This window comes from Lutjanus erythropterus, chromosome 18 (genome assembly GCF_056507025.1).
Source record: "Lutjanus erythropterus isolate fLutEry1 chromosome 18, fLutEry1.hap2, whole genome shotgun sequence".
NCBI classification, from domain to species: Eukaryota; Metazoa; Chordata; class Actinopteri; order Lutjaniformes; family Lutjanidae; genus Lutjanus; species Lutjanus erythropterus.
The window spans coordinates 28,023,132-28,167,310 of record NC_139334.1 but is presented as its reverse complement, the minus strand read 5'-3'; the positions used below and the strand labels follow the sequence as shown (position 1 = coordinate 28,167,310).

The window sequence follows — 144,179 nt, the reverse complement described above, 5'->3', positions numbered from 1 at the left end:
ACTTAGGTGATTCTCTGACTTTTCCTCTACCAGCCAGTCAACATATTCCACTGACTTTGGCTTTAAAATTCCCCTCACTTTTCTTGTAGCAGCATCATCAGATCAAACATTTTAATTTGTCCAATTCCTTGGTTTGACTTGTGGTTTAAATTGTATGTTACTGTCATTTCTCAGTTGTGAGCATATAATTCAGTGTGAGGCAAAATTAATTGCAAAAACAGTTTCTCTTTGCAACTCAGTTTATTTGTTTTGAAAAACAGCGGCATAACCAGTACTTGCAGTGTGAAACACCAGTCTTCTTATTTGTTTATGGTGTGCGTAGGTAATAATTAAGAATTATGCTGATTATGGTCTTGCTACATTCTGAGGTTTCTTGTTTTGTTTTGTGCGAGTTCACCAAATAAAAATGCCCGTCAATTGTGTTGAAATGGCAGAAGTAGTCAGTTGTGTAAGAGGGATATAAGATACAGTGAACATCTCAGCTGTTGATTTTGATCAACATCATTCTTTCCACTCTGCAGTGTTGGAAATGAATTTTGTCGTCATGCATGCAGCATGATTTCATTCTCCACGGGCATAAAAACTTACCAAAGGTGGACAGAAGAGGCATGTTCAAAATGCTGCAGTGACACGCTTTGACTTGACATCATTTGAAATGCATTTATTTATGGATGCATGGACTATCACGTGGCTTTGTCATATTGTTGCACCACAAAGTATTTGATATGTCCAGAATGTGAGCAATTTGAAATCAGTCATGATAGAATTATGTTGAATGGAATGAATCTCTTCTCTCTTGTTTACTTCCATATTTGTTGTTATTGAATCATGGTTCATTTGATATTGTGCATATACTGACTGTTTTTTCTCACATTTTTTCAGAGTCATTCATCATGTTAAAGAGGTCAACATGCGGCTGATTCAAATCCCTGGACGGACAGGTAAGTAAAAACTTATTGAATCAGTTTGTCTGCATGTTCAGCAGCCGTTGTTTAAGTTGTTGGGCAAAGCAGCATGGACGGGTGTGACTGAGAAACAGAGTGTTTCCTGGGGAAAAAACCTCAAAGTCTTTTCACCCTCAATGAATAAAATACCTAGAAATGTTTTCATAGTTGAGGTTCATTATTCAGTCATTATGTAGATTACGACAGTCTGTTTGGCACTTACAGGATAAGAGATGTTTGTGTTGCATCAGATGTTTTAAAACCTGATAATGAGTGATGGGTGGAATATTTAACTAAACCTAAACACGTTATGTTCCAGACAGATTAATTCCTTGAACTTGCACTGACCACGAGTTACCATTTTTATCTCCTCATAATACAAGAGCTGTCAAGAGCTGTCTGTTAAAACAGAGCTCTTCTGTTTTCTAAGGGAGGATGACAGCGCATGTCATCTCCTCGGTTGGAAAAACTCATCTAAAACAAACTTCAGCTACTCTGACAGCCACTGAGACCTTTTCTACTTCCTAATTATCTGTACAACTGATTTAATTAGACTTTTCAATAATCTGTTGCAACAATTTGGTTTATTCAGCTGTGACTGAAATATGAATAAATTTTTCTCCCTCTAAGAAAATCTGGAGAAAAAGCTCAAAACTTCAGACGGATCAGATTTTTCCTCGTCTTTTTTGCACTCTCCATTGATTAGCTGACATCCTGATGGGTACAAGGACTGGATGTGCAAATTAATGTATTTTAATGTTCACTGATGTCTGAAATGCGAATGTACTTTAATTGTCTTAAACAACTGGAGTAATTTGGAATTCCAAGTCTGTGGTCTTCAAGGAGTGTGGCTCTAAGGATGATAAGGTCAACGAGACGGTGGATTGTTCAGTCATTCCACTTCTTTCTTCCAAAAGGAAAATACCTGGGTAGCTATTGGATGGGATGTTCAGGCATTCACTCCTCAGACTTCTGATCTCTGCCATCATCAGGAAAAAAAAAAGATCAGTTCAGTGCTTTGATTTAAGAACAAACGCTTTCAACATAAATGAGACTCCCTTCAGCATCTGCTCCCCTCTATGTTTAGTGCTAATTAGTTAGTAGTTATTAAAGCTTATTTGTGCTAATTAAAATGTGAGCATGCTAACATATTAAACTAAGATGGTGAACATCTAACAGCCATTAGCATGACTGTAGACAAGGGAAGGAATTTCACAGCAGCCATGTACGTCATGGCCACCATGCCCCCTCAGTTTCCTCAAAAAAATTAGCTGCCCTGTGGCCACAGTGGCCTCGATGCCCTGCCCACACTGCTGCAGCTGATTTTGCCTCTGCCTCTTTCCGATCAGCACGGTTTTTAGACACCAGTGTCTTTTGTTATCTGGTTGGACAACATCAAGTGAAACGTTGCACACACAACCAAAGGTGGGTTAGATTTCAAACCTGGTTTTTATCTGGAAACGCCTCACAGCAGAGACGGAGCACTCAGGACCAGTGTGAGAAAGGGAGTGTGTGATTATGGACGTGGACATAAAATCATGATTTCATTTCATGGCCTTGCTGCCCTGGCATTTCAGCATTGTCCGTAAAATGGGGAAATTCCAGGCCTGCTGTAGACTCTTGTCTAGGCTTGTACATGTCAGTCTGCAGCTACTGCATGTAAGACAATGTGCTGTACTAGTAACCCCTGTATGGTCAGTACTGATTTGGCAATTAATTAATAAGCACAATAAAATAACTTGCTTTGTGAGATCATGAAATGTTTGAAGATATGACTACTTTTCATAAAGTTCAAAAAGTTAGATTAGATGAAAATTGCTCCTCACATTGCCTTTTCTTATCAAACACACATACATTTTCAACAACTGCACAGTTGTCTGTCTCTATTATCATGATAATTATCATCTTTAATTTTATGACACAAATCAAAATGGTCAAAGACGAGTAAAACAGTAACAAACAGTGAAGATTGTAGGGTTAAACAAATCATAAGAAACAGATGAGTCATCAAAGATAACGTGAATTTAATCTGAAGATCACATAAACGATCTGTAAAGTGGTTAGTAAAACATTATGCTTAACTGAAAGGTTGAACTAATATCTGTAACTGATGTGATTACAGCATACAGCTAAAAAATCTGCCCCTCCGTCATGTGATGGACCTCCATGCATGTTGGTGAGAGCACATCTTCCACATACATGTATCATTTACATGCGACCAGTGGCAGCCGTGACTAACAGCATCTATTCTGCCTTTAATTACACACATTTATTATTAATCTGGAGAAAATTAGACTGAACCATGCAAACATATGGTACAGTGTCACTCTTGTTCTTTAGTTGGTTTCCAGCCAAGATTTACATCATCGTCATCAATATCATCATCATCATCATCATAATCATCATCATCATCATTATCGTTATCATTATTATCAGTAAGTTCATCATGTGACAACCATATCACTCAATTTTTGCTGATTTTCATGCCATAAGTTAGAGACGTCCAACAATCTTCAGGCCAATTAACTTTTCAAAATGCTGTTGAGTGAACTGAAAAATCCATCTCAAGCTGAAACAATTAATCATCAATTAAGAAATGATTAATTTATCGACAAAAAAATCAATAGAAAATTAGTTGACAACACTGAATGCTGATCTTTCTCTGGTTTGAGTGTTTGCTGCTCTTTTTCTAGTTTATGTCATAACTGAATATCATCAGGTTTTGGTAAAACAAAATAAGCATTCATTAAATGAGTAGTCGAAAAAATATTTGATAGACTGATCAGTAATGAAAACATCAATATTAATCTGTAGTTTATAATTTATATGTTAATACTCATGTATACTTCATTTTTAGTATGCACTGATCAGTCATCAAAAAAGTTTTCAATTTCAGTTTCTATTTAAGGAAAATAACAGTAACTTATGGTAAAATTACTCCATTGAAAATAAAAGCGTCAGATTCATAAATTTAATCAAGTAAAAGTATTAGCAGCAAAAATGTTCTTATAATATACTGAATATGTCCTTATACAGAATGACCCCCGTGAGTGTGATATGTTATTGTAGGTCAACATGCAGCATTTAATGTTGCATAATTTTTAGCAACTTCATGCAGTTTTGGTTGCTTGATCCACATAATTCATCTTATTTTACAAGCTCATCATGCAGTATGCATGAAAAATCCTAATCTGCAAAGTAATCAGTAACTATAGGTGTCAAATAAATCAAGTGGAGTTAAAAGTGCAATATTTCCAGTGGTGGAAGAAGAACTCAAATCCTTTAGTCAAGTAAAAGTACTGATATCACCCTATGAATATAATTCATCACAAGTAAAAGTCCTGCAAAGTAAAAGTGTGTAAGTACTGTATTATCAATAAAATGTACTTAAAATATGAAAAGTAAAGGTGCTCACTGTGCAGTAAAATGGTGATACATAGTGATTATTACTGCTGCAAGGTTGCATTTTATTGCTGTAAATATTTAGAGTTGAGGGTTTTAAAATAGTTTATTTAGCTTAAGAAGGGGGATTTTTATGGTTTTCACTGGACAGGAAGGGTGTAAAAAACTAAAATCTGAAAGGTAACTAGTAACTAAAGCTGTCAGACAAACAGTGGAGAAAAATGTACAATATTTGCCTCTGAAATGTTGTAAAGTAACATATACATAATAGAAACAGTCAAATTAAGTACAAGTACCTGAAACTTACTTGGTACATGTACTTTCCACCAAAATAGATCAAGCAATGAAAAATTTTGGGGAATTTTCAGGGTAATGTTGAAAATATAATTACCATCTTAATGCCTGTGATCTCAAAAAATGCCAATAATGCTGAAATAGTTATTTTTAAATCTTGTTCACTCAAATGTGATTACTTGCACAATTTTCCATGATTTTCCTTTGAACTTTACGGTTTTAAAAATGTACCAGGTCAGATCCAGTGACAGATAAAGTTTTGGCAGTGGCTGTTTGGAAATGACCTGGTCACAAAATTCCCCTTACTTCCCCGTTCAATTAGTGAGTCCACATGGTCTGGGGTCAAAACCCTTCCAAGAACGCCTCACTGACATATCACTGCCACACTACAGCTCTGTCTCTGTCTAACTTACAGTTAGTCAGTGGGTCCGGCCAAGAAAAACAACATACCAGCAGCTAATTTGTTTTCCCGTGAAAAATGACTGGGAGCCTATTAGTCGGAAGATGCCGGTTCAAATCCATTTCTCCACGAACGCGGGTGTTCAGGTCACATCTTGGACCTGCACTTGAGTCTCCACGGTGTCTGGAGGAGCTTGTAAATCACTTACAGCTAATCAGACAAAAAGGAATTTGTTCCTCAGGGTCATGTAGCCTGTCAGACACATTCCCACATATTCGCCAGGAAAAAAGTCAAAGTTGAGACATTACTCAGAGAGTCACAAGATTTTAGTCCGTTCTTTATTCCTGTGTCACACACAGGTACATGTTTCATTCTCCAACTGGTCCCCTGTTTAGTTTTTATATTTTCCCTGCTTTCTGATATTTTTGACAGTTACAAGGGTCATTTTATTAATCTTTTACCTTTAAAATCATTTTTGTGTTTTTATGTATTAGGGTTTAGCCACATGCGAAACCAGAATTTTAGGTAATAGTCAGACATGGAGAAATAAAACAATATAAACTACAGCTGAATAATTAGTCTATTTAATGACAATCGATTGAACAGGGTTTCCCAGATGTGTCAGGGACAAAAGTGGCATACACAGTGTACACAGTGTGCTAAAGTGACAAAATCACCAAAATTGTCCATAGGGCTTTAAATTTTATACGAGATGGAACAAAAAGAAAAAAAAACCCGAAGATTTTGATAAATGTCACTGTTTATTTAGGCACAGGGATCAATATGAAAACACTCACTCGCAGATTTTGAGATCTTTCTGTGCACATTTCATTTTCCTGGCTCTTTTTGTTTAATAAAAGATAGGAATGTTTAAGGAAAAGAACTGCAAAAAATATTAATAAATGAATATAAATAGTAAAAAAAAAATGTAATAAATAATGTCTGGTATTGATTTGGAAATATGAGGTAACAAGCTATTGAAAAAAACTGAAATTATTTTCTGTTCAGATATTTATTTTAAAAACATAATTACACATTAGCAGTCAAAATAGGTGTGTTAAATTAAACAAATTTCATATTTTTTTTTAAATAATTTTCCCTATTATGGGGAAGTCAGTACAAAAGTACTGTTGTTAAAAATAAAAAGCCTTTGCATTTTTTGGGGGGGACTTTTCAACAGAATTGGCAGCCAATAATACAAAGGTGGCCCACCTTTGACTTAGATTGGCAGGAAAAAACCCTGCAGGAAAAAAGGGAACTAGTTTAATAATTGTTTCAGCCATTTTCAAGCTATCTCTTTTTCCAGCTTCTTAATTTTGAGGATTTGCTGTTTGCTTTTGACATAATACATCAAGAACTCGGGGCACTTGGGACTGTTATTAGGGAAAAAAACAAAAGCTATTTGGAGATATCACCTTGGGGTTTAGAAATTCTATGCTGTATTCCCTATTTTCTAACATTTTATAGACCAAACAAGTCATTGATTTATCAAGAAAAAAGAAAAGTTATAGCCAGAACATTAAACCCTGAGACTAATACATTTTTAAAATATCAGCCTGTGCTGCTGGGTTTTATATGCAGCCTATAAAAGATGATCTCAAATCAGATAGATATATTTTTTGCTGATACTTTGTGCTGTTCTACAGTATTTTAAGGTTATTTTAAGAGCATTTTGATATTTACAAATTACAAGCCTAGACTGATTTCTTTGCCAGAGGAGAAAAGCCTGAAGCAGCACTTGTAGACCAGCGTGGGGCGCCAGACCAATGAAATTCTTTTTTATAGCATCTTTGAAAGGGACCTCACCTTGTCGTCTAAATGAGAAACAGCAATAAATTTAAAGACAAAAACACTTCATTCTTGGTAATACAATAAATGTGCAAACACTGTTCATCATATTAGGAAATTAAAAAAAAAAAAAAAAGCTACAAGTCAAGGAGGACAAAATGCTCACATTTCATTTGTTTATGTGTCTCACATCACCAAATAAATTAATGAAATGTGAGTAGTTTGTCCTGCCTGACATGAAGACTTGACATGTGCTACATTTCATTCATTTTTTTTGGAATATTCTCACTGGTTCTGATTTTGGGTTTAGCAATCCACTGAGAATCACACTTCTGAAGCACAACCTCAGACTGCATAGCACGTCGGCAGCCCCAGATGGAAGTGTTAGGTACTGTAAATGTAAAATTAAACATGTTTCGTCACTGTGCTCAACTTTCACTGGACAGAGTGTTTGTAGATTTCACTCTTAAAGGACTGGTTCACAGTTTGCTTTTTGTTCGTACTGATTGACAGATCTCTTCCTGATGCACTTCCAGTGTAAATGATGGGGGACAAAATCCAGTCTTCATTATTTGCAAACATATTCAGAGGTTTATCTGAAGTCTGAATTATACTAATCAAGTTTATATCTTCCAAATTTACTGTCTTATTAGTACAAATATTGTCTAAAAATTGACTATTCCTCCACTGCAGCTCAACACAGAAACACAATGAGGGAATTTTATACCAAAAAGTTGAGATGTGTGGATACCAGTTTTTTTTTTTCCCAATACTGATTCCAATACCAAATGTATGTATATTATTATTATTATTACCAGTTGTATACTACTAACTCTGTATACCCTTGGTAAAACGTGAATTAATGACATAGTACATGACTTCTCCATCCTAGGGGGAAAAATCGTGGACAGGGCACTGCTGGTAACAGGGTCCTGTTTTGTGGTTAATAAATTATATGGTGTCAGATCAGTGCATAGACACATGTATTTGCTGATACTGATACCAACATTTTAGTCTGTAAAGGAGATCGATAACGATACTCCTACTAAAAAGATTGTGAATTTGGAGGATATACACTTAAACTGACCAACTCAGACTGCTGAACTCTTATATACACTTCAGATAAAATTTCAAATACAAACAAGGACTGTGGACTTTGTCCTCCATCACTTATATTGAAAGCTTGTTTATGGCCTGTATGAATCAGAATCAGGTTTATTGCCAAGTAAGTTTTCACAGGCAGGGAATTTGTCTTGGTAAACTGGTGCATATGAGAAAATATAAAGAAAGATGAAAGCAAGTACTACAGGTCAAGAAACATACATAAAAAATTGACAATAAAATATAAAAAACAAATATATGGCATAAAAATGATAACATGTACAGTTCAATGCAGGTTATATACATGTATTTTGATAACTGAATGAATCATTTGGCATGTGGTTGTTCAAAAGATAAAACTGTGTGTAGAAGTTGTGAAGAGTTTGACAGTTTCACTGAGAATCAACTCATTAGTTTTAATCAGCAAGCCATGTGAAAGTGATTATTGTGCAGATTGTAGACAGTTGTATTTACTCTTTTGGACATGTGCAAAACATGTGCAATTTGCTTGAATGAATGAGAACTTTCAATCTGTTGGGAACAATAAAGTTATGATAAAAGTTATGAGAATTGAGAATTTGAAAAAAGGTCATTCTCATTTGAGAGTTGAGCCAAAGTGATTGAGGAAAAACTGCAAAACTGCAGTCTCAGTTGCAGCCTCAGCTTACACTGATAAAACATGTTTTTCTTTACTTTAAAAACATGTTTGTTTTACATGAACAACTCACAAGAAGAGCTGCTGGATCTGTGTATCCATCGGTCCACTGGGTCCATCCCATTGTTTTGCAGCAGCAGAGGTTGTTTGTTCTGTGAGTGTGTGCTGAGTCAGCCTGGTAGACGGAGCCAAAGCCTGGCTTTACTCCACCGCAGTAGACTGATGTCTGCCTGCAGAGAAACATTAAACCCAGACTGATACACCGCAGCACTCTGCTGGGCCGCAGGCTGGCATTTAGACTTTTATATCATTCATACCGCACCTTCTCTTTCACTACTTACATAGATGGATGGATGGATGGATGGACGGATAGATAGATAGATAGATAGATAGATAGATAGATAGATAGATAGATAGATAGATAGATAGATAGATAGATAGATACTCTTCACATGTTTAACTGTAACATTGGCAGAGGTTGTGTGCAGCAGCACACGTGTTGCTCCTCCTCATGTGTGACCACTCCCTGAATTCCAGCAGCAGAGCCTCACCAACAACAGCTACTGTAACTCTGCTTCTGTCTGTCTGGAGTGAAATCAGACTCAGTGATGTAGTGGAAGAAATATTAAGCTCAGTCAAAATATAACACTGCAGCAAGAAGAAAAATGTATGCTGCAAAACAGTGAAAAGTTGTGTTTTATGTGTTTGTTTGTATCTTTAGTTGTTTCTAGCATAATAAAAGTCCAACCAGGGACCGCTGGTTAGCTTCACTGCACAGTACATCTGTTTTATTTCTTTTCTTAGTAGTGTTTATCTGTAGAACTTTTTAAAGGGACAGTTCACTCCAAAATCAAAAATATGTGTGTGTCCTCTTAACTGTAGTGTTGTTTATCCATCTGGATCGTTGTGGTGTGAGTTGCAGGGTTTTGGAGATAACAGCCATAGATGTCTACCTTCTCTCCAATACAGTGGAACTAGATGGCGCTCAGCATGTGGTACTTAAAACAAGAACAACAGAAATGTCTCTCTCCAGAAATCATCATCTGGTTACTCAGAATAATACAAGACCTTGTTTTGAGCATCTTCTTTTACTGTTTTCTCAGTTCTACGGGCTGAGTGTTCCATGATATCTGAGAGAAGGCAGACACGTCTACAACTGACATACCAAAACTATCTAGATGGATAAATAACACTACAAGTTAAGAGGAAAAATATGTATTCTTGATTTGGGTGTCAACCGACCCTTTAAAAGAGACCTAACAAATAAACAGAAATATAACCAATAAGAAAACAAACCAGAATAGACAAAATTTAGACACCATGGAGCCACGTTTCATCCCCTTGCAGCCATATGGGAAGCGTTTTGTTCTTTAGAATTGACAGAGGTACAGTAGGAGGCAACTAATGACACTTAATCAAGTCATGAACTCAAGTCTAAGTTTGAGGAAATAGAATTTTATTAGATTATTCCCATTTTGTAAGACTTTCTCTATGTACTCCACAGAATTTATCTGACAGCACAAGGCACTGCTTTTTCTCAAGATTAAAGGGATAGTTCAAATTATTAGTAGATAGCGGTTAGCACGTCCCCAGTTTGGAGAAGCAGCAGGAGTACTGGCGTAAGAAGCTAAACAATGTACTGCTGTGGACAGTGTCAGCAGCAAAACATATTTTAGCTACTAAGAAAATCAGTTATAGTTTAAGTGTATGTATAGTATGTATGTTTAAGTGTGTATGTGATCTAATAATGACAGTTTTTAATACTCAAGTAAATTTGATTGATAATATAATCTGTTCTGTACTCCAGTATTATTGTGGTGTTGCTACTTCTCCTGTTAGTAAAGGATTTGTTTATTGACCTGTAGTACTGCAGATGTGTCTGAAGCAGAGGTGAGGGTGAAACATGAGATCAGGCTTCTTACTAAATTCTTTCCATAACTGGAAAGTGACTTTCCTCTGAGCCTCATTACCCTGCAGTAAAAACTCCTCATTTTACTGAGTAGCACCGAGGCTGTTGTTTTTTTCTTCCAGGATCAGATTTATGATGAAGCTGCAAAAGCACTGACTACAGCATCAACTAACACCTCTGAATATATTCTTTGAATTTGCACTGTCATGCTTTCACCATCAGCACACATCTGCTGTTCACTCAAATGTCCACCAGAGGGCAGTCTTTACTTCCATTTGACTTTCAGCCATGTGTGGAAAAATGAAGCCGAGCAGATTTTGCCCTGAGCTCGGCTTCTCAGGCTGTGTACTGCACGTATCAAGCTTGACTATTTCACAGTTACAAAGGCAGGGTTGTTGTCTAGAGGTATTGCGTTTTTATTTTTCTTTAGTTTTTTAATTTTGCTTTTAGTTTTTAGCTTGTTGTTTAGTTTTAGTTTGTTGCTAAAGCCAGTCTGCCCGTTTCAATTTAGTTTTTTGATCCAAAATATGTTTTAGTTTTGTTTTTACTAGTTTCAGAATTAGTTTTAGATTTTGTTGTCACAATACAAGGTGTATTTGTCAGGACCAAGATGTAAGAAGTTCAGAAATAGGTATTACAATACCAACACAACACTTAATGAAGTCAACTGACAGCCATGTAGACATCCTAGTCTCAATAGATACATCCATGAATCTCTCCTCATGTTCGTTGTGTTGACAAAGACTAAAACTAAAGACATTTCCTCTTTAATTTTATTTTAATTACTTTTGTAAGTGCATAATATAATTTTTATTGGTTTTGTTTGCTTTTAAATTCCATTAATGATTTATCATTAGGTGATTAAATGCCATGAAGAATTTAACCTATTAAATAGTTATCGGTAATTAATAAATAGTATAAAAATGAAAGTATTTGACATTGTTTTGTCTGAAAGAGCCCTTCATTTAATAAGGAAACTTAAAATTATACTTAGAATAAGAAAAATAAGAAAAATAAGGAAAAAACAAGAAAAACATAGGAAAAGTGAGAAAAAATGTGCATTTGGTATTTTGTTAATAAGTAATGATTAAATGAGAGATCAGTTGTTAGTAGTTTCTACTATCAGGTAAGTTAAATGCATAAAATTTGCAAATTCAGTTAACTTAAATGTTAACTTCACATCTTGTTTTACTTTTTAGTTTAGTTTTAACTAGGTATAATAGCCTAGTTGTGGTCTAAGTGAAGTTTCCCTGGGAAGACAAACTCAGGGCAGAAAAAGGCCCTCATCTGCAGAAAGACAGAGCCTGTCCATAAACCACATGCAGTCAGTCATGTATTGACTAATACTTCATTGTGTATGCATGTTGGTGTGGAGTAAGGCACCTTTTTTCAGAGGCTGGGCTGCAATATTTTGTTTCATGATCAGTTTTTTTGTAATCTGGATGAAATGTTTGTGCTTTGACCTGAAAAACAAAAACAGGTCTGTGAGATGTTGCAAACAAGGCCAGACTCAGTTTGTCAAAAGAATAAAGACTCACACAAGGCAGGTAGGGTATTTTTAACTGTATTATTGAATAAAATCTATAAAATATTCCACAAAAAATACAATACATTACTAATTATCATCTTATTACCTTTGCAAACTCATCCTTCAGTTTCATTTATATCATAATCAGCATGAACAACATACAGCTTGTGCTTTACAGACCCTACTGACACTCTGTACTTTCATACAATTATAAATAACACTGCAGCTTTCTGCTTTCTGTCCTCAGTCCTGTCAGATAGATTATGTAAATGGAAAAAAAAAAAAAGAAAAGTGGATTCATTTCACAGGCTGAAATCCAACAGATTCACACTGTGTTTCTGTGCCATCAGGAGCAAAAACAAGTTGTTGTTGGAGCAGCAGTGTGCTCCTCATACATCAATCTTGCTCTCCGCACACCTCATGTGATTGGTCGGTGGTCTGAGTCTGGGCAAAACAAGCTCTAAACCCCTCCTACTGAACGAGTGACGCAAGCTGCTTCCTCCCACCCCTCCTCCTCCTCCTCCTCCTCCTCCATGTCCTCCTCCTCTTATTTTTTTCCCTCCTGGCCCTCGCTGCCACCTCCTCCCTCAGCTAGTTCACTGTCAGCCTGTCAGGATACATTAAGCTCATATGCCACTAGTGTTCACTGAGCACAGAAAAAGGCCAAGAAGAAGGAAGAAGCGATGGCGGATCTGGCTCTCAGTGCTTTATGTAACACCTCGCCACAGTTCTTAGATTTTTATCAATGAAGCTCAAGCTCAGACAGCCAGAAAAACCTCAACATGGATAAAAATTAGGTTCAGTAGTAAGGCACGTTGTCGACATGAGCTGGAGATGAGGACGGATTACTTTGGTCTGACCAGAGAAACGCTGGATTGGATTTTCAGCTGAGTTAACATGGTGAAATAAAAGTAAATGACTTCTATCATGGCTCACGTAAAACAGGAGTGTCCAGGTAAACAGACAACAAACAGACATCAGGAGGTAGAACAGGAGTAAACCACAGATAAGCGAAGGTCGAACATCTGCTTCATGGCAGCCCTTCACTTGCTGCATCTCTTCTACAGGACAGGTGATTGGAGTTTTCAGGTAGAAACACATTAAAAAACTGCTTTAAAAAACTCCCAACATTGCAATAAAAACTCATACCATCATGGCCATAAAAATACATAGGCGTCTGTTGTCAGTTACAATTCTGAGACATGGCAAAAGTGGTCCTGATTGTTGACTCAGTCAGAACCAGACTGGGATTACATTACTATTTAAAATACATGTTTTATGCTGCTTTCATGACACGTTGCATTTACCGTACATATAAATACAAGCTGCCGAGAAGGATAAACTGTTCACATCAACCTCATGGTGGAAGGAAGAGTAGAATTCTTATACAGGCTCTGATAGTTTGTCCCATTTGATGTTGCAAATGGTGCAAAAGCAGTAGAAATGGCAGAAAATTCACAGACAGTCCAAGGTCATAAAGGATCTAAAATTATAAATTACACTCACACCCAAACAATAGACTCTACATACAAAGAACAAATAATATCTGCTGCAGTTTGTGGTTGATTTTTCATTCATAAATAAGAATAATATAAGATAAAGGCGTTCCAACAAGTTAAATTTTTTACCCTCTCTTTATCGGAGCAACAAGATGTCATCCATTTTTCATCTCCTGGGATTGGAAGCTTAAGTCTTTGGCTGGTAAATCCCCAAATTCAGCAGCCACGTTCTCTTTTCTCAGTTCTCCAAATAAATATATTGACCGTGCACCCTCAGACTGCTGCATGACCACAGCCTCAAAGACTTTTGGCTGATGTCAGTTTCTAATTTAAAGATCCCACATGGAGCGATAAAAAAGCCATTCAGTCCCGATACTGAAAGGAATCCCAGGCCTTTGCCCTCCTGGCTGGCTGAACTGAAGCACGCCCTCTTAAGTAATTGAAGGGATTTCAATTAATAATCAACCTGGGTCTGATCTAACAGCCTGAGTGACGCACAGACTGTGGCAGCTCAGGTTCTGTCTTCCTGAGCAGTGGATTCTCTCAGAGAGCTGCTGCTGCTTTGACTAAAACTTAATGAAACAGGAAAGGGAAAGTGGCACAAACACTGTGAGAATGGAAATGTAAGGTTCCATCTGCATTTAGAGTTTTACAGAATTAAAATTCTTGATTAACCAAGTACAGTGAATGTTCAGGAGTTTGTCTTGGTGATCAGGACTTTACCAGAATCTCCATGATGTGGTCCAACTCGTTCAGGTCCATCAGACATGACTGGAGGCTCCCAGCTGAGGTGTGGCTGGACGAGCGCATTTTAACGTCCTCATCCGTCCAAAGTGACACACTCACAGGCCATAAGGAGCCTGCCGCCCACGCAGAAGGCAGATCTGAAGTCTCGTACATAGATGTGTCAATGTCCTCAAAGATGTCGTCCAGGGCGAGGTCACTGAGGTAGCCCATGGCATTTACTGCATCACTAAAAGCATTGATCGTCGCTGCAGGAAGTGATTTCTGCTGGTCGGGCGAGCTGTTCGCCTCCTGAGAGGGGAATTCTGGGGACAGTGGCGGAGACAGAGATTCTCCTTCACCCTCTGCACACCCAGGGCACGTAACCGCCACGTCCTCCCTGACGTCGTCCCTGAGGAGCACCTCCGATGTGCAGGTTCCCACGCCGTCGCTCTGCATGTCCTCCTGGATCTGCCTGAGCGTGTTAATGAGCAACACAGAGCGGCGCAGGCTGAGCTCCACCCCGGCCTGGTAGTGCTGGAGCTTCTCCAAGCAGAGGCCGAGCACCAGCTGACGCTGCTGCAGGTGGCTCATGTCTGGGTTGGACGGACCCACGAGGAACCTGTCCTCATCCTCCGGTTCTTCCTCCCCATTCTTCTGCTTTTCTGCTGCTGCAGCAGGGAGGGTCCCGGCCTCCAGCTCCTCCAAGCAGCTCCACTTCCGTTTCACACCTCGACCCAACATTGACCTGTAATAATAGATATCTAGATTACACTTGATGTACAGTACATGTGACAAATATGTATTTTATAGATGGTATATTAATGTTTCTGTGGTAGTGCACCTAATATTAATGTCTTAACATTTTTTAACATTTTTATGGTAAAAAAAAAAAAAAAACATCTCAGGTATTCAGAGTTTTTCTCCAAAACTGCAACTTTTTCAGATTGTAAAATTATCCAAAGTAAATCAGTTCTTTCTGACAGACTGAACTACTGGAAACTGAGATATTTTACTGCCTTAAGTCAAAAATTCAACTAAATCAAATTAAACAACTTGACAGACAAAGCCGATATTATATTCCCAGTATTGGGCTCAGTCTGTATTAGTATTGCCATATACGTTGTCTGATATGCGTCTATTTGAAAACAGTTTTTTAACAGAACATAATGTAGATTGTTTTTATTTGTTAGCTTTTCAGGCAGCATTTTACACAGAACATTGTCAGATAAACTGATATCTGAATTATTTTATTCTCTAATATCTGTCATATCATTTTCATTATGGATTAATCTATATAGAATTTTCTCACAAAATCTTTATTATTTATTTATTTTGTTCATATATATATACGTGTGTGTATGAAGTGTGTATGTCCATTAGTGTTGCAACTAATGATTATTTTCATTATTATTAATGTGTCCATCATTTTCTCAATTAATTGGGTAATTTTTGGTCCATAAAATGTCAGAAATTGTAAAAGATCAGGTTTCCCAAAACCCATGATGACATCCTCAAATGTCTTGTTTTGTCCACAATCCGAAGATATTCATTCTTCAGAAACCAGAGAATAGTCACATTTAAAATATGAAAGAATGTGGACATTTTTTCATAAAAAATGACTCACAATATCACAATAGTTGGTGATAAATTTAACTGTTGACAATTGCAAGATGGCTTATTGCAATTTTTAAATTTTCATAAGTGCAATATTTCTTTAAAGGCAAAATGTGAGTCAAAATGCCATTTTAAATGAAATATTGTGCTGCAAAGATGTCCTGGCTGAAACACCTTATTCTACAGGCTTCAGTTTGATGCAGATTCACACCATAATGAATTTTATATGTTTTGCAATGCAAAAGTGATCATTCCCTCTAATATTGCAAATCATACTGCAATTGCAATGTCAGTCAAAATAATTGCAATTAGACTTTTTTACAAAATTGTTCAGCTCTAGCCTACAATTAAACAATTCATAAAGTAACCGTTGTAGCTCTGTGTGCATACGCTTTATGTAACTACATAACAACATGTTATAAGTGACTATGTGCACAGGTGTTTATATGATGTGTTAGTGCATATGTAGTATTTCTGAAAATGTTTTTCTTGTCAGTTTAACATGAACTCTTGTTAGATTAACCTTCAGCTAAGAGAGATAACCAATAAAAAACTGAAGAGACAATCATTTGTACTAATTATGATTTTTTTTTTTTAAATAATTGATAATCAAAATTGTTGGCAGTTACTTTTCTGTAGCACCTTTCATTTGTAAAGTCACTGATTGAGACTTTCTGTCTGCTCCATTGACAGTAAAACCAACTTTGACAACAGTTAGTTGAGATTATTTTTTGGGAACGCATTCCAGCTCACATCGGGCTGCACTGCCATGTAATAAACCTTGCATCCAGTTTATGTAACAGCAGCAGCCTAGCACACATGGCTAGTTTCCCCTTCACTTTCAATTGATCAGCTCCAAAATAGATTCCCCCACATCAGAAGCAGACTTGCAGAGAAATATGCTGGTCAAACAATTCAGGCTTTACAGGCTGGATGTTGGAGTCTTTTTTTCATTTAAGACATTTGAAGTGAACATTATGACTGTAATGAGTCACTGTGAGACACCCCTGCAGGCTGAAAGCCTTTACTCATCCATATAGACATGGGTTAGTTAGCCATAGATCAGTGTTTCTCATATGTTTTCCCTAACAACAAATGGGTTCACATGAAGAAACCCCGTTTGAGGAGAGTTTGACCCCCAAACGAAGAGGTTAAAAACTGCTTCTTCTAATTTACGAGGGGAATGAACACCCGAACAAATTAAAATATTTAATTAAAGCACTCATTCCTAAAGTTTTATCCCTTTATGGTAGTAAAATAAGAGAATAATGTCGCTCCATCCTACTTATTTCGCCCAGGACCCTGAAGAACACCCCTAACCCCTGAACGGTCCCCGGACTTCAGAGGGGGAAGCACCAGCTGCGTTTAAACCAAGTTAAAAGGGAAAACTTGAGAACATTTCAATCAAATAATGAAAATAAATTAAAAAAACAACCTTACGTGTCCTTCGAAAGTGTCATGAGGTGTGCGAAACCGTCGTGTCTTCGGCTCGTTTCGTATCGTCGTCGTGTTCCGCTGCTGTCGAGCCCCAGGAATATGAGGAATGTTCGGTCCATCCACGGCCGTGGGGGGAGGGGGCGGAGCCGCGGAGGACACGGGGCGATCTGATTGGCCAGTTCAGCCGCTGATCATACCTCCGCCTCCGCCACTCACGGGGCAGCGAATGTGCGGACGCTTGTTCCTGCTGCGAGCTGCTGCTGCGTTCAGGTGCGTCGCGTAAAAATCAGAAACAGCACCAGAGCACACGTGAGCGGCCTGAAAGTGGTCAGTATCAACAGGAAAATTTTGATTTTTTCCTGGAACAGAGCTATTTTCGCCATCAGGAGATAAGTATTAATAAATATAACATGTTAAATACAACATGCGCTAAAACTGGAAGAAATGATGACGGACATATTTAGATGCTTCACTGTAGCAATACTACAGTGTAAAAATACTCTGGTACAAGTAAAAGTAATGGATTCAGAATCTTTTAAAGGTCCAGAATGCAGGATTTATTGGCAGAATATGTTTGAAATTAAATTATACATTTGGAAGTATAGTTTCATCAGTGTATATTCACCTGAAAATAAGAATCTTTGTGGGGGGTTTTTTCATTATCTTAGAATGAGCTGTTTATATCTACAGAAATTGTGGGTCCTCTTCATGGATATACTGTAATGAACTAAATAGTGAATGCAAAGATGGTGCCCATTCAGTCCAGTGAGAGCTGCTCACCTGGTGCATAAACCAAGAAACTTCTATGGGTTTATATGGCCCATTGGATAAGCACACTGTGATGATGTTACAGGTTTTTAAATGTTTTTTTATTTTATTTTTTCAGCTCAAGGAAAGTTTCACAAATATAAAAACTCATGGGTCAAAGGATCAAAAACTCATAATAGAAAGAGCCATAATTGTGTGCAGTTCGAGGTGTTCTGTTGCCAGTTTTATAGGCGTTGCTTTTATAATAGTGGCCTATGGAGGAAAATGCTTTTTGCACCAGAATACCATGAGTGGCTACTGGAAAAAAAATCCTGCGAGGCTGAGCGGCAATGCCATGTGTAGATTTATCATAAGTCTATGGTCCTCTTCCATGTTTCAACAGTAGTGAATAGACAAATCAAAGAATGGCTTTAGATATGGCCTTCCTGTGTTCTGTGTGAGTTTCACAGCCACTGGAGGTTCTCCTACACTTATGGAAGGGTGAGACAAGGTGTTTGCGATCACTGTTAGATGCCACTAAATCCTACACACTGGTCCTTTAAGTAAGAGTATCAGCATCAAAATATACTTCCAAATGAAAAAAAAAATGAAAGTGTATGTAGAATAGCCCATATCAGAGTGTTATATTACTGCATTATTAGTGTTGCCTTTAATGTTGCAGTTAGTAAAGATGAGGCTCAATTTACTTACATCATATACTACTGGGTAGTTTATTTGTTGTTTTATATTTTGTATTAATAATTTAGATCTGCAAAATAACTCATTCATAGGTGTAGTCTGCATCGCTATAAGAGCTACCATGGTTGGCTAAAGTAATTATATAACAATGTAAAAATACTGTTACTTGCACTGAATGTACTAAAGTGTTAAAATCATCACTCTTCATGCAGTAAAATGACCCTTGTCATTGTTGTTACTAATGTGATAACATGTAAGAAGGATTTATGAAGCAGTGTTGAGGTGGAGTTAATTTTGTCTACCTTACTGGGTACTTTAATCTATATCAATAAATCCTATTTCACAAATTAAGTATGTTTTACATGTAATATTTCAGAGTGGAAACAAACAACTGTTCAGCTGTCTCCATAGTGTTTCCAGGTGGTGTTATTGTTTGTGCCACTCCTTAGAGCAGGAGTTCTCAAAATTTTCATGACTGAGTGCCAATTAAGGGAGCCAGCATATGATTGAGGATGTGCATGTTCACTGAAGAGGTAAATTGAAACTACTGTAATGATGTGCGCTGCATAGTAATAACATAGTTTGAATAACGTTAACCTATTGCTTCGCACAAACAAGGAACTACAGCAGAGGTTGGCATCAGGATGGTGGGGGGAATAACGCTAGAAAAAAGCATTTGGATGAAAAGCGTGAATTTGTTTTGAGGGGAAAAAAGAGAGTAGGGGAACATTTTGCATTTCAAGAATAAAGTTTATCTCAGGGTTACTTGTCGTATCTTTATTTGAGTCAAGGTAGAACTTTGCTGTCCATCAGGGGAAATATTTTCTGTTTGCAGAATAGAAAGGTATTTCAAGATTACAGACATTACCAATCTTCAAAAACACCGTGGTTACTCAAACCAACCTTCTCAAAGTTTATGCACCTTTTTCAAACAGGAAAAGTTTCTCATTATTACTAATGCTACCACTGTCCCAGAAAAGATGACAGTACTTAAACCTTAAAACCTGTTTTACAGCAGTTAATAGCACTTTGAGGGCAGTTGATGTGACCTATGAACATAACATTTTGTTATAACATATTGTTAATTAATTAACTAATTATTCACATTTCAACTTTTGTCACATGTTTATTTATAATAATACAGTAACAGTGGGTTTCTACATTTACATTCACACCTGTTTTAGATGGAAAAAATCTCATGACAGTGATTAAAAAGTTGTCGTGAATTTCAATAGAACCATGAGCAAATTAAAATATATAGAAATAACAATGTATTTCAAAAGTATCTATGTGTTACAATAAAATCAAACAAATATGAATATATAGGATTTAGAAATATCTAGAAGGCCTGGATAGTTGCTGTGAGCACCTGAACGCAGCATTTTAAAGGGACAGATGACTCACAGGGGAAGAGGGGGAGAACATGACCGGAAAGACGAGGAAGGCAAACACCAAATAAGGAAACTTCTCATTCAAGTTTTTCAGTCTCTTCCTCTTGAAGCTGTCACAGCTGCACTTCTACTTCTTCTTTCCTCGTCGTCTTCTTTTGAACAGAAAGTAAATATACAACATTACAGAATTATTGCATTAATTGTTTGCTGAAATACATTTTGTGGTGTTTTAGTTGCATGTCCATGAAAATCCACCTTAAAATCCAAACCGCAGATGTGCCTGTGAACTTTTTAAATGTCACATCAGTACCAAAAGATCATAAATACAGAGTAAATACATGATCTAGCAAGTAAATTATAAACTTTATGTATGCAGGGGGTTAGTTGGTTAAGGGTTTGTCATTTATGGTAGTTGGTAGTTATAGTAGTTTATTTAAAGGAGTTAATCTTTGTTAGACAAACAGAATATAACTAGCTTTGAGGTCCAAAGAAAATATTTTACTTATGAGAAATGATTGTCTTCAGTGGTGGAAAGTAACTAAGCACATTTACTCGAGTACTGTACAATATTGTTGTATTTATACTTTATTAGAGTTTCCATTTTCTGCTATTTTACACTTAAACTCCACTACATTTCACAACATCAGTGTGATAGATACAGTGATAGATGAAGAGAAAAATATAAATGTAAGCTTATGAAAAACAACATATTGCTAAGGATTGAAACCACTGGTGTGGACGGTGACTCCTTATATAAAAGCAGTGTGAAGTCAAAGAACCATTTCCCCTTTAAACTTATCCAGTGATTTCATTTAAATAATTGTTGGAGGTCCAAAGAGGGGAAATTATATAGTATTTCATAAAAAAGAGCCACATTTACAGATAAGTAACATAAATTTGTGTATCATATAAAAACTAGGTCCACCTTAAGCAGCTACAACAATAAAATGCTGCTTACACATTAATGCATCAGCTTTAACAAACTAATCATGTCAGAGATACCGGTCACAGGAGACATTTGACTGCAGAACCAGTACTTTAAAGTATATTTCTTGATAATACTTGATTACTTTTGCTCGTTAAGTAGGATTTTAAATTTAAATTTAAATTTTGCTGTAGACCTATTGGTACTTTTACTCAGAGCTACTATGAGGAACTTTCATACTGTGTTCATTTTGAAGGCCCCTGTGGGGAAAAGCAGAAGTACTTCCTCCACCATAACCACAAAACATGTCAAAAGTGAAATGATCTGAAGCAAAATCTCCTTGTGCTTTCCTCAACTGACTAACGCACTACTCCCTGTGACTTTGCTTGAGAAAATGTAAACACTGGCTCGTTTCATCTGATTTCTAGGGGAATCCGACACGGTAGTAGGCATTAAGAATTCATATGTAGAAATAGCCAGTCTTCTAACTGTTAGTCTTGTTTTGTTATGTAGGTCATATAGAGGCATCAATATTACATTGAGACAGCTATAAACTCTTTGTAGTGCATTTAAGTAGGGCTTTAGAGTGTTTTCACATTATTTTCTACATTACTTTATTGTTACATTTACATAAAGGAAAAAAAAATGTATTGTAATGTAATAAATCATAAAATGACCATGATATGTTATTGTCATTATGTTATTCTTTCACATTTAGTTCAGATTAAGCTGAATGTTTGCCGTATAAATTGAGAGTTTATGAGTTAAAAATCATCAAAATCATTAATAATCTTTTCAAAGGAGTAGATCTTAACAGTTAAATTAAGCAATATGTTAATTGAGTCTGGCAGGAAGTAAGACAGGCAGGCACTAAACTCAAACTCCAAAGTGTGTATTTTTAGAGCAGTGGGCTTTTGTTTTCAGGATAATATATTTAGCTTTACATTGACGAACAACTAACAGTTATAAACAGTTGGTCAACTTACGGTGTAGGACTCCTCATTGTCAATTTATAATACTGCAATTATCTTGCACTCCTTCAGTGTTCCTGCAGCCTGCCTGAGCTTCCTTGAATCTGGAGAGGAGGGGATGGGAGGAAACAACTCACTTTAACCACAGACCATACATTAAATAGGATTTCAACCTATTTAATATCCAGTCTACGTGAAGGATTCTAGTACTTCTTCCACCACTGGTTGTCTCACCTACAGATCTCAAGTTTAAGAGAAGTACCTGAAAGCAGCATGAGACCTGTGGCTTTTTTGCACCTGTGAATCCACACACATTTGTAAAGGTGGTTCAGTTCTTTGACAGCAGACAGCACATGTAATATAAGTTCAGTATGTTATAATCCTGAAGGTCAGATTAAATTCTTCTAGACATGTCTGAAGTTAAGAGACATGGCCTCTTCACATCACATGGTGTAAACTTTGGATATTCAGTGCATCTCCTTTACTGTTTTTAGCATTCCTCTGTTGCTGCTTTTTAAGACACAATAGTCTCTTTCTCTGATGACTTGGTTTTTCCTCAGGCTGCCTTTTTGCTGAGTCACCGAGAGGCCATTAATCTTTAACTATAGGCAAACCAAGACTAGGCAGGCCCACATGCAGAGTAAGCCAGGATTTTACAAACAAATAACATTTTGACAGTTTCAGACAAGTCTTTCAGGTTTTTACTTGCTGCGTGTTTAAGAATGTTAAAAGTCTCTGTTCTGTGGCAAAAGTAGCATTCAGTATTAACAGGAAATCCCTAATAGTATGCCACGTCCTGAGCTGCACATAGAGAATAGTCCTGCTATGTTACTCGTGTAACTACTCTCTCTTGGCATATCTCATGCAGAATCTCACGGTCCAACATTATCATGTGAGAGCACGTGAGGACAAAGGTCCTACTGCAGCCAAACTGCAGCTGAGTCACATCTATTTCACTTTCAGTATTTTTACATGATTACAAATGAAAATGTCCTCACAAGAAATACAGTCTCAGCAGTTAGCGTGACAGTTCCCTTGAGACATTTAACTTATCTTGGCTTCCCCAAATGGAAATGCATTTTGTAATGTTTTAGATCATCATTTTGAGGTACTAGTAAGTCGTTATTTTGAGAGAAGTAAGTCATTTTAAGAAAGTTTCTCATTATTTTGAGATACCAAGTCATTATTTTGAGCTCTATTCTGGTTGGTCAATTACAGCATTCTGAAGTCTGTTATTTCTGTATAACAGACTGTTACAATGAACATAGTTCTCATCATAGACTCTGGAGGGACAATAATATCATTGTTAATACACTAAAAACATTTTAAAATAAATATTTTATATCAAATAATTGAATTTTTTGGACATAACCACATAATAAGCAGGATAATGTACAGTGAGCAGGTCGGTTTTGTGAAATAAAGCCCTTCAGGATGACTCAAGACCTGCATCATCCTGTCAGGATTTATCTCACAATAATGACCTACCCACTGAACATTATCTCTTACTTATTACAAGGTTTTGTTAAATGCTCGATTCTGATTGGTCAGTTACAGCACTCTAAGGTCTGTTATTTCTGTATTGCAGACTATTGCTTTGAATAACAGACCACTGCTATGGATGCAGTTGTGATTATAGACTCTGGGGGAGCAATCATTTTTAAATTAAATTAATGTTATTCAATCAGGTATTTCCTGATTGAAATAATGGTTTTGTTTTCAACTACATTGAAACAATTCTAAATATTGGAGTAGTTTACTATGGAAGCCCATTTCTACAAGTTGTTACAATGTGAAACTTTCCCAAAATAACTTGTACTTGATCAGGTCATTACTGCTAAATAAACCCTGACAGGGTGTTACAGGTCTAAAATCACCTGAAGGGGTTTATGTTGTCATAATGTTCCACTTACTGTACATTATCCTGCTTGTTACACTTAAAAAAAACTATAATTTGAGACAAAATCTGAATTTAAAAATGTCCTCCTAAAGTGTAATTTATGGTTACTGTAGTGATGTTTGCGGTGCGGAGGGTCTGTGTGGCAAGTGCGGAGCTCCGCAGAGGGTCTGTGGAGGGTCTGCACAGAGTTCTGCGCTCCAGTCAAAATATAAAACTCAGCGGAGGCCTCCAAAAACAACACTGTCAGTTCCGCGTCTATGATTTGCTAGTTGTTGCTATGTTAGTTGCTTACTAGGGAAGTATTCTGTTTGCACAAACTGACAGCTGATGACCGGCACACATGGATTGACTGTGCTGCTGGTGTATTTACCATATAATGTTACATCTCTGTGGAGTTGGAGCTGTGAAATCCACGGACACCACAGTAACCATAAATTAACCTTAAGGTTAAATTATGGTTACTGCATTGTGTACAACCACTAGTCAATCACTGACACTTGCGGAGGCCTCTGCACAGTTCCATATTTTGGCTGGAGCCCCACAGATGCTCCACTCCACAAAACACCAGACACACCACAGTAACAATAAATTACACTGAAATGAATGCTGTTCCAGAGTCCAACAGTCTTATATTCAGAAATAACAAGCCCTAGAATGCTGTAATTGACCAATCACAATCAAATATTGAAAGTCATCTAATAACTCACAATAATGACTTATTGACTTAGATACTTAGTCGTTATTTAGAGAAAGTTTCATGTTATAATCTCCACCATGCTTAAGCCTGGAGGGAGTCATACAATCACTTGCATGTGTGTGTGCGAGTGTGTGTGTGACCAGTGGACCTGCATCTTGTCTTTTTTGTGCACAATCATGACTGTGTGCTGAAGGACCTCTGTGTTTCACAATTTTTGAAAAAACTTGGAAAACACGCCGGTGATAGACAGTTCCTATTCTTGTGATTGCAATATCTCAAGAACGCCGTGAGGGAATTTCTTCAAACTTGGCACAAACGTTCACTGAGACTCAAGACTGAACTGGTTAAATATTGATGGTCAAAGTTTGCTGTAACTTCACAAAAGACGTTCTTGGTCATAACTCAATTCATGTACTAATTAAGTCAAAAATGCACTATAATGTTTAATAGGATACTAGCAGTGCTGCAGAGTAACTACTTACATGAAACTAGTTACATGTAATTGAAATACAAATTAAATGTGGGGCATCCTGGTAGCTCAGTTGGCAAAGCATGTGCCCCAGGCACTGGGGCTGAGTCCTCCTCAGCGGCTGTGGGTGTGATTGTCATACAAATTTTCATATAATTCTGCATACATTGTTTTTTTCAGGCTGCCTGGCACAGATCTGTACTTTACTTAGTGACTTCTTCTAGTTTTGAGATATTCTAAAAAATATATTCTAAGAAATAAAGAAATACTAAGACTTTATTTCACAAATCTCATTATAATGACTTACTGCATCTTTCTATTTTTTTATTTTTTTTTTTAAGTTATGTTTTGGGGCTTTTCTTGTCTTTATTTGATAGGATTGCTGAAGAGTAGATAGGAAAGGGGGGTGAAGAGAGAGGGGATGACACACAGCAAAGGACCACGGGCAGGAGTTGAACCAGCAGCTGCTGCAGAGGACTGACAGCCGCCATACATAGGGCGGACGCTCTACCAACTGAGTTAAATGGCCACCCATGCATCTTTCTTTTAATCACATTGGCAGAAATGAGCTCCCACAGTTGTTTGGCCAGCTCTGTGTTGTGGTGTTGTAAAGACATTTAGGTGTTTTATTGGCAAAAGTACTGAAAAGTTGCCCATTTACTCTCATTCAGTTCCAAGTAGTTGTCTTGATCTGTTTTGTATTGCTCTGAATGTGAAGCAACAATCCAGCTTGCATCTGAACAGTCTCTACTAGTAACTAGATTAAAGGTTAAGGTTGGTTTACGTAACATAGTAATCAATGGGAGGAGCATCTGGAGGAGGAGAATCCAGAGGAGGTGTGGGATATCACTCTGTGTCGGGTTCACTCCTCATCTGTTTGTTTTAGACATCGTCTCACCCTTCACCGTACACACTTCACTAAAGTCAGGCTATCCGGGATTTATAATGACGTTAGCCTGCTACCTACACCTAAGCTTTGTCATGTCCTTCCTTACACACCTGTTGGTTAGAAATATTTAACTCTATTTCATTTCTATAGTATTAGGAGTCAATTTGAATCAACAACAATCACAAAATTGTTTGGGGTTCTGGCTCCCACTCCCCTGCTTCCATAATATAAGCATTTGTTACCTTATTAAATTAGGTGTACTGTGAATGGTTCAGTCAGATAATTTAACAAAACACAAAAGATTGGTGTTTACTTCTGTTCTAATATCTTTAATGAATAGTTATTATAATGTGAAACCTCAAAATAACGGGTTTTTATCTCAAAATAATGACTTAATATCTCAAAATAATCAGTTAATACAGTCATTCCCAAAGACTGGGTTTGGACCCACAGGAAATTCTGCAAATTCAAGAGTATTTATATCTGCAGTACGTCTTTAATACAGCATTTAAAATGTGTATGTTGTTTTACTGATGACAGGAAAAAAACATAAGCCTGTTAATTACATCTAAAGATATTTTGTCTCTTTAGTGTATAATCATCTGAAAACAACAACTATTGTGTTTTTGTTACCTTAGATTAGTTTGTCTGGACAGGCAGCAGATCCTCTTCAGACGTCACCAATGTGTACCTCCAAGTTTCTACAGTAGCCCAGAATGAACAAACCCACCACTGGCTTTAGTTACAGCCTTCTGCCTGTTTTTGCAAGTTTTGTTGCTACAGCAGGTTCTCCTACACAGTGGGGACGGTGAAGTGAGGGGAATTCATTTGTAGCCTCAACACTAGATGCCACTATATCCTACACACTGGTCCTTTAAATCAGCTGTTCCAGTGGTGGAAGGAAAATAAGTACATTTACTCAAGTCTACACAGGTCTATGACAAAAAGGCAGTAAAAAGAAAATAAATAAAACTTCTGTAGAAAAGGTTCATGCCTAATACTAAAATAAGTAATCCAACCAACACAACATAATCAATAGTTGCACCTTTTATTATAAAAAATATTTACAAAGATGCTACAATGTTTTTTCCTTAATATAAAAAAATGCATACATTTTACAACGGTAATTAGTCTTTGAAGTTCTAGCTCCCATTCAGACCAGAGTGACATCCTTCAGGAGTGTTGTGGTAAGGTATTAAGCGTGTCGTAATACTGTATTTTTGTCAATACATTTTGTTTGCCTGAGTTAATCTCTTCATCACGATAAGGAACAATTTTGAAAAATGCATTTGATTTTTCCACATCTTTAGGAGAAAGGCAACTGTTTGCATAAAGGAATTAAAGGACATTTGAGTCGTATACAATCATTTTGAAACGCGTATGACAGAGCTGCATAGTGATTTGAATAGTAACCCGGTTATTATTACTAATAAAAAAAATGTGTGGAATAAATAGGTACTGCATTCAAAACAGAGGGCGAAATTTAGATAAATATAATTTCATAGGGCCTCGTGGTCGATTTGAAGTCAATGTGGCATGTCTGTACCTAGATATAATAAATACAATAAATAAAACAACAATAAATTAGATTGGGTTAACACACAGAATTCTTCATTTGTTGTACTAACAAATGAGAGAAAGAAATATGGCTTCTTGATGCAGTTATCACCCCGTGGTTTCTCCAAATGCTTCAGGAAAAAGCTGTTATTATTGTTATTAGATCTGTATGTAAAGCAGGGCAGGAAACTTACTGACGTTTGTCCACCAAATACTGTAAACTTACCAGAAACAGTCAAATCTTAACCAGCATTTGGTTGGTGGCTTGCAGTAATTTCCCTGTCCTGCATAAAGCTTTGAGAAAATGAAAGAACAGCGCCTATAAAGTGTGACAATGCCAGCCCTGACACCTGTTACAGTCGACTTGTTATACCAAACCATGGGAAGACACTGTCTCGAGTCTGGCTACATTAAAATCTTAAAAACCGCTTGGGAGGGAAAAAATAATAATAATAATAATATCAAATGATACTTGCAAAATCCCCCAGCTGTATAATGCAAAAAATATATTTCTATATACACATACGTACATATACATATATTCCATTCATAATTGCTCAAATCTTTAGGAAAATATGCATTGATTCATAGATTTGGATTTACAATTTGTTCTGGTTTCTGATGCATGTTGTAGTGTGATGAATTGTTCCTCAGTCCATGTAACAATAAATAGAAATGGACAAAATGGCAGAGAATACGACCAGAAGGAGCTAGTATGACAGAATGTATGACAGACGTAAACATGGAAAGTACGTAAATAAGAATGCATCATGGTATAGGTAATTATCTTTGCCCTCGCACGGATATTGTCGTGTTTTTAGTTTCATTGACAAAGTAGGAAACTAACTACTTCGCCCACAGGCCGGGATGGCTTGTGAATCCCAAAATTCATTAATTTCACCCTCACTACTTGTTGCCAATTTCATGTTTTTAAACAAAAAGGTCCCAACAGCAGCTGCCGACTTGCCTAAGTGGTCGTTAGAGCAGACTAATCTACACCTCTAACAGCCGATCCCAAAATCTACTTGGCTTTGCTGTTAATTTCCCACCTCGTCCCAAAAACTCCAACAATCTCCGTGTGTAACAATACCACATACAGAACATGCACATGTGTACTGTGCATAGTCTGGAAAGAGTCTGAGGGATCAGTACAGGCCAAAGGAATGTTCAGGTTTCAGGAGTTTCAGGATCCCACTATGATCTCCATGATGTGGTCCAGTTCGTTCAGATCTGACCTGCAGCTCGAGCTGGAGCTGAGGGTCGTTGGCCCATGAGAGGAAAGGCTCTCGAGCAGGTCATAAGGCCCCATCTTTGGGGCGCTCTGCATGCCTGTCAGCACCGTGTCGAGGTCATAGTAGGATGGGTCCACGTCTGAAAACAGTTCCTCGAGCGCAGGGTCAGGGGGCGGCGCCGGGTGCTTGATCTCAAAGGTCCCAAAAACCTGCTCCCCTGTCCTGGAGTCTGCGCTCAGGTGGTCCCGCTCTGCCTCCTCGCCCTCCGACACACACTCTTCGCTGTCCTCCTCTTCGTCCTCCTCGCACTCACCGTCTTCCTCTTCCTCCTCCCAGCAGGGTCCCATGCCAAAGGGACCTGCCAGGTAAGAAGCAGAGGACAGCTGGGGGGAGACGGGTGACAAAGTAGACATGGTGACCTCTGTCTCCACGTCTCCCTCCATCACCACCTCCTCATTGTGGTAGCCTTCCTCCAGGCCAACCACTGAGAAGGGCTTCGGGCTCTGCCCAGCCTGAGCTGCTGCATCTGTCTGCCGGCACAGCACCTCGGTGGCCACCAGGCGGTCGGCGGGACACTGTGCGGCGGCCAGGGCCTGGGTCATTATCTGCCAGGTGCCGTCCTGGGTCATCTCCTCCTGGATCTGCCGCACCGTGTTGGCGATGAGCACCGAGCGGCACAGGTTCGGCTCCACCAGCATGTGGCAGAGTTGCAGCTTGATCAGCGACATGTCAAGCAGCGACTGCCGCTGCAGGCTGTAAGAGGACGACAGCGTCCGAGCCACCGCAGATGAAGCTGCCGGCGGCCCCTGGTCACCACTGGAGACCGGCTCCTCTCCGGAGTCTGAAAACTTGCGCTTGGTGCCCTTCGGGAACATGTTGTCTCTCTGTGGTGATGGCGAGGAGACAGAAACACAGTCAGACATCTGCAGGAAACACTTATTTGAAGATCAATGAATTAATCACTCAGACAAACACACAAAAATGCCTAATTAATTTCACTAGCTAAGATCATATTGAAAAGAATAAGTGTCACGTAATTAATAATGCAAATGTGTGATGTGATGAGGCTATGTGGTGTAGTATTTTTGTGTGGAAATGAGGGAGCTAGGGCTACAATCTGCTCAACAGCAGCTGTGACTTTATCAATAAACTCTACAGGTTTAAACTCTTTATGAACTACAGTAAACAGTGAATTGTTTGTTGTAGTTTTTTTCTTAAAGTTTGCTATACCTTTCCTGTTGAGAGGCACAGGCAATAGCAATGCAGCTTGGTCCCGGCTGCAACGCTTCAAGTACTTTTGTACGAGCGACAAGCAGCTTTTGTTCAGCACCATTTCTGCCCATTTTAGGCCAGTCTGAGGCAAGACTCCTGCTGGGCGGAACAACCACACTTTTAACAGACCACTGAGCCACCGAAAATAGCATGGTTACCAACTAAATGCCGACGCTGCATCAAAGTAAGCACAGACTAGAGAGACCTTTGTCAGAAAACAAAAACAGCACTCAAGTTACATGATCAGTGCACTTATATTCTTTCCCACTGCCACCTGTGATCAAGAAAATAATATCCTAATCAATAAGGTGCTTTTAAGGGATAAAAGTGACAAGAATGTGGAAAATTACAGCATTTACAATATTCACAATACAATTTACCACCATGACCCACTAATATTTACAAGGGATATCAGGTTTCCAGGTCTACACACGACACGCTTCAAAAACTAGTAGAACAAGATTTTCACTTTCTCTTCACTGAGGGAGGGGAAGAAAAGTAGAGTCAACTTCCTTATTACACACCGTTTGGAGCACACAGTTCATGTCTTACAGGAACAAAACAACACTCTTGCCAACATTAAAGGCCCTCTGACTCCCCAAAATAAACGGGATGCAAGTAAATAGGAGACTGAGCTCTGAACAGCAGCCTGTGGCATTTAATTTTCCATCAGACAGAAAAAAAAACTGTGCAGTGTCCGGCTGTGTCTCCTCTGTGTAAAAACCTGTGGGCAGGGCATTTGGGTCAATGATTCCACTCATTCCAAATTTCCATTTGTGATACATTTTTTACAAAATAATCACAAAAAGTAAACCAGGGGTACAATAAAAATAGTATTGACACATGTTTGATTGTAAAAGCATAACATTAGGATTTACAGAATAGAAATCAAACAACAAAGTGTTGTTAATTTTACAAAAAACTGCCCACTTTCCTACTGTTTTGTTACCAACAAAGAAGATGAAGAATGTTTTTCTTTCAATTTTAATCTTAGGATGCCACACAAAAACTAAGGCGCTAAAATCTGTAGAAAATACATACCATCTTAACACATTCAAGCACTCAGGGGCAAGATTTTACAGCAAAAAATGGGGATGACAAAAAACACCATAATTTCACATTTAATCAACATATAATCAAACATGTCATCAAAAAAGTAGTGCTTCCTAATTAGGAAATCAATGGTGAAGTCAATTTACTTCATCCTTCAACGGGGGGAGGTACTGTGGTTCTTTACAAACACATGAAAACCTGACATAAAATGAGAAAGAAAGATTAAATTACAACTACTGTCTTTACCTGACTGATCAGATGAATTATTTGAAATCAGCACCATGTTTTAAAAAGTTATGATCCATATCAAAACAAAAAGAGAAGTGGCTCTAATATACACTGAAGGAGGTCTCTGAGTCCTCGCTTGCACACAGAATAAACATTTCCTGACAGTGGACAGAATAGGAAAAAAGTCATTTATGAAGGGAACCTGGAGATCTAAAATACAAAGGGTGAGAAAACAATTATGGACAATAATATGTTGTCTTCTTGTGTGGTGCATTTGTGCTGGCCCCTGTTAAACAAGACACACTAGAGAGCACTATCTCCCTGAAGGAAAAACAACAACAACGTGTAAAGAAAAATTCAAATAGGAAATGAAAATACAACCAGGAAGACCTACAACCTGAGAGAAAGCACACTGCACAGAGAATTAAAAAACAGTTTTGGACATGACAGAATTTGTTTTTACAGGTATATTGATAAAAATGTTTTTTAACACCCCTATGGGTTAGCATTTTCAGGTTAAATCTCAAGGATTCTACTTGGAAATTAATTCAAATGAAAATACCATAAATCTTATAGTTAATAACAGTAATTGTTATGTTTACTTTATTGTGAAAAAAGACCCAGATCAGACTGGAAATGGTTTGGACCTTGATCACGCTGATCTTGCACCTGTAGCAGACAAACTTGCATCATACTACTGACACAAAAAGCACATTCTGTAGGGCTCTTAATAAGGATATATTACTAAAATCACACACTAATAAAGCTACTGTTAATTTTTAAATCAATTGGGCTATTATATTTTTCAATATATTCTAAGAATTTCCCAGCAAATTACAAAATCAAAAGGTGATAAAAATTGTATGAACTCCATATTTGACAAAATAATAAAACACCTCATAATGACACCAAACACAATCCGTTTACACAAAAATAAAGCCTACCATGATCTGAATTTTTTACATGATAAACTTGTGTGGTTATTGTGCTGCTGTGTATAATCTTTAATACTAGGGAGGCATAATATTGATTTTTTTCAGTCAATATGATAACTGATAATTACTTGCTTCTCATGCCAATACTGATCATTGATATCTTCACATTTATGTATTTTAAAAAGAAGTTCATAATGTGCAGTTCACACACACCTGAGACTAAGATGTAGTGAGCAAAGACGGCTGATGTAATATTCCATAGCTCTAACCAACAGCTCTCACTCTTTAAATGTTCATGCATTTTTTCAATTAAAGCACAGCTCAAAACTTAAAACATACTTGATCTTTTATATAACATTTTGCAAAAGCATTCAAATTAAATACTCTGGCATAGTCTGCCACATTAGATATTATAGTCTATAATAATATTGTATTATTTTATTAACAGTTTTATCTTTTTTTTGCACAAGTTCAGGTCTTGGCTTGCTACTTGGCTTGCTATTTTATTCCATTTAGGGAAAGCATATGCACTGTAAATTCAAAGTAAAAACTTGTTTTATACAAAGCTGTCATTTCTCCTTGTTTTTTTTTTTTTATATATTTCTTACAGAACTGTACTGTGGACTTTTTGTGGTATTATCATACCTTGAGTTTTTGATTCTGTAACACTGTTTTCCTGTGAAACTAAAAGAAAATAAACCCAACCTTCAGTCAACAAGCAGGTGAATACAAAATGACTACACTTTCATTTTTTTTGGTGAACTATCCCTTTAAAGTGGTCAAAATCCTCTGACATGGTCTCAAGTTTTGTTTCACTGTGCATGATTTATTGCTCTACTGAACTTTAAATATTAACATATTTATTTAAAAACATTTTGTCTGCTATAGATGCTTATTTAGTGATTAACAGTTACAGATTATTTCCAGTACAATAAAATCACATTATTTTAAACCTTAATTTTTTTTCCGTTATAACGTCACAATGACAGTAACTTTAGTCACGTTGTTTTGACAAGATTTAACAAGCAAATGCTGACACATATGATGTTCAAAAACTTGTCTAGCAGATATCAGGAAATGAGTAATCAAGCGCAAAAGAACACCTCATTGAAATTGTGCAAATAATGTAGTAGTTCCGGTCAGGTACAAGTATTATTAGACAATTATAAATACTAGATACAGTTTTATATGTAAAACATCACTAGTAAACAGAGTTGTTTGTGTATTATGCTAGGAGCCAGAAGCCAAACAAAATGCAGCCTCGCTTTACGTCAATGGCTCCTAGCATGACCCATCCCCCACTGCACACCGAAAACCAGCACTTTCATAGCACGCCGTACTAAATGAATAAATACTCATACAACACGGCGGCTTCAAGTTTCACATTTCTCCATTAAAAATGTAATTTAACCACTAACACCCGACACATAAACGCCGATACAGCCGCTGTAAAGAGCTGCTCGGAGCTGCTGGCCGTGTCTGCCGCATGCTTTGTCTTTTCAGCATCGCTGCCGAGGAGCGACAATGAGGCCATTTTGCGCTAGTAGCTAACAGCTAGCCGGCTAGCTATGCTACGGCTCTGACTTTACGTTTATGAGCTGCCGCTAGCTAACTGTGCTAATCGATGTTCAGTGAAACGGAAAAACGATGAGGTACAAAACGCTTGGCATTCGTCTCAGTTTAACCTTCTTTGGCCATTTCCTCTTACTTCACAAAAAAAATGAATGCTAGCTGGCGTAAAGCTAATTAGCCCAAAGCGCCCACCCACACATCCTCCCTCCGCGGTCCTTCCTCCTCTCTGGCCAAAAACAAGAGTTTTCGCCGCGGCTGGGCTGCTAAGTTCCCCCCCAAAAAAACAACAAACGCTCAGCCGGGTATCTGGTTATAAACGACTACCGACGGGTGGTTCTGATGGCCGTACTCACCGCGTGTTTGTGTTATTTTATTCCCGTCTCGGTCATAGGATCGACGGCAGGGAAAGCGGAGATCAGGTTCAGATGAGATCATTCATGCCACGGCTTCAAAAACTGAACTACCTCCGTCCTGCTGCTGCTGCTGCTGCTGCGGAGCGGACGGCAGGAGGGAAGGAAGGGAGGGAGGGGGAGGGGAGCCGACAAAAGCCAGCCATATGCCTGCCTGGGATTCCTCTTTAATGATTTCTCCCTGCTTTTCTCCCCTCTCAACATAATGCTTTAATTTGTAAAAACAAGTGAAAGTCTGTGGTTGGCATCGAGAACAAGAAATAGAAGGTACTAAGTTTGTTTTTTGTTTTTTTTTGGCTAGTTGAAATACTTGTTCTGTATTAACCTGCCTTTTTTAATCAAAGAAAGACAAGCAAGCAATTAATGGTATAGGAATTATTTAGATTATTCACCTGAATAAAGTAAATAGATAGCAGTAAGTGGTGGAAACATTTACTCAAGCTTTTACTTTCATTTTGTGCTACTTTATACTTGTACTTTGCTGACATTTTGTACTTTTTACTCCACTACAGTTATCTGACAGAGATAGTTCACACATTTCTTTACTGTATGGAAGAACATTTACATCAATGTGATGAAAGAAAAGATCCTGTTGGTCGTTATGAGATTCTAAGTCATTATTTTGAGGTACTACATCATTATTATGAGGTACTAAGTCATTATGAGGCACTAAGTCATTATTTGTAGGTACTAAGATCATTATTTTAAGATGCTAAATCATTATTATGAGGTACTAAGTCATTATTTTAAGATGGTATGTCATTGTTATGAAGTACTAAATCATTATTTTAAGATGGTATGTCATTGTTATGAAGTACTAAGTCATTATTATGAGGTACTAAGTCATTATTTTAAGATGGTATGTCATTGTTATGAAGTACTAAGTCATTATTATGAGGTACTAAGTCATTATTCTGAGGTACAAAGTTATTATTTTTAAGATGCTAAGTCATTATTATAAAGTACTATGTCATTATTTTGAGTACAAAGTCATTATTATAGGGTCCTAAGTCAGTTATGTGTTACTAAGTCATTATTTTTGAGGTACTCAGTCATTATTTCAAGTTTGTTAGTTTGAATTTGTATGAAACCACTAGAATAACTACTTAAATAAATTAATTCATATTACATTTTTGACATGGAGGGAGGGAGACACGGGGACAGAAATGGACCCTAGGCCGCCAGTTTGAGTCCCCTGTTTACTCTAATGCAGCTTTTAAAACCAGGAAGAGTCAACACTTAATACCACATCATGACATGATGATATCCAAAATCTAAGACATATCTAGTCTCATATGCCGATATTAATATTGATCAATATATTGCCCAGCCCTTCACCTGCAGAACACCTATGGGCAATTTAGATAAATAAACATAACCTGCATATTTTGTTTTTGGTCTGTGAGAGAAAACCAGACAAACACCAAAGTAAAACCCACACAGACATGAGGACAACATGAACGTTCTCCTGAGTGGTTTGAAGCTCTGGCAAGTTTGAACTCAGAACCTTCCTGCTGTGAGGTGACAGTGTTAACCACAGCACCACTGTACCTCCGTAAAACAACTAGTTCACATATTTTTTTTAATTTGTTTTTTATAACAGATTATAAAGTCCTCCCTTTTAGTCATCCTCATTTTCCATATTGAAATTTTGCTATATGGTCTATTCTGTACCAAGGTTATTATGTAAAACTAAACTAAAAACTAAAACTGGGTGTTAAAAAACATTTTAAGAACTAAAAATAAAAAGTAGACTTTAGAAAAAAACAACAAAAAGTAACTAAAATGATACTATGTACTTAGAAATGTGACTGAAATGAGATCAAATGTGGAGGAAATGTCTTTAAATTTAGTGTTTGTCAGTCTGGTTTGTGTTTGTATTTTAATACTTATTCTGAACTTCTTAAATCTGGCCCCTGACAAATAAAATTATTATTAAAAAAAACACCTAAAACTAATCCAGAAACTGATAACTACTAAGCTAAAACTGAACATTTTTAAACAATAAAAACTAAACTGAGACTAGCAAGCCCACTCTGGAACCTAACTGAAACAAAACTGAATTGAAAACAAAAATTAAAACAAAATAAAAATAAAAACTAATTTAAAAAATACAAAATTATAATAACTGCTCTGTAGAGACACCATTTATTGCCTTTCCAGGAGTAGACCAAGGGTCTAAGGATAGAAGCTGCTGTATGCTGTACCGAGCTGTGTTTTCTTAATCAAATTGACTTTTGACTTTTGAATTTATACATTTTGTGTATTTTTTTTCCACATTTCCGCCTTGACCTATCCTGTTTATACTGACAGACATTTACAGAAAAGTTTTTCGTTTAGTTATTTGTATTGATTGCAGGGTGAATAATCTCACCACACTGGCAAATTTTAATAGTATTTGAAGGAGTCAATTGCAGATAAATGCACAGATGGAGATTTACTGGTTACAAATTGCAGAAAACAAGAAAACGTAATCAACTGGATGTAATTTTGCATATTGATACACATTTTAATTTGGTGCCAGATGTTAACAGGCTCTTAAAATCACGTGTATTTACCTTTATAGTTGGGTTTCAAAGCTGATAAATTGCAAGTTGAATCTAGTATATTTATCTCTTTCTGAATTTTCTCTTTTACACATCACTGACACATTTAGCAGCCAACTTCACTCTTTTCAGTAGTGTGTTTTTTTCTCTCTAATGACAAGACTACCACACATAACACCCTTTGAGTCAGATTGGTATAATTATCAGTAATTATTGGAGCTGGTGATGCTTATTATCTCTGTCATGGAGGTTTTTTGTTTTCACTCTTGGTAATTAGTTAAATCTGTCGTCCTATTAACGGTGTATTTCAGAAACCTGAAAAAAGATTTAAAATGTTTTGGAAAGTTTGGCTTGAGCCAAGAAACAGCTGATTAGATTTCTTCACTGATCTGGGATCTCACAGGTACAGAAATTATAATTCACACCAAACCTGGAAAGGATTTTATTTAAAGTTAGGCAATTTATTTAATTTAAAGATAGAGGAAGTAGGAGAAGGATTTGTTACGTGCTGTTTGTAAACGCATCAGAAAGATAGTTGATTGTTGATTCTCATCCCCAGGACATCAAATATGGCTGATTTTGTAGCTAAACCATCTTGAGCAAAGCAAAATAATGAGAAAATAAGAAGATGCAGGCAGAGGGTATGATAGGAATGATGCAAAATAAGTATTTTCTCAGTCATGAGTTGATTTTTTTCAACTCACAGCACAAAGCTTCAGCATAAGGAACACACAAACTGAGGTTCATGCTTTCCCTCTAGATCCTGACACCATAGCAGGAAAAGCAAGAGGTGAAAGATACGATGCCAAGAAAAGTAACCAAGTGCTGCAGGAATGACGACTAAAACCTGGAAATGAGTTATGATGTCTTCACATTTCTCTGTCCCTCATCTCATTTGAATGGGGTTTTGTCTGTGGTTAACACAAGCTTTAAAAACTTTCATTTTTGGTCTAAAATACATCAGTAAATATCCTACTTAAATTTTGAAGCTTTTAAGCATCTTTAAAGATGCAGTTTCTAACAAAAAATATGTGTAATTGTGTACATTTGAAACACTTTTGCTCCATGTGATTGGAGTGGCTCCAGGATCCTGGCGTTGTGCACACTGGCTCACTGTCATGACAGAACCAGCAATTCAGGGCTCAACAGTAAGGACTGCAAGTAAAATGCCACATGAGGCCAATACATCTTTGCCAGAATGGGCAGGTGGTAAAATAGAACTCAACTATTAAACTACGGTATAATCGAATAATCATTAAATTGATTTTTAATGCAAAATGGCAGAAAATTCTTATGACTTAAGACTTATGGTTTATTTTGTTGTTTTTAAATCATATTAAACTTTGGGTTTTGCACTGACAAAACAAAACAGTTAAAGATATTTTGGATGGACATTATTCACTATTTTCTGATCATAGAGACTGCAGCCTGAGATTAAACATGACATTAACTTTAGTCTTTGATATTATTATAATTGCTAATAAATAATCAAATTTATACAGAGGTAAATAAAAATTGACTTCTGACACTCTTGCCAGTTCTTTCACCTGTTTTTCCTGCCATGATGAGTCAGAATGTCTGCCGTGAAAAGGGTCTACAGGGGGAGGTGATCCCTCGTGATCCCTCACTGACTGTCACTGTCCAGAAAATACAAATAGTAAGATGTTTCCTTCCCATGTCAGCAGTGGAATATCCAGTGATAAAGACCACAGTACATGTAAAATAGGCTGAAACTGGAGAAAATGAAACAGTACAGTCCCTTCATTTTCCTGCTTACTGTGTCATATGTAAATTCTGCTTGTTGGAGGATTGTGTTTGCTGTGAGCCATGTAAATGCTATGGTCTTTAGCGGTCGACCATTGTGGGGTTTTCAAAGGTCAGTGCTGCTATCAAAAAGAAAAGTCGTGTATTCTATACACATTACACTCTAATATAAACAGGCATCCTAGCCAGTAATGTTGTTAAAGATGGACTTTTTTAAATGAACGAAAACTGAAAAATATATTGGGTTATGCTGTAGATTTCAGAATGTGACTGGTATTTAAGTGACAGCAGGACACAGTCTGTCAGGAGCAACACCGTTCAACCAGTCCATTGTTACTGGGTGTGTCATTAGGGTTGATTTTCATTATCAGTTCCTCGTAGTTTCCTAAAGCCTAACTAACAGTCCAGAACAGTCATTCCCAAAGACTGGGTCGGGGCCCACAAGTGGGTCACAGGAGATTTTATTTGGGTCCCCAGATCAATAAAAGACTGTGGAAGAAATTCTACAGATTTAAGATTTTTGTCTGCAGTCCACCTTTTTATGGAGCATTTAAAATGCTCCAATTGTTTTACTAAAGAGAGGAAAAAACTGGAGCCTGTTACTTTGTCTCATTCAGGCTAAAGTATCTTATGTTGTTTCCCTGATAAGCGGAAATAAAAATAATAGTATGACCTGTTAACTCAGATGGAATTAATTAATTTAGCATTTCTAAAGTTTTAACGTGTTTTCAATAAAGCATCATAATAGTATAAGGCGATGTGGAAATGGCAGTAAATATGGTTGGGAACGTTTATTTATACACAAATTGTCTTCCCAGGATTTATTGATAAGGTGTGTTGAGAACTGGGTCACAGTAGTTTGTCGTTTTTAAAGAAAAAGTTTGGGAATCAGTGGTCCGAGAATCAATGATATTCAGCATGTATTTATTCTTGCAAATCCTCACAGTCCTGAAGCTGGAACTAGAAATCTTTGGTTGATTCTTGTTTTTTTATTGATTATCAAAATAGTTGCTAGTTCTTTTTCAGTAGATTGATTCATTAATTGGTTGATTAGCTTTACATGTCATTTTGACAAAAACAGCCCCCTGGATCACCCACTAAATTTCATAGAATAAAGTTGTTAAGGGGAAAATTCTGCACTTTTCATAAGGATGTCAATATTCATGTTAAATGTAGTTAAGTGAAGAAATAAATTCCTGTGTGTACTGTATTGACACAGAGACTTAAGTTCTCCTGTTGAAAAATTTAGAGTCCCCTCGCTTCAAAGTCAATGGAGTTTGGTTTGATGCCTTTCACATTATTTTTTAACTTTATTTAGATTTCAATGTCAATATGAATGACATAAGACATAGAACCCTTTGAACAGTCCTTGACAGAGGGCTTAGACATTCAAGCGCAGCATTATTAGAGTCCATCTCTGCAGAAAAATCATCATCATCTGAAGCTTTGCTGCCATTTGTTCCATTATATACACTTGTTTCAGTCTCTGAATTCGTGTTGACGAAAGAGCTTTCCTCTAGTTTATGGTTATCATTTTGCAGGCAATAAGTAGAAGTTTACATAGCATACATCTTTGGTCTTCATCTGTTATAGATTGGGGTTCCTCACCAGGTCAAAACAAGACTGGATCCAGTGGGAGGGCAGATTTAATAATTTTTCTGTCTCTTCTTTAATCTTGCCAGAACACCTGCAGTACTGGACAGTCCCAAAAAATGTGAGAAAAATCCCCAGTCATCCCACAGGTCTCCCAGTATAGAGCTGATACTTGAACCGTTAAAAAAATTTGAATTTTTAGCTTCTGATGCCTTTCACATTTTGTTCTATGACATAAAATACATCAGTAAAGTGTAGGAGAAACCACGGTGGCTGTGAAACTCGATACATGTGAGTGCAACATGGCTGACTCTGTTGAAGACGACCCGCGCCCTCTGTAGATATAAACGGCTCATTCTAGGGTGATGAAACCACAACAGTCATTTAATGATTAATAATTTTATTTGTTTTGGGTTTTTTTTTTGTTTTTTATTTGCTTGTTTGTTTGTTTTTTTATTTTAAATTTTAATTCAGAACAAATTTGGAGCATGACTTAGAGCACATTATAGTTACAAAACTGTATTATTTTTTTCTTCCATCCAAATTAATAGAGCATTCAGATAAAAATAAATGTTTACATGCAGAGGTATTCATAGTTTAAATAAATAGAAATGAACTTGTAAAGGTTGTTTGATCCGTAGACAAAACTGTTATTGGTAAAAGTATTAGACATGGATAAATAAACAATTAATTAATTAATTGAGTAAATCGGAAAATAGTAATAATAATTAAAAATAATTTCTAAGATACAAAAAAAAAAGATTTTTCTCATTTTCTTTTTTCTGATCTCTTTTCTTTTCTTTTCTTTCTTTTTTTTTTGCCATTTAAAGTTTCCTCATTCAACAAATGGCTCCACCAGACGTTACAGCCATGTCTAGGCTATTGCATAAATATTGATTAATACATTTTTAATCAATTAAATTCTTATAGGCAATTAATGATTAATCATTAACCATTGCCATCCTTATTTCAAACCTTTGTTGCTGCGTTGTTTTCTTTTTCATATGCCATTGTTACTGGGATTGAACAGTTTTCCAAAATATCTACTTGCAATTACTTTGACTGATATTGTGATATGAGTTGTGATACTAGAGGTAATGAAATTTTTTACATCATTATTCTTATTTTGAAAAACACAACATTCATTAATTAAAAGTTTTTTGACACACATTGTGCCTTTAACCAATATTGCACCTCCTCTGCGATTTTGATAAAATTTAAATTAATTATGCAGCCTTACTTCACACTTAAGTACAAGTACCCCCCCCCCCCCCCCAAAAAAAAAAATAAATAAATAAATAAAAATAAAAAATAAAATAAATAAATAAATAAAATAATTGCAGTAATTTGGGTATTTGTAATTAGTTACTTCCACCCCTGCTAATAAGATGTCATTAAAAAAAGACCTATAGAAGTGTTGTTGAAATTTAAAAAAAATGCATGATGTTCTTCGACTCATCTTTGTGAGAACAAAATATTTAACTGATAAAAGACACAAAACACTGTTAAACGAATGTCTTCCTTTGCCAGCAGAAGTTATTTACAACGCGGAACGTTTCTTCAGAAGATAAGTTCCGGCAGGGGGACATTTCTTCCTCGTCCCACAAAGTTCCGTTTCCAGCATTTTCTGTGCATAGCGGATCAGCAGCAGCAGCAGCAGCTAGAGGCTTCTAGAAACAACGTGCACCGGGACAGTCACCGGCAAACAGCTCTGCTCTCTGCTCACAACGTTACACTGAAAAACTTCTAACATCATTCAGCTGTAAGGATGGCGAAGTGGGGAGAAGGAGACCCTCGCTGGATCGTGGAGGAGAGAGCCGACGCGACTAATGTCAACAACTGGCACTGGTGAGAAATAATGAAAAGGACACTGACTGCTAGCTAGCCCGCTAATGCTAACATCACACATTCAGCTCTCATTGATGTCAAGGTACAGGTGTTCTTTATTATTTTGGTCTTCTAAACAGACCAGTTGTTATAAGAGTTGGCTTCATATGCAGCCCCGATTGTGAAACATAGAGAATTACTTAAATAATCTATGACATTTGAGCGAATATTAAAATCGTTTTCAAGTTAGCTTCGCCTGTAGCTAGCTACTGTAGCTTCAGATGCATGTACTGAGGATGTTAGCCGCTGCTGCTGATTAACAACACTGCTACAACACACGTGTTTGGGTGTAATAACGTACTGTAAAATGTAATAAAATGGTTAGAAAGTGTTAAACTTTTGTTATTACACCTGTACATAACACGTCTAGAAGTTCCATTTTCACTGTGACTGTATATTTGAAATATAGTTTGTAGCCACTCGCTAAAAATGCTTTTAAAAGATCTATTTTTACAGTTGTTTATATCTTTGTTTGTGAGGTAGTGGTATAAAAGTGGCCATAAGTGTTAGGATTGCGAATCATTTTCCCAATACATTTATTGAACTGTATGCTGTTTTTAGAGTTTCCCCCACTGTAACTTTATTCAACTCTGTGCTAACATAATTCAAGTCAGAAATGTGGTTCTCCACCTGACAAATCTAAGGATTTCCCACGATGCCAAGAGACTTTAGATGGCGTGGTGTCATTATTAAATTCCTATGAAGTAAATATACTTGGTGGTCCCTCCTTCGTCAAGGCGGGGCTTCTTTTTAAAGTTCCCCAAAAACTCCCAGTTTAACTAAAATACAGCTATGATTAGGGATGCACAATAAATAGTGGGGCAAAAAATTATTAGTTGAAAAATTTATTATTATTTATTATTATAGCTGATAAATGTTGACTATAATACAATCTGATTGGACAGACTATGTCAAAGCATGTAATTTAAAAATTATTAGGCAAAAATCTCTGTGAAAGCCAAAGTATGTTTGAAGTTTTTTGATGTTCATTACTCGTAAAAGTAAATGAACATTTGAAGAGTCAGCTATTCTTTGTGTTGTAATAGTGATGTCAATTAGATTTGGTTTGGACAGAGCTTTTCTTACCTTCAGATGTGCACAAACTACAGGTTATATGGACATCTTTTCTCTATTGGCCAAGAGAGGCAGGCAATTATTATCATCATTAGTATTTGCTAAAAAAAAAAAAATCTATTTTGTGCATCCCTGACTTTGATGACTGTGAATGTAAAGGATGAATGTTAGGATCACCACAGACCACCTGATATTCATGAATTATATTAACCTGTTAGTTACTGATGGCTCTAAAATGGCACTTATGAAATAAGGCCATTTATATTATCTGTGAGGTTTGGCTGTACCACAGGTTAAAATAACTTACTGTGTGCATATTACTGCAGTTTTCTGTAGCATATCATACAATGTTTGTTGAGTGTGTTGTTCCTGGTTTCCAGGCAGCTGTTAATTTCAGTTTGACAGTGTAGTAATTAACTTTAAGCTCGCTTTTGACCGGTAAATTATCACGTTACAAGAAGTGTTATGTTGTCCTTGTGTAGTAATTCAGTAAGACCTTCCTGTAACAAACTAGCCTACATGTTCTCTGACATAAAAGTAGACTTAATGTTCAGTGCAATAAGTTAACCTTCCCAGAAAAGTTCAAAGTTTCACCCTAATAAATATTATTAGAAAGCAGCAGCTCGAATGTCAGTATTAAATGATGCAGAATACATTAGAAATTTGTCAGCAGTTTAGTATAAAATACTAAACTTGGGACTGAATGGAGCCAACATTGGCATCCAACATTCAGCTATCGGACTGACATCACCAATCCAGATTTCATGGTCTGGTGTTTTTATGAATTAAAAATATGTAATAATGCAATTTTAAACCCATAGTCGAAATGTTGTAGCATAAATGATATAAAACAGTTCTACAAAGATATTCAGCAGTCATCTTTGTCTCCCAGAATTCTTTGAGTTCAGGCAGAGCTTGTCCTGGACCATGAATCCACAGTAACGTAATATGAGACAGTCTGGAACTGAGTCAGCTTGTAACAGTTGGTTAACTCAACATGTCCTCAGTTCAGAGACATTTTAGCATGACAGAAACCTACTAGGGTATCGGTATTGGAAGAGATCCAAATTCAGACATCGGATCAGAACTGGAAAAAAATTTCTCATCAAGTCTTTGTCAAAGGCTCTCTGTCAAGAGAAAAACTTGCCCTGTACCAACAAGTTTCAAGACTGATTCCACTCTGAGTGATTTGTAAAGTGGCCTTATGCGTTGTCAGACTTGACACTGCCATTTTAATCCATCTCAAAGATAATTTGGTCATTAGTACACTGATGTCTGTCTGTGTTTATATTATAGTATACAAACAGAATAACAAAAACATCATGACACCTGCTCAACATAACACTGTAAATATTCAAGAAAAAAAAGATGCAGATGTGTGTTGTTGTCTGTTGTCCTGTCTGGATGTGCTCTCTCATCTGTGCTGGACTTTTGCAGGACTGAAAGAGATGCAACAAACTGGTCGTCGGACAAATTAAAATCCCTGATCCTCGGGGTGAGCGTGGAGAACGAAGACGGGAGCTGCGAGGTAACAGAAGTCAGCAAGTTGGAAGGAGAGGCCTCGATTAACAACCGCAAAGGGAAACTTATTTTCTTTTATGAATGGAACTTGAAAGCCACTTGGACCGGTGAGTACAAGACTGAGGCTGTTTGTTGATTTTTTTGTTTTGGGTGGAATTTGGCTGAACATGCGTGTATAAAATACATCATACATCTGCTAACAGTGGACTGACTTTGCTGCTGTCACTGCTGCATGAATACAGATGAAACAAACAGGAAACAAACTTTATCACCTGCCTACTGCAGTACTTTCTTTCCTGAAAAGTCCTGAATACTTTCTCATTTTGACAGTCAAATGCTTCTTAAAATAGAAACTAGGCAATTAGTAGAGGACAGTAACTCATCAGATGATCAAAAGGAGGTTTACTTATCAGCGTTATTGGAAAGAAAGAGGAATGAAGAGGCTTTGAATCGCTGCTGACATCTGTTCTCTCTGTATTTTACCAGGAAAGTCAAAGACAGGAGTCAAATATAAAGGAACAATTGAAGTTCCAAACCTGTCTGATGAAAACGACATGGAAGATCTTGATGTAAGTTTGACTAAACAACTTGTATGTAATGAACAGAGCGGTGTAACAACAGTGTGATGACAACCGTACTATTTTCTTTGTCCAGATTTCTGTATCGTTGAATAAAGATGAGCCTGAAACGCCGCTGATGAACTTGATGAAGACAAAAGGAGCTGAGAAAATGCGCGAAGCCCTGGGCAGCTATGTTGTGTTCTTAAAAACAGGTGAGTAAAGAAAGTCTCATTATTAAATGAACAGATCAGTGATCCAAACTGACACAAAAGGGGTCCATTCACCCCCAAAGCTCAAAACACAGGATCAGTTGTCAAAATATATAAATATATGGCAAAATATAAAACAGCAGATAAAAACCAATACAAAATGAGAGGCATTACTGTTAAACTTGTATAACTGTAGAAATTTGCTAACTATTTAAGGGTGTTCCAATAAGGATTTTTGGGGCTGATCACAGGTTTTATAAGCCTTCTATTTATCACAAAATATGCCTGTGTAGAAATTAATGGGATATTATTATGATTTTAGCATCTAATTATTAGAAATGATGAAGTGAAGGAACAAGAAAGTGAGGACAGATTTAGGCCTATTTATTATAACAAAGGAAATTAGAAAAAGAAACTTTCGTGGCCATTTGAGTTGACGAGATTCACTTGAATGCACCGTGACGTCTGTCCAACACAGACAGCAGTGGGCAAAAGCAGAAAAAGCACCAAACCACAGAAAAGATGCAACAGTTTTTTATTTCATGACTGTTTTGGTGCAAACATTTATCCACCAGTGTGGTGGATAGCCTTCCAAAATTTTCTCGCCAAATGGAAAATCTAACCCAGTCACTTCATCTGATTGGCTCTTCTGATCAGCCAGAGATCACCAATCAAACTATTTAGAACTAACCTTAGAAACGGTGTTATCTATTTTTTATTGTATTATTCTGTTGTAGAGTTACTTTTTACAATATTGACAAACTTCCTCAGTTACTCAGTGTGGAGTTTTGAAATTAAACCTGCTGTATTTGTTTATTCAACACTCTTAGTTCTGTGATGTAGAAAAAGTTGGTTTTAAGCTAAAACAGTTTAATTGTTATTGCAGAGTTCACACAGGGAATGATCCTGCCCACAGCCAACGGTATGGCCAAGCCTCAGACCACATCACAGTCCAAAGCCAAGCTGGATAAAACTCAGGTTGGTACTGATGACAGTCACGTACAAAAGATCTCCAGCCATCAGCGACATTTTACACTTTAAAACTGAGGCAAAACTGTTGTCCCTAAATTATTTACTGTAACAGAAGCATCAGTTCTGAACCACCAGTGTTTTCCCTGCAGCAGCTCCTCTCACCAGACTTTTTTTTTTTTCCCTTGTGTTTTTGGAACAGATTTCCTCCTCAAGCAGCACAGCTGCTCCAGTCAACACCGGCGTCAAGATCCCCACCTGTAAATTCAGCCTGAAAGAAAAGTTCCTCACCTCACCAGCTGATCTGTACAGGGTCTTCCTCAACCAGGAGGTCAGCATCACCTGTTAACCTGCTGTGTCTGACCCTGATGTGATTCAGGGTTCAACACATTTATTTAATTCTCAGAGACGATACAGCTGAAAGAATAAATCATTTAACACAGATCAGTATCGGTGTTTGATTTCTCCTTTCTGAGTAAAGTGTTTTTGTCTTTTGTCTGTCTGCAGATGGTCCAGGCGTTCACACATGCTCCGGCCACAGTGGACGGAGAGAAGGGCGGGAAGTTTCGTCTGCTAGAGGGAAATGTTTTTGGTGAATTCACAGAGCTGGTAAGACCAATGTTCAGCCTTTTACCAAATTTAAAATAATATGGAATATATTGACGTCTATAGCAGTGATGTTGAGGTTAAATTGGGTTTTTTGTAGGTTTTTGTACATTTTGTTGTGCTCTGTTGTACCACATTACCATAATATGAAGTGAATAAATTCTCTTAACAATGAATCCTCTCTCCAACAGATACCTGACGAGAAAATAGTTATGAAGTGGAGGTATAACAACTGGCCCTCTGGTATGTTGATTTATTTCTGTTATTTATATATACACACACACACACACACACACACACACACACACACACACACACACACACACACACATAATAGGGGTGTCATGATTCTTTAAATTCACAATTCTATTTTCTTTTTCTTTTTTTTTCTAAACCTTGTTTAAACAAACAGCACTGATGACTGTACCATTGTTAGAATCCAAAGTTTTTATTTGTAAAGATCAACAGATCCCTTGTCAGAAAATTGTCGTTTATATTTTCAAATTCTTTTTTAAAAAGTCTGCATGGTATAAATTGTGATATGACGACCGGTAAAAATATACTGGGAGAATTGCTGATTCTACCTTTTCAATTTGATTGAATCAAATATTAATATCAATCAAATATTTGTGTCTGGGTGCCATAAAACATAAATTAAGTTTATCTATTCAAACACACTTTACTTTACCATCACTGCTTTAATATAAACTACATTTGAAACTATTAATTAATAAAAAATAACTGGTTTGCTTTGTGTCATTATGTTCTCATAATTTCATGGTAATTTTGACATCATATATACACAAGGATATCTTGATTCTTTATCCATAAAACTCGTGTTATTGAATGAGGCAAGTGACTAAATGTTCTCTTAAAATTGCTTCATGTGTCCAACCAACTGTCCAAAACCCCCAAATTCTTCTTTCACTGTCATAAATAACAAAGAAAAACAGAAAATCTTCACATTTAAGAAGCTGAAATGATTAAATGTTTGAAATTTTTGCTGATTAATTATCAAAATAACTGATGGTATCGTTTATTGTTCAAGTTACGCTGACACTAACATGCGGTCGCCTCTCTGCTGCACAGAGCATTACGCGACAGTCACAATGACGTTCTTGGACCGGAGCAGCGAGACGGAGCTGAAGGTGGAGTGTCGAGGCGTCCCGGACAGCGAGGAGGAGCGGACGAAAGAGGGCTGGAAGAGATACTACTTCGAGGCTATTAAACAGACTTTTGGCTACGGAGCTCGACTCTTCTGAAGACGGCGTACTGTAGTACTGTTTTCCTTTCTGTTCTGAATTTTTAAAACTCGTCCTTCGATCTGTCCGGCACAAAGATGTCCCATTGTAAACTCATAGCAGGAGTTAACGAACGAGACGAACTAGGTGAAGGCCGATCTGTCACCTGTCTGTGTGTATGTGTAAATGTTTTAATTTTTGAACATATTTAAATCTAGATTTCTCCCCGTCAGTATTGTTCAAAGGAGCGTAGATGGACTGTGCCTTTGGGACTCTGGATGGAAAATGAATTAAATAAAGCTAAGAATCGACTGAACCACTAATGAAAATTGGCCTCCACCTTCTATAAATATGTAATTACTGCAAGAGTTAGAATAAATGTTGGTTTTGTTTTATTTGAAAGAAAATATGTTGCTTTGAAATTGAATATTTTTTACTTATTTTACTCTTTTCAACTGTAACTGTAGTGAAGATGCTTTCAGCCAAGATGCATGTTTCATTTCAAACTGCCAGGAGGAGGAATGACTACTGGATTCTGTCACTTATAGCTAAGCAGTACTGTACTTTCAGTTGTTTCGTTGACACCTGATTTCACGCACATTAATGTGTCCAGCGTCTGTCTGTGTGATCAGATGAGCTCGGACCTTCTGCAGGAACGCAAATGTCTGTCACTGCTGGAACGTGAAAACGGTTTCAGTTCCTTATGCAGGTAGCTAGCGTAGCAACTAAAGAGAGACGTTTTGCTATATTTGGCTTCAAAATGTAAATTTCCAGTAAAAAAAAAAAGTTTTCAGAATAAATTGCATATATTTATTCATCATTTCATCCCTTCACAATGTAAAAAAGATGAGTTGGTTGGAATAAACCAATCCTTGTATGCTCTTGATTTGTTTTTATTTATGTGAACATCGTTTGACTTCTTCACATTGAATTTGAACAGAAGCTGAAATTAATGATTTATTTAGTTTGATTTACATTTCATATGCAAAGGTTTGCTGTCTTTAAAAGTTAATTTACAAGTGCTTTAAAAAGTAGAGGCTCAAAAGCAACTGCAAAGGCTGCTAATCGGCATAATAAGCGCTTAAGTTTCGTTTTAAAGGGACAGTTCACCATAAAATCAACAATACATATTTTTACCTGTAGTGAGTTTTGGAGATGTCTGCCTTCTCTTCAATATAATAAAACTAGATGGCACTTGACTTGTGTTCTCAAAGCACCAAAAAGTACATTTGAAAAACTGTCTTTCCAGAAATCAGGACCCGGTTACTCAAGATAATCCACAGACTTTGTTGTGAGCAGTTAACTTCTGAACTACATCTGCCAACTGTATGTGTAGTTTGGTAGAAAGAAAGTTCCTACATTAAACCAGACCTGTATACGTAGAAGCCACATTGACTGTTCTGACTCTTTGCTGCAATACGTCAATGTCGCCGCCATGTTGGGTCATGATTTGTGGAAACTTGCCGCTGAGTTTTTCAAATGTATTTTTGGCACTTCGAGCTTCGTCACCTGGTTCCATTGTATTGGAGAGCAGGCAGACATCTCTACAGCCGGTATCTCCAAAACTCACACCAAACTTATCTGGATGGATAAAAATATGTATTTTGGGGTGAACTGTTCCTTTAGAGGTTGGTGATCACTGTCTAAAGTGGTATGAAAAGCAGATTTTTTGGGAATTCTTACCATCTACATTTTAAGATTATTTAATCAGAGCATAACATTTATTTTCAATTCAACTACAAAACAAAAGGTTAATGCAAATAGTACAAAGAACAAAAAAGTTTTAGAATTTAAAATTCTAATGCAACCTATTGTACTGCATAATTTTAAGTTCATTAGAAGTATTTTCTATTTAGTGTAGACTTGCACAGAGAATTCAAATTCTATTTTTCATCCTAACATATAACAAACAAAAAGGGAAAGGGCTACAAAATGCCATATCTTTTTTTTTTCAAACAACCAAATAAAACAAAAAAACAAAACTGCATATAAGCAGGGAAAGATCTAACATATAACTTAAATGTTTGCTTTTTTCCTAAAACAACTTTTTTCCATAGTAAATACCCCCACCAGAACCAGCAGAGTTTAAATAAAGACAAACTAAACAAAAGTGACATGATGAGATGTCCTCTGGTTTTCCTCTGGTTGAACGTTCACAGTCAGAGGCAGATGAAGAGCTCCGACTCCTGAAAGAGAAACAGCAAGACAGTCGCTTTAAACTCCTCTTAAGTTCAAGCTACAAGCAACTTTCATATTGTGCTGATTTTGGAGGCCAGAAACACAAAATATGACATCAAAAATACAATTTTCTACATAGAAATCTCCTCTTTCTTCCTTTTAACTGGTTAAAGCACTTCTCACTGTAACTTTGCCTTGAAAAAATCTAAACACGGACTCCCTTCATCTGTTTTCAAGGAGAATCTGACCCAGTGGCATCACAAATAACTCTACAGAAATACTCAATCTTCTCACGGACGGTCTTGTTTGCTTATAGGGGTCATATAGAGGTATAAGTAACACTGTTAAAACAGTCCTTATAATAGTTTTAATAAACTTGTAATAACTGAGGATATCAACAATTTAGATGAATGATGAATGTTCCACTTTCGTAACAGCTGCTTGTTGTCTACTTTTTCCTCAACTTGGACAAATTACAAATCCTTTTAATTGACATAACAACACAGCCTTTCCTCTGGTGCCACAGGACAAACATTTTTTTAGCCCAGAGGTCAGAATCTAAGAATAGTAACTTATCTCTACTTTTTGTTTTCTGGAGCGTAATGCGCATTACAGCCTCATGGGGGCGCTATTGTAGCTTGCAGCCTTTTAGTTTTCTTCGTTGAGAGTTCAGTCACCAACACAGACAGCACCTTCTACAGCTGAAGTGCAACAGCATCTAACCCTTTTTTTATATAATCTAAAATAAAACACTAAGAGAAGAGAAAGGAGAGCTTAAATCTGTGTTTTAGTGTCTGTGTAAAAGGATGTGTTACTATGATGAGCGTCAGTTTAAGTGTTTTCAGTTGTAGGATATCTAAAAAAAAATACATACGCTTGAGTCGGAGTTGTTGTCCAGAGAGTCGAGACATGATCGTGGAGCCATCTCCACCACTTCAGTCGGTTTTTTAACAGAAATTTCATTCCGTCTGGTCCTGGAAAGAACATCATGTAAAATACAGGTCAGAGCTGAAATGAGAAGTCGCTTAATTGTTGGTCAGTCAACAGAGAAATAATCAACTGTGTCAATATCTGATTTATGGAAGACCAATTCCACCAATATGATGAAAAAAATAACAGTCCTAAGTATGCAAAAATATATACATTCTAATACAATATGTATCATTAATATAACAATAACAGTAATAACAAATATATGTAAGTGTGCCTTATCTACAATATGTAAGAGTAATATTTAATCTCAAACTGCAACATATGGAAAATAAACAATGAATAGAGATACAAGAATGGATGTAAAATTAATCATGTTACAACAATGTTGTATGTGTTGCACGGTGTGTTATTGCACAAGTTATTGTAGATTCAAGTCAGTATTGCATGTGATTTATTGCACACAGGTACTGTGTGATATTCAGTGGTGCACAGTTTAAGTATAAACAGAGAGAGTAGTGAGGTTATAGTTGCTGCTGGGTGAAATAAGACCAGGATGAGTCTATTGACTCTGAGTCTCATTGACACTCAGAGGGCGGAGTTTAACAGTTTGATGGCTGCAGGCAGGAATGATTTCCCGCGGTGCTCTGTAGTGCATTTCAGTGGAACGATTCTTTCACTTAAAATGACTTATAGGGTTTTTTTTCATCAAAATGGCAAAAAAAAAAATGGGCGTCCACACTGAATGAATAAACTGTTTCATTCATTTTTTCAAGCAGCAAATGCCAAACGTATTCTGATTCTAGATTCTCACGTGAATATTTGCTGCTTTTCTGTGTCACACTGTTGTATGATAGCAGTAAATTGAATCTTTTAGAGTCTTGGACTGTAAGTGAACTTGATATAGAAAGTTGCAAATAGTTTAAATATAAAGCATTTAAAACCAAAATAATGTAATCTAATGCTCAGCTGAGGACATCCACCACACTTTTCACTACCTAAATAGTGTGTCATGTTTGAAGAGAAACCTGTACGTCTTCACCTGTATAACGGCCACACACTGATGCCTCTGTTGTCCTTCTGGCCTACCGTAGTCGTGGCTCGCTCCACCAGGTCTTTAAGAAAGTCAAAGAGCTTCTCTGACTCTATGCACTGCTTCCTACACAGCAACACAACATAATACAGTAAATTAACTGTGCACGTACAGTCAACGCTTTTAAAAAATATAAATATGATTAAAGTTATATATTCTCAAAAATCTAAGTTGTGTCCTAATACTAAAATAATTACAGACAGATTTGCTTTGTTTTTGTGAGTTGAATTTGCAGCAGCCTGCCAAATTCATCAGCATAACTTCTTGTTTACGAAAAAAGCACTAATGCAAAATAATTTCTTGAATATCAACAAGATAAGTTTATAGCACGTGCTCTATACTATTAGTTTGGCATAGAGACAGTGAATGCATCACAGCTGATCTAGTCAGCTCAAGTATGAAAGAAGAATAATGACTGATTCTAAGTGGTAACACATTGTGAGAGTTAGATAGCTTATGTATAAACAGAGAAGCAGAAAAAGGTTAATTGTGCTGAATAAAACAAGGTTTCAGTCCAGATTAAAGGGTAACTTCTGCATTTTTGAACCTGGACCTATTTCCCCATGTTTTTCTCTCGGAGTGACTAACGGAGACAACAATGTTTGAAACTGGTCCAATATTGAGCAAGAACGCTGCAGCAGTCAGCTGTGAAACAGGCTGCAATGTGATGTTGTGTGCAACTTCAAAATGCATCCACTGATATGGCTTGTTTTTTTTTGTCCCTGACAGGCTCAGATTGTTATTCTCAGTGTCTGCCGACATTATGGAAAGGATCCCTTTTTTTTTAAAGAGTAATGACCAGAAACAATTTATAGCTCTCGTCAAAGCCACCGGACTCCATTTATAGAAACATCATTTTAAATCCAAACTTGACAGAAACAAAATAAGCAAAACAACACTGTTTTGGTTCACCTTTCGGCTGTTCTAACAATCACTGGTTTAGTTTAGTTTAATAGGATCCCCATTAGCTGCAGCAAATGCTGCCACTATTCTTACTGTCCGGTTTGGCAGAAATAATTCATCAAGTTAGACATTAAATATTTTGGGTGTACACGCCGGTCCTCCCTCTGACGTCTGACCTCTCGCTCCTCTCACCAGCTCTGGTTTGGTCAAAATAAACCCATTATTCACCGAGTTGGCTCTACACACCGTTTCTCCCTGCTGCTTCTCTGATGTCCAACTTTCCTCCCTCTCTCTCCTGATATTTTAGCAACTGACTCAGTGAATTAAGGGTTTATTTTAACCAAACCAGAGCTGGTGATTGTTGGAACAGTGGAAAGACGAACCAAGATGTTTTTGGTAGCCAGTTTTGTTGAGTTTGAATGAAGTTGAGTTTTACTGTGATTAAAGCAAGAAATCGTCTGTTTCAGGTTAAACAAAAAGGTCTTTTTCTGTAGGGATCTTTTCCATAATGTTGTAAGACACCTGGAATAACAGTCTGAGTCTGTTAGTGACAAAAACAAACACTTTTAGCGGACAGACTCTGACAGGCACAGTTTCCCTTAAGGATTATATTGCAGGCCATGCAGCTGCAGCTGCAGTGCTCTCTTAAACAACTAACTTAAACAAGGTGGAACAACAGTCTTACTTACATGTGAGCGACAGACACGACGGTGCTGAGCTTTGACTGAGTTATCAGACAGGTCTTGGTCAACAGACACTTCAGGAACATTTCTAGAGCCCGAGCTGATCGCTGCAGTTCAGGACTCTTACATCTTTACCACAACATGCCAGACCGTTTTCAACTTCAAACTCTTCACGTCTGCTTTGAGACGACACAAACACTGGCCTTTAATGAAATATAGTGACTGTAATCTATATTTGACAGTTTCCTCCAGGATTACAGCTGAAAACAGATTGCATCACCTACAGGTATAGTTTTTGGTACATTTTCCTGAATTAATTATTGTTGCAGCACTTTTTTGTTAATTAATGCCTCATTTAAAAGTAGCAGTGTGTGAGTCGAGGTAGGCGGTGGCTTTAGGTGCCTCAGAGAGCTGCAAAACCTGGAAGAAATCCATCTGTTGGGGTTTCAGTGGAGTGTTTTGTGTCCCATGATGGTCTCTGTGCAGCTTCAAAGGCTTTTCCAGCCTGACAATAACATACAGGGACTGTGAGGGAAACAATGCGTACCTTGAGTTTTTGAAAGGAATAAAACTGGTTAAATGTAAGACCTGAGTTTCAGTACAGAAATCCCCCAAAACAGCAAAACTTTCAATACAATTAAATAAACAAAAAATCTATCAGAACCAGCATTAGAAACTCACAGCCACTCAGTGCTAACTTTCAGAAATCTGTTTGCTTTAATCTGTCTTAATAAGTAAAGTGCCAAAGTTAGAAATTGATCAAGGCCATAGTGAAGGGACTACCACTCCCAGCATGCCTAGGAGCTCTTAAGAAGGAGGTGGAGGAAAACAGACTGATGAAAGTTGAATTAAATGCAAAAACATCTCCAGAGTGCTGAACAGGTAACCTTTATACACAGGTGCTCCCTGCATGGATCAGACCTGCACTACAATAAACACACAACTACAATATACACACACTGACACACACGCGCGCGCGCACACACACACACACACACACACACACACACACACACACACACACACACACACAGATAATCCTGCATTTGTGCAGGTTTGAAGGATACAGATGATCACAGGAACCGCCATCGCAATCCTCCCAACCTCTGTGTCTTTCTGCATGATCTTTTTGATGCGACTCTGGCAGCAACAAACAAAAATTTCACCACTTTCAGAGGAATTACAATCATGTTTTGCTGATGCATTCATGAGCTCCTTGTAAACTACAGCTTTCTAGATATAATGTCACGAAAGAAACATGCAAAGCAGCATGGAGCAGCAAGCAAAGAGCTATAAATATCATAAATTAGCTGAAACTTTATTGGCTGCAGTTTTACTAAACATAGTAGTGGATTAAGTATTCCAGATCATTTTTGGCGTGAGTATAAATGTACTTCATTACACTCCACCACTGCCTAGAGTCAGATTTATCTGATCTGTCAAGTAATTCTATCGATCTCCTTCTTATAGTACTTCTGTCATCTTAATGTTGGTATGTACACCTTCAGATTCACCATAAATCGATAACTCAGTTTCCGTGTTGTCCGCACTGTTCAACAGTTTATCACAGTTATCACGAATAATCACAGTCGCAGTGTTTATCACTCTGACAGGACGGTGATATCTCAGATTTCCGACAGTCCCTGAAAGCAGCAGGTGCTCCATGCTACATGGGCGCAGCTAACCGTTAGCTTGTTTTATCGGCGCTTTTAACAGCTTTAATGTATCAGAATAAAGTTAATACTCACCGGAGGGAAGCGTACATTATATCTTCTCTTCTGCCCGGGCATTTTACTCGCTCTAATCCGCGCGGCTCGATCACATTTTTCATGTTTTTAGCGCAAACCGCCGCTGAGTCCATTTGTTTACCTTCAGCAGGAACAAACCTGTGAAAAAAAAAAAACACACCTGAGGTCGACCCCGTGACCCCCAATAATGACGTCACGGCACGGTCAATTCTTGAAAAAAAAAATTCTTTTTCCTTTTCCTATGTATTATTTTACACAATCCCTTTACTGACTGTCTTTTTATTTATTTATTTATTTATTTATTTAGTTAGTTAGTTAGTTAGTTAGTTAGTTAGTTATTTTTCCAATGATAACTGAATTCCATGGCACTTTGTCCTCTCTTTTTGCCACTTAAAATTACTTATATATTACTGCTGATATCAATAAAGTCAGGGGGTGAAAACGTGTAAAAGAAGTAAATTAAAAGTGATAAATATAGGCCCATATTTTTTTAGTTAAATTAAAAAAACACTCAGCAAATCAAAGGAATTTAAAGTTTTGAGAAGTGGCATTTTTTCTGCTATTTTACATTTAATATTAGCCCTTTTTTAATTAAACAGTTTGGCTGATAATTAAGATACGATAAAATAAAATATTCCTTTATTAGTCTTACAATGAGGAAGTTTTCAGTGTTACAGCAGCATTATGGATAGCATAAAGAAGCATCAATAGAAATATAAAATAAAATATATGAACAAGAGGAAATATAAAAATAGCACCAATAAAAAACTGGGAGATATAAAAATTGGAACAGTATACAGTATAAACAGACTGACTTGCACAGAGGGAATATTGATATTGCACCTAGAATAATACACCTGACTGAAGTATTAATATTACACATTGAAATTAAAATTTACCCGTGTGAAACCGCACAGTATGAAGTGATATTACACCTGAATAAGTATTAATATTGCACAGTTGATGTACATTATGGGGTTAGCAGCGTCTCTGTAGTGGAAAATGAGAGCATACAAAGTACTGATATAGGTTTTAAAAAGTAATTCATGATTTTTTTTATATTGCAATAAATAATATAGTCATAAAATCCCATGGACTACTTAGACTTCCCTTACAGCACCAGTGTGACACACTGCTGGGAACCACTGAATTAGACCATCAGTTATTTCTTTAAATGAGTAATTTATATTTTTTTAAGCTCCAGATGGTGGAAACACAACGTCTGTGAAATGTGTTCTATATGTGAATTTCTCTAAAAAATAAAGTTTGTTGTACACTGTTAGTAGAAACAGACACATGGCTTCTATATCGTACAACTTTTTTTCCCCACAAATTAAAGTAAAAATTCACATGAAACTTTTCCATTATATAAACTCAAACATTTGACATCCAGCTGGTTTTAAGGATAGAGACTAAATATACTTTTTGGGGTCTATCTGAGGAGTATCTCACACTTTTAGGTCGATTTCTCATCTTTCTTTCACATCAATATTATTAAGTACAAGCATAAAAACATATATTAGTCACATAGGTAAACTGCAGACTGAGTAAAATGTTACAGATGTTTTTGCTGGACTTTATTTATCAGGAACTGAACACACTGACTTGAGTGTGAGGCGCTCTGCAGTTTTTGGGCGTGCTGATGTTGGGAAAAGAAATTTAAAAAACAAAGAACAAAAAACAAAAAACAAATAATATAGCAAAATATGGTAAATAATAAATAATATAAATAATAAGAGCCATTGTACCAGCTTCTTCTCAAACAGCTCTTCATTTGGACTTGATCTGCTTGTTGTTACAAATTATTATCTGTATTATCTGTAGTATGTATGTGCGGGCAGCTCTGGCTGCACTAATGACTGCAAAGGTCAGAGATAAGACTCATCAGTGCTCATTACAAAGGTTATATCAGGCTACACGCTTCAGATCAGCACAACGACTCTTTGTTTTTATTATTTGATTTGTTTTTCCGTTTGGAGCGACGACATGTTTCCCTGTGTGCTGTTTGCTGTCTGTATATTTGCCACACGTCATGTTGACAGTAAGTGTTATAATATATTAGTGTGGAGGGATGTGAGTTTCCTTGTATTTTCTTGTCCTGTATGCTTTTTTGGTCATTTTGGGGTTTTTTTCCCAACTAAAATTTCCAATTTCCTGTCAGCTCATCTACAGTGGATCTGAACCAGTCTCTCTACAGTATCTGGAATAAACTTAATCATTTACTTAATTAATCATTGTTCCTCTCTCTTGCAGGCTACATATTAAGAGAAGATGGAGAAGATTTCAAACAGGTATTGTCTCCTTCTAAAACATCAACAACCCTGTATGACCTGCATGCTGTTTCTTTCTGATTTAATTCTTAGTACAAGTTGTATATATATGTATATATATTTATGATCACTTCTGGATATATCTGAATTAAGCTCATTAGTCACTGATGGTCCCACAGAATAAACCTAATAAATCTCTAGATATCTGGAAGACTTCCACACTGCAAAATCGACTGTGTGAACATGTTTGGGAGATTCTGCAGCGCTGTTTTCCTGTGAAACTAAAAAAAAAAAAAAAAAAAACCCGACAGCATGAGGGTGAGTAGGTAATGACTGAACTTCCTTTTTTGGGTGAACTATCCCTCTAAAACCAAACACCAAAAATACAGACCAAACTAAAACAATAAAGTAATGTTTCAAACACGTCAAGCGATAAAAATAAAAAAAATACACCCAAACATCAGCAGCCAGATAAAAAAGTGGTTCATGGTGAACTGTTTGGGTCCCACATGTGAAAGGTTTTACATGCTGCTGTAAAAACTGTCAGATTTAAATTCATAAAATATACAATATATAAAATATACAATGTTGACTGGCGTTGAGTAAAGTTGAGTAAAATGAGTCAATCAGTCAATCAGTCACACCCAAATGCACATATATGTTCATAAAATAAGCCTTGAAGTCATTTCAGCTGCAGAACAAACAGACCTGCAGTCACTTCAAACAGACATCAGTCGACGCTGTGAGCAGCACAGTGCTAAAGTGTCGGTGTGCTTTTCCTGCAGGACGTCTTTGGAGCAGATTTTCTGCAGCATCGTCTGCATCCTCCGTTCAGCTGCCCTGATATGAGCCCGTCTCCCTCCGTCCCCACCTCAGGTGAGCATCACTTAACCAGCATGCAGTGGTGGACAGAAACATTTACTAAAGTACTCTAAGTACAATTTTGAAGTACCCATACTTATCATTGTACTACATTTCATAGGCAAATATTGTGCTTTTTTCCTGCACTCCATTTACTTAAGAGCAACAGTAATTCTTCATTCTTTATTCTTTACTCAGATCCACATTAGCTGCCACTCAGGAAGCAGCTACTCTTCCTCTTCTCTCCTCCACACACAACAAAACACAACATATAAAACAACATTTAATACATGTAAAAAGCATCAATATGTGCTTTTGTTTCAGACAAAAAACTAAACATCACATTAGATTGCATTCCATCTTAGCTGCTCAGGTTGGTTAACTGTTGTTGGGGTTATTTTTTATGTTTTGTTGTCTTGCTGGATGCTTCAGAGATCATAGTTGGTATCTTATTCCACATTGTGATGCTCCATACATTACAGATCTGCACACTGCATCTGTTCTGGGTTTTCATTTAACTACACTTGTAGCCTGTCTGGTAGTGTGATCGATTATGTTGGTGTCTTCCATTATTTACACGCAAGAACTGACATTTAGGTTGTGTGCTAAAACAGACGCTCATTAGATTGCATGCCAGCCTTTCTACTTTTTATTACTTTGATAATTTATAGTCAGTTTATGATCAACTGTTACAGATCAAAGTACCAAAAGTACATGAAGTAGTTAAAGGTCTCTGAAGTAGTTTAATTCCATCCGCATTCATGGATATGCAAATAGTCCCCGCCCTTCAGATCCACTCCACAATTTAATGGGACCTTCTTCAGTCCCTGATACATCCCTCCACCAAGTTTCATGAAAACTGGGCCAGCAGTTTTCCTTACGATGTGTACTATACTGGTTTAAGATACCCGGCAGTATATACATTAAAATGAGCTCCACCTTTACCGGCTGCCACCTTAAAGTGACCACCAAATGAATGCATCAATAATTATAATCAAGTTATATGAAAAATATTATTCTGAATGGGCCACCTGGAATCATGAATGCTTTTATTTTGGTACTTTAAGTGACACTCAATGCTAATACTTTTGTACTTTTACTAAAGTGAGATTTTCTCTGCACAACCTTGTACCATAGTATTTCTACACTATGGTATTGCTACTTTTGCTGAAGTAAAATATCTGAGTATTGCCAAATAAATAACTTTAATATGAGAACAATACATCTGCAATGAAGTGTTTACATGCTACATACTTTCTAATCATTGCTCAAAGAGTTCACTGTCTAAATGAAAAAGGTTATCGAGTAAAAACCACAGTTCCATATTTCTGCGTCATGTGTTTGTTTGTCTTTTTTTCTGACTGTTTACTTGTTTGTCGTCTGTTCCAGTTGAATATGTCAAAGCTGCAGACGTCAAAGTCATCGCTGCACTGGGAGACTCTTTGACTGTGAGTGAAATGAAGCTGTGGTGTTTTTTCTTACAGATAAATCTAGATAAACATAGATACAAATTTAATTATAGCAAAGGTCCTCAGGCAGGAGTCAAAGCCACAGCCTCAGTACACGGGGCGCTCGCTCTGCCAAATGAGTTACCTGCCCACCATTATCTGTCATAATTTTGCTGAGAACCGTGTGGGATCCATTAGACACCATTAGTGGAAACCAACCATTAAAGTCTGAAGGAAACCAAAATAACTGAGGAAGGAAACAATAGAAAACCACTAGAGAACAATCTATTCCTTAATGGAAAACATGAAAGTTATTTTTTGAAAAAAACAAATGAAAAGTAGTGGTGAAAACATTAATACTATAGTAGTGTTTCTCTTCTCTTTTATTGCAGACAGCTGTCGGTGCCAATGGTTCTACTATTTTAGCGATACCTTTTGAATTTCGTCAGGTGTCTTGGAGGTAAATCAGAGCTGCCAGTTCCATCTGAGATTATCTTATTTGTTTGTTTGTTTGTTTTACTTATGCAACCAATCAAGAACTGCAGCTCTCACTTGTCCTGTCAAAGGTTCTTCTTATATAATTTATATCAATCTGCTAAAAAAAAATCTGCTGATTGTTTTGCAACGCTGCGTCTATAGAAGTTCATCGACCTGTTTTAACTTTATCTTATCTCACCGGTCATATCGTAAATGTTGTTATTCAGGTTATAATTTCTATTTAATGAAATTATTATTGTGATTTATGTTCTTACTGATGTGACTCCATTCATTACGAACGGTGTCCCTTTTCTGTTCTTCTGTGTGCAGCATCGGAGGATATGGAACTTATCAAAATGTGATAACACTGGCAAGTAAGTTAGTTTTTATGAAGCAGGTTGTAGTTTAAAGGTTATGATTTACCAGGATTTATAGGCAGAATATGGCAGGAATGGAATATAATATTCAAAAATATGTTTTCATCAGTGTATAAACACCAGAAAATAAGAATCTTTGTAATATGTCCTCCTTGTAATGCAGGTCCTCTTCCACTGAGGATTCACATGTTTCTACAGTAGCCTAGAACGGACAAACCGAACACAGCCTTTTGTGTTTTTCATGAATTTTGTGGCCACCATAGGTTCTCCCACAGGCTTAGAAGGGGAGAGTGAAGTGAGTTGTTTGCAATCTGCAAGCTCACTGCGAGATGTCACTGAATCATCACAGTAGTCCTTTAAAATTAAAAAAATAATTCTGATCTCATTTCAATTTCAAAAACTGCAATTCAGATCAGCTGACCTGAGCTAGTTAAATAACTCGCTAATGAATGACTTTTAAAAAACAGCAGTATCAATTTTCTTCTTCTTTAAAAGATTATTAAGCTGATTTGCTGATTATTTCTGACTCTTCAAAACTAAAATCTGTTTATTCCAGGATGACTTTGCTTGTTTGTACCACAGAAATTAGAGCTATTAGTTAACAAAATCACAGGATCCTTTCTGCTTTATGAGGTCTTTTTTTTTGAACGTCTCATCACCTCGTTGTCCAGATATTTTCAAACTCTTCAATCCCAAACTGCTGGGTCCAGCACCCATGATGATGCTCCACGGCAGCCCGTTAACTGTCAACAAGACCGGCTTCAACTTCGCCATCACCGGACACAACACGCTGTAAGAACCCTGCACTTTAGATTGTATCTGTAATTTGAAATTCAACAGTGAGCTGTGTCAAATTTCTAATAATTAGTGAATTACTTGGAGATTTTGGGGACAATTTTTCTTTGCCAGGTCTCTTTTGTAAAAAAAAAAAAAAAAAAAAAAAAAGATTAATAATAGATATTTTTCTGTTTTAAAGGTAAAAAAAAGAAGGGCGTGCAGCACAGAAAGCCCGAGACGTGGGGCTTTTTTTTGTTGTTTTGTTTAGTCATGATAATTTTTTGTTACTGTCATGTCTTTCTTTTGGTTCTAAATGTTTTATTTTTCCTGGCAAACAACCTTTTTTCACCTGTTCTCAACTCATACCCACAGAAAAGAAAACAATATAGATCAGACTTAGAAAGTGGATTATCTTTTTTTTTTTATCTTATTTGCCTCTCAGGGCTTCCGTAGTGTCTTTAAACTGTACCATAAGTTTTCATCATGCAGCTATAGGAGGCTACAACCTCCTGTCTTCAAAATGTTCCCACTGAAGTTCAAAGATCAACATAATCACGGCTGTTTAATTAGTTAATAATCGTGTCATAATGTTTTATTGATGTCAGAGTAACTGGTGAGTCGACACTGTGCACCTGAGTGTGTCTGTTCTCCTACAGGAACGTCTCAGATCAGATAAGAACCATGATAGACACGTTCAAGTCTTATCCAGTAGGTCTCGGCGTTCTTCCTTCTGCTTATCAGATGATAAATGATATTAGTTTTTCTGTTTTTGTGACAATCGCCACCAAACTGAGCCAAATCTTCTGGTTGTAGGGTCTGAACTTCCAGGAGGACTGGAAGGTGGTGACGATGCTGATCGGCATGAACGACATCTGTGATTACTGTAAAGACAAAGTATGTTTTCTGAAAAGTGTTTTTCAGAAGTGGAATGTAACTGAGTATTTATACACTAGAAATTTGAGGCGCTTTACTTCAGTATTTTCTTTTGAAGCCAATTTATAATTCTACCCCAATAGATTTTGCAGAGCTATATTCTATTTTTACTTTACTACAATTATCGGAAAGCTTTAGTTACACGTTACTTTACAAATTAAGATTTTTTCCACACAAAACATATGAAAACATAAAAGTACAACTGAAGCATTAAGTCGATTAATCGATTGACAGAAAATACATTTTGAGTTGAATTTTTTTTTTCACGTAAAAACATTTCATGGTTCCAGCTTAAAAAATGTAAAAAATTGCTGCTTTTCCTTTTAGTTATGATAATAATTTAAATCTTAAAAAAATAAATAAATTGAGGTTTGAACTGCTGGTTGGACAAAACAAACACTGTGAAGGGCTCTGGCTCATTGTGATGCCATTTCTGTTTTTTTTTTCAGAATTTTTACAAACCAAACAATCAGTTAATTAATGGAGAAAATAATTCACAGATTAATCCATAATGAAAATAATCATTAATTGCAGTCTGATACAAAATAGTTTAAAATAAGCTCCACTTAATCAACAAACTACAACAGTCAAATCCTGCTTTTACATTAATTTATGAGTAATAATCATGTATTGATATCATATAAATATCAGCACCAGAGGACATTTCACTGCTTTGATATGTGCATTACACTTATATATGTAATATAATATATATAATATATGTATTACATTTTCCTGACACCTGAATATGACAAGCATTGGCAGGGATTTTTTTTCTGATGATTAAAATCAAACTTCACAGCAGCTGAAATTCTTGTTCTTGCAGACCTTCAGTAATGTTTTTTTTTTTAAACTCTTCACCTCGCTGCATTAACGTAGTTTGCATTCTGTGTCAGATCACCGTGACATTACTGTTGGGTGTGGTTGCAGGTGCAACAAAGCATACATGTGTTCACACCCAGCAGTGAGGTGGGGTGTGGTCAGAGGTGAAACTTTTTAACCTGAGAGGGAAGAGAAACACGGCTTTCCTGCTTGATGTGGAGTCGCTCTTTGACAAACAAATTAGAGTTTTCCCCCATGATTTTATCCTTTATCCTACGTCTAGACTAAAGGAAAGTATAGAAGATATATTAGGCCTGTAAATGAAGTAAGAGAGGAGAGAAAAAGGAAAAAGGAAAAGTAAGAGAGGAAAAATAACTTTAGAATTTAAATCTGATCCTGTCAAACTCTCCACAGACGCTGTTCTCCCCCGACAACTTCATTCACTACATGACTGAAGCTCTGGACATGATGATGAACGAGGTGAGATTTTATATCTCAAAAGGAGGTTAAAGACTAGAATAAAAGCCCAGAGCTCCACCAGGCTGATATCCTCATCACACAGGCTAGTTATTGGATCGATAAGTGTGAACCGAAATTAAAATCTTTTAACTCAGCTTTTCAGGCTCTGCTCTGCAAACTTGACTCAAAGTAGCTACAGCTGCACGTCAGAAAATGTTATTATGTTCCTCATGCCTTTCTGATTTTTTTTTTTTTTAAGTTATTTTTTGGGGCATTTTTGCCTTTATTGACAGTGACAGCTGAAGATATGACAGGAAAGGGGGGTGAAGAGACAGGGGATGACATGCAGCAAATGAGCTGCAGGCGGGATTCGAACCAGCGGCCGCTGCAGAGGACTAACAGCCTCAATATATGGTGCGCACACCCTACCGACTGAGCTATAGGGGTGCCTGCCTTTCTGATTTTTGTAGTTTTCCAAAACAGACAATCCAACAATAAAGCCCACTTTATGCAGTGATTAGTCAGGCGTGTGCGTGTGTCAAAGCAAACAGGATTTTTAAGATCTTTTAAGATCTCTTTTTCATTTTTCACACAACTATTTCTGTCATTTGTGTGAACAACGCTGCCTGAAAGTGTGCACCGTGATCCCCATTTCAATAATAACTGCTTCATGTGTTTGGCAGCAGACTCGTCACTTCACCTTCAACATGTTGTGTAAACCAGTTTGTTCCAAGAATACTGAGTCCTTTATCGTCTTTAAATGGACACTTACAGCCTGTAGCTTTAGCTTTAATTTGAGTTAGCCGTCAGCTCACTGCTAACATTAGCTTACTGCCATTATTCAAAACCCCACTAGTCCCACTGGACGTCTGACAGCCCATTATTATATGCAAACATCAGGTTACCTCTGTCTTCATGGCAACAGTAGTCAGGTGACTTTCATTTTCATGGTAACAATAACAAACATGAAATGGTGAACAGATTTCCACCCGGCTCACAAAACTCAAATAAAACAGTAAAACTAGGATCAAATATGAATCAAACATTAACTATTTCCCACCTCAGATGTTTTTAGAAACACATTTTAGTCTTTTAGCCGTAATTTGATAATGTTTCCGACCAGGTGGCCATTTTTCCCTGCTTGAAAACAGACCAACCACAGCCCGGACTCACACATGTTGCTCAGCGCTGTGTCACAGGTTTTGCTGCTCAGATAGTTTGTGGGTCCATCCAGTTCCATCCCTTATGAACTGAAAATGACTGAAGAGATCCCAGATGAATTATTCTGGTGATGCCAGGCTAGTTTGGTTCGGTTTTGGCAACAAAAATACTCGGTTAAGTTTGGGAAAAGATCGACAAGTTATCGAAATAATGAGCTGTCAGACAGTTTTCCAATGTGACATTTTCTGAGGTCTCAGGATAATGGGCTGCTGGAGAAATGGCATGGCAGTGCTCCTGTTTGCATCCTTATATGGTTATCAGAGGCATATTAACATGCAAGCAAGCTAAAATTTGAACAGTTGCTATGTTAACATTATCATATTAAGGTGCCCTGGAGGTTAGGGTTTCCTGTATGCTATCTAAAATCAAATACCAAGTCATCCCCACAGGCCCGGTGCTAATGTGGCTAAAAATAGAAAAAATACAGGCAGGGTTTAACTCTTCTTACACAACTCGATTCATTCAGCAACTTCAGTGATAAAAACATGTAAAATTCTTTAGGAAGAATTAATGCTGTCTGTGAACTGTGTTGCCTAAGCTGTGAATGTATTGTTAAGCCTTTTATTCACTGTACGCACGTAATATCTGTGCAGCTGCTGAATGAACAGTTTCTTCATGCTCCCTTTTCCTTTTGCTTTCTCTGGGACAGTTTGTACTTTCCTCCTCTATGATAACTGAAACTATGAAGTATGGGAGAGGATGTGGAGACATCTAAAGCTGCACTCTTTGGTCGTCAGAAAGGAGTGCAGTCAATGAACGAATTATCTTCTGGTTTCAGATCCCCAGGACGATCGTGAACGTGGTGCAGATTCTTCCCATGAAGCCTCTCAGAGAGGTTCAGAGTCCGACTCTCGGCTGCCAGCTTCAAAAGTCACCTAAGAATTTTCTTCTTTTCTATTTCCACCAAATTATAGGCTGTTAAAAGGTTTAGTGTAGGACACTAATCCTCAGAGTGTTTCTTAGTTGATAACCTCCTTGTGTCAGCATTTGTCTGTTAATTGGAAAAATATGCCTCATGTTTTTACCGCTGTCAGATTAAGAGTGCTGAGCAAGGATCGCTGGGTTGCTGAACTAGCTAGACTTCCAGTTTCAGGACTTTAACAATATATGATCACAGGTATTCAGCTACAGTCTAATTACACAAAGAGGTAATCAAAACGTCATCAATAAAACATGAAAATTAGGCTGTTTTCCTATAATTATTATTAACTGTTGAGTTAAACACACATTTATTCACATTGATGTGGTCAGAATAAACATAAAAAAACAGGAAATCCTATTAATTATATAAAGAGAGAGTTTGCATTCTAATATGAAAAGATTTTAGAGGTCAGATAATCTGCTAATTTTCTAAAATCCCCAAATCTCAAAACTCATTTCTAATGATATACTGTGATATGTGATGTGGTAAACGATGCAGTGCAGTGACTAAACAGGGGGTTTCATATTTAATCCACTTTGTACCTGATAACTAGTCTGATAATCTGTTAATTTGATAACCTGATAATCCAATAGCGTGATGATAAATCTGATAATCTGCTCACAGGAGTTTCTGCTCCTGCCTCGTCCGTCCCGATGAAAACTCCACCGAGCTGCAGGAGCTGATGGAGGTGAACTATGAATTCCAGGTGAGCGTTTTCACGACAAAGAGGGTCGAACACGATAAACACTGACACTGCTGAGCGACACATTCTCACACTCTTCAAACTATTATCTACTCAGTCACACTTTCGGCTACAAACTTTAAAATGGTCCATATTGTTTGTATGTTGAGTTTTAGTCAACTTTAAAATGTCTTTCATTTTAATTAGACCATTCACCTTTTTCCAACATTTCACATTTATGTCTGATGTTTGAAGGCTCCCGTCCCATATCTCCACTGATGGCCAAAACTGAAGTGGATTTATGGACTCGAATAGCTCTATGATGCACAGTGTTACAACCTGAATGTTCACAGAAACCCCAAACACCAGAGGCAAAAACAGACACAGGACCAACACATGAACTGTAAAGTTGTGTTTAGGCATGAAATCCCAGATTTACTACTTTGTTCAGTACAGATCCCAGGACTCTCCCCGCTGACTGAGATAACATACTAACAGCATCTTTGAATGTCATCCAGTGCCACACCGAGATATTTATAATGATTAGTAAATGACAGCACTATTGGACCAAGATTAAAGACTACTCATTCATACTTTCAGTGAAAAAATTCTTATTCAGCTTTCAACATTCATGCCAATTAGACCTTTTCCCACTTTTCTAGCTCTTTAAACTCCTTCAGCTGCTTCTTCATACAAATTAAAGCCAGCAATTCAGTTTAGCGTCAGCTTTTCAACAAATCTTAATACTTTCATACTGATCAATATCATTCAACTTTTGAAGTTAGCAATTCATCGTAGGGCCAGCTTTTCAACATCCAGCATTCACACTGCAATTTTTTCAAACAATAGCGTCTCTTGTACCTGTGCTCCTACTGCGACAAGTCAAAATGTCTGAAAAGTCATCAACTTTTTAATCAGGACTTTAACTTCCCGTCTTTATAGAGAAGATTAAAGAAGCTCCTGGACGGCGATCGCTTCTTCAAAAAGGATTTTGCTGCTGTTCTGCAGCCTTATTTAGAGAACGCAAGACCACCAAGACTTCCTGTAAGTCTCACACGTGCAATTTAACATTTACTTGAATTGATTACAGGAGATCAGTTCATGATTCAAATGTTATCATTATTTATCAGTAGTTTTATGTTTTAGTCTGATGTTCTTTCTCTTACTGTGACTTCAGGACGGGAAGATTGACATGAGCTTCTTCACAGCAGATTGTTTCCACTTCACTGTTAAAGGACACGAGGAGCTGGCGAAGGGACTGTGGAACAACATGGTGAAGTTTCATGTTTTGAAGTTGTAATTATTACGTTATAATAACTGGTAAACATGGTTTAGTTTAGATAAAGTTCCAGTCTGTTCGTACACGTGGAGTCACATGACATACGGGCCTCACAGCAGACTAAGACTGATATATTGATATTTGTATCAGTTGTTTTAAAGTTTCTTTGACACTGACCTTCAAATGTTTCCTCAGTTCCAGCCTGAGGGAGACAAAGAGATGATCAAGACATTTTCAGATCCGGTAAAACTCATCTGTCCATCAAAGGTACAACACATTTGACATGTAGAGGATTTTCATGTTTGTGTATCTGGATAATAAAATTATTTTAAACGCATTTTTTTACAGGAACATCCTTACATCTACACCAAACCCCGAGTTAAATCGTCTGCACCGACGCCGAGACATTTCTCCATGATCACGTTGATACTGTTGTCTCTGCTTTGTGTGTTTAATTAATTGTAGTCATCTGTAGTGTCTGGATCGAGAGTTTGATTCCCACTGGATCCGACAATTTTGTGTGAAAGTCCCCCACCATATGGAGTTTAACTGATCAGCTGATTTGTTAAGTAAGAGCAGTTTATAATGGTCTGTTCACTGATGTTAGTCAGGCTGCAGATTTTTTCTTAAATTACTAAAAAAGTATGTTTTTTAATGAATACTCTGACCACTACACTGCATTTTGTGCATTAGTGATGTTTCCTCCTTTGTGATTAAATTATTACTCTGATACTTTCAGAAAATGTCCCAAAATTAAATAAAAATATTTAAATCCATGACTCAAGATTGAGCTGAATATGTCAACTAAATAAAATCTTCATCACTGACAAACTTAAAACTTGAATTCTAACTTTGTATCTTGTTGTTTACAGATTTGAGCATCTTCAGAATAACTAAATCTTTCAGTGAAAAGTCTGAAAGTGCTCTTAAACACTGTCATACAAAAGGTGCATCTTGAAAAAGTTGTTGTGTGTACGTGGTCTTGAACTGTGTATCTGAGCACATGGGGAGATAACAGCACTGTGCTAATCTTGTGATTTTAATTTTCTGGGTCTGATTTGCAAACACTGATTTGGATAAACTCAAACTGAAAGTTAGCTGTTGAGGAAGATCAGTGGGTGAAATTAATTCTACAGCTTGACTTCTATTTACTTTACTCATTACTGGCCATTACAACATGATTTAACACTGACTGACCCTGTAATGTGTCAGTAAACATTCATTGTATTGCAGTGTCTTATTTTTGGTTCATATTAAGTTATTTTTGTCTTAGAATATCCATCTAGATGAAGCCAAATTTAAGTTAAAAATATAGATGAATAAAAATAAAATAAAATCACCACTGTTATGGGTTTTTATTACTGTTTTGTCAAATGTTAAATGACAGCAGTCTAAGGTAGAAAAAAAAAACAATATAAATACAATTGATCAATTAATACAAAGCTAATTATTAGTGATGCACTTCAAACAAGCAAAATGTATGAAATAAAATTTTAAATAATGAAAAAATATTTATTTATGCATTTTGTTGTGTATAATGTATATGCAGTTTAATATTCTTGTAATGCTACAGTACTTTTACTTCAGTAAATAATTTGAATACTTCCTCCACCTCTGTACAGATGTTTTCCATATGTGTAATCCCCATGGTGGCATGTGACTAAGTACATTTACAATTACTTAAGTACAATTTTAAGGTACTTTACCTGGGTATTTCCGTTTTATGCAACTTTATTCTTGTACTCCATTACAATTTGGGAGCCAATGTTGCACTTTTCACTCCATTACATTTACTTGACATTATTAGACACCTTTGGTAGATACTCGATTCTGATTGGTCGATTACAGTATTCTAAGGTCTGTTATTTTTGTGTAGCAGACTGTTGCTATGAAGAACAGACAGTTACTGTGGACACAGCTGTGACCACAGACCCTGGAGGAGCAATAAAATAAATTTTAAATCCATAAGATCATTTTCAAATGAGATATTATGTCAAATTAATATTTTTTGGTAAGTACCCATGTAATGTAAAGGATAATGTACATCAAATCAAATCAATTAAGTCTCTTTTTTTAGTGAAATCATTTTAAATCAATGTTTTGTGTAAAATTAAAGATTTTTATTTTGGTGTGTAACCATGTAATAAGCAGGAAAATGCACAGAGAGCAGGACATTATTGTGAAATAAACTCTATTATTCTGAAGGGGTTTATTGCAACTGCTACTACTTTCTTTCTATAACAAATACTGGAACTACTTTCGTTCTACTAGAAAGAAAATAGCTTCTACAAGAATTACCTTGAGTAACCAGGTCATGATTCCTGGAGAGAGACATTGCTGTTGAATTTTTCAAATTTGATTTTTGGTGCTTTGAACACCACAAACCAAGTGCCATCTAGTTCCTCTATACTGGAGAAAAGGCAGTAATCTGTACAGCTAAACAGATAAATAGCACTACAGGTAAGAGGTAAATGTATTTTCGAGTTTGGGAGTCAACTGTCCCTTTAAGACAGAGCTATAAACCAACCTGTCAATTTTGGAATAAAATTAAAAGGAATTGTAATGAAATGTTTGAACGCCGCACCTGTACTTTTGGTGTTATTTTGTGTGCAATCTAACAGAGTATTTCTACTCTGTGGTAGTACTAAATGTACTTACATAAAACATCTGAGTACGTCTTCCACTACTGTGTGCTGCACTCAGTTAAATATTTGTGTTGCAGTACCTCTATGCGGCCACTGGGGGCAGCAGAGTCACTGTTTACAGGCAGAGAGCAGCTGGCTGCTGCACGAGCTCCTAGCTGGTCGCGTGGAGTTGAACAGAGACAGACAGAGAGGAGGTCGCTGTAGGAGTTGTTTTTAAAAGTTACAGAAACTCGCAGGTGAAGCGATTCAACGTGTGTCGTTTGCATGGTGGCCGACTACAGACTCAGAGGTGACTACTTGTTGATATGAAACTGTCGCTAAGGGCGGAAAACGACAACATTTAGCTCGGGCTCGCTGACTTCTGCATGGTCGCTAGCTAGCTAACAGTTAGCTTCAGGAGCTACTTGGCTAGCTGGCTAGCGAGGTCCAGCCCAAAAGTTGTTTACCTCAAGTTGTGGATGTGGTCTCCCCCTGAGCTTTTCGCGACTTTTCTCTGGGATAAAAGAGCAAGGACCAAAGAATCACACTGGATTTAACACCGTGCGCTGTTAGGAAACTAGCAGGATGTCCACAGAGGTTGACTCGGGTTTGACAGCGGCCAGCAGCTCCAGCGGAGCCGGGGAGAAGAGCCAAAACAAGTCCGAGAAAGAGCAGGGAGAACAGGGGCAGAAAGGCTCGGAAAAGAAAGCAGCGGACGGCCACAACTCCGAGGCAACCAAGAGCCCGGCGGACACGCACAAGAAATGCAAAGAAAACGATAAAGAAAATGACCAAAGCAGCAACGCTGACTCGGCTGTGGAGACGGTGAAGAGGAAAGTTGTTGAGGCTCCTCCGCCGAAAGTCAACCCGTGGACTAAGAGGACCACGGGCAGAGTCCCCATCAACAATATCAGCTCCCAGGAGAAAGGTGAGCTGGTTTTTAAAAGCATGAGAGCAGATTGTCATGGCTGTAGTGTACAATAAAGTTATAGCTCAGCAGCAGCAGGAACAGAGTCTGAGCACGTTGTTGCTGCAATTTGACAGCTTCACTGCAGGGAAATTCTCTTTAATGTCTTCTCCACATCTCTGTCATACCTAATTTGGGCTTTTTGATGTTGAATGAAGTGCATAAACTTGAAGAGGTGTTGATGGTGGCATATTTGCCCCATCCCCCTCTGTGCTCGGATTGCTCCGGAGCACCACGTGTTGATTGCTGACAACTGCTACTTCTTTTTGCCTGTAACTTAGCCACAGCCAGCTAACTCCACCACTGCTTTCCCCTCTTGGAAATGCCAGTGACAGAATGCTAAGGCCAATGATGGCTGAATACAACGCAGAGGAGCTACAATATGAGCCATATTCAGCCTCGAGTTGGTGCTGTGTCAGTGTAAAGAAGCTAAGACAGCCAGGCTAGCTGCTGCTGCTGCCGCTGCTTGCTGTAAAGACACGTTTTGCATGTCCAATGGCCTGGCTGCCTGCAGTTCCTCCCACCAGCCTGTTCTCCACTGTCACTAGTGAAAGCATAAGTATGTGAACAAGGTGGCCGGACAGGTGGAGCAGTTATAGTAAGATCGGGTTGTAAACTAATGATTATATTTACTTTGGATGTCTTTGATTGTAATTTGAGTGTTGGGAATGAAAACCACGTCCCCCAGAAGTGAACTGAATCCAGATTGCTTAGTCTGAACAGAGAGTTGAAGTCCACACTTTCAGATTCATAATGACATGTATTGAGCTGCAGTGATAAGTTGGCTAATTGATTAATAAAAAAGGTAAAGTACTCTTAATTTAAAAACAAAATATCGAAAACTCACTGGTTTCACCTTCTCAAATGTGAATATTTTCTGTTTTCTTAAGTCCTTAATGACAGTAATCTGAATATCTTTGCGTTGTGAACAAAACAAGACATTTGAGAACATCATCTTGGGCTTTCAGAAACAGTGAGCCACATTTTCTGACATTTTATGACCAAACACCTCATTGATTAATAGTGAAAGTGATCAACAGATTGATAGTCAAATAACAGCTCATGAAAAAGAGTTGGTTAGATTCCCAGTAGGCCCATATAAGAGGAGAGCTGTGCATGTGAGAAACAGGAAACAGAGAATTTGGATATTTATTTCTAATCAAATTTACTCAAAACAGTTAATGGGCTGTCGAGCTAGTTGGCAATTAACTTAATAGTTGATTATTTTGCAGCTCGGGATGCTTTACAAACCCGAAACATATATATGATATCCTGGAAATGTTCACTCAACTGTCTTTCTGGTGTGTTTACAAACAACAACTGACAAATCGTACTTATTTTATGTTTAAACAACAGTTTAAATCAATTATCGTTTATTTTTCTGGTTAATCTTTTAGTAGTTAAACATCTAAAACAACAGAAAAAATGAAAGGGGTGCTTCACTGACTTTATATATGAAGCTTAATTTACTTGTCATAAGGACTGCTACATAACCTCAGGTCATACTTCTAAGTAGAACGCCATAGCCTTTGTAGCCTGACATGCACCTCCCCAGAACTGTATTTATACATTGCGGTGACACATGCCACAACATTTGTGATTGGTCTGCTTTCTTTTTGTTATTGCAATTGCGATATGATTTGTGATATTATGGGGAATGATACTATTTACATTGTTATTCTTATTTTCATTAAAAAACGTGTAGGCCAGGACATCTCTGCAGTATGACAGTATTTTGACACACATTTCATGTTTAACAAATGTTGTGATTGTTCAAGCCCTACTTCCAAGCATTTTGGTGATGAAACTGCAGAGTAACACACACATAATGCTGCACAAGTACTGATGTTCACAAAGGAGTTGACAAGTTGCTTATGCTACGTGGTCGGCTCTGTGGAGAGCCTACATAGAACTATAAATCATTTTTTAGCCTTTAAAAACATTTGTATTATGTCTCTTGTGGCTCTTGAGGGAGTTTGGGGGCTACTAGTTCAGTCCATTAGGGCTTGGCTTGAGAACTTGAGGGTAACTGGTTCAAGTCCACCTGCTCGGTGCCGTGCTGTAAACGTCAGCCCCTTCACTCTGACATCCCTCCATTGATGCATGTCTACAGGTCCTGTTTGTGCATGTGTGTTTATTTTAGGGCTGCGTGTCTATAAGAAGAACAACAGGGTGAAAACATGTAATTTCCCCAAGAGGGATTAATAAAGTGAGCCGCCTTCTACTGAATAACCACAGTGATGTCATAGTGATGTCATCGGTGTTATCCTAGTTTCAACTGAACTTTAAACTTATTACAAAAAGTGCAACTTACATACTCAGGATGTGGAGTTTGAAAGATCAAGTAGGGGGTGTCTAATGGAAGTCACTATTGCATTATGGGAAATGTAGGATCTGTGCAATTACTGTTTTTTGTTTGTCCTAAAAACTAAAAGCTGTGCCTGCTTTCATTTTAACTATTATTATATTATAAACCCCTTCAACTTAATTAAGGTTTAATACTAAATTGGTGGAGCACCCCTTTAATTATGGACCATCAGACATCAGAATTGGATTGATACACCATCTATCTGTCTGATCAGCTAACTGATTAATCAGCTAATCATTTTAGTCCCAATTTAATTGTTGAAAAGAATAAGATGGCTCATTTCACATGTAAGAATTTATTGATAAGACCATTGATTATTTGTTGTGTTCACATTTATTTGGTGTTAAATAAGCAACAGTTGGCTCTGAAAGAAAACAGTAGCTTTGGTAAAATCCAGACAGTCAGTGAGTTTGAGTTGTGAATGTGTGTCAGAGCACCCAGTGACCAGGGGGAGCTATATTTGAAGCATTTGACACTGACGAGAGCACAGGAATCATTTTACAGCGTTACTGTACAACCGAGCTCTGTGGGTGGACGCTGGCTGCAGGGTCAGTCAGGCATACACCCATTCATGTGGAAGCCTCGGCCCCGCGTCTCTTATCAATCCGACCATCCTCTGCAGAGTGATAGGGACTGTCGGGCTGCAGCGGGCCACTCCCAGCCTGCAGCTGCCTGCAGAGATGCAGCCGTACATTGCCACTAGCTGTACACAAAACACCTTCAACTAGTTCAGTCGCTCTGTCCCTTTAGGGGAGGATATTTATTAATTCTCTACTGACAGATATTCCCAATGTTCCCAGTGTTGAGCAACCTGTCAGGGAACCAACCTGCTCGCTGGTGTTTTTAGATTCTGGGTGTTTAAAAAAAAGGATAGAACTGTTGGATTTGGGCTCGTCTTGTCAAATATGATGATGTCACTTACACTTATTGATTTTGTGTCTCCAGATCAACAAAACGCTCTGAAAGTCGTCCGTGCCAGCAAGCCCAGAACGAGAAAATCCAGCAAGGTAAATGTCCCTACTTTTCTGTTTTTTTTTTTTTTTTTTAGGAATGCTTTTATTCCATTTTAGAGCTACTGAAGTTTCTCTGTTAGACTTTGAAAAATGTCACAAACATCAGGTGTTCAAATACAAGTTGCCACTTCGTTCTGTTGTTTAAAGGGAGAGTTCACCCCTAAATTCCAACCTACATACTTTTCCTCTGGAAGTTGTGGAGATAGCAGCCATAGAAGATGTCTGCTTTCTCTCTAATACAGTGGGACTTAAAAAAAAATTCAAACTAGCATCTTTTTCCAAAAATCATGAGCCGGTTACACAAGATAATCCACAGACCATGTTGTGAGCAGTTTCAGAGTGCAATTTAGTGCCTTATCCCCAAAACTCGGGGTGAACTGTCCCTTTAATTGAGCTTTTGGTCATGATAGGCAAAATAAGTGATAGTTGTGTGTATGGCTGGGTACCAAACTTCCATGCTTTTCCGGCACTGTTCAAATTGCATCGATCCTATCAAGTATTGAAACATGTCTCGTCCTTTGGTATCAAATTTTGATACCTACTACTCATCAGCGTCAATAAGCAAATTCGCACAGAGCATGCTTGTACAAAGATTTAATAATGCTGGTGATTTGCAGTCTAAAGTTACATGTTGTAGCGGCTTCACATTTTGATTTAGACCAGTCGACTGGTCTAGCAGTAAGAAAACACTCAGAAAGCAGTTCAAATTGAGCAGTTTATTAATTGGTAATGTTAAACATTGTCAGAAAAACCTGTGTGTATTAAGACTCATTTAAAGTCTTTTGTCACAGTCAGCAATTACCAATTCATATCTTAAATGCTGCTGAAATGTGAGGCACTTTACGCCGTGCAACATGAGTATTGCACATTATTTGACAAAACATGACAACAACTCATTAAGTGACATCTTCTACTCAGAGCTAATGTTAGCGGCCAGACTGACATGCAGTGTGGCTAATGTTAGCAGTGCTAGCAGCAGCAGCCTGCTCTGCTTATTTTTGTTTTCTACATAGAAAATACTGACAAGCTGTGCTGGTTTTACGAGCTGTCATTCATGCTGGGTGAGAGGGGCTGCCGAAGCTTCTGCAGAGGCGGATGGCTGCATAAAATCCTGGAGGCAACAGTTAACAGGCATTGTATATGAATAAAATATTGATAAATAGTTTAACAGACTAGTATTTCTGGTACCAACTAGTGAGGGTGCCAACGTTTAATTGCATAGTCGCACAACCCTAGTAGAGGCATGCAGGAAGAACATGACAGAGAAGGTGATCATTGTTTTTATACCGCTGGCTACTTATGTGCTGCCTGTTAACTAGCCAGTGCAGCTAAGCTGTTAGCTTGTCAGTGAATCTGTTCACCTAAATGTCCACTCAGATAGTCCCAGCGCATCCTTTCCTCGCCGCCATGGAGTGGGATGACCTGGAGCTGAGGCAGAGAGCTTTTGAGCTTCAGCTTTTGCCTGATGTCAGGCGTGGTTTTGTTTACACACCGACAGGTTAAAGGAGAGAAACTCCTGAAGTTGGTGGTCAGACCAGGCAAGCTACTCTTTCAGTAAGAGGTCTGCTACTATTTCCCAATACCATGAACGCCACCCACACAGTTATTCCCTTCTTCTTCTTCTTCTTCTTCTTCAGATTAGTCAGACTGCTGTTTGTTATTAATTTTACTTTAACTGTTGTTTTTATTGCTTCTCTGAAGTAATTGTATCATAATTTGTGATGTAATTTTCTTTTTGTTGAAATAAATTTAATAAAATTGGTGTAGAAAAAAGGATCATTTAGAAACCAAGGTATCTGTACTCTTATTGAAAATTTTTGAATGGTACCCAGCCCTAGTTGTGTTTGAACATTGCCTATTTCTCACCTGTAAATAAGCCTGTGTGTTTTGTCTCAGGCTCACGTGTTCATATTTAACCACTGTATCTTCTGACATGAAGGATGGGAAGTTAACATCTGCCACTAGTCAAACGTTGCCGGTTTAAGCTGCTGACTGGCTGTTTTGTTTGCTTTTTCCAACAAGTTTTTCCACTGCATTTCTTTAAAATATTTCTAATGATTGAAAGGGAACCAAATGGTTGAAAATTAATAAAAATTTGAATGAACACATCTCAACTTCAAATAGGTAATGATTATTTTTTTAAACAGGAAATATTGAAGTTTCTAACCGAGAAAAGTAAACACATTTGCCAGTTAGTATATTAGCTCTGTGGCTCTTTAATGCTACAGTTTACTGTTTCTTTCATTTACTTTTTTTTTTTTTAACATGACTGTATTGAAGTAGCTATAGCAGGACACACACAGTGGATTTTTGCTTCACTTGTACCCTGCTGAATGCAACTTGTTGACATTTTCATGGCCAAAGTCACAGTCACGTGTCAGAGGTTACAGTTTACACTAAACCTGCACTGTACTCACATACTGGTCCATAATCTCTTAAGACTCACAATACAGTCTCTTAAAGTTTTACTCAGTGCAGACTAAGGACAGTTTCCCAGATTTTGTTGTCAATACTGGGTGGAAACAATTGGAGCATCAAAACAAACCTGAGTTGCAGAACCAATCCAAGATCAATAGCATGGTTCTTCATATTGGAGCGGTGACATGTGCATCACATTTGAAAAGGTGTGTCCTTGGAAAAAAAAATGAAGGGGCATAGGTTTGTCCAAGCATCTAACTTGCATTTAGAAATCCTCAGGTGATCAATAGGCAGCGAGATCTCTGATTGCAAGTATAACATTTTCTCTTACCAGATGAACACACTATCACAAAATGAAAGTGTGGCAATCGTTTGCAAATTCCTGCAAAAAATAATCAAACTTAGTTTAAAGCAATGGAATGTGTTCAGTGTGTTGTTTTTGTTAAAACACAGTTATGTTTTCTAGTTTCAATGTAATACACAGTGATACAGCTTAAATGTTAGGGGTGGGTGCAAAAATTTATTCTCTTAAGTACTGTCAGCCTTTTTTTTTTCTTTTTCACAAATCCTGAAGAATCGCTTTTATAGATATAAATACATAACTCACGCTTAGTTCGTTAGCTCAGTGCTAACACATAATAGGAATTATCATTAATGAGCTAACGGTAATTAGCATCACAATCATGGTAATAGTATCTTAACTAATTGAGCCATTTTTCTTCACAGGCTTAAAACAAAACAACATGTGAGCTCAGACTTTTAGACAGCTGCTGATTTCACATTCTTCACTCAATCTGTTACTCTGACTTCAGCACTCCAAACTGACAAGCTACAGCACCCTCAAAGGGTCAAAACTCATTCTCAAAATTTCCAGTGGGTTTGAAAGTACAGCCAGGCGCTCAGTTAATTTTTGCCCAACATCTTATTTTATTTATAGCTCTAGGTTGCTGAGCAGGAACAGCTAAATACTTCAAAAATATTTTGTTTACTACTTTTATATGCAATATAGCGACGATGCTGCTGAAATAAAACTCAGAAATACTGACTGACAGTGGGCAATGTTTTTGGAAATATACATCAAGGTATACAGACTGCAGAAGTTCGACCAGGAAGTCTGATGAATTAATTTTCCAAGTTATGTTGTAAATTTTTGACCTCTAGTATAGAGCTTGAGATCTGTGCCTGAATCCGTAGGGTCCTAACGGGACCCAACGGGTTTGGGTCGGGTCGGGCCATATTTCTCACATATTTCATGGGTTTACGTCGGGGTTTGGGCTGTATTGTCTCTGTCACTACCAACTCCTGCTGGGAAACTTGCTAAGAAAAATGTTGGGCCATAATCAATATCCATAGAGGATGTGAAGTCTCTTCCATTTTGCACTGCCATGTTTCTACAGTAGCCCAGAATGGACAAACCAAACACCAGCTCCAGATACAGCCTTTCACAGCCACTATCTGTTTTCTTACATGCTTTAGAGGGGAGAATGAATCGAGGTGTTCTTTCTTTACGTTCACCCTAAACCCTACACACTGACCCTTTAAAAATTTACTATGCAAAAGTTTTATAAGGAAGAAAATGTATTTAACACGTTTGTTAGAGCTTAAGGCTACACACAGAGTGTTTAGGTGAGCAAAACTGAATGTAAACAGAAGTTTTGTTTGTTCACAAGCACTGTAAACAAAACCCCAAAAGCAAAACATGCAATTTAAGCCCTCTGTTAACTCTCAAATTAACAGGTGGTTAAATACAAAGACACACAACACATTAATGCTTCCTTTTTGTGTTTCATGCATCTATAATGATCGTAAACATTATACATTATACAGAAATGCACATTATACAGAGCACATTTAAAAACAACAAACCCTGACCAAAGCCCTTTACAAAGAGGCAAATAAAAACACAGAAATGATCAAGTAAAACTACAGACATAAACAAGGGGTTAAATTTTATTTGGCATAAATAAAAGATTAGACTTTAAACTGCTGTGTTGTGTCTTGTGGTGATCAGAGGTTGTCAGTAGCATTTCCTTTTGCCATCTTTCACTAATATAAAGTGGAAAAATAGTCTTTCTTATAAGGTTTGAGTGAAGTGATCCTTTAACTATATGTATTACTGAGTGACAGAAACTTTTCGGTCAGTACACATGCATCAGTGAGAGTTGTTTAAAAGCCAGAATACCCTGAAGGAAGAATTTAGTTTCCTTCCATCGCTCCTGTATCCAAATGTAAAGAAGAGCGTTTTGTGGGACCCACCTGCATTAGAACGATTGTGATTAAAGTTTTTATTTTCTGCCCACCTCTGCAGGTCTGAGTGTAACTGTGACCCTCGTCCGTCTAACCTTGATCTCATATCAGTCTGTCCAAATTTACAATATTCGCAGTGGTGGAAAGTGACTCGGCCTGTTTATCGTTGTTGTTTGCAGTTTCCCCACAGATGGAGCACTGACCTCCTTTTCCTAACCAGCTGGTTTCTACCAGAATATCACTGGGATTCTACCTGATCAATGTTAAAATAAGCAAAACGGGTCCAGGTAACACAGAGTGACATGTGACGGTCCATTTGTTGTTGTTAATTTCTTTGTCTTTCTCTCAATTTTACAGTCAAGTGACTTCAGTGATATCACAAACTGGCCCACACCTGGTGAACTGGCCAAAGAGGTATGATAAGTGTGTGTGGTTAGATGTGTGTGTGCGCGTGCGTGCGTGCGTGCGTGCGTGCGTGCGTGCGTGCGTGCGTGCGTGCGTGCGTGGTGTGTGTGTGTGTGTGTGTGTGTGCGTGCGCGCGCGTACGTGTGATGTTAGTTAATCAAACATTTTAGGGCAACAAATTGTGCTTGTTTTACTTTTACTGAACAAACTGGTTGGATTACAGAGGAGGTTTTCTGATTTCTGCTCACTAGATGGAGCACTAAAAACATGCAGAAATATTTGAGATTTTTCTCTGCAGTTGGTCTCCACAGTGATTTAAAGTCCAAATTTTGCATACACAATGGTCTTTAAATATTCTTAGACAAAGAAACAGGAAAAGTTATGTTAATGGCTTTTATTTCGTCAGTATAATTGTTAAAACATTTTTGACTGGTTTGACTTCACAGGCTCCTGTCCTGTGTCTGTTTGCTCTGTGTAGGAGTGCCTGAAGTATATTTTCTTTTTGCTAAAATTAATAAATACAAAGTGATCTTCAGCTTTTTAAAATTTAAAACACCAGTGGAAAATCTTCTTTTGCAGTTTATATTGTATTGCTTTAAAAAAAATGTGCAGGTCAAAATCATTGCTAGACCTAAAAACAACCAAATTTGACAGTAAAAATTCGTTCCCCAAAATCCTCTTATGGCTCTTTGGATTGTGATCCCCTAATATGAAACAAAGAAAATCCTGAGACCATTCCTGATGAGTTGTGAGTTAAACTGTAACTGGATTTTTAATTCACAGATTCTTTTAAGGAATTTAAGAGGCCTAACAAGATGTGAAAAAAGTACAGGGTTTCTGCAGGTCCTTAGAAAGTTTAAAATACAATGATCTGAATTTTTGATCTTAAAATGTCTTAATTACGGTTTTAACAGGTTTGATTATTAAATTAACATTACTCATATAGGGTTGCATTACTTTGGTCTCATTTGATCTCGTGTTTTCAGGAAAAAAATGTATTGATCATGCTTTAACAACTACAAAACAAAACCAGCGTGGACCCCCTCTGCATTAACAGTGTTAACTCCTGCAACTACTGCTTCGAACCATCCCTAAATCTGTCATACTTTTTTTCTTTCTTTTGCTAGAGTTGACATGAATTGACGTGAAGTCTTAAACTGCATTCGTAGTTTAAAAAAGTTTTAAATTAAACTCTTTGAAACATCCAGAAACCCTGAAGATGAAAAAATGGGTAAAAATTAAGCATTAGTGTGTGTTATATTTTTTTTACCTCTGTTCTTTTTAATTATGTTTTGAATAATCACATTTTCTATCTCAGGAACCCGTGACTGGCGATTTAGGTCACACAGATTAGTGTAGTTTAAATTTTAAGTCAAGTTCATTTATGGAGGATGTTTAAAAACAACAAATGTTGACCAACATGCTTTACAAAAAATAAAAAAAGACAGGAAAGAACAGAAATGATCAAGTAAAACTACATACAGACATAAATAAGAAGCTATACCTAAGGAAGGAGATCTAATTGATGGTGGTAGATTATTCCACAGTGAAGTGCTAACTGAAGATGATGATTCAGAAAGGCTAAAATCCATTTCAGATCAATTTAAATGCCTTAGAAGTACATAATTTTGCTAAAATATTCTTAAAATCCTACTAAAGTATCCTGAGAAAACTCTGTTTGATGGAGTTTTTTGGTGAGACAGAAGCAGGTTTAAAGTTAAATGGTTTCTCTTAGTCCTCGCATCAAGAGCCTGATCTCAAACCTGAAATGTGATTTTTTATAATAAAACAAAGGGCACTTAATCCTGTAAAAGTATAAGTAAGATCTGGTTTCTCTGTCTTCCAGCAGCAACAAAATGTCCTCAACAACAACGGAAAGAAGCCTCCTTCCTCACGCAGAGACAAGGAGAAGAGGAGAGAGCGACCGGAGAGAAAATCGGAGAGCAGCCATGATGGCGGCGAGAGCAAAGAGAACCAGGAGGCTCAGGTGGACCCGCTGGGCGAGCTGCCCAAAGATGGGGAGTCCAAGACGGGACAGGACGCCAAGAGCGCCACCGTGAAGAAGCGAGGAGGTGAGGGTGAGGAGTTTTTCTCACTTGAAGCATGTTGAGTGGCATCCTTTTTTAAAAAATGGTCTGAAATTATGAAAAGATTCATCTCAAGAATGTCAAGTTTAATTAAAATTTGATTGTAATGTGAAAGTTATTAAATTTGAGCAGTGAGAATCTACTTTAACCACATCTGGAGATGAATGTTTTCATTTGACAGCGATGATTTGTACCCCTTATTGCTGCAGAGTGAGCATGTCGATAACTGTATTGATGATGGTTGGGTAATTGCTGATTGGTGCAGATTGATGCATGTTGTGCTCTGAAAATCATACGTGTGGCTCTCACCCTGATTCTTCCTATCTTATAGACATTTAAACTAGAAACAAAAGAGAAGTTTGAAAGAAACAGACAACTTCATCACGTCAGAGTGTCTAAACCAGAGATAAAGGGAAGAGATGTGTTCCAAGAGGAGTTGATATCATCCACTTTAGATTCCCACACGCTTTAAAAATAGTTTGTTAGTGTGAAATCTTAAAATGTTGAGTTGAGATAGATTAAAAATGAACTGAACAACTTTGCCAGGAATGCAGAATTATTTAAACTGGGAGTTTTCCAAGTTTAAAGGTCACATTTTATGCTAAATACACTTTTTCTTGGTTTTTCAACAAGTGTATGCCTCCCTGCTGTCTCTTAAGACCCCTCAAAATATAAAAAGCTGCCATCTTCTCTCTTTTTTGCTTCCTCCCCCTTTCATAAAATGTGTGCTCCAAAACACCAGTCAGATATGCCTCCCCTCATGATGTGACAGAAGTCTTAGCACAACCTCTCACTTGAGAACAACAACAACTGTTTATGTCTGGTTATGATTAAATGGAGTTATTTTGTACATATTGAATTGGAAAAAGCAGTTGGGATAATTTAGATTAGACTGAATTGATCGTTGGGAGGAATTTAAGAGACCAAAAGTCAGCAAAAACTAAGCATAATTTTGTGTAAAGGACAAATGTTTCCTTCCTATCCGTTTTTTTAACGTTTGAAACCTCACATTTTTTATAAAGTAGAAAGGCACTTGGAGAGCGTGGTCCTCCGCCAAGACCAGTAGTCCAGTCTCCTTCGTTGTGCAAATATACAAGTGGAACCATTATTCATGTCTGGGTGTGATTAAATTGTTTTTTTGTTTTTTTTTTGGTTATATCGACTTGGAAATGACAGTAAGGATAATTTAGACTTTGGTTTTATCGCTTACACAACCTCTGCATTTGTTTCTGCAGTCATGTTTGACGTGGCTGTTTTTGTTTGGTTGCGTGTTCACTTTAATTAAGACGAGTTCACATGCGCATGAGGAGTTCAGTTCAATTTACCGTAGACACTGGTGGCACAGACCTGTCAGTGTTTATAAAAGTGAAAAATAATCAGTCTGTCCACCCTGTGATTCTGCTACAAAACGTAATGGGTTCTTTGTCGGCTGCACTTTTCCACCAAGTTGGTCCAGTAGTTTTTCCGTAATCCTGCTGACAAACACATAAACAACTGGCAGAGAAAACATAGCCTCCTCGGTGGAGGTTATGAGGCCTAATGTACAGTATGTTACACATGACAGCACATTCTTGTAATATCGAGTTAGAAACATGTCACAACTCAGCCAACTGACCTACTTCTCGTCTTTTATTTCCCCAAAAGCAAGATTGTTTGAACTCTTACAAGTGAGGCTTTCAAGCTACAACTTGACTCATATTCTTGAATGAATATTTCAGGTTGGAGGTTTAATATTTCATTATTGTTATAGAGGTTTTAAGTTACCAGTCTTTCAATTTAGACATTTTGATTGTCCCTGACTGTAGAGTTCAACATAATGAGGGAAATGTGAGTAGGCCAATAATTAAAAACCTGTTCCTCTCAGAGGAAGACATTTTTAATCTCAATTTTAATTTAAAATAATGGAAAAAGTTCCAGAAAGCGAGTTTTTGGAGCGTGCTGCAGTGAGAGGATTACACTGAAGTTTAGTAACAAGTGGATCTTTAATTTAGAGACACGGGTTGATGATTTGATTTATTCCAAACTTAATTTCCAGCGTTTTGGAACAGAACTCTTCAAGCTTTTTTTTTCGGTGTGCAATCATCGCTAGGTAACAAACGTAAGTGGGTTTCTCTGCCGCTGGAGGAGGCGTCCCGGGACGACGGCGACAAGACGCCCGGCGGAGGCCCGGCGCGCTCAGACACAGAGCCGGCCAGCGACTCACCTGACCCCACGTCGCCCAATCACACACTCCATAATAACAGGGCGCATGATAGCAGCAGGAGTAAGTGGCCAGCAGCTCAGTTTTTTTTCTCTTCACGTCTTCAGTCTCTTGTTTTTGCTTCTTTACTCGCTGGTTTGGCTTCGCTGACCTCCATTTCATGTTTGCTCACCACATTTCCCCGCTGCCGTCTGTCTCTCCTGATGTTGCATGCTTTTTTTCTCCATACTAATGAATAATAGAATGAAAGTGTGGCATAGATATCAAGCTGTGTTCAAATTGACATACTGATAACCTTTAATGCTCTTTTAACCAAATTAAAACCTTTACTAATTTGCTCCCAATGATGTGTTTTGTTTGGTGAACTTTTTTTGCACCAGACAGGCGATTCGAAGCCTGCCTCTTTTCAGTCTGTGTTACTCGTGAGACGTTCAAGAAAATGTAAACATCAGTTAAAGGAAAGTTCTGTTTTTTGTTTTTACATCCTGGTATTATTTTCAGAGTTTTGGCAGTCATTACTGTTGGTTAGAATAACGTTTGACACACTGATTTCAGCATCACTAGAATCAAGTCCAAGGAAGAGACAGGAAAGATGTAAATAAAACCCAATTTACCACATTTGTTTGGAAGAGAAAACAAAATTAAAATAATTACTAATCAGACACCAGGCATCAAGACACATTAGTTAAAAAATGCACTCCTTTTTATCTGATGCAGCTGCCACTTCTGCTATCATTAAACATATATTTAAAAGCTAAATCTAAAATTTACTAGTTTTATATAATTTCGTATAACTTCAAGGAGTCTACTTCTTTAAAAAGAAATATTGCTGACAGCTCACTGTATTTTTGTTTTAAGATAATAATCAAAAGTTTAGTCGAGTTTGTTATTGTAATTCTAGGAATTAATTCTAACTTTAATTTTATTACAAATGTAAATAGGTTCCAAATATTGGTTATCAGTTTTCCTGAATGATAATTATTGGTGTCAACCCTGAAAAAAAACATAGGTCGACCCCTACTTTGTTGCATGTCATTCCCATCTCCTCTCGTTATTTCCTGTCATTTCTCTACTGTCATCTCAAACATCCCAAAATATAGTTTTTAAAAATTATAACAGTAATAACCAGTGTCCTAATCATCGATCCACATTACTTAACCATAACTTGATGCACACAGATTTTCTCTGCAAAAGTTGATTATAATCCACAGTTCAGACACCCTCACTTTTGAATTGTAATAGGAGGTAATTTGTTGAGCAAAAGGCTAAATATTTAATGGCTCCAGCTTCTTAAATGTCAGAATTTGTTGCTTTTCGTTGGCTTATGTTATGTTAATTAAATATATTTTGGTACCAGTCAGACAAAACTAAATATATGAAGATGTCAATTTGGAATCTTAAAGATCGTGATTGAAATATTTACTATTTTCTGACCTTTCACACCCGAAACGATGACTCAGCGCTAAATAATTGTTAGTTGTCACCTCAAAAATGTGGTTTAGATTCTCCACATTTTGTGTGATCATCTGACAGGTCATGTTTTTTAAATACTCTTTTTATGTCATTCACACAGCAGTAGTTTGCTTTATATCAAGCTGCTCATTTATCACAAGATCATAGTCTCTAAAATGATTCCCCTTCACGTCAGATGTTATTTTGAAGAAAGACTCAAAGCTTTCGTGTTTTTCTTGTTTCTTGCTGACAGGTTGGAGAAGAGAGCAGCGGGACTTTGGTGACGATAACGCCAGCGTCCGAAGCGACGGTGGAAGCGTTCGAGGAGGAATACGAGGCCGAGGGAAAGGTCGTGGGCGCGGGAGAGGTCGCGGCAGAGGTACTTTTTTGTAGTTTTGCCAAATGTAAATGTCAGTGTTATTTTCTGCTTCCACTTAAAGAGTTAACAGTGGACCTCCTCTATTTCTATTATGTGTCATTTCTTTGTCCGTTTTCAGTTTTCAGTCATGGTTTTATTTTTGCAGCTTTTGTAACAGCATGAGAGAAAATGGGATGCAGTTTAGCTTTTAAAAAATGTTTTCCTTCACTTCCTAAACAACATTTCAGCATGCACCACCGGTTCAGTGACTGTTTCTCATATTTCTCCTCTTGTTTTCTCCTGCTCTTCCAGGACGTTATGAATACTCTCAGAGCTTCCGGGACTCTCAGTCGTCTGACGGCTCCGTTCAGGTCCCCTCAGACTTCGGCACCAACATGGTTTACTACTACGATGATGGCAACAAGGTCCAGATGTACACAGTGGATGAAAAGCTTCTTAAAGAATACATCAAACGCCAAATGTGAGTATTTGACAACTTTTTTTTTTCTCATGTTTTTATGCCTCCTCGCTGGCAGCAGCTGTGGTCGGAGACATTATGTTTTGGATTGAACATCTGTCTATCCCTGCATCCGTTCCCAGTCTTGTGAACACGATAGGTCAAGAACACTTTCAGGGAATTTCTTCAAGTTTGGCACAAACATCCACTTGGACTCAGGGCTGATCTGATCAGACTGAAGGTCAAAGGTCAAGTTCACTTTGGCCTCACAAAACACGTTTTTGCCCATAACTCAAACATCCATATGCTAATTATAACTAAATTTGATGATTAAAAAAAAATGACATGAAGTGATGACATTTTATATCCAAAAGGTCAAAGGTCATCGTCACTGTGACGACATAATGTTCTGTACTCTTTTTTGTTTTTGACCGTTATTCAACACTATAATTCAGGAACATAAGGAGAGATTGTGATCATATTTCATGTATGAAAGTGGAAGTGTGGTGCCCACATGGAAACTGTGGTGATCGATTAGATCTGCTGTGCTGCAGCCGGGTCGAAGATGTGGTGAGTGGTGTGTGTGTGTGAAGCATCCACATTTTAGAATTTGTAGTTTCTTTTGCAGCAACATCCATATCTGAAGCACCGTAGTTCACCACAAGCTAACTGGTTTTGCTTATATTGAGCTTCAGGTGATTGTTGTTGCCCCACGTGATGAAGTTCTCTATCAGTCCTCGGTGAGAAGACTCTCTAAGTGAAGACAGCATGTTTCTCACTGGAAATTATTCACTGGAATTACACATATCAATATAGTGATTATAATTACACTAAACACCTTTTTATGAACTTGAACAGAGTCTTCACTACACATATCATGTGAGTCTGGACAGACATGCATGTAAAATGATAAATGGCTGGTTGATAGAATCATAAAACCATGAGGTGGTAATTATACTTTAATTTTGATTTAAGCATCATATGCAATATAATTTCAACCTGTCAACCTGTCAAGCCTCATGTAAATAATAACTTTAGGGCTGAAGCTATTTGGTTATTAATGATTATCTGGAGTAAAAGAGTAAAGTTCAGAGCTTCTAGCTCTGTGGCACTGGAGCTGCAGCAAAATAAATAATTTAATCAGTTTTAATAGTTTTTTAAGAAAAGGTCTTTGGTCTCTGATTCCAGCTTCTTAAATATTTTTAACTGAATTGCTATTGGAGATACTGATCAACATTTCTCACCATTTTCTGATAGTTTGTAGATCAAACAACTAATTAATTATCAAGGAGTAATAATAATAATCGCCAGATTAGTGAACAAGGAAAATAATCACTAGTTGCAGCCTTATTTGTTGCCACCAATGGCAATTTCCTTTTTACTTTCCTCAAAGCTTGTTAATATAATCTGGTGAATGTCCACCTCTGAAACTGTAGGAATATTGTTAGAAAAGCATCTTTTTATGCATCAAACATATCATATCTTTACTTTGAGTGCTTTAATTTATGTGGCTCTGTCAGACTGCAGTGTAATCTACACCTAATTAGCTCTTCAGTAAAGCAGGTAATGACATTTTGGCCTCAGTAATTTATCAGTATGATGGATAAAGATTGAGGTGGAAAATGTTGTGTGTTAACCAACAGTTCCTTCCTGCAGAGTCAAACAGGTGAAGATTGTGTCTGTACAGAGCGGGTCTGAGGTGTGTGTGAATGATATGCGGTGAACAGAGCACGTGCAGTCAGTAAATCTCCTCTGGGTTCGACGTGTCCTGCAGGGGGCAGCGTAAGTGCTGCGTCTGACTGACAGCTCTGGCCTCATTGCAGCAGCAGACTCAGAATAGTGGAGGGTGAGGTGGACTCCTAAATATAGCCCAAGAGCCTCAGAGGGGACAGGGGATGAATTATATGCAGGCCTGAGCGAGGAAATGTAAAAAAAAAAAAAAAAAAAAAAAAATGTTTCGGGGGAGGAGTGTGAAGGGAGAAAGAGAGTGGTGATGGGTGAGAGGGAGAGGAGGAAGAAGGGACAGTCTTGTCTGCTCCTCTCTCGTCTCCCTCAATGTTATTCAGGCTGCTCGCTCAGCCGGCGTTTCTCTACATGAAACGACGACTGCAAACTGCCTGCAGGCTGAGCTCGACGTACAGGCGCGTGTGTGTGTTGTATTGACTTAAAGTGGTGTGACAAGCAGTAGACAGAGAAGCTCTTCCAACTACAGATTTGGTTTCTAGGTAGATGATTCTATATTTATTGTGGCTTACAGGAGCATTTAGAAGAATTATTTGACAGTTTTGCATAAATCGATTAATCAGCTATCAAATTGATCTATCAAATAAAATTGAATTGATATACTATCAAATAAAGAAAATATTCAACTGATATTTATTTATATTTTTGTGCAGAAATAAGTTAAACTTCTTCCATTTAGCCGTTTTTTTTCCCCATTAAATTCAGTAAAGTGAACCCACACTTTTGAATATTTTATCCTGTCAGCTGTTGTAACGTTATATGAATACCAGAGCAGAATTGTTTGTTCAGAAGCTTATCGATGTTTCTGTTCCAGAGAATCAATGCCGGTTTAGTACTGGTTCTCGATACCCATCCATTCTCGGGTGTCATATTGGCACTTTAAGAAATGTCAGATGATACCCGGTCAAAGTGCTAACTGCTGCAAGACATAATTTCATCACACTTTGTAGGATTTATTTTCTACTGCACAGAAAACGATGTGTTCAAAGTTTAGTAACAATTTTCATTATCAATTGATAAGATTACAAAATGTCGGGAAGTAGTGTAAAATGTCAATGACAGTTTCCATGGTGATGCCTGAAATTGCTTGTTTTGTCTTGCTAACTCTACAAAAAAACAAAATGTATTCAGTTTACCATTTTTAAAACTGAGAAAGACAACAAATCCTCAGATTTTGAGGCTTAAATCAGAGACTGTCATTCCTGCAAAATTGAAGTTAATTGAGGTTCATTCATTCAGGAAATTGCATCGAAGATTTAAAAGTTCTTTTACGAGAGCAATTCAATTAGCAGCTGGTCTCTTAGTTGATTAAGACACGGTTTTAATTCTAAGAGTATGTTCATGATTGATTGATGTTTTTTTTATGTCTTCCTGTCCAGTGAGTACTACTTCAGCCTTCACAACCTGGAGCGAGACTTCTTCCTGAGGAGGAAGATGGACGCGCAGGGCTTCCTCCCCATCTCCCTCATCGCCAGCTTCCACAGAGTGCAGGCCCTCACCATGGATATCAACCTCATCATGGAGGTAATAATCTCACATCATCATTGAGATCAATGGGTGCAGCTGTTCAAACCACACATTTTAGGCTCCTTGCTCCGTTGCAGTGTTTCCCCTCAGGATCAGTTTAATGTTGTCACTGCTTCGCTCCTGGTTACATTTCAAGTGTCAGGATAACCGACACCTTCAGTCATGTGTTTGCTTAACACCTTAATGAGAAAAATTTGATAGTATTTGTAGAGACGCTCAAGAAAGAGAAATTATGGCATGCTGCATTCAGTGACTTTTGAAGTAATTTGAAAGAAAAAGTCAGGAAAAAAAACAAATGAAAACCACGTTCTTCAAATCCATCTTCATCTGGTTATAATCTGGGATTTGGAAATAGGAAAATGTGGGTTTTTTTTTTTACTTGTTTGAATAAAAATCATTCCTGTCTCTCCAGGCTCTGAAGAGCAGCAAAGAGGTGGAGCTGGTGGACGACAAGGTTCGCTGCAAAACCGACCCGGAGCGTTGGCCCATCCCCACCCCGCCCATCGTGGGTTCCCCTCGGACCGACTTCTCCCAGCTCATCAACTGTCCCGAGTTCGTTCCTCGACAGACGCTCAACTCCACAAACTCCGGTCAGTGTTTTATCTCAGTCTAGCTCAGTTTTTTTATACACCAAAATGAAGCAAATCAGCAAATCAGACACACAGACCAAAATCAACAATGGATCTATCTAGTGTTGTACTATTATCTGTGTATCCAGAGCCTGATTTATCTCCTTCCTCTGTGCCTTGGAGGTCCATTGCTGTCCAGAAAATATTGAAAACACACCAATGAGCCTCACTGTTGCACCGGCTGACATTTTGTTTCACCACCATGAACACACACGCTGCTGTTTATTTTGACTCAGTCCCACGCACACCGTCCTGCTGCCCCAAATACTCATTAGAGAACCAAATGTAGATTCATCTGCAGCTGAAAATAGTCCCCAACCAGTACTATTTAGTTCTGTTTGAGTCATGTTTGATAAAACCTGCAGTGACCAGCTGTTTTAGGAAATTACTGAGCCCTAAAAAAAGAAAGAACAACTATACGTATATATTTGGTAAGTTCTTAATAATTTAAAACTTGGGGCTGCGTCACTCAGATAGGGCAGGGAAGTCAGAAAGCACTGAGAGATTGAGAACACATTGCAGTCTTTCATGGGATTTTATGACAAAAGAAAAAATCTAAAATATCATCAGCCTCATCCTGCTAGTAATTTTTTCTGCAAGCAGTTTTATAATTACTAATTAATGCATGCAAGATACTGAGTTGTATGAATTATTGCTGAAAGGATTAATTCATTAATCAAGCAGTTGAATGAAAGAAAAGGATTGGTTGAGGCCATTTTTCTTCACAATTCCAGAAAATTCTTCTTCCTTTGAGGATTTGCTGCTTTCCATTAATTTATATCTTTGTAAAATCAATAAATTCAGGTTTTCAACTGTTTGTCGGACAAAACAGGCAATCTGAAGAAGTCAGATTGAGCTGTGAGAACTAGTTGCTGTCAATAGTTTCTGACATTTCATAGGTCAAACAATGAATCCATGAACTGATAATGTAGTGGTAGCCCTAGTAGGAATTAGTAATTAGTGATCACTCGTGCTGCAAGTAACAAATAATGCTCTTTATTGATAAATACACCAATTATTTTCACGTGATGCTGTGTATGCTTCTTTTCTCTCTTTTTCTTTTTTGGGTATGTTTCTATTTGCTGTGTTTATTGTCATGCACCAAAGCATCAGGGTAAATTCCTCATGTACGTAAACCTTCTTATAAACTAATAAGCCTGATTCTGATTGTGAAAAATGTCCATCGCATTTTCCCAGAATGCAGTTTAGCCTCTTTATATGTATTATATTGTCCAACCAACAGACTAAAACCCAAAATATTCATTTTTTTGCGGCAGACAACGATGAAATCTTGCAAATCATCACATTTAAGAAGGTTTAACCACTGGATTTTTGTCATTTTAGCATTTAAATCCCGTTCTATTATTTAAGTACACTTAATATTTTTGCCAATTGACAAGTCATTTTAGCTCTAGTGTGCATGTCACAACAAACTTTTTACCTCTGATACATGTAATTCAAACTTTCAGACTTTCCTCCTCTCTTTAATGACTTCTATTTTTGACCACGTTTAAAGACACAGAATTTTAAGCAGTGTTGAGATTTCAGTCTTTAACACCTCTGTGGTTAAATGCGAGCTGACAGTGTGATGTGTGATTTTAAAGCTGTGCTGAAGGTCGTCTCACTGTGGTGTTTTGGGCCTTTCAGCTTCATCGCCTGTGAAGAAGACTCCCCCTGAGTCTGCTGAGCCTCAGAGCTCAACTGAACCCAGCTCCTCCAGCCAGGAGTCACTCCCCGCCACAGACGCCTCCAAGGACGCCCCAAAGGCCGACCCTGACGCCTGGATCCAGGTGGAGAAACGCCACAGACAGCCCTCTGGAAAGGCAAAGGTACAGAACAAACAGGCAGGGAGGCAAACAGTTTTAATCTGCTTATTATTAACTTTAAAGCGTCATATTTCCATTTCATCCCTTTTTTCTGTTTCTCATTACATATCACGTCCTCCATCCTCTGTGTTCACCTGTCCTTTCCTGCTGTTCGTCTCTGTTTGTGTCCTCCACCTTTTGGCAGCAGCATGTCAGTGATGATGTGTGTGTTGTCAGCTCCTCTCCTCCCTCAGCACTCCAACCTGACTGCCTCCCCTTAGCAGTTGAGTACTTCCTGCTCTCACTTGCTCATCACCTTTTTACCTCTGCGCCTCTCATCCATTTCATGTCTCATATTCACTCTCATAACTCAAATTTCTCTCATGCACCTTTCATATTCGTTGTATTTATTTTTCACCCTATATCTTATCTTACCCTGACTAACGTCCCTCGCCGTTCGTTCCTGGCGAACTGTGTTTATGTTGTGCAAAGTATGATGAATGACTAATGGTCATCGTGAAAAATTATTTATTAATTTAATGTAGCTGACAGGGGTGACTTTAATTCTGTAATTAAATAAATCTGTAATGTTAGAGTGCTTACTTCAGGGTGGGAAACTAGCACTAGCCTCCAACCAGCTACTGGTTAATTATGAAAGTGACTGGAAGATTTCAGACAAAAACATAACTGTAGCTGACGTCCACAGATGAGTTGTAAAGTAATGCTAACATGCCGGTTGTAATGTTAGCTCCTTGTAAAAGCTAGCTTGGTTTAGCCAAGTTACTCATCGTTTTGACAAATTAGCACCAGCTAGCACCGTCATGGTGATGTACTGATCAACAGCATACTCACTTTTGCTGGTACAATGCTGGTACTCTATCATTGTCCTTAACCCTCGTCAGGCTGTGATTAGCCCACAGACTAAAGTTTCAAATCTGACTTCTGTTACTCTGCTGCGACTTTGCAGTTGTTTTGTAGTATCTGTTAGCCAACTTAGTATTGATAACACATTAGGAGTTTTCTTATTTGATTACCTTGGATGCAGATAGATAAAAATGAACAGAAGGTGTTTTATTTCTGATTTTAAAAATTGCAAAATTACTGTGGTGGTGGGCGATCAGTAATGTAATCAGTGTATGCTTAAACATTGACTAACACCAGTAAATTAGACTACTGCAGCAAGCCTACTAAGGCTTATCTTTATTTTAGATTTTGAAGTCGTAGCTTTTGCTGCAGTTGAGATAAAACACTAGTTTCTACCTGTCATATTGAATCATTGTTCCCTCTCCCTTTTTCTATAATTAAAGTTCATTCCTTTTAACCTTGAACAACCCAAAAACTTGCTCCACTGTTCAGACATACATGAAAGTTTTGTCTCTCTGCTAAGACACGTCTAAGAATTTTGCTCAAAATATCGAATTGCTCCTTTTAATGTTAAACTGTTCCAACCTCTCCATATCACCTGTCCTAAACTCTAAACCTCATCTCGTCACTTCCTTTGTTGATTGCTGTTCATCACTGTGTCGTCTAGGAGCGCGGCGAGGCATCACCACGCAGCCACCATGCTTCTTCACAGGCCGAGCCCGACCAGGAGGAGCTGGACTTCATGTTCGACGAAGAGATGGAGCAGATGGCGCCCAGGAAGAACAAGTTCACCGACTGGTCAGACGAGGATGACTCAGACTATGAGCTGGACGACACAGACGTCAACAAGATCCTCATCGTCACCCAGACCCCTCCCTATCTCCGAAAGCACCCCGGTGGAGACCGGACAGGCAACCACGAGTCCCGAGCAAAGATCACCAGCGACCTCGCCAAAGCCATCAACGACGGGCTGTACTACTACGAACAGGACCTGTGGAAGGGAGAGGAGCAGATCGAGTGCAGCAAGGTAAGAAAAATATGGAGAATAATGTGTCAGGTATCAAAACTGAAACTGAAACTTTTGACTGTGTAATACAAGGGTGATTAAACTTTTTTTCTTAGAGCTCCAAAATTCAAACGTAATGGTGGGTACAGGCAAAAGAAAGCATAGATTTTATCTGTAAAAAATATTAAAGCAAACTCCATATGATGAGTATCCAACAGCCAGTTAAAAACTCCTCGTTGTAGCTTTAAAAATGCGTCAGTGTAGGGAACCAGACATGTTTGAGCAGGTCTGTCACAGAGACGTGAGAAACACTGAGAGCCAATACTGAAATTTACATATAACACACATATACCAGGTCATGTCTGAACACAGTTCTCTACATTATGACACCGTTCACAGACAGATCATAAACAGTTATTAACCATTACCTGTTTTAATATTTTGAGCTCAGACTTTGAAAGACAATTCCAGAAGTTTGGGGAATTTTGCATATTTTCTGTTCAACAGAAGGTTACATGAAAAAATTGATAGAAATTTTGACTTATATATATAAACATGAAGGCTTAGAACTGTGGGAATGTACATGCATCCAGGCTTTGTGCTAAACATGAATTATCATGCATGACTCAGTAAGACTGCAAATATGCAAAGTTCCTCATCTTGAAGTTTAAACTTAAAACCAGGAGAAAAAGATCAAGATGCACAATGAAATATATAAATAACAATAAAACATACAATATAAATAAATAAAAAGTGATAAAACCAACTACATAAAATGCATTAAAGTGACAGACATAACTTAAAACCTGTTTTCTCTCAACACAATTTTTTTTTATATTTTCATTGTCACCATCTGTAAAGTGATTTATGTAGCCCCGCGTCTAGATTAGTCAGTTTGTTTATCTAATAATATTAATAGATGATGTGCATAAAGTTTTCACATGGCATTTACTACACTGTTAAGTTCACTATAAATGCTTAAATTTATGGGTCATCAGGAGAAAAATATTTTTCTGTTGAGTCAGAAAAGAGAGAGAGACTAATGAGAGTCTCAGAGAAAATGGAGGCTGATGTTGGCGTCCTGTTGTCCAACAGTCAGTAAACTAGACTGATCTTGTTCTTTTTGGCCTTGGCAAAACTTGACTCACTTCCTGTTATTGAATTAGCTGCCCTGTCCTTAACCACTGGATTTTGTAGCCGTGTCAGTGGGTCAAAGGGGAATTCTGTCTCCGTCCTCAGTGAAAGACAGAAACACCGTACATGAACTGCCAAGCCGCTGGATTACAAAGTCGCAGCACAACGAGACTCAACACGCTGATGTCATTTCATTTTCCATAAGAAAATGATGATTATTATACAGTTTGAGACATTTCCAAGTTTATAATCTTTGGCTGTCTTGCTGCAGCTGAGTCATGATGCAGCTTTTACAGATTGCAGAAACATTTAGCTGCAACAGTTTGTCCCTTAATTGATCAAAAGAAAATTAGTTGTCAACGATTTTGATAACTGATTAATTGTTTCAGCCATTTTTCAGGCAAAAATATCGAACATTTGCTCGTTCCAGCTTCTCAAATCAGAGGATTTGCTGTTTTTCTTTGTTATTTATGACAGTAAAGCGTCTTTAGATTTTGGACTGTTGTTTGGACAAAAAAGCGACGCGAAGACATCACTTTGAGCTCTGGGAAATTATGACGAGCATTTTTTGACATTTTAAAGGCTAAACAATTAATTGATGATGAAAATAATGCCTAGTTGCAGCCCTAAAAACCACTGAAATTTTCATTTACTGTTGACCAGAGCTTGAAAAATGAAAAAGTATCTTTATTTGACTTTTTATTTGTGGCAGGTCCCAATCAAAATCTCACCCTGGACTTAAGTTGAATTAGTAAAGACAGTAAACCAGAACAACTAATTGAAATATTATCAAATTCTCAAATTGTCTAGATTTAAAAAGTGTTAATTTGCTTGTTCAGAATCAGGTTTATATACATACCAGGAATTAGCTTTGGTGTTTTACTGCACAACAGTAAACAATAACAAGCAAAAAAACAAGTAGTGCTAGAGAATAATAAATTAAAGAATAGGAATTTCCAAGGAAAACTGTAGTATGTACTTCTACACATCTGTACATCAATCTGTCTGTACATGCATCCCATTCTTATGAATATTCTACCTCATGAATGTTGTGAGGGAACTGAGACTTGGCACAGGGATCCTCTTTGACGCTAAGATGAGCTGATGAGAATTTGTTGGTCAAAGGTCACAGTGATCTCACAAAACACCTTCTTGGTAATAACTCGAGATTTTAAACGATTATTAGGACAAAATTTCCCACAAATATCTGACAGGATAAAATGAAGTGGTGACATTTTATATCCAAAAGGTCGAAGGTCAGCTTCACTGTGACATCATAATGTTCAGCTCTCTGCCTCTGAGAGAAAACAGCATGTTTTGTTTCTCACTGGGATCAGACAAGTCAATCTAGTGATTACTTCCCATTTTTGAAAACTGCAACTGACTGGTTGGCAGAGGCAACTGTGAGGCTGTAATTCTAGTTTTGTATTGTTCTGTGGACATTTTAGGAACTGCGTAGCCTTAAACCTACAATTTATAACAAGAAACCACATCTACACATAGAGCCACTGTGCACATACTTTATTGTCAGAGAAAAAGCATAGATGGATCTTTGAATTTAAAAAAAAGATATTTAAAATTCAGCTCAAAACCATGATTACTTTGTCTTCAGTAAGGCAGCAGACCGTCATGTTGAGGGATCTGACATTTGATCCTGGGGCTCAGAAATAGGCCAGACAGATTCATGGCTGTTGAACTTTGTGACTGCAGAATGTTTACATCGTGCTGTTTGACACAGTCAATAAAAACAGTTTTTTTATTTATTTATTTGTCATACAGACAGACAAATGGAGTGGAGAGAATTTGTTTGCTTGTTGCTTCTGGCGCTCAGAGCATTTTGACATAAAGACGTTGTGACAGAGCTGTTAAATCTCACGCTGTAGAAGGGGACAAAAATAAATGACTATTTATCGCCCACTATACGAGCCTCCGGACTACATGTGTGATGCAGCTGCTGCCAGAGCTGAGTGACCTGCTTTTTGAAAAGTTGCCTCATCTGCAGAAACAGTCTATAGGTTACACAGCATTATGTAATCTTATTTTATTATAGTATTGTGTAGTAATACGGCATCAGTCTAGTTTTTTTAATAGTAGTCAGTTATATAGTACTATATTGTGTTGTATAGTCATTCTTTGTGATCAGGGTGTAACGGCAGTCATTTATCCTTCATTACTACATAAAAGATTTCATTATAAACTAAATCAAAAAACTGGGATCACTCTCATCAACAGCTGAACATTTTCTTGTTGCTTCTGAGAGAGAAGTGGAACAAAACATGGTCAAGTGAAAGTGTAGCATTAATTCAGGAAGTGTGAAGTGAATGTTGACACAAGGGACTTTGAATGTTCAAATATTTTAAATTTCAGGTGTTTTTCATTTAATAAATCAGCTGATAGGAACAATCCCCTGAGTTGGGGAAAAAAACGATTCAAGAATCTCTCTTGAAAGATTATGAATTGATACAGAAAAGTCAGTAATCTGAACTTTAAAATATAATTATAATATATAGAATTTATATTATGATTATATTATGATTGCCAGTAACAATTTTTTAAAACCTGGCTGTACATTCCTCATAGATAAATCAACTGCATGTTGAAACAGAACAGATGCAAACATGTAAGACATGTAAGTAGTGAGGATGGCTGAGTGCAGATGTGCACTTCAGAAAAGCTGCAAATATCTCCACCAAAGTGTTTGTGGATGGACTGTGCAGGTTAGGTGACGGGTCAGAGGTGTGCAGGAAAGAAGGAGTTGTTTGTTCATGACCTTTGATAGACAACAGTGACAGTAATTGAGCTGCAGTGACCCTGCCACCTCATCCCTTTCAGCCTTACTGAGTGTCTAAACACAGGACAATAAAACAAAAATAGATTAGTAAAGATCAAAGATGCATATTATGATTCATCAGGCATTGCAAGTATGTGTGGTGACTTTAAAAAAAAAAGTTTTTAAGTAATTTACCAAAGCAAAAGGACGAATAGTAACACATAAAATACTGCAGGAAATTTACACATTCTGCACTCAAAAATGTCTTTTAATTTCATGACTAAAAGAAAGTCATCAAAAGTAAAAATACTCACTCTACATCTTTTTGTGTTATTGCCAAAAGCGAGTTAAAGTGAAGAGAAAACAAATGCAATTGAAGTATTTTAAAGCTGAATTTATATTAGTTACAGTTAAAGCCTGACTAAACAAGTATGTCTTTTAAAGCCTGATATTTTACTCTGATAGGTAAATATTAGCTACAGCATTAAATTAGATGGGAAAAATACAATATGCCTCTGAAATGAAATGGCAAACTTGAAGTTGCAGATAGAAAAATAAAGTAATATTCAAGTAAAGTTCTTCAAAACTGTACACAAGGCAGGCAATTTGTATGTTGTTGCACTGAAACTGTTCGAAGGCCAAAAGAAAGAAATTCCTCTCTTTTTTTTCGGGTGTTAACGGTGAGTTTTCAGCGTGTTCAGCTCATTCTCGGTTCAAAGGTTGTCAGTAATGTCACCACATGTGGGAAATGTCACGCCTGAGCACACACGCCAAGGTCACCTGGATTTACTTCTGATGCCGACGTGTAAAGTTCAAAGTACGTTTCACATCTGCTGTGTGTCACACAAGACTTCGTGACTGCAGCCGCTGGCATATCGAGTATTTTTACCACCATGTTGCTCTGTTATCAGTTCAAACAGCCTGTGAGACGGCCTGACAGGGTGGTATATTATAAAGTCTCGTTTCTGAGTGTGCTGCAGAAATGATCATTAATGTCTTTGTTTTTTATTTATAGTTTCTGCATTAACATAATGACCAAGGACGAAACACTGTGCATACTGTTGGGCAAAACAAATTTTTCACAAGAATTAAATAAATACATTAAATAATTTAGCACAAGGCTGAGATGATGCAGAAAATATGTTAACTAAAGTGATTCTACAGAGACATTTCTAAAAGTGTGACCAAGTAAAAAATAGATAATTGATTAAATGAGCTATGTAAACTTGACTTTAACTGTTAAATAAACAAATAAAATAGAAAATAATAGATTTGTACAAGATCTAATCACAGCTGAATGTATTTAAGGCTCAGCTCGTTGCACAGTTTAGAAACTGTCCTTTTACTGTAGATAGTTGGGATGTAACAATATATTGAATATTATTAATAACAGTATTATCGTGCTGACAGTGATGACATCTACCATAGTTTTACATGGTTATTATTTTAATTTATTATTTTTTATTTCATTGTACGTGTACTGACTGCTGCATTGTCTTTATTTTGCATATTACCTAAGACAATTTCTGCTCATTTTTTGCACATGCTCAGGTCATGGCTGCTACTTTTATTTTATTTTATTAAAGAAGTAAAGCGGAAACAATCTAACTTAAAAGAAAAAACTGATTTTATACAAACAAGAAGTGTTGTAAACCAGGGATTTATTATTTAGTAAGACATTCTTTTCATGTCGTTTGTTTAATATCACGATAGATAACACATCTTTAACTTTTTATCTTGGCATTATTGTGCAAAGGATCTTTATATGTTTATATTGCATCTATTTTTGGTGCTTCTGCCGGTTATGTCTAATTTTGCAGAGGAAGGACTTTAAACCTCTTCTGTTGAACGGGTCATGAAATGTTTCATGTATTCTGCAATAAGTTGGCGTATTTTCCCTTTTTAACTGTACATGTGTTCCCATGTTCCCCAGCAGGAAGTGGAGAACTTCAAGAAGCTGAACGTCATCAGCCAAGATGAATTTGACACTCTCACCCCCAAAGTGCCCGTTGACCTGAACCAGGAAGTCCCACCTCCTCCCATGGCAGGTGGGTTTGTTGAGCAGCTGCGGAGTTGGTTTCACACGAGCTGAGCAGCATCCTGTTTGCAGCTTTCTGTGTTTTAACGTTTTTATGTCACTTTCTGATGGGATTTCTTCAGATTTTTGTTTCTGACACTCTTAACAACACTCTAAACATTTTCTTACTCCCACTAGTTTACTTTAATTCACCGGGATAATCCACTCAGTGTCAGTACCACATTCCAAGGTGAAAAAAATATTGGTCAGTCCCTAACAAATGTACATTTGTCCAGATTTCAGTCCAGATAGTGTTTATATTCAGCTGATCTGTTGAAAATCCATGTTTTTTGAGTCAAACTGAAGAGCTGTCTTGGACCTCTGCATCACACACACGTCATCTAATCGTAACCATGGACCAATAATCCAGCTGTGTTTATATTAATGATCTTTTTTGTGTGTTTTCTCAGTGGACAGCGGGGTAGAATTGGCCCGCTCTCTGCCTACAACGGTCCCAGAATCTCCCCACGCTCACCAACCCCGAACCCCCAGAACGCCTCGCACCCCCGGACGCCAGGACCCCAACAAGACGCCACGCTTCTACCCCGTCATGAAGGAGAGCGGCACCATCGACGGACAGGTGAGCACGGGGTGTTGGAGAAGCTCTTTTACGTCCGAATGATAATAGAGAAAATCGTGTGTGACCCAGATCAACATCCTATAATAATCTGCTCAGTTCTTGAAACAGGATGACGCTCTTGTTTTTGTCTTTTGCATCTTGCAGGTGTGGAAAATTCAATCAGTCAGTCAGACTTTTATTTACATTGCACTTTTCAAACAATTAAAACTTAACACAAAGTGCTTCGCACAATAAATCAATAACCCCAGCCACCCACAAAGCAATGACTCTGGATATAATAAAGCACTAAAATAAAAGTGAGCCGTGAAAAACACGAACTGAGGAAACATTGTCATAAGTCAAGAAATACCTTTTGATAATGTAGCCTGTTGTTCAGTTCTGTGGTCTGTGAGGCGTTTACTGTACCTGTTTCAGCATGAGCCTGAACTACAGGCAAACTCGACCTACCTGTTACCTGTTTTGCATGTGTGTTTACATTATAAGCTTGTTGCAAAGAGTCAAACATTTGCAAATGCTTTGTTTTCACATCCACTGACTATCAAATGGAGTTTAAAGGCCTCATCTTATTATTTTGAACACTAACACTGAGCAGTTGACTCACAAAATTATATAAAATATCTTTTTTGACTCTGGAAAACAGCCCTGTCGTGTTTGTGGGATTATCTGTATTTGTCTGTAAATTATAACAAAACCATCAGTCATGCAAACTCAACTAGACTTTCACCAATTTCAAATTAAAAGGCGATTTATTGAAGAACAAAAGAAAAATGTACATAAAAATAAAGATGATGATTTATCAGAGACAATAACTCCTGTCCTGTTAAACAGCTCGTTGTAACATAAGAATATCATGAATCTGTTGTTGTGATTTTCAGACGCCGAGGAAGAAGAAAACCAGCCACAGTTCGAACCCTCCTCAGGAAGCTCACATCGGCTGGGTGATGGACTCCCGTGAACACCGGCCGCGCTCAGCATCCATCAGGTCGGTGGAAGATTCAGTCTGTCGTGTTGGTAAAGATGCTGCCCTGTTTCACTTACAAACCGAGAAAGCAAAAGGAGAACACAAACTGGTCACTTCCTCCTTTCAATCTGTCACCCACCATCCTCTTGTTGTGATTGTTCTGCTTGACATTTTTGACCTTTATTCACTTCTCTGTATCAATGTATGCTTTTTGATTAAACAAGATGCTGAAGTACTTTACAAAGCCACAAATGGTATTAATTACAGATCTCCTGATCAGGTTATTTTTTGTCCTATTGTCATTTAATATTGAGTTCTGCAAGGCCGGGCAATTTGATAGCTACATTTCCCTTCGTTACAGCTGCATCTTTCTCAAGCCTTTCTCTCACACAGTTCCCTGCATACAAGATTAGTAACAGGCACATGGAAGTAAGGCAGGAAATCTTTCTTTTAATTAACACCTGAAAGTATCATTTCCTGCAGTAAAGAGGCTTCAGTCAGATCTTGAACATTTAAGGGACAGACTACATGTGTGTGAGGGGTTTTAGTAGCACAATAGCATCACAGCAAGTATTTTTCTTTTTTTCCTTGATAAAATACGAACATATCAACTCTAGCTCCAGGTACATCATTTATATTAAAAATATGAAAACATGGACCAAAACATTTGTCTGAATTTTTGAATTGCTAATTATTGAATCACTTAACACTTATCATTTTCATGTTGAGAGTAGCTGTCAGAAGAATAAGAATAGCACTGCAGCACATAGCATAGCACTGTTTACATCAGTTATTTTTTCAAATATTTACTGGATGAATCTGCAAGTAACAGTGAAAATTTGTGAGAAGAGAAAAAGATGCCCATCGCAAGTCCAGCTAGTTCAAGATATTATTGTTAATTGTTTTATTTGTTCAACAGTCCACAACCCCAAAATATTCCATTTCCACTGACATAAAATAGAGAAGAGCAGCAAATCCTCGTTTGAGAGGCTTGAATTTGTAATATTTATCTTCTGTCCTTTTAAATGACCAACAATTGCTCATTATGAACATTGTTGCAGATTTACTGTCAACTAACTGATAACATATTTCAGCAGTTCATGATGGCTAGTGTAAACTGAAAAATAAAATTAAAAACATAGTTTAAAAACATAATTTGATCAGGCTGAATCAATATAATACATAAAAATATTGCACCAGGACATCCCTAGTTATCAATAGATTCAAATAATACTAAAATTAACATAACAGCAAGTGTTAAAAACTGTGAATCTGGGTTTCCTGCCTCGCCACTCAAGCGTCTTCTCGCCTCCTCCGTCCTCCTACAGCAGCTCCAACGCCTCTCCGTCAGAAGGAGCCCCGCTGTCAGGAAGTTACGGCTGCACCCCCCAGTCTCTGCCCAAATTCTGGCATCCATCCCACGAGCTGCTGAGGGACAACGGCTTCACCCAGCAGGGATACCACAAGTACCGCCGACGGTGCCTTAACGGTACAGAGACAAAAAGAAAAAAAAAATCACTCACACCATTGCATGCTCATACTTTGTAGAGGTGTTAAATAGAAAAAGAAATGGCTGATTGGTTTTAATTTCACAAATAAAGTTCAGATTCATGTAGACTGTACAGATGTTCAGAACTGACTGGTGACTGACGCTGTTCTGTTTCAGAGAGGAAACGGTTGGGGATTGGCCAGTCTCAGGAGATGAACACTCTGTTCAGGTTCTGGTCCTTTTTCCTGAGGGACAACTTCAACAGGAAGATGTACGAGGAGTTCAAACAGTATGCGCTGGAAGATGCCAAAGAAAACAACAGGTGAGGAGCACCAAAGGTGACCTTTAATTGCTCAGCTCCATGCAAACATGTTTCTGTGCCTCGGGCAGAAAATGCTAAATATTGACTAAGAAATGTACACAACCTAATTTGTGGTGGCTCTAGAGACAAGCAGACAGCAAACACAAATACCCACAAAGCAACCCCTTGAGGTCGTACAGTAAAGCTCTATTTATGTGCTTGTCAGTTGGTGTCTGTTTAGTTTGACTCACTGGATGTACACTGTGGGGATAAGCCTCCCACTGGCTGCGTACTAAAGGCAGCGTTCAGCGCTTGAGAAAAAAGTGGTCAGTGGTCAGCGCCTTCCCACCGCCTCGCAGCGCATTAACCCCAGCACACTGCAAAACATCTTCAACATGCCCGCTTGCTCGTTCTGGTCATTGACCTGCTCTTTTCACACATGTGGCCCAACCGGACTTTGGACTAGGAACCTTGCAGGGTTAAGTTAGGAGCAACTGATGCTGACATTTGCGTTCACACATGCAGCTCCTCTGGGTAGTGTCCAGATAATTGCAAACGTGTGAAAAATGTTTGTGTGACCTTTTTCATAATCCGAGGTACACGCAGGAAGTTGAGCCTAACCTGGTCGCCGACGGTACGAACATAAACAAGCTAGCAGCTGTTACTTTCGCGTCTGCGAGTGTGTAAGGGTTCATTATGTCATGTTGATTTTTTCACCACTTCTAAAAAAAAAAAATCTTGAACAGTCGCAACCAAATTTGGCACAGAACTTGTCTGGACTAATTGGTCATCCAATTGACTTCACACTTCACACGTAGCTGTATTGATAAGGACCCAAGGTAGAGCATCGTCGAATGAAGTCGATCGGATGAGCGGTTCTTGGGAATGCTGCAAACACCCATACTGCAGTTCTCAACAGTGCTGCAAATGAACAGGAAGTGCACAAAAGATCACCAAATATAACCAAAACCATCTATGTAAAGCAGGGAGGAGAAGCCATAAACCAGCAGGATTTTATGATCCTTCATTTAAGCAATATCACACGAGAGACAGTGTTGTTGGACTGAAAATCATCATAGGCACATGGCTGCAGGCCGAGTGCCGAAGACAAAACTGCTCTACATTTTTAAATCACTTAACCGTAGACTATATTTAGACAAACCATTTCATAACAATGTTACCACATATGGATCTAAGTGTGGTTATTTTCCCTGATCAACAGATCAAAAGCTGCTGCTGTTCTTGTATCCTTCTCTGTTCTCTTTGTGGGATTAAAGTGTCTGACAGTGGTCCCACAGTAATTAACCCTGAATCATGAACAAGACGCCTCCTGTCTCTGTGGTCTCTATCTGTTAGCCTTCGTTACCGTTACAATTGCGACTAATTACAACTATGACTAACAGTTATTAGAACACTTGTAAAACTCCCAGTGATGATGTACTCTTTCACTGGAGTGTCTCTCATCCCGTCAAATTACTTGGATGGAACTAATTGTTGTTCAGTTTAAAGTCAAGTCAGTCTTCAAGTTCAGAGGTTATTTTTTAACCTGCATGCCACCTGGGGCTGCAGGATTTGGTAAAAAAGTCACATTGCGGTTATTTTGACTGAATTTGCCATATGTGGTACAATTTTTGTTTTCACCGGAAAAAAAGATATTAAAATCCTGATGGTGTGATTTGTTTTCTTTCATGTGGAGAGCAAGATTTTTTGGCCATGTCTTCTCTCCAGCACTACAGCACCTTATTATAATGCTGTTTTCTCACGCATTTTTCTTTTTTTGTCAAATAATTGCAATTTTGTTCTGGTTCTGAGATTTGGATATTGCACTTGGCCATATTGCAATTTTATTGCGATTAATTGTGCAGCCCTAATTCCACTGCACACGTGCAGAAAGGCGTTTATTTTGCAAAAGATGGCACACTCTTCTCTGTGTAAACTTGACTAAACGATGGCTTCCTGATCCTTTAAGCCATCATTACTTGACAGCAGAGCGTTAATAGGGGAGGCTGCCTCTCTCTTGCGTATCTCTGTTGTGTATCTGCCAGAGGCGTCTTCACACACCTGCCAAACCTACATTCTTGCCTAAATAAGTAGGAGGCTCTGGCCTGCGTGTTGAAGTGGGAGTGAATGTGGTTTCGGGGCGTTTTGGCAGACAATTTAACAACTTTGTCAACTTTTTATGTAGCAGCTGACATTAACTTAATTTGATGAAGAACTGGTCGACTCGTCCGTCTGGTTCTTCTATCAGCTGCGTCAAAGTCATGAATTATCTGTCAGACAAAGAGTTACTGTGGTCGATTGTTGGAAGCACATGTGGGAAAACGACGGTTACACTGAAGATCAACTCACAGTGAAGCCATGACATGACATGACATAACATCCATGTAAACATACATGTGTCAGAAAGCAGAAATTTGAGTGTCACTTGCTTACTTGTTTCTGTGGTCAGAGTGCAGGTAAATATTTGTTTTCCCCTGCAGGTACGGACTGGAGTGTCTCTTCAGATACTACAGCTACGGTTTGGAGAAGAGATTCAGGTTAGATCTGTTCAAGGACTTTCAAGAAGAGACCCTCAAGGACTTTGAGAAAGGTAATTAACATGAAAAAACCCATCCCAAACGTCACCTGTCACTTTCACTGGTTCACCAAGATTTTCAGAATAATATCACTCAACTGGTCACTGTTAAAGACTGAAAACACCAACCGGCTTTTTCCCCATCATGTGTCAAAATAAAAAATGTCAAAATAAAATCACTGAAGAAAAAGACATGAGAAAAGAAAATTTAAGTCAAAGACACTGAAAGATACTGCAGAAGTTAAGGAGTAATGCAGACTATATATAAAATAAAAATAAATAGAATATATAGAATATTATACTGAGGTAGACTAGTAGAAATTAAATGAATAATAGCATAAAAGATTTGTGAGAGATTCAGTGCATTTAAATCTAAACTTTCTGGAGGAAGTCTCATTTTCTTAACTACCTTTTTAATCTATTGAGCATCGACTCACAGGATACAGACTTCAACAACATCTGTCTGATGTCTCAGATCTGAAGCTTCAGCTGTTCTCTCCTTTTTCTTCAGTAATACTTAATTATTATTATTATTATTATTATTAGCATTGTTATATTTTTATTTTTTATCTATCAAAATAATTGCAGCATAGCTTCTTTCACATGTATGATATTGTGAAGCTGTTTGGCATTTTAATGAAAACCCAAATAGTCCACTGTATGTAAATGTAAACATTCCCAAAAATGGTCTTTCTTTATAACTTAATAACATAAAGAAAAGTCCTCTCAAAATACAATATTAATAATAATATTTACTGTTTATAAGCAGCATCTTATGGTTTATAACAAACAATAATGTTGCTGTAAACACATAAGGCCTTTTTTCAGTGTTTATTAATGTCTTTAACAATTCTAAGTCCTTATGTGAACCCTTCTTTACTGATGTATAAACAGCTAATGAATGTTTGATATCACAGATATCAACAGTTGTAATCGTTTATAATTATTAATTTCGTCAATTATATTTATGAATAGTATTAAACCTTCTGTTTAAGTTAAAGTCTAACCAGGGACAGGTGTCTTAGTTAACCTTTAACCTGGATAGAAATCCCCTTTCTAATAAATCTGTATCATGTTAATGTAACATGTTACAATTTTTGTATTTATTTTTTCATTGTAATCGACAATTAAACAAATAAATGAAATAAATATTGATTCATCAGCTGTTTATACACTGTTTACAGATGTTTCATATGAGGAGAATGAATAGAATTTATTTAACAAATGTTCTTATTTGACAGCAGTAATGCAGCGTGTCATAAACATTTATAAATTGTTCATGTGCAGCGTTAATGCTACATGATAAGTGTTGCCAGTATTTGTTCTGTAAACCGGCTTGACCCGACTTAAAAGTTCACTTTCCAGAGGGTCTGAAGCTGAATGTGTAGTTTGTGTGAAAAGAAGGGGAAAAAAAGGATTAAAGTCGATTTCTCAACCTCTTTCAACACCGAGAGTGACCCAGTGAAGCAGAATGGAGGATTGCCAGTAAACGCTTCGGCCACTTATTTCCAGCCGAGTTATTTTGGTGTTCAGTTAAACGTTTCCCATTCAGAACCTCCCCCCTCCCACCTCTCTTCAGACTGGAGGCTGGTCTGTCTGAGAGATGTGACACTGAAGACTAAACAACTCTAAACAGCAAATGTCTGGACACAGTCTCCGCCCAGATCCTCTAACCAGATATGATAATTAATGTACTAATTAAGATTCTTCATGCCGGCCTGTCACTTCACAGGAGTTGGTTTCTTATCTTAACTTCCTCAATTCTGCGGGTATGCGTCTTTCACAGGCTGTAGTGGTCTTTATAAGGAAACTGTTGGTACCAACAAGGTCATGCCAACTTGTTGGTCGTTGGCTAAATAAAGCTCCAAAGTTAGGATCATTTTTGGTGAGATAAAAACTGACCTCTTGCCTCGAAATATCTGTGGTGTTCCTCAAGGTCTTAATGTGGTATTTTGGAGGGATTTTTGACCATTTTTAACAATTCTCACGTGGTCAAAAGTGGTTAAATTTTAATTTTTAATTTTAATAAATGGTATTCATCATTTCATCATAGTGACACACACCAAAATTACATAATAAGACATGTAATTTAACTGTTTGTACTCTTGTAATATTTGACATTACTCTTTAAACGTGTCTATTTGTCAGCTATTAATAAATAATGGATGAGGAGAGCTGTTTAATCAGCACCAGCCATATTTTAAAGCAACCTTTACTGTTTTCCTGGACGGAATGCTCAGGCATAGCTGTCTTAATGAAATATGAAGGAGCAGAGATTCGAACCCCTAATGCACCATGGGAATGCCCTTCATATACTTCCATCATAATATTCTAAACCCTTATACACTTGAAACTTTCAAAATTTTAATAAGCGCCTAATCGAAACACAAACACAATTCCCTTCTCTGTAGGGAAAACTGTAACAGTTCAGGCAACATGGCTTCAGTTTGTTCACAAAAATCTGATGTGACAGACATCATGACTGCAGGACTTAAAAACTGTTGCTGTGCAGTGTACCTCATTTACTGCATGTAACCACCACAACATGGGCTTGTGTTGAAAATAATATTTGACAATAAATGTCATCAAATGTGCATTTCGACTAAACGAGTTGTTCTCTGTGCCGTTTTCCTTCCTCCAGGTCAGCTGTATGGACTGGAGAAGTTCTGGGCCTTCCTGAAATATTCTAAGATTAAGAACCAGCCCATCGACCCAAAGCTGAAGGAACACCTCTCCCAGTTCAAGAACCTGGAGGACTTCAGGGTGGTGGTGAGTGTCCGAGTCTGACATATGAACAAAACAGCAGTTTTTTTTAAAAGACGTTGTCTGGGGCGCCCTGGTAGCTCAGTTAATTGAGTGTCCACAACATGTAGTGATGCTGCCGTGGGTTCGACTCCAGGCTATTACCCTTCGCCAGCATCATTCCCCATTTTGCTACTTAAACTCAAACAGAAAATTATGAACCTTTACTTTAGATATTTGGTACTTAACATAGAAGAGAAGTGAGAGTATTTCAATCAGGAGCAGTCGCAAGAAAGTAAAATAGATTTGGGGGATTTATTTAATTAGTGGCTCGGGTTTGTGACTGAAACTGAAATAGATCTATTTAAGTTGTTGAACAAATCAAACGTGCAGCAAATCACTGGTTGGATGATCTGGATGGCCTTGTCAATTCCAGGGTGTAGATTATTATCACTGCCTGTTGGTCAGTCATGTATTGACCTCTGACCTCTGTGTCTGCAGCCCCCGATGGGAGAGGAAGGAGGCAGGAGGAGACGTCACTCATCCTCGGCTGGGGATGAAGGAAGGCGTCGGCGACATCCTTCCAACTCTACCTCAAAACCTGCGCAGGCCTCCAAATCCTCCAACGCTGCTGCCACCTCCACTTCTACCACCGCCGCCGCCGCTGCTGCTGCACAGAACACACCCAAAGACAACGCCCAGAAAACAGCAGGAGCCGGAGCCTCCACCCAGGGGAAGAAGAATGAGCCTGGAGCCACGAAGAAGGAAAGTGTTGCACCAAATAAATGAAGCCCCCTCCTGTAGGTGCGGGTTTGAATAGAAGAGATGTAGAGCGACGCGGCGGCAGCTCTGAGCTCAGCGTTCGCTCTTCTCCTCTGCAAACTGTTTGGGTATGAAGAGCGACCGAGCGTGGTTGACTTAATTTGATTGTTTTTATCTGTGCATTTCATTTTAAAGCAAGCAAGCGTAGGCAGTGAGCTTGAATCTGTGCGCCTGACAGCTCGTTAACGTTTACAAAACAAAACAAACAAAAAAAAAAACCCAACAAAAAAAATGCATTCCCTGCATTTTGCCTTTTTATTCTCTCAGATGCCAAAACTCTTCAACACGTTTGTCGATCTCCATGATCTGTAAAACAGCTCTGGTCTGTGAGGAGCTCTCGGCCTGTTCAACTGTGATTTTGCCAAGATAGGGGAAACTGCAGATAGTCTTGTGTGCCTTAATCTGATTCAGCAGGAGGACGGGAGGGCGGTCAGTGACAAAATAATCCAAATTCTGCTCTCTAAAGTCTTCCCTATTGATTATTTGAATTTTTTTTTTTTTAAACTGACATTTGTTAAAGAGAAACATCTTCCGTTTTGTTTTTTATCATGACAATCAAGTTGACAGCTGCAGTCATAAATTTGTGAAGGACTGACCCCCCCCCAACCCCCGAGGCTGCTGCTCCGTAACAGATGTGCCCTGATGTTTTTAAGTCAGACAGCTAAACTATCATGTTGGTATTTAATTAATTAAAGGAACAGTTCAGCCCAGAATCAAAAAGACAGATTTTTCCTCTTGCCTGTAGTGCTTTTTATCCATCTAGACTGTTTTGGCTGCGTTGCTGAGTTTTGAAGATGTCGGTCGTTGAGACGCCTGTCTTCTATCCATTTAATGGAACTGGATGACACTCAGCTTGTGGTGCTCAAAGCGCCAAAAAATGCATTAGAAAAATGCACCACCACAAATGCAACACCAATATGTCCTTGTAGAAATCACGACCCTGTTACTCAAGATAATCCACAGGCCTCATTGTGAACAGTTTCATGTAGGAACTACTTTCTGTCTGCAGTAGAATCTACCAGAACTACTGTCGATGCTCTGCAGATGGGCCCAAAGAGGTTGTGGAAACTTTAAAAAAAAGTTTTAAATTTCAATTTTGAAAGTTTAAAATTACCATGAAATATGTATTTTTTTAAGTAATCAGAAGTCATAAATAGAAAGCCATGAGATTTAAGTTACATATTATTCTTCATTTATTCCACAGCTGTTATTTGTTCTGTTATTTCTGTGTAGTAGACTGTTGCTATGGACGCAGTGCTGATCATAGACTCTATAACCATAAAATAATTTCAAAATCAATATTTTGTGTCAAATTACTGTTTTTTGTTGCATTGTCATGTAATAAGCAGGATAATGTGCAGTGAGCATGTCATTATTACGAAATAAACTCCTTCAGGATGATTCAGGCCTCCACTCTGTGTTGGGATCCTGCATCACCCTGTTGGGACTTTTCTTCACATTAATGACCTGCTTACTGTACATTATTGCTTACGTATTTGACCTATTTTCAGATTTCAATGACTGGACTAGAAAGAAATAGTTCCTGTGTGAAACTGCTCACAACAAGTCTGTGGATTATCTTGAGTAACAGGGTCGTGATTTCTACTCTTACCAACTTTGAGCTTTTCAAATGTTATTTTTGTTGCTTTAACCACTACAAACTGAGTGCCATCCAGTCCTATAACACTGGAGAGAAGTCAGACATCTCTGTGGCCAATATCTCCAAAACTCTGCTACTAACACCAAAACGATCTAGATGGATAAATAGCGCTAAAAGTAAGAGGAAAAACATATATTTTTGATTTTGGGTTGAACAGTCCCTTTTTAAAAGCTGCAGAAATAATGACAAATTTATCTGGGAAGCTTTAAGTCCCGTTTTACACCCAGACGTAGTATAATTTATTGTTTTATTTTTGTTTTTATTTTTTTTTCCATGTACTTGATTTGATGGAATAGTCTTAGGTAATCATTGCAGTTTTTAATGGCTTTTGCTATTGAATATGATAATAAAGGACATGTTTCTGCTGGAATTATGGGTGTGAGCTAGCATCATAAAACTACAGTATATTTTAGCTTGAAGTTTACTTCATATTATGTTTGAGGCTTAGTGCTCTAGAGCACTTAAATCGTTAACTTTCCTTTTACTTTATCAATGGACTTAAAGAGGTTTTAGAGTTGAATTTTAAAGAAAAAAATGTAAATACTATAAAAAATCATTTGCTATTCAATTATTCTTTTGATTTTAAGAAGTGATTTTGTTTTATCGGTAGTGTGGTTTTGAGTGTGTTTAGGATTAAAGCGATGCATGTTAATGCCTTGAGTCTTGAATTGTAAAATGCAAAAAAATATAAAATAACAGTTGATTGTATGAACTTGTCTTTGTGTGATCTGTCCTACTTTCTGCTGGCTTATGCTGCACTTTTCTCTCTCTCTCTCTTTCTTACCTTTTGATATTTTGTGGTGTTGCTGAGGGCGACTCATCGAGCCTGATAGGCAGGTTTTTGTTCCCATCAACAGTTTGAGGGTGAAATTCATCAGCTGTCGTTGCTCAAATAAAACTGTGTCAGATGATCTCAGTCGACTGTAAATCTGTAGCTCCACTAAAGTGCTTTTCATCAGTTATCATCTCAAACATTGTAAACAAGCAGTGAGGAGAAAGTGTTTACATAAAGTGTGCAAATAGCATCCAGATAACAGCTGAATAAAACAGGACATCACAGGGGAAATGGATAAAGTGTGAGGTAAAACCCAAACACAACCACTGATAAAACATTTAGTCACATTTCGACCGCGTGGTACGGCTCTTCTTTTGGTTTTCCATTGCTGTACCCGGTACTTTTTTTTCCACTCACCTCAGTCGAGGTTACAGGCAAGCTGTGCCAAAAATAAAGAGTGGTGTGTAAACAGTACAGACAGTTATTTGTCAGTGTACTGAGTGAGCAGCAGAGAGTGATGGTGATTGTGCAGAGGCAGTGAATTTGTCCACCTGGCAGTAAATGTACTGTGTAGGTTTGAGTGAATAAAGGCTGCAGCTTCTCAGGACCAAAGTACTTTTACAGTACTTTTTTCATTGAATGTAAGCCAATCATTAAACCTAAAATGTGTCCAGAACAGGTCACTGAATTATATGTGTAAAATCATTATCTCTTGCAGCATTCACTTGCAAAAAGAGAAACTTTTATCATATTTTTTGGAAGACGAAATCCTCTTAAATGGGGGCTCTGTGGTGTAATGTGAGTGTCCTTGACAAGAAAAAGTTTGCGAACCTCTGGGCTAAATAACGCTACAAAATTCAACAAATTTTGGTGAGGGGAAAAACCTGCATGGCCATTTTCAAAGCCTCAGGATATCTGGATGAAAATGGTTTCTGTGGATGCCCAAAAGTCTCCCCTTATATTACAGACAGTTTTGGACAAAGAACATGCAATTTGTTATGTGCAGCATAAATGTGTTATTTTCACCTTTTCTAAAAATGGCATATGTAAATATTCTTGCATACTCTTATTTATTTATTTGGATCCCAGTTAACCACTACCAAGGTAGCATCTACTCTTCCTGGGGTCCAAACAAGTAAACATTATATCAATTCAAAATCCACAGAAAAAGCAAACAAAACAACAAACACAACAAATCAACACCAGTAAAACTAATAATGCCGGAAATAACAGCAATGACAACAGTGACTATATTATATATAAAAATAGTCATTAAAACGTTTTATACTGCTAAAAAGCACGGTGACTCCCAAAACAGTTAGTCCGGATAGTAGCATCTATATTGAAGGCATTTCTTAAAACCTGAACATGACACCGGTCACTTACTGAAATTAATTACTTTTTTTTTTTTTTTTTTTAGATTCTACCAGCTTTTGAGAGTTTCTACAAAAATCTACTTTATTAAGAACTTAACAAATCTCTGTCGGTTGCATCTGGCAGTGTTGTGGATTTGCAGTAGGTGCTTCACCGTCTGTTGCCAGGTGGAGATCTGCTCTCTCCTGAGTGAACTCTTCTAGTTGCCTCTTTCTGCCCAAAGAGGAAACATGAAACCAACAGATGAGGAAACAGACTCAGCCCTTCAGGAAATATGTGAAGAATTCCGAGGAACACAAAGTATTTAAATTACTGGGTTGTTGTAGATTTATTATTACATGTCAGTAGTTGTTTGTTGCACTACGGGTCTCCATGGAGGGACAAAAACCATCAACAATCCAGTCTCAACTTGCAACAATGGTGGGCGGGTGGTTTGATGCCTTCACGTGTCCCTCGTAAACCTCAGCGCTTCATGAGAAGTGGATCTTTATGAGGCTTTCAGGGGCTTTTTGTGTTTTGTAGGTTGTGTCTCTGAATAACTCTTCAACTGAGCCAAATCTAAAATATTAAACTTATATTTTCTAATGTGTGTGTGCTCGTGTCACATTCTGTCCATTTTCCTCTTCTTTATCCTTTTAATTTACTATTTATTTTTCCTTTATATTTTTCTCTACAAACAAAGTTTACTTTTTCTCTTTCTTTTCTTCATTTTACAGTAGAAGGAGGATAACAGCTACGATTTTTGTAATGTACTGAAAAGAAAAATGTGTAACATTTTAAAGTTAAACAATAAAAAATAACTAAAATACCACATGGTACAATAAAATGATGAAACTTGGCCTATCTGATGTAAAAAAAAAAAAAAAAATCTGTTAGAAATACAATGCTAAATTCCTGGAGTACCCATTTGGTGACACTGCACAACTTATAGAAAAGATTTTAAATGAAATTAAAATAAAAAAAGAAACAAGTACACAACTCTAATTATAGTTAGTAGTTTGGTGTCTTATAAACTGAGTAAAAACAAAGTAACAGTTGTTTGCATGGACTTTTGTATTTGTATTATCTTCAAATAAAAGTGCATTTATTTTCCTGAAATTATTTTTTAAATAAATGTTTTAAAGTGCACTAAGATGAATACAGGAAAAGTGGGGAAAAGTTGGATTTTCATGTCAAAATACATGTTTATTATGAAGGCTATTTGGGCTTTAGTGGAAAAAAAGGCAACTAATGGATTAATAAATCTACACAAAAATAATTTGCAGTGATTTTGGTCATCGATTAAGCATTGATAAAGCACTAAACTGTGAAATTGCATTCAAAACCTGATAGAAGTAAAAGTATTTAAGTATTATCAGCTACAAGTACTTGGTGAAAAGTAAAAGTTTTCAGCTTTGTGATGATGCATTTTCCAACTGATCTGAGAGGGGGTTTTTTTACAGCAAGCAAACATTCAATATCAACACATTTGGAGACATCAGATTTGTACTTTAGTACTGGTAATCTATATATTTTAATTGTTGTTTTTAAGGAATTTTTTTTAGATATATTTATATCTATATCTTCTTACACTGCTGTGGACTGGGGAGTAGGGGTGCACAATTAATTGCACAGTAATTGAAATTGCAGTATGGCCAAATGTTGTATTCATATCGCAGAACCAAATTGCAATTATCTGATAAAAGAAAGATGTGAGAAGAAACAGCATTATATTGAAGTACTGTAGTGCTGCAGAGATGTCCTGACCTACAAATCTTGCTCTTCAGATATAAGAAAATATGTTTGTTTGGCACAGACCCCAGCTAATGTCGCATCATCGGGATTTTAATCGGTGAAAATAAAAATTGTGATGCAAAAATGACCATACCCACTAATCATACTGCAATCACAAGTTGGGTCAAAAATAATCGCAATATGACTTCTTTTGCACCATATTGCACAATCCTACTGGGAGGAACTGCATTTCATTATTTTGTGTATGCAAGCATACAATAAAATGACAATAACCTAAATCTTGTACTGAGCACAGTACTTGAGTAAATATACTTAGTTACATTCCATCAATTAATTAAAATCAATTGTTTCCATCTTCTCAAATGTTGATATTTTCTATTTTTCTTTGACTTCAATGATAGTAAATAGTAAGAAAGTGGGTGATAAGTGAATATCTTTGGATTTTGGACTTTTGGTGACATGTAAACTGTCACTAGAGGAGGACACTTTCACTGTTTGCTGACTTTCTGCAAACAAAATGATTCACTGATTAATCAAAAGAACAATCAACTGAGGGGTCGATAGTTAAAGTAACCGTCTGTGGCAGCCCTGTATCTGCCGTCAGACAGATATAGGGCTGGGCATATTTTTTTCTACATTGCACAACAAGGAACGCGATGTGACAGCACACACGGCTCGCTCAACTAGTGGTTCCGCTGTTCCCGACGGGACGTGAACGCAGCATCTGGCAGGGGCGGGTAGGCGCTAACCGTGCAGTATGGCGGACGATGGAGACAGTTCGAGCGGACCAGTTGACACAAGCGGCGGGCAGGGGGCAGCGGATGAGTCGGACGGGCTCGGCCTCGGCGGGATGTTGCTGAATCTCAGTATTGTGGTTCTGGTGGTGGCGGTGTGTCTGGCGGTGTACCGGCGGTGGGGCAGGCGGCTCGTCTCCGACGCGGCCCAGGACGACGAGGCCTCGGCGCTTCCCAAGATGAGGAGACGGGACTTCACTCTGGAGCAGCTGCGGGAGTACGACGGACTCCAGAACCCCCGCATCCTGATGGCTGTCAACATGAAAGTTTTCGACGTGACCAGCGGCAAAAAGTTTTACGGTAGAGGTGAGTTGGCAGCGGGGGGATTAGGGGCTGACAGCTGGGTGAGTTGGCTGACACGTCCCCGCTTGTGGTGAGTTGTCCTGAACAGAAATTTGGGCGCAAACCGATGGGGTTAGCTTAGCTTAGCTTAGCTAGCGGTTAGCTCTCTGGCTTTGTCTGTGTTTTTGAATGGGATGCTAGCTGTTAGCTAACTAGCACGGTGTCTGGGGTCGTGACTGTTGTTATGGTGTGTGAACAGCTCCAAACTTTATAGTCATGCACATTAATCCTGTGCAACTTTTTTGTTTATGTTCTTTACGACTGGAGTGCAGGGTTTTAAAGCAGCTAGCCTGCTATCGTTAGCCTGCTAGCTTGTTGACGTGCACACAGACACACTGCACTGTCTGGATGTCTGGTCTGCAGCCGCCGCTTGTTTACACTGATGGGACTCAGCATGCATGAATATCGGCAACTTTGCACCAAGGTTTTAATCTTTGAAGGATGTTAAATTAGCTCTGTTTGTTAATGTGGAGGCCAGTTTGTGTTTGCAACACCTGGCAGCAAGCTGTGCAAAGTTAACTGCAGCTCAGGTAAGAGAATAATAATATTAATAGCCATTGTTTATGTAGTATCTGTCATGCATAACATGCAATTTAAAGAGCTTTACAGTAGAGCCCGACCGATACTGGATTTTTGGGGCTTATACTGATATTTAGAAGTAAACAAGTTCTAATATTAATATGTCAGTCATTATTATTAATTTATGCAGACGTTCATTTAAAGAGGTTAGTTCTTATTATAAATATAACATTTGCTTGTAAGCTAAATCTGGTACAAGGCATCTCTTCTCTTACTTGAGACTAATGAACTTTGTGCACAATCCCTGATATGAATAAACATAATAAACTATACTAAATAGGGCTGCAACTAACAATTATTTACAGTATCAATTAATCAATTGATTATTTTTTAATTAATTTGTTATATGATCTATTACGTGTAAGTAAATGGTGAAATCTGAGCTGGAATCAGGTAATTTTGATGTTATCTTCTTTTTAAAAAAATAAAGCACACTGAAATAGTATCCTAATTTTTTTTACTGGTATTTGTAAGTAATTATAACTATGCCTATAAAACTAAAATAATAACAGAAAAAAATGAAAACAATCTGCACTATGTTACGTAAAAAATATTGCACAACAAATGCCGATATGATCTAGACTGGTATAACTGTGCAAGACCATTATTGTGCCATAAATATTGCAACTGATACATCTCTCTGCTCTACTTTACAGTGTGGCCTTAAAGACAAGAGCATGGCATTAAAAGTAAGACACAAAAAGAAATGAAAATAAATAAATGAATGTGTAGAACAAACATTTTATAATAGCAGTATGGCATTAACAACAAGACACAAAAGACAAAATATGCAAATAAAATCATAGAAAATGGAATAAAAGATCAAAAAGAAGGCAGAAAAATACATGTAGTAAAAATAACAATACAGAGAGTTAAAAATGTACTACATTAACTAAACCTCTGCCTGAATAAGTAGGTCTTCAGCTGACTTTTAAAAATGCCAGCAGAGCTTGCATCTCTAATGTAACTCTGCTTTCTGTCATAACTGTCATTCCACAGTCTTGGAGCATCAGAGCTAAAGGCAGTATCTGTATCTCCACTTGTTTTGTGGGTTTGTTCTAGGAATAGTTAAAATACCAGCATCAGAAGACCCGAGGGCGCCTTTTGGCTGATAAGGGGTTTATATGCGGATAAAATGACCTTAAAATCAACTCTAAAAGAAATGGGGAGGCTGTGCAGGCCAGGGAAGCTAAAACAAGAGTAAAATGTTCTCTCTTTTCCTCATCCTTGTTAAAAAAAAAGTCTGAACTAGCTGAAGTTTCCCAGTCGGCTTCTTTGATAGGCCAGCGAAAAGTGAAATAGTCAAACCTCCTGGTAATGGGACATGTTTCAGTCCCCATATGTCTGTGGTTTTTTAAAGCTAGGCTAACCTGCTACTCCACATTTTCTCTGACTTGGCTGACTCACCCATCAACTCTGTAATAAACTATAATTATTCAAACACGTTCCCAGCAGTCTCACGTGTCACGTCTGCTATTCCACACCGACAGCACCGAGCCAAGCTGCTGATTCTCTCCAGCTCGCCATATTGCAGTGTGACACTCGGGTTTAGAGCCACACTCGAGTTTGGCTCGGCCATATCTTAAATAGTCCGGTGTGTGGACTTGGAGCCCAGACAGCCAGTTGATCAATCCATACGTCAGCTGGCAGAAAAGTTATTCATGGCTTGTTTGATAATTGATTAAATTTAGTTATTAACAAAAAATATCAAACATTTTCTGGGTTCAGCTTCTGAAAAGTGCTGCTTTTCTCTGTTTCATCTTGTAAGTTGAAAACGTTTTGGTTTTTCACTGTGGCTCAGACAAGATAAGCAGCTGGAACTCAGTGAACATCAGCCTTATTATTGTTGTGGACATTTTATTAGAGCCAGACTGATACCGATTTAAGATGGGAAAATTTATCCAATATGGTGAATTTTTTAGCTGGAATAAAAATAGACCTAGGGCTAGGTACCAAACTTCAATATTACTATGCTGCAGATCGACTGTGGAGTATCGAAAAATGCCTTGTCATTCAGGGACCTTTGGGAACCAAAAGTATTTAACCATCTCGAGTAAAGTGTGCAGAGTAAAAACAGTTTCTCCAGTAACTCTCAGGTCTTTAAACAGCTTTTTCTGTAAATAGAGTAAATGTACCGTTATGTGTAATGTAACTTTTGTTTTGTTAAGATTTTTTGAAATTGATAACAAAAAAATATTGTTCAGAACCAGCATCAAAGCCAAGGTGATGCAAGCAATACTGATACAGAAGATTTTTCAATGATACACAGCCCTAGAAAATACCAAACCATACTAAATGCCATAAACAGACCTTTTTGTGGATTGTGCACCAGTTTTGCACTGATATGATTATGCAAAATCAGAGGGCTGTTTTCTTGAACAAATAATGTGAAAAAGTTTTTAATTAATATAATCTCACATATACATATGCCAACCAGTTGTAGGAAGGACCACTGAAAAAATAAATACAAATAACATAAAAAGCTAAATAACTAAGAGCTGCAGAGATTAATCAATTGTCAAATTAATTGCCAACTATTTTGATAATCGATCAATTTGTTTCAAGTAAAACAAAGCCTAAATTCTGTGATTTCAGCTTCTCAAATGTAATATTTTCTGTTTTCTTTAGTCCTCTATGACTGTAAATTGAGTATGGACAAAACAAGATATTATATCATAATATCATCTTGGACTTTGGGAAACATTGATCAACAGTGATCGACATTTTATGGACCAAACAACTAATTGATTAATTGAGAAAATCATTGACAGCTGAACCAGTCGTGAAAATAATTGTTAGTTCCAGCCCTGAAAGAAACCAGACCAGACCAAATAATCACATTTGAGAAGCCTGAAATAGATCATTTTGACTCTTAAAAAATTACTCAAAACAATTAACAGAATAGTTGCTGCTCTAGTTTCAGCAGTTCATCTTGTCTGAGCAACAGACAAAAACATAAAACAACAGTTTTTAATTTATGTGGAGATGAAAGAGAAAAGCAGCAAACTCTCACTTTCCAGAGGCTGGGCCCATAATATGTTTAATATCTGTGATAATTTAGGGGGTATTGATCATTAATTTTAATAGTTGACAACAAACTGATTAATTGTTGCAGCTCTACCAAAGATTAATAACAAAAAGGAAACAGGAGTTGCAGCTCTGTATGGCTGGTTAAAGGAGCATCCAGCTGGAGCTGTCATTTACTGCTGACACTCAGTTTTTTTCAGACACAGATTTGGCTCAGTAATCTCGTCTTTTGTTGTGAGTCACGATTCATGACATTAAAAAGAACAGTCTGATTCTAATAATAGACAGTAAAATAAAAACATCTGTCCTGCTGTCACCCAACTGTCACTGAAGGTTGCTGTGAAGTGGGATTAGCAGGTTTATCTTTCAAATGCTTGTTGTAGTTATGCAAGGTGGGAGCACATCTAATCTTCAGGGTGATAAGACTTCTTGGCTTCACAGTCGGCAGTTTGAACACTGGACTGCACTTTCTTTCTGTTGCACAATTAAAAGAGAAAAAAAAAGAAAAAACAAAACCTGCAGTCCTGCAGAGTTTTCACATGCCGGTCAGATGATGTTCTCCTGGAAGATGACGAAAGATTTAAAACAGAGAAAACTTCAGGAAAGGCCAGAGGCGTTGTTTATGAAATTTCTGACAGAGACTGAATACCAAGAGTGCCTTTGAAGGGATATTAAACAAGTCTGATATCAGTCAGATAACTGAAATGCCTGCATGTAAAGCACATTACTTTAACACAGCATCCTTTGTAACATCCTCTTCTAATACAACGCTGAAAATCATGTCGACATTTTAACTTTAATATTCATTTGTGGTTGGTAGAAGTTACCCAACAAGGCTGGGCAATATTGGACGGAAACAAATACCTCATGTCAGAGTGAAAGCCTCTGTAATGATAATTAGAGATAGAGCTGCAACTAATGGTTATTTTCATTATCAGTAAATCTAGAAAGAAGGGCTGAACAACTAATTGCAATCAAATTGAAATCGCAGTAGGGCCAAGTGCAATATTCAAATCACAGAACCAAATCACAGTTTTTTGAAAAACGAAGATGTGAGATAACAGCATTATAATGAGGTCCTGCAGTGCTGCAGAGATGACCTGACCTTAAAGTCTTGTTCTCAAGATGAAAGAAAACATTTTTGTTTGGTACAAAAAATGTCACATCATTATGATTTTAATTTCTTTTTTTAATCAGTAAAAATTAAAAGCAAAAATTATCATTCCCACTATCATTGATATCATATCACATATTGCAATCATAATTTCAGTCAAAATAATCACAATGTGACTTTTACACCTTATCATGCAGCACTAACTTGCAGAATTAAGTTTACTGTTACATACAGTGTTGCATACGATAATAATTTCATTGCATTTAAGTTGCTTCTTTGTGTCCCTCTTGCCTAGGAGTTCATTAGTTTCTACCTGGCCTTGTTTAGGAGGGATGGGTATGAGTGTGGTGCCGTGTGCAACAGTAGTGTTTACCCTGCTATGAACCTGACAGAGTGAAGCTGTGTCTACTGTACTGTTAGACTGTTTTGGTGAAGATTAACAGGAGAATAAAGAGGAGTAATGCAGTTTAGTTTAGTTTTACCTGCACTCTTCAACAATTTTACGGACAGTTGCCGAAGTTTCTTCGGTCATTAGTGGATGATGTTGAGGACAATAAGTCTCTTGCTGGCAATGACAGCACAGAAGAGGGAAAACAAACTAACATGTGTTGAGTTGTGACTTTTCGTGGCGTGCAATCAGTCGGACTCAGATATCCTGATGCTGGTATCTGTATCACTGCATCCATTGTAGGTTGATTGTTGATTATTTTCTCGATTAATCAATTAAAAGTTGTCTATAAAGTGTTAGAAAATAGTGTGCCAATAGTGTTTCCCAAAACCCAAGATGACGTCCTCAAATGTCCTGTTTTGTCCACAACCCAAAGATATTCAGTTGACTCTCATAAAGGAGTAAAGAAAACCAAAAATATTCACATTTAAGAAGCTGAAATCAGAGGATTTTTCTTTAAAAAATGACCGAAACTGGTTAATTGATTATCATAATAGTTGGCAATTAATTTAATAATCGATTACTCGATTAAATGTTGGGGCTCTAATCCCTAACCAGTACCAATATTAGGTGTTTTAAAAGTCCTGATATTGATCTATGACGCAATATTCTTTATACACTATATATAAACATACACAACACTTGTGGCAAACATATATATTGGAGGCAGGATATTTTATAGTTAAATAATAAACTTTATTGTCCAAAAGGACATTAACTTTCACTAGGAATTTAATATTATACTGTAAATAACTAAATTTAAAAAAACATAAATTGGACATATTAAATCTTACCTCAAGCATCTTGTTCTGCATTTTTTCTGTAAAGAGAAAAGTTGTCCTCTCAACACAGGTGGCACAACAAATATGTAAATACCAGTATACAGCTGAGATAGACCAGTACTTGGGTTTCATTATGTAGCAGGTAGAAGTTGAAGATAAAGTTCAGATCTTTTATTATTTAACTCAGGGCTGCAACTCACTGCTACTGTGTGAGGGGAAAGGGGAAAAACAAGAACAAGTCATCTCCTCTGAGTGGCTGCAACCAGTGAATGTTTGAAATGGTTAATCAATGACCTTAATAGTTGCTGATTTAATTTTCTGATCAACCAATGGCCCGATCGCTACAGCTCTAATGCACTCTTTAAAGGCACTCTTGAGATGACCAGAATCCCAGACAGTATCGCATTTCACATCACAATATCACCTCCATATTAAAACATCTTCCGGCTCTAATAACAACAACATCCTAATGAAAGAATTTCTGCTTAGTCACCCTCAACAAAACAGAACAAGAAAAAGCCTGTTTGATTTCGTCTGAAGCCAGAGGTCCCTCTGTGAACTCACGGTATCCACGCTGGATTCAAGTGGTTCACTCATTGGCACCTCTGGGAGGCCTCTACTGTGAAGCAGCAGCAGTCACATGACGCAGGTCTGAGTTAATCGCCAAGGGTTAACTTGTTGTTTGACTGGAACTGTTTTTGTGCAGTTTTTACCACTTTTCTTCCTGTTGAAACAGTTTGAAACCATGCAAAACTCCCAAAAAGCCGTTGCAAGCTTGGATTGATTCTCACAGGGATACATTTTTAGAAGAGTAAAGTCAGAGTGATTGTTAACCTGTGTGAGGGAGTGATGAGGTAATTCTTCATCCTGACTTTTGTGTGTGTGTTTTTGTTTTTTTTTTTTAATTTTTCCTCCTCAGATGGTCCTTACGGCATTTTCGCGGGTCGGGATGCTTCCAGAGGCCTGGCCACCTTCTGCCTGGAGAAGGACGCCCTGAGGGACGAGTACGACGACTTGTCAGACCTCAACGCTGTACAGATGGAGAGCGTGAGGGAGTGGGAGATGCAGTTCATGGGTACGCCTGTTTCCTCATGTTTCCCACCAGAGAAAATCACTCCTGAGATATCGATTTGGCTCAAATTTCACAGATATTCATCTCCTGTCCCACTGTGTCCCTGTCAAAGTCAAACTGAGACACAACTGAGTTTTTTCCTTTTTGTTTTTGTGCTTGTAAACTTCTCTGCTCTTGTACGTTATATTATAATTTGAACAACATGATTTTTATTTTTATTAAATTAGGAGAAAGCTGCTGTCATGTACACAAACTGGCCTTTGTAATCAGACTGGTGAACAGATTTTATTGCATTCACATTTGTTTTACTTTATATTCAGAAAGAAATCAGCCTCTGCTTGCAGAGAAAGCTGATTGTAAGACTGAAACTTCACTGTTTGTCCAACAAAAAGAACAACTATGAGAAGAGAGATGCAGCGTAAAAAGTCAGAGCAATATTCAAACAAGTTAAAACACAAGGAAAGAATTCTGCAATATCAGATTATGTGCAGGTAGTGCCAGAATACCAAGACAAAACATCATGACTCAGGAGTAAAAAAGATACAGACAACAATCAGACAAACCCAGCAAACATTGTTTGCTAGTGTGAACACCTGATGCTTTTCTCAGCTGATGATCTGCCCAACTCTGCCTCTGATAAGGGGGTAAGAATAAAGGCAGCAGTCAGAGACGGAGCAGGGCAGGTCATGCCTTTTTTTTTTTTTTTTTTTTTTAACTATTTTCTGCTGAATGATTGAGAAACTAGTCAGCAGATTAAACGGTAATGAAAGTAATGATAAGCTGCAGCTCTAGTTTTGTCTATAAAGTATGATAAAATAGTGAAGAATCCCAGTTTGATAAAGACAAAGTTGACTTCTTTGTTGTGTTAACTGAGGATCTTATGGTTTTGAAATATTGATTGGTTAAAAAAAAGCGATGTAGAGGTGTCACCTTGGGCCTGAGGAGTTTTGAGATGGGAATTTTTCTTTATTTCCTGATACTTTACAGACCAGGGGTTTTCAGACTCTCAGACTGGGGGCCTCCCCTCATATAGAGCTTTACTTGCTTAGTTTTGTTTAATCCCTGAATGTCTGTGGGATCATGATTGTTAATTTATCACAGAGACACTCAATATGATATCCTAATACTGCTGTGTGAGACAGACTACAGCAAATACATAAGAAAGATTTGTCCAAAGACATTTATTATTTTCTGACCGACTTGAAATCACACAAATTATTGCCTCCCTGTAAACTGTCTGGAGCCCCTGTGGAGAGGCCTGCCTATAAACCCCTGTTATTTATCAATCAATCAATTGAGAAAATAACTAGAGGATAAATCAGTGATTAAAATAATTTCTGGTTGCAGCCATAGTTGTTGATAAAAACAGAAAATATTTACATTTGAAAACCTGTAACCGGTGAATTTCTGGCATTTCGTGCAAAAAATACATTCTTAAATACTTTATCAAAATAGATCTGACCATCCACTGATTGATTAATCGATCATTTCAGTTCTAAAGAAATTAGGTTATATCAGAAATATGCAAATGAACCAAACTTTGACTAAAAATATCCTCTGCTGCCACATCTGCTGAAAAAACAGAACAGGAAACACTGGAAGGAAACAGTGCTCATTTTCAGATGTGTTTATAAGTCAGTATGTCAAAGTATTGTGAAGTGAAAGTACAAATCTAACAGTCTACAAAAGCATTTTATTGCAAATTCAAGTGTCCTTTTTGAATCCTGGGTGTCTAAGTTTGGACTGAAACCCCTCTAAAGTCATGTCAGGCCTCTGCTTACTGAAATAACACGTCTCTGGATTCTCACAGCGAGTCCGCTTGATACAAATAACACGTTTAAAGCTGCACTGGGCAGCTTTGGAGGTTGGCGGCCCCAAATGGTGCCTGATTAAATCATTTAAGACGATGTCAGTGATTTACTCACAGCATCTTGTTTGTTCTGCCTGATGTTCAGGACGACATTTGGGGCAAATTTAATCATTTCAGTTACTAAGGACAGGATGTAGAGATGAAACTAATTGTCAATATATAAGTCAATCAGCAGAAAATTGAAAGACTCTTTTGATTGCTAAACATTTGCCGGTTCCAGTCTCTAAAATGTGAGGATTTTTTCAGTTTTATATCACCATGAACTGAATATTTTTGATGTTTGGACTGTTTGTCAGACAAATAAGACACTGCAATATGTCACTTTCCAGCCTGGGAACTAATAATATATACACTATTGATTTAATAAAGAATTATTTTCTTGGTTAATTGATAAATTATTAAGAAATATTCAGTTTACTGTAGTGTAAGACAAAGAAAAGCAGTAGATTTTTACATTTGAGAAGCTGGAACAGGTTTTATATGGGTCCTTTAAAAAGTCTAGAATACAATAATCTGAATTTTAGGCCTTAAAATGTCTCGTACAACTCCTGCAACTCCGGTAAGCAACCTGGACGGTATTTGGATCTACAGCAACATAAATAGTGGAGTTCCTCTTGATTTAATACACGGTATCTAAAACAACAGTCATATAAAATCAATAAAGACATCCATACTCATGTTGAAAGTGAATTCATCTACTTCACAAGTAATTCTGGATCTCCAGATTCATAGTGGTCATAAAAAGTTTTTAAATGTTATTTTTTGAAACCCCCAAAAACCCTGTAAAATATTTGACCCTTTCCTTGAAGATGTACTTAAACGTTTACTGCAGATTATTTTTCTGTCACCTCTAGAAATCATAATGAAGACAACTTAAAACTATATTCTTTGATTAAACTGTTAAAAACCATCAAAACAATAATGTAAACAGACTATCATTAGAATTAAAGCCCCAGTTTATATCTTCCCTAAATTGTTCTGATCGTGGAATTTTATAGACAAATTTATTAATAAAGAAAATAATGGCCAGAACAGTCGATGAATATAATCTATAATAATCAGCAACTAACAGTTATTTTCTTCATTGAATATGGTTATTTTTGCAATAAATTGTTTTGCAACAAAATACGAAAAGAAAATATCCATTACAGTTTTCCAGAACCAAAGGTGATATTTTCAGATGTCTTCTTTTGTCCAACCAAGAGACAAAAACTGAAATGATTAATCAACAAGTCAGGAAGCAGCGGTTCTGATGACTGAGCAATCGTTTGTCAGTTTTCAAGCAAAAATTCTCTTTTTTTTCTGCCTTTCAAATCAGAATATTCGTTTTGTTCATTTTCCATGATCACAATCTGAATATTCTTTGTGTTTGGACTCTTTGAATGAGTCTGTTTGCACTTTTTCCACATTTTTTCTTATTTTTTTTTAGGTATTTTGGAGACCATAAATGATTATTGGAGAAAACGATCTCTAGATTACTTAATAGCAAAAATAACGTTGAGTTGCAGCCCTATTTATAAGACAAAGAAAACCAGTAAATCAAATCAGCTGACATTTTTGCTTGAAAAATAGCTCAAATGATTAATCAATTATCCACTTTGTCTTTAATTGTCTAAAAGAATGTTTCTTCTGTTGAAGCCTCACTTTTGAAATCGGATTTTATGTTTTCCAGAAAAATACGATTATGTCGGGAGGTTGCTGAAGCCCGGAGACGAGCCGTCGGAGTACACAGACGAGGAGGACATCAAGGACCACCTGAAACACGACTGAGCGGTTCCATCACACCGACCAAAGCCAGGAGCCCCAAACAGCTGCGACAGACCGCCCCCAGCCCCCCCAGACCTCCTCCTCCTCCTCTTCCTCCCATCGATCTACCTGCCACTCCTTTCTCCTTCCCCCAACTCCTCCAGACTCCCCCTCCTGAATCTGTCCGGTGCCGTGGCTGTTCTGGAAGGGCAGGACTCAAGTCTCAACGCCCAGACCTCCCTCCCTCTTCATCCTGCGAAGATTAACCACCACCAGAAAGCGATTGAAACCCCTCGACGAGGGACAGAAAACATGTCTGGGGGGGAGGGGAGAGAGGGGTTGTGCCATTAGGTGTAATTGAAACAAAAACCACAAAATATTTTAGTCATTTCTCCAAGACGGGGGGAAAGCGTGGTCGTCGTCGTGGTCGCCGCTGAGCGCTGGGTGGAAGTTGGTCCGAGGTAGAAACACATTGGTCAAAGATGATCAGTGGATCGGGATGGGGAAACAGATTTCTCGCTCTTTTTTTTTTTTTTTTTTTTCTTAATCTTTGGTTCAGTCACAACTGAAACTGCTTCAGCTTCGGACAGCTCATCAATCAATCAATTCTGTTTCTTTTTTTTTGTTCGAATCATTTCCCCCCTTGTTGAGAGGGCAGCACTGCGGCCTGCGAATCAGCGCTGTGGAAGATTGGCAGGGTGTCGCATTTTCCTGTTGTGTTTTGTAGTGTATGCACTACTAGTTTTCTTTGTTTGTCACCATGTGATTGTATTGTTGAGTAGCATAGAGGGAGGGCGGGAGGGAAGGGTTTTTTTTTTCTTTCTTTTTTTTTTTTTCTTTGTTTTCTTTTTGTTTGGGATGCACTGATACATCGGCTCAACACTGGTATCAGCTGATATTTGCCTTGTTGGCTACATGGGCAAATAAGATGACATTTTCTGAAGGCAGTGGCCGATTTTTCTCTGCTGTGTTGCATCAATTTTATGCTGGTTAAATGTTCTGCTGGTTATTTGCGGCCGGATGCAACCGCAGCAGGACGTATGATGTGCTCATTTAAAGATGGCGTCAAGACCCAGTCATGCATTCGTGAACGCACGGGTGTGGCCATCACCTGCCGAGGTGACCGATTCATTCACATCTTTGCTATCAGTTGAGACTGTGACTCCGCCCACTCAGAGCTCACCGGAGTTGAATTTGAGGCAAAGAAAGGACGAGAATTTGTGGCCACTCCCCTGACTTAAAGCATGTGTGACAGGGCTTTAATGAAGGGCTGAATTATGGAGGACCATGAATGTGAAGATCGAAAATGAGTAAATAAATGTCTCAATAAATAAATTTATGACAGTAAATGCACCAAAAGTATTATTAAAAATAAATGTAGCTGTCAATTAATCTGTAAAATGTCCTGTTTAATTTTCTATTCTGTTTATTGACATTTTAAAAAATTATAAATAACAAGGGAAGGAATACAAATATAAAGGGCCACAATGAACAATTATTTTCATTGTCGATGAATTTGTTGATCATATTCTCGATTAATAAATTAGTTGTTTGGTCTTTAAAGTGTTAAATGGTGAAAAATGTGGATCAGTGATTCCAAAGCCCAAAAAGACGTCCCGCAACCCAAAGATATTCAGTTTATTGTCATAAATATTCACATTTAAAAAGCTGGAATCGGAGAATTTTGACTCTTTTTTTTTTTTTTTTTTAATTACTCAAACTGGTTAATTGACTATCAAAATAGTTGCTTATTAATTTAATAATCCATTAAAAGTTGCAGCTCTACATTAATAAATAAAATGTCAAATTAATCGGAATGGGGAAAAAAATAAGGAAATTAAAACAGGTAAATACAGAGGCAAATAAAGATAGAAACATTCACATTTTATAATTATTGTCTGCCTATGTTTATTTTTTATATTATTTTTGGTGCATTTAATGGCACATTTATTTGTTCATTAAGTCATTTCTTTCTTTATTTTTGATTTTGGCTGCTGTAATCCTCCATACCAAATGGCTTTAAATCAGTAAAGTTATGTTTTGTAATGAAGGTTTCTTTGTTTCCCTGGCAGTAAATAAATTAGCAAAATAAACAACAACAGCAACAAAAAAAAGTCAGCGGCATCAGCCCAGAATTTCACAGACGGTGCATCCCTTAGTTTGTTTTCTTTTTTGTTTTTAGACGGGTTTGGGGGGTTTGAAAAGGTCCTTGCCATATGAATCTTGTTTTGAATCACATCAGACGGACTGAATCACTGATCGGAAATACAAAAGGGAAGGTGATAAGGCAGTCCTAATCAATCGACTTAATTGTTTACATGCCTCACAAGCCAGCTGCAAGTCTGTAGATTCCCCTGAAAAATGGTCCAAGTATTAATTGTGCCTTATTTTGTTCGTTGTGTCAGTCCTGACCGTTCTAACAGAGGAGGCGAGCGGAGGGATGGAGGTGTTGGTTTTTCTCCTAGACTCGGTCCCCCAGACTTTAAAGAAGGCATACGTTCTGTCAGTCGTCCACGCACAGACTGTAAGATTTCCCCACTTCACAAACTTTGTAAATAGACCGTATGAATTACTCAGTGTTACTGCCATATTTATGTAGTTGATGAACTCCATATATGTATAATGCTATGTCGTATTGGCCAAAACCCCCATGGTTTGTGTTTTGTTTTTTTGTTTTTTTTCATTTTTTTTTCTCGTTTTTTTTGTTTTGTTTTGTTTTTTTGTTTTGTTTTTTTCTTTCGGTTCTGAACTTCTTTTTAAACGTGGGTGAATTTCCAAAAAAAAAGAAAAGAAAAAAAGGAGTGTTGCAAAGTGCTGCAGGGCGGGACCGGGAGCTGTTCTTGCGAATTTTTTTTTTTTTTTCCGGAGACGTTGCTTATCCTGTAAATATATCTATCATTTTATTAAAAGCATGTGCAACAACAAAGTGAGCTATGCCGAATTCCCACCATGTCATGTATTTAAATGTTGGGTGTGTGTGTGTGCGTGTCTGCGTGACAGAGGCAGGAAGGGATTTGTTCATGCATAATAAATCGATTTGGTTAATAATTGAAGATGTCTGGAATTTTATTTGCTTTTAAAGACGGCGTGATTGGATCACTACCAGGAAAATGTTTTATAGTTCATTAAAATGCTTACCAGTAAGTGTCTAATTGTCAGGTAAACAGTGTTGTGTTTATCTACAAGGAAAATACAAATGTCCTGACAGGGAGGTTTAATATTTAAGGATGTATGAATGCATGAAACTTATCCTCATAATGATTGTTCTCATAACACAATCACTTTCTGTTTGGTACGTCACCTTTGGGCGTATTTAGAAGGAGATTAAGTGAAAGTTAACTCCACATTTCCACAGTATTTAACAAAGTTGCAGATCAGGTTCTGACTAACTTAATAGACTGTTTTCTCCTGCATCTTTTAAAGTACTGTTGGGAATTTATATTATAAAAAAAAAGAATCAGGAACAAAATGTACAACATGCAGGCTGCTTCATGGCAAACCTCTGCGGGTGAACAGTTATTAAAACCAGATGCTCAGAAGCCTGAAAGCAAACAGAGAGATGAGGAGGGAAATTAAAAATAAAACAGAAACTGATCACTAGAAGAGAAAAGAGAAGAGATTTTTGCTTGATAGAAGATCAGATGTTAAAGACTATGGGCTCATTTAAGGTGGTTTCTGGGGGAAAAAATCCTTCCTTTCAGTCTCTTCTTTTAATTATGAATGCTCAAAGAAGACATAAATAAATGTGTCCAACATATACTTTAAATATTTTGGGAAATATACTGTATGTAGGGAGGGACCAAAGTAATACAGAATAATATCAATCAATACATGAATTAAGAATAAATAAGGAAATTAAATAACAATGAAATTCATATGTTGGGAATTAATATGCAGGGACATATATACATGTATAGGAAAATAAATATAGAGAGGAATAAGGGACATTGAATAGGAAAATTGATATATTGTGAAATAATTTAATTCAGAAATATAGGAAAAATAAATACAGCAATATATGCAGCAGTAATGTTAATCCCAAAACATCACATATAAGAGTAAAACACTGACAGAGACCTTAATGTGCTATGAGAATGTTTGATACTCAAAGTAAATTTAGCTGATAATACCTCCCTTTACTTAGGTATTCAAATAATGCAATGCAGCGGAGCAAAGAATAAATCTGTCAGTTGTAGTCTGTGCAGAATGTGCAGAAATCGACTACTTAGTTTGGGCAGGAAAGCCCGCCCAAAATCACTTGATTGACAGCTTTGCCCTTCAAGGATTAGCAAAAGCAATATTAAAAACAAAAGCCATGGGGAAAAGAATGAGAAGAAATAAAGGGATAAAAAATAAATAAATAAATAACATTATGTAAGAGTATTTTTAAAAAAATTAAAATATACAGAAGAAAATGGGACTTGCACAAATAATTATGAAAATTCTTTTAATTATTCTTTTATGTATTTTAACAATACACCAGAAACATACAGTAACTTCTATGCAAAATATGTGTGTATTTAACATTATATAGAGGAATAGACAAACACATTCTTTTGAAAATAGTGCTTTTAAATACTCTTTTGTAAATGTATGTCAAATTATTTCCACATTTTTATGATATTACTATATATTATTTTATTTTCTATAATATTGTATTAATATATATACAAATAAATACATATTTTAAAGATATACAAATAAAAAAATATTGAAAGAAATAAAACAAAATAAATGGTAATGCTTACAATTATTCTTTTATATTTCATTTGTCTGTATATTTTCACATATTGTTTATGTATTCATATATTTATTCTTAAAATTAAATATATCTAATCTAATTTATACGCAAAATAACTACGTATTTTTTAAATATATAAAGATGTAAATACAAATAAATCATAAAAGAATAATTTAAAGAAAAATCAATTTATTTGTTCATTTATATTTCCATATTGATTTATTGTTATTTAAAAGTAAAAACACTTAATTTTGAAATATACACAAAAACAATAGTTTGCAGTATTTGCAATATATATATATATATATATATATATATATATATATATATATATATATATATATATATATATGTTTACATAAATAAATGAAAAAATAAATGGAAATGCTTAGACTGATATTTTATATTGTATTTGTCTGTCATATAGTGGAGTAGAAGCATAATTACAGAACATATGGGACGTTGGGGTAAATATACTTAGTTACTTTTCTCCTCTGACAGATTACGTTACTGTTCATTGATGTGTAAATAAAGTTTTGAGGGTCACCACACACACACACACACACACTAAAAATAAACCGTCCTGTCAGCCTCAGCAGCTCCACAGCGCCCCCGCTGCTGCTCCGGATGATCCCGGAACTGCAGCCTGACGCTGACTGACGATGAGTGTGTGTCTGTCTGTGTGAGTGAGAGTGTGATTAAGTCAAACGAGTCGCTGTTGATGCTTCACGACCACCGCAGCTGCAGACCCCCGACCACTTTAAGATCCAGGGAAGAGATAATCAGTGTTTTATCCGCTGATGATCCGTCGACCGTCTCACTCCGACTTCATCCAGACAGACAGCAGAGCTCCTCAACACACCACACCGACATCTTGGCTGTTTTGGCTAAAAAACTCCCCCAGAAAATCATCCGTCTCCTCCCTGCAGATCGGATTATCTTCGGGAGCTTTTGAGGCAACAGCGTCGGGTGAGTGATGCTGCTGAAGACAGCGGGCTTTGTCCAGTTGTGGACGTGTAAATAAAGTTATGAATTCCTGCAGTGATTAACGTCTCTGTGTTGATTGGTGTCTCCATCAGGAGGACAGTCATGGCAGAGCATCTGTCCCAGAGTGAGCTGGACTACCCATTCAAACTTCTGGAGTATTTCAACGGCTTCAGGGTCTCTAAGGTATCGTTCAACAGGGTTGATCTCATTTTATAAACATCAAAGATTCACAAGGCTGGAGGCTGCTGTACTATCTGCTTTTTTTTAAATTAAAGATAAATCTGCTGCAGGGCAGTGATTATTTTGTCTGTTAATCAATTACTTGTTTGGTCCCTAAAATGTTTCCAAAACTCATTTTCAAATTGCTTGATATGTTTGACATAAAAACAGAACAAAACCTGATGATATGCAGTGAAATATCGTGCAAAAAATCACATTTGACAAGTTGGAACTAAATTTTGGGTATTTTTGCTTTTAAAAACACAAATGAACACTTATCATAATGGTGTCTGATTAATTTTCTGTAATTAATTGCCTGATTTTGCTGACTCGATAATTTGACTAAAAACATAAATTAAAATTGAAATGACTCTCTCCACAGTGTCCCTTTAGTAGCTGTTCTGGAGCTTTCGGTGATATCACATGATCTAATTCAGCAGTAGATTTTCCTCATTTATTATACAACTGCATGTAAAAAAAAAATTCTATTTTTTTTTTTTCTCAAACTTTTTACATCATGTACCAACTCACAAAATATTGAGCTTACCAACATGAGAATACAGTGGTGTAGTCCTACCTTATTCAGTCATGGACAGTTCACAATTATGTAATCTTTTTTTAGTATTTTGGTACTATTATATATATTTTATTTTAAAAGACTTTATTTCTTTAAAAAAAAATAAAAAATATCAGACATTCCTCCATGTACCACTAGGGGGAGTTTTGCGTACCATCAGTGGTACACGTACCACAGTTTGACAATATAGGTTTTAAAAAATATATAAAATAGTCTGCAAGAAGTAATAAAATGTGTCTGATTTTTTTATTTTTTGTTGCTAATTTCAGGTACCTTGTTAAAATGACTTACATAAAGCTCTGCACCTTGTCTTCATTTAATTTGCAAGGATTCATGAATATGCAAATAGTCCCCGCTCCCTCCACACCCCCTAAGTAGCTACACCTGGCTTCTCCTCTGTTTTGTTAGCTAATCACAATAGCTAGCTACATCTGGCTTCTCATGTGGGCGGGGCATCACTGCTACTGATGTATAAAGCACCACCCCCTTGATTAACAAGATTGGTTCCTGAGGTTTGTGATGTCATATACTCAGCCTGACTGAATTCGTTTTTTTTTTTTTAGCCTGCCCTTATTTCGCTCCTGACATGTCTTGTAACACATGAAAAACATGACGTGGACATATTAACAAGGTCAAAGATTACCTTGTGAGGCACCTGGATTTGCAAGATCACGCGAGAATCCATCTTGCCAGATGACAGATGAATCATCAGATCTCCTGCTAAGTGTTTTGTGAAAGTGCCTGCCCTTTTCCAAACAGTTTCTAGGGACATCTTCCCAGATGGTTCTTTGTAACAAACTATCCGGCGTTTCGGGTTAGCTTGAACATTATTAACAGAATGTAAAGAAATACCAGTTCTTACGTTCTATCACGTTCTGTTGCAGAGATATCTTCTGTAGTTAGCATGCTAACTCCTGCCTTGTCCATAGACAGTAGAATAAATAGTGAGATGTCACCCATTGGTTTGTGTACTACCATTTTTAAGTCTTGAGGGTTGCCATCTTGTTTTTTTTTTTACAACCAGAGCATGCACAGTACCATACTGTATTTTTTTTCCCCATTTCTTATACCACTGTAGGGCACTTTAAGGTCTTTTTATCCATGTTGGCTTAAAGTTTAACTTGCAAGGCAGCTGGATTTGCAAGATTACACAAGACTTTAAGTTATCTGTTTGTGTCTGTACCAAACATGGTGCAGCCAATCGACAGTCCTAGGAGTCCTGCTAGCAGCCACAAGTGTGGTTGAGGTGTGACAACAGCAAGACGCGTCCGTAGAAGCACTTCTAGAGCCATGCTGCTACTACTCTAAAAATCTGTCTACCAGTACAGAGATGTTGATGTGAGAGTATGTTCATCCCTCCAGGTGATATTTTCAGCCTGCGAACTGGGCGTGTTTGACCTCCTGCTGAAGTCCCAGGAGCCCCTGAGCGCCCAGCATGTCGCCCGGGAGCTGAGCACCAGCGTGGACGGGATGGAGAGGCTGCTGGACGCACTGGTGGGCATTGAGATCCTGGAGGTGGAGACCAAAAACGGGACAGGTGAGACGGAGGTGAACAGATAGATTTGACAGCTACACTACACCACATATGGCCAAAAGTATGTGGACACCTGTGCAAACCATGGGGATATCTGATCTTTGTGTCCAGCACCAGAGTTTGGAACCTGGCTGCAGGAATTTGCTCGCTCAGAGTCGGTGTTCCAGTTCATCCCAAAGGTGTTGAATGGGATTGAGGTCAGGGTTTGTACCCGATCTCATCTCAAGTTTCATGTTGTGAGAACAGGCGTATGAGGCAGAGTAGGAACAACAGAGGCACCATTCACCCTGTTACAAATCAGTGAAGCGTCAAAATGATTTTGAAGCTGCTGTGGAATAGTTACATAATGTTGCTTTAAATCAGCACATTTGAGAAGCTTTAACTGGAGAATGTTTGGTATTTAGCTTGAAAAATAACTGACACAGTTAATTGATTATCAAAATAGTTTCTTCTGCTTGACTAATCGTTTGTGTGACTAATCGTTTCAGTTCTAGAGGGCTGACACTAAAACAATTAGTGTGTCTGCGTGCGTGACTGCTGTTGATGCGGTGAACGTCCGTGTCCGGAGCTGATGACACGCTGATTTAAAGTTGTTAAGTGTGAATGTACCCTGTCGTAACAGCTCTGTACAGCAGCACTGACGTGGCAAATCTGTACCTGGCCAAAGGCAGCGCCAAGTCTCTTCATGACATGATCATCTACCAATCACAGACCATCTACCCGCTGTGGAACAACATGGTGGACGCCGTCAGGTGAGTGGGTTCAGACGGGAGGAGGTCAGATGACTGAACTGAACAGAGAGCAGACATGAAGCTTTTAACAAGGCTTTATTAACCTCTCCGTTCCTCGTGAACTACTTCTAGTGCCTCCTAAAGTTTCTTATTAACTTGAAATATGGATGTATTACACATCCTCTGTTTCAGAATAGACGGGGCTATTTGAAAATGAAGATTTATTTGATGTGAAAAATGTTACAAAATGCATTTTTATCAGAACTGTAAACATGTCAAATATGATAGAGCTCATTATAGAACAGTAATAGCGTCATCTGTGAGGTTTTTGGGGAAACTTACAACAATTTCAAGCACACATCAGCCTCCTATTCAATAAAATATGTGCTTGAATGTGCTTTGGCAAGAATATATGTTGTTATGTTCATGCCAATAAAGCCTCTTTGAATTTGAAAAGTAAAAAAAACAAGCAACAATTAATCTCTATAAACAGATATCTATAAAAGAGGCACAACATACTGGCTGAAATCAAATCTCCCGTTGGCTATTGTCTGACAATGATTTTAAATAGACTTTTTTTTTTTTTGCAAAAGGAGTCCTGCACACTGTCTCAATTGCAATTTAACATTTATTTGCAATGTTTTGGTACTAGACCTTCATCAGACAAACAGTTTGTGTCAATGAGAGGCCATCTTAAAAAGGGAGTGGTTGGTAGTCTGCAACCAGTCTCATTCACCCACATTTTATTGCTCTGTTTTGGATGTTGTGGTGCGTTTAATGACCCATTTATATTTCTTTGCGCGTGGGGAAAGTGATTTGTTGCAGGCAAACAGCCACTCCCTATTTAAGATGGCCTCTCATTGAGGTCAAATACCGCAAATAAATGTTATATTTCAAGTTAAACAGTGTGCAACTTTTTGGCCCACTCTTTTGTTCTAAATAGGTTTATTCAGATACTAAAGTTGCTAATCAGACTCTAAGAATTGAGTGGCTCATGGAAGAAGGAGTCTTCCTGTTTTGCAGATATCTTCTGGCTGCACTGGAAGCCCCCAAAACATTGTCTGTTGTCCTCAGAGGTTGTCATCATATAATAGCTGGTGGCTTCTGAGATTGGGCAAGAATTGATCAAGTAAAATCAAAAAGATGAACTTAAAGCAACTTTTACTAAAGTTTTGCTCACTTTAAACCATGTCACTAACCTGTCTGACTTTGCAGATGGTGAGGCATAACCAATAAATAACTCTTCAGGGAACCGTCTCGTTCCCCGTAAGGAAGAACAGGACACAACCAAAAGTGATGTTCAAAGTGATGTTGCTTGGAGTGCTATTTAAAAAAAAATGCAAAAAGAGGTTACACCCAAGTGTGCTATTCATATGATAATTGACAGCCAGACAAACCAGTTTGTGTGCAAGCCTCACTTAAATGCACAGTGTGTGATTTCTGCCACTGGGGGTCTCTCAGTCAAAACAGTAACAGAAGACATAGTGCTGTGGGATCATGGGAGTTGTTGGAAACATTTGGGATAATAAGTTCACAACTTATCAACATATATAACATGCGCCTAGTTGTTTTTTGACTTTTTACTTCCTGTAAGAGCGGGCGGGATGCCAGCGTTCTGCTGGGACTGATGAGAAGAAGGTTTTCTGGCTGATTAATGTCAACCTGAAGTAGAAACCCAAGTCTAAACATACAAAGTCGTGTAGGTGAGCTAACAGCCTCCAGAGCTGCCGTGCCTCTGAGAAATGTTTGCAGAAGTAAAGCAAACTCCACAGAAGGAAACGCTGAAGAACAAACACTGCATCTCAATGATCTTAATTTTCATGAACAAACAGAAGTTTGTCTTTTTCCACCCTGCAGGGATGGGAAGAATCAGAATGAAAAGACCTTCGGCCATCCACCGGAGGATATTTTCCAAGTTATTTACAGGTTGGTGTTGATTTTGTAGCTTCAGATGCTTCATTGTATGACGTCATCACTCTGTATTTGATCATAAACTATTCCATCCAGATCAGAGGAGGAGATGCTGAAGTTCATGGGTCTGATGAACTCCTCATGGGTTCTTGACGGACACGACATTGTGACGGCGTTCAACCTCTCCGGCTTTCAAAACATCACAGATCTCGGAGGTAAGAGGTTAAAACCCCTCACATAAAAATAAAAAAAAAACTTTATTCACATTGATACTGTTATGTATGTCTTTTTGATCACATGGAAATGATAAAATAGTAAAAAATATCTAAAATAAATGAGCTCAATAAGACTGTTTTTGTCTTAAACGAAAATGTACTCAGTAGACCAACTGGTAAAATAAAGCACCATCAGGCTTTGAAAAATGTTTAAGAAGTTTTAAACACAGTGAGTTCATGTTGTTGACATACTGACATTATTCTGCCTGAATAACTCCCAGGGTGCACTGGTGCTCTGGCCCGCGAGATGGTGAAGGCGTACCCGTCCTCCTCTGTCACAGTGTTTGACCTCCCGCGGGTCGTACAGACGGCTCAGAAACATTTCTCTCAGGACGACGAGTCTGTTGTGTTTCAAACTGGTGAGTCTCTTTCAGCCTCTTTCACCACATCAAGAGTTGACTACAACAATGATGCAGGCGATATTTTGGTTGTTGTATATTGTTGGAAATATCTCTCATCTTTAAACGTTAACATGTTTGAGTGCCATAATTTAGGAAAACAACACCACATAAAACGTATTGCAGATTAAATCTGGTGCAAAAGATGAAATTATGGAAGTCCAGAGAGGCAACTGAGAAAAAAATATATGTTGGTCCATTTTCTAAGTCTGATCTAAATTATTTTATAAGGCCTTTATTTCATCTCATCCATGAAAACATGTGGAAGAAAAAGGTTTTGCTTTTTTGGTGGTGTTTTTTGTTTTTTTTGTCAAGATATTTTCTGTGTGTTTGTTTTTGTAATACTCATTTTGTCCACAAGAGGCATAAGTGCACCACTACCTAATGTTCTAAAACAGGAGTAAAAGTGTTCATTTTTTCTTCCAGGTGAGTTTTAATTTATACATACACTCTAAACACGAGGTACACACTGTTGAATGTATGTTAGTGAGTTACGTAACATGTCTGTCATGTCTTTCTTTTGGCTGGAATTGTATTTTAGTCTGCACCAAAAATTGTGCAGATGTGATTTCTACAGTTTTGTAAATGTCAACACTGTATTTAAATTATACACTCATTAAATAAAATTGTATAAGTAGTTCTGAATTACACACTAATGTTTATATTGGACTATTTTGCAACTGAAGAAAAGTTGTGTTTGCAAAAGTAAAGCAGATAAATACGTTAGATGGATGTAGCGTCTGCTCATATACTGTATATTGTATATTTGCCATTTATTCGGTACACCTAGATAAAACTAATGCAGTCTGAAGTAAATACTATCTTCATGAAGGTTCGGTTTTTGTTGAAACTGTTTGAAAAAAACAATCTCACACAGGGTCCATTTAGTAGCTGTTCTGGAGCTAATAATCATATCATATGATCTTCATCAGCAGATGGAGTTTGTCCAGTTATCATGCAACTTTAGATGTTCAAATATCTGTTTTTGGACTCCTTGTCCATGCTGGCAAACTCCATCCACAGATGGAGAACTTAATAAAATATGATTGAAAGCTCCAAAACTAAGTACCTTGTGATGAGATAATTTTCTTAACTGCTGCCTCCAAAGTCAGTTTAACTTTATGGATATTTGGATGATGCTGTTTGGTAATAATGAAGAGCGTGTTAATACTTTTATATTAGAACCACCTCTCTGTGTAACGCAGTACAACAAACTGCAGCCTCCAAAATGGCGATTAAGTTAAATTTAGACCTCTCTGTGACAGTTCCAACACATACAGACCACTACAGCCTTCATGAAGGGAGGATTCATTGCAGGACTCTTTTACTCTTAGCAACGTGTACCTAAAAATGGCGACCGAGCGTTGTTTAGAGTGGTAACAGACGTCCTGTTGTACGTGCAGGAGATTTCTTCAGTGATGAAATCCCTCCTGCTGACCTGTACGTTCTGGCTAGAATCATTCATGACTGGCCTGAAGAGAAGTGCCTGATGCTGCTGAAGAAGATCTATGACACCTGCAAACCAGGTCGGTTTAAGAGTGTGTATTTGTGTGTGTGTGTGTGTGTGTGTGTTACCCACTCTGCATTTAACATTTTAACATTTTGTGGAGGTGAATAGAGACAAATACAGCATACTTGCAGGACAGAAGAGACTTTGAAGATTATGGACATGTCCATCAAGCTTCGTTTATCAGATTTTACTGGTCAAAACAAGGTTTCTATGGCAAAATAACAAATGCACCTTCCTCTGTATGGACCTTTCATTGTTAGTAATGCTCATGCATGCATGTTCACACTTAAACATTCACAGCGCTCAGTGTCTTTGACTTTGTTCGTCCTCCCTGCAGGCGGCGGTGTCCTCATAGTGGAGGCCATGCTGTTTGAGAACAGACGAGGGCCCGTCATGGCTCAGATCTTCTCCCTCAACATGCTGGTGCAGGCGGAGGGCCGGGAGCGCCCGCCATCCGAATACAAGCGCATGCTCAACAAGGCCGGCTTCCACAACGTTCAGGTGTGCCGGACCGGCAAGTCCTACGACGCCATCCTCGCCATCAGATGAGCTCAGACTGAGACCAGGACAGTCAACAGATAGAGAGAGGCGTCCCTCGAGTCTGGAAAAGGAAAGAAAGTTTTCAAGGCCTTGAAAAGGTTAGGAAGTGGACATGAACATATAAGCTCTGAAAAAAAAAAGAAATTGGTGGTCAGTCTTAGTCTCACATTGATCTGTAGTTTACGTTGTGGTCAACCCCAGTGAGATTTTCACATATTGTGATTACAGCTCAACTTGCACTAATACAAACATCCTCTTGAATGAGGTTGCTGCTGAATAATATTTTTAATCAATACTTCCCTCTAGAAGTAATATTTCTGCATTATTGTAAAGAATCAGATCAATTCGTTGCACCAGCCTCAATTCAGGTTAAAAGGGATCAATTGTGCTCATTTTCAGCTCTATATTTGGGGCTTCGCTAGAAAAGCTTTGCATTATTCACAGTTCAAAAAACGACCCTCTATGCAGCCCCTTGGGTCTGGCCTCACTGATTACTGTTACTGTGAAAATCTCACAAACTTTAAACTTTATTCACTGATTTTGGTGAAACTGGATCATAATTTATGCAGAAAATATTGTAAAGCTAAAACCAGCAGCCAGTTAGCTTAGCATAAAGACAAATGTATATCCACTTTGTCATTTTTATAAGTGATTTAATGTGCTAATTAATGAGGTTTAGATGTGTTTTCATATGTGTAGGCTTTTACTGTTGGCAAGGCTAGCTCTTTTCCCCTGTTTTCAGTCTCTTCTAAGCTAAGCTAAGCTAACTAGCAGCTGCCTGTAGTTTCATATTTAGCTGTTTATTCCTGTTAACATCGTCTGGCTGCTCTGCTTGAACTCTCTGTGATTACCAGAGTTTCCCGATGGACAGATAGTTTTACTTGTTGCTAAAGTAACTGTTAACTGCTGCTAATGTAGCTCCCATTAGCTAGTTAGCTCAGTTAGCTGTGTAGTTAGCAGACTGTAGGGAGTGTTGGTGTTCACACATATAGCACAGGAGCTTTGGACCACCAGGAGGCCTAATTTCAACAATGCCTGGGGTGGGGCAGCTGCTAATTGTGCAGCTAACTGAGCTAGTAGCAACCACAGTTAGCGGTTACTTAGCTAGCTATCTGTCAAAGAAACTCCTTAAATCACAGAGAATTCAGGCAGAGCAGCTAGAAGACATCAGAGGGAAAACCAGAGCTGAATATGAAGCTACACCCAGCTGCCAGATAGCTTAGCTTAGCTTATCTTAGCTTACCTTAGCTTAGCTTAAAAAGCCTGGAAACAGGCAGAAACAGGAGATAACAGCTAGCCTGGCTCTGGCCAAAAGTAACAATATCAGCCTACACATGAAAACACATCTGAAGCTCATTAAATAGCATAATATATCATTTGGAAAAATGACAAATAGTGGTTAAACAGTTGTTTTTATGCTAAGCTAAGCTAACAGGCTGCTGGTTGTAGCTTTACATTTAATGAACAAACATGAGAGAGGGCTCAATCTTCTCATCTTAATCTGTGCAAAAAAAAAAGGGAATAGTATCAGATGATCATTTTATGCACTGATACGACTGATGCTGATGTTTTTTTTTGTTTTGTTTTTTTAAATAGTGGCATGTACACAGGTCATACTTTTCAGACTGCCCTAATTTTCAATAGAGCAAAAGATGTTTTACTGTTTGTACTTGTTTTACTTTTTTTTAAAAAAAAATCAACATGCTTAAAAATATCCGAATCTGCTCAATATCTGATATCTTTTTTTTTATTATCAGCTGGTCACAGCCACCTATCACATATATTAGAATCAAACACTAAATAGTTCTGGGTGTCACATCAGATATTTTATTATTCTTCACAACATTCCTGGAGCATCATGGAGGTATATTCCACAAAAATATAAAACAATTAATAACAAATTTGAAATAGCTTTATTGAACATCCAGTCAAAATATTGGATCAATATCACATAAAGATAATCTAAATAATGTTACAATGCGTTTTTTACAAAAAATGTTATATTTATAATCCTGGATTGGTTGTTACTGGTTTCATCCTATTTTCACTTTAAAATAACAAACAGTTAAACCAACAGCCGCATAAACACATAATTAAACAAACAAGAAATGCAAGTGCACTGAAAAAATAAGTTTTTGAGTTTTGAGCTGGAATAGCAGGAGTGTGTTGTGATGTTGTTGTGTGTGTGACTGTGTGTTCACTGTGATGAGTTCAGGTTCCCTCTCAGACTGCATGTAGATCAGCCTCATATCACAACCCTCAGTTTTACCTCCATCGTCCCTCTGCTGCTGATAAAAAGTTCTAATTTTTGCATTTCTATGTCCCCAAAAAAATCACTGTAGTACTGTTTACAAAAAATCTGTTCTTATTGTTGTTTGTTTGTTGCGCCACATTGCATCATATGTTTACAACAGAAATTATGTTACACCATCTCCGCTCAGAATAGTTGCTGAAATGTCACATATTGAATACATACTGGATAACAGAGTAAGAGGAGCAGGATGAAGATTTTTCGTTTTAGTTGATCAGTACATTATGTTTTTTTGTGATGTGCATGTGTGTCAAAGATGAGGTGTGAATGCAACATATCAAAATGTTTGTTAAAAAACATAAAAACTTAATCAGCACCCGTTACTGTAAAGTTCTTCTTCCTCTGGTCATTTCACATGTTGGCAGCATGAATCCTTTACAATAAATCAAACATATACATCCTGTTTGTTCTTTGTAAAATGTCTTTTTTAATTATTTATTTAAAACAGTGCATGTGTATGTGACAGTGCGGCTGTCTTTTATTATTGGAAGAAGGTAAAGAGTTAAAATAACCATAGAGCTAATAGAACAATGGTCAATGTCAGAGAGAAGACACTGAATACTGAAATTGTTAATTAAAAAAAAAAAAGGGAAGCCTATTGTATGGAAGGTTAGTTGTACAGCTTAATCATTGTTCTGTTCTAGTTGTCATGAGTTAAATATAATGTGCAAATATGTAATTAAACCAAGGTTCATCACTTTACTTAATGATAGAAAGGGGTTTCTTAAGGCAAAAGACTGAGAGTCACTGGATTTAATGACTTTCTGGTTGAGTAAATTTGGAAATAAAACCTGCTTTAAGTCTATAAAAGTATGAACCTGGAAAATATTACTATCATACACAAAGCTGAGTTCCTTGAAAGAGGAAGCAGGTGCAAATTTTAGTTGACTGCAAAACTGACAAAGTGTTTTTATTGGAAGAAAGATAGTCTAATCTGTTGTATCATTTCCTAAATAAACTGTATTTAATTTTTCAAAATTCAGTTGTTTTTTGTTTGTTTGTTTTAAACTTTATTGTGTCATATTCAATCCATACAATTATCCCCAAACACAATATAGGTACGGCTATACAATTTGACAAAAATAAAATGAAATAAAATCAAGTTAAACAAAACAGGACAGGATGAAAACTATATGCAAAGGGATACCATTTAACAAGCAAGTCCATGTAATGTTTCAATATAGTGTCTCTATTTTGAATTGATGTATGTGTGTTTTAGTCTGCTTTCAC

The 144,179-nt window shown here is 37.5% G+C and overlaps 8 protein-coding genes across 16 annotated transcripts; 5 read left to right on the top strand and 3 right to left on the bottom strand.

Moving 5' to 3' along the window:
• Nucleotides 1-12,041: 12,041 nt before the first annotated feature.
• Nucleotides 12,042-17,411, bottom strand: LOC146311221 (SERTA domain-containing protein 2). 2 transcript variants are annotated; one of them, XM_084743073.1, is made up of 2 exons: nucleotides 17,296-17,411; nucleotides 12,042-14,991 (listed from the first exon to the last, which is right to left on the bottom strand). In XM_084743073.1, exon 2 carries the CDS (start codon nucleotides 14,985-14,987, stop codon nucleotides 14,232-14,234), a length of 756 nt encoding a protein of 251 aa, XP_084599199.1. In that variant the 5' UTR covers nucleotides 14,988-14,991; nucleotides 17,296-17,411; the 3' UTR covers nucleotides 12,042-14,231. The 2 variants fall into 2 exon arrangements, with proteins under 2 accessions (XP_084599199.1, XP_084599198.1); XM_084743072.1 differs by having other exon boundaries at nucleotides 17,301-17,391.
• Nucleotides 17,412-28,725: 11,314 nt separating this feature from the next.
• cdca4 (cell division cycle associated 4) lies at nucleotides 28,726-34,344 on the bottom strand. 2 transcript variants are annotated; one of them, XM_084742600.1, is made up of 3 exons: nucleotides 34,188-34,338; nucleotides 30,005-30,142; nucleotides 28,726-29,658 (listed from the first exon to the last, which is right to left on the bottom strand). In XM_084742600.1, exon 3 carries the CDS (start codon nucleotides 29,647-29,649, stop codon nucleotides 28,726-28,728), a length of 924 nt encoding a protein of 307 aa, XP_084598726.1. In that variant the 5' UTR covers nucleotides 29,650-29,658; nucleotides 30,005-30,142; nucleotides 34,188-34,338. The 2 variants fall into 2 exon arrangements, with proteins under 2 accessions (XP_084598726.1, XP_084598725.1); XM_084742599.1 differs by lacking the exon at nucleotides 30,005-30,142 and having other exon boundaries at nucleotides 34,188-34,344.
• Nucleotides 34,345-41,762: 7,418 nt separating this feature from the next.
• LOC146311219 (activator of 90 kDa heat shock protein ATPase homolog 1-like) lies at nucleotides 41,763-49,100 on the top strand. Its single transcript, XM_084742613.1, has 9 exons — nucleotides 41,763-41,995; nucleotides 44,546-44,736; nucleotides 45,116-45,198; nucleotides 45,284-45,401; nucleotides 46,285-46,376; nucleotides 46,570-46,698; nucleotides 46,875-46,976; nucleotides 47,165-47,216; nucleotides 48,063-49,100. Exons 1-9 carry the CDS (start codon nucleotides 41,916-41,918, stop codon nucleotides 48,233-48,235), a joined length of 1,020 nt encoding a protein of 339 aa, XP_084598739.1. The 5' UTR covers nucleotides 41,763-41,915; the 3' UTR covers nucleotides 48,236-49,100.
• A 1,249-nt stretch (nucleotides 49,101-50,349) lies between these two features.
• Nucleotides 50,350-55,894, bottom strand: LOC146311218 (dr1-associated corepressor). The gene is made up of 6 exons (XM_084742612.1): nucleotides 55,750-55,894; nucleotides 55,069-55,141; nucleotides 54,008-54,101; nucleotides 52,365-52,481; nucleotides 51,267-51,366; nucleotides 50,350-50,400 (listed from the first exon to the last, which is right to left on the bottom strand). Exons 1-6 carry the CDS (start codon nucleotides 55,789-55,791, stop codon nucleotides 50,374-50,376), a joined length of 453 nt encoding a protein of 150 aa, XP_084598738.1. The 5' UTR covers nucleotides 55,792-55,894; the 3' UTR covers nucleotides 50,350-50,373.
• Nucleotides 55,895-58,006: 2,112 nt separating this feature from the next.
• On the top strand, nucleotides 58,007-68,789 carry LOC146311217 (phospholipase B1, membrane-associated). The gene is made up of 15 exons (XM_084743195.1): nucleotides 58,007-58,040; nucleotides 58,805-58,895; nucleotides 60,270-60,328; nucleotides 60,721-60,788; nucleotides 61,136-61,179; nucleotides 61,854-61,974; nucleotides 62,616-62,667; nucleotides 62,773-62,853; nucleotides 64,129-64,194; nucleotides 66,173-66,264; nucleotides 66,941-67,022; nucleotides 67,941-68,042; nucleotides 68,176-68,271; nucleotides 68,473-68,544; nucleotides 68,626-68,789. Exons 2-15 carry the CDS (start codon nucleotides 58,865-58,867, stop codon nucleotides 68,734-68,736), a joined length of 1,077 nt encoding a protein of 358 aa, XP_084599321.1. The 5' UTR covers nucleotides 58,007-58,040; nucleotides 58,805-58,864; the 3' UTR covers nucleotides 68,737-68,789.
• Nucleotides 68,790-71,063: 2,274 nt separating this feature from the next.
• Nucleotides 71,064-110,573, top strand: larp1b (La ribonucleoprotein 1B). Of its 7 annotated transcripts, none has more exons than XM_084742731.1 (20): nucleotides 71,064-71,829; nucleotides 75,182-75,243; nucleotides 80,272-80,328; nucleotides 82,166-82,391; nucleotides 84,496-84,669; nucleotides 86,312-86,437; nucleotides 86,729-86,897; nucleotides 89,996-90,140; nucleotides 90,556-90,733; nucleotides 92,420-92,601; nucleotides 92,783-92,860; nucleotides 94,109-94,468; nucleotides 100,285-100,399; nucleotides 100,839-101,008; nucleotides 101,884-101,990; nucleotides 103,298-103,458; nucleotides 103,636-103,780; nucleotides 106,240-106,349; nucleotides 108,976-109,103; nucleotides 109,578-110,573. In XM_084742731.1, the coding sequence occupies exons 1-20, from the start codon at nucleotides 71,487-71,489 to the stop codon at nucleotides 109,863-109,865; spliced, it is 3,324 nt and encodes a 1,107-aa protein (XP_084598857.1). In that variant the 5' UTR covers nucleotides 71,064-71,486; the 3' UTR covers nucleotides 109,866-110,573. The 7 variants fall into 7 exon arrangements, with proteins under 7 accessions (XP_084598857.1, XP_084598855.1, XP_084598856.1 ...); XM_084742729.1 differs by having other exon boundaries at nucleotides 82,166-82,397; nucleotides 92,786-92,860; XM_084742730.1 differs by having other exon boundaries at nucleotides 82,166-82,397; nucleotides 100,288-100,399.
• Nucleotides 110,574-115,864: 5,291 nt separating this feature from the next.
• Nucleotides 115,865-128,034, top strand: pgrmc2 (progesterone receptor membrane component 2). The gene is made up of 3 exons (XM_084742735.1): nucleotides 115,865-116,541; nucleotides 123,447-123,602; nucleotides 127,142-128,034. The coding sequence occupies exons 1-3, from the start codon at nucleotides 116,199-116,201 to the stop codon at nucleotides 127,237-127,239; spliced, it is 597 nt and encodes a 198-aa protein (XP_084598861.1). The 5' UTR covers nucleotides 115,865-116,198; the 3' UTR covers nucleotides 127,240-128,034.
• Nucleotides 128,035-132,594: 4,560 nt separating this feature from the next.
• asmt2 (acetylserotonin O-methyltransferase 2) lies at nucleotides 132,595-141,443 on the top strand. The gene is made up of 9 exons (XM_084742278.1): nucleotides 132,595-132,925; nucleotides 133,036-133,126; nucleotides 135,102-135,276; nucleotides 135,896-136,025; nucleotides 137,862-137,930; nucleotides 138,012-138,130; nucleotides 138,412-138,549; nucleotides 139,992-140,114; nucleotides 140,436-141,443. The coding sequence occupies exons 2-9, from the start codon at nucleotides 133,046-133,048 to the stop codon at nucleotides 140,645-140,647; spliced, it is 1,047 nt and encodes a 348-aa protein (XP_084598404.1). The 5' UTR covers nucleotides 132,595-132,925; nucleotides 133,036-133,045; the 3' UTR covers nucleotides 140,648-141,443.
• The last annotated feature ends 2,736 nt before the right edge of the window (nucleotides 141,444-144,179 follow it).

Coding starts and splice junctions, on each gene's coding strand:
- LOC146311221 (XM_084743072.1), bottom strand. CDS start 17,320: ATGACACTTTCGAAGGACAC. Junction 14,992..17,300: donor ATGACACTTTCGAAGGACAC/GTAAGGTTGTTT, acceptor CTATTATTACAG/GTCAATGTTGGGTCGAGGTG.
- cdca4 (XM_084742599.1), bottom strand. CDS start 29,649: ATGTTCCCGAAGGGCACCAAGCGCAAGTTTTCAGACTCCGGAGAGGAG.
- LOC146311219 (XM_084742613.1), top strand. CDS start 41,916: ATGGCGAAGTGGGGAGAAGGAGACCCTCGCTGGATCGTGGAGGAGAGA. Junction 46,377..46,569: donor CCAAGCTGGATAAAACTCAG/GTTGGTACTGAT, acceptor TTTTTGGAACAG/ATTTCCTCCTCAAGCAGCAC. Junction 46,699..46,874: donor GGGTCTTCCTCAACCAGGAG/GTCAGCATCACC, acceptor GTCTGTCTGCAG/ATGGTCCAGGCGTTCACACA.
- LOC146311218 (XM_084742612.1), bottom strand. CDS start 55,791: ATGCCCGGGCAGAAGAGAAGATATAATGTACGCTTCCCTCCG. Junction 55,142..55,749: donor ATAATGTACGCTTCCCTCCG/GTGAGTATTAAC, acceptor TGTTGCTGCCAG/AGTCGCATCAAAAAGATCAT. Junction 54,102..55,068: donor GGCGGTTCCTGTGATCATCT/GTATCCTTCAAA, acceptor TGCAGCGATCAG/CTCGGGCTCTAGAAATGTTC.
- LOC146311217 (XM_084743195.1), top strand. CDS start 58,865: ATGAGCCCGTCTCCCTCCGTCCCCACCTCAG. Junction 58,896..60,269: donor TCCCTCCGTCCCCACCTCAG/GTGAGCATCACT, acceptor CGTCTGTTCCAG/TTGAATATGTCAAAGCTGCA. Junction 67,023..67,940: donor AGGTGAACTATGAATTCCAG/GTGAGCGTTTTC, acceptor CCGTCTTTATAG/AGAAGATTAAAGAAGCTCCT.
- larp1b (XM_084742728.1), top strand. CDS start 71,487: ATGTCCACAGAGGTTGACTCGGGTTTGACAGCGGCCAGCAGCTCCAGC. Junction 101,991..103,297: donor CCGCGCTCAGCATCCATCAG/GTCGGTGGAAGA, acceptor GTCCTCCTACAG/CAGCTCCAACGCCTCTCCGT. Junction 109,104..109,577: donor TGGAGGACTTCAGGGTGGTG/GTGAGTGTCCGA, acceptor CTGTGTCTGCAG/CCCCCGATGGGAGAGGAAGG.
- pgrmc2 (XM_084742735.1), top strand. CDS start 116,199: ATGGCGGACGATGGAGACAGTTCGAGCGGACCAGTTGACACAAGCGGC. Junction 116,542..123,446: donor CAAAAAGTTTTACGGTAGAG/GTGAGTTGGCAG, acceptor TTTCCTCCTCAG/ATGGTCCTTACGGCATTTTC. Junction 123,603..127,141: donor GTGGGAGATGCAGTTCATGG/GTACGCCTGTTT, acceptor TATGTTTTCCAG/AAAAATACGATTATGTCGGG.
- asmt2 (XM_084742278.1), top strand. CDS start 133,046: ATGGCAGAGCATCTGTCCCAGAGTGAGCTGGACTACCCATTCAAACTT. Junction 133,127..135,101: donor ACGGCTTCAGGGTCTCTAAG/GTATCGTTCAAC, acceptor TCATCCCTCCAG/GTGATATTTTCAGCCTGCGA. Junction 140,115..140,435: donor CTATGACACCTGCAAACCAG/GTCGGTTTAAGA, acceptor TCCTCCCTGCAG/GCGGCGGTGTCCTCATAGTG.